The sequence below is a fragment of the Rousettus aegyptiacus genome, unplaced genomic scaffold (assembly GCF_014176215.1).
Source record: "Rousettus aegyptiacus isolate mRouAeg1 unplaced genomic scaffold, mRouAeg1.p scaffold_m13_p_14, whole genome shotgun sequence".
NCBI lineage: Eukaryota > Metazoa > Chordata > Mammalia > Chiroptera > Pteropodidae > Rousettus > Rousettus aegyptiacus.
Genome location: NW_023416289.1, coordinates 35,616,406 through 35,751,615, shown reverse-complemented (window position 1 = coordinate 35,751,615; position 135,210 = coordinate 35,616,406). Strand labels below are relative to the sequence as shown.

Below are 135,210 nucleotides of genomic sequence, written 5' to 3'. Positions count from 1 at the left end.
GCATGAGGCAGAGAGAACATTTTCCTTGTTGCCAGAAGTCTCCAAGTTAGATTGGTGCCTTGAATTTCTTCCCATGACTAAGGGTCTGTGATCCTGTGGCAAACACCTTCATTGAGTGTCATGTTACAGCCAACTCCTTAGGGACCTTTGTCAGTCAGGTTGCTATAACCAAACACCACAGGCCGGAGGCTTAACCACAGATGTTTCTTTCTCCCAGTTCTGGAAGCTGGAAGTCAGAAGTCACGTGCCAGTGTGGCAGGGTGAGGGCCCACTTCTGGGTGGCAGAATTCCCACTCTGTTCTCACTCAGCAGAAGAGGACAGAAAGCTCTTTGGGGTCTCTTCTATGAGGCCACTGATTTCATTCATGCCACCCCACCTTCCTGGTCTCCTTACCTCACACATCTATGAATCATAAGCTCTTTCCTGGAGCCCAGGTCATCACCCTGTTGTGATCCCCAAGGGACCATCCCAGGGGTTCTTGCTGAGAACAGACCCCTCATCATCATATTCACCAACAGTCCAAGCCTCTCCACTACCCCGAGACCCATTGACATCAGCGCCTGTTAGGTCCTAGGGCTGCTGCAACAAATCACCACGTACTGCATGGCTCATAACAACACAAATGTAGTAGCATGCCATTCTGTAGGTGAGAGAAACCCAACACTATGGGTCTCGCTGGCTGAAATCAAGGTGCGAGCAGGGTTGGTTCTTTCTGAAGACTCAGGGAGAATCTTCACCTTTTCCAGTCTCTAGAGGCACATGCAGCCCTTAGTTCATGGCATCTTCCTTCTCCTTTAAAACCAGCAGTAGATGGTGGAGTCTGACCTCCTCTTACTTTTCTCCTTACTACTTGTAGGACCCTTGCGATTACATTGGGACCAGCCAACTCTTTCAGGACCCTCTTTCTACTTTAAAGTCGACTGATCACCAACTTTATTTCTAGCCACAGGCTCCGGAAAACAGAGTTTGGACATCCTCAGAAAACCTACCATAGTCTTTCTACCATCTCTCACATTGTCCCATATTCCCATCCTAGGTTCTTCTCCTCTTGCAATGCCCCCAGGATCTTGGATGGCCCTGCCATTTTGTCCCAAACCTACCCATTTCTCCTCATTATCCATTTTATTCTTCTACCATATCCTAGATTTCATGATGGAGGAGCAGACGAGGGACACTAGACATGACTCCTGATGGTCTCTGTTACCCTAAGCATGTCACCCAGGTGTATCCTGAGTGTGTCAGCATTGTAGAGGGCGAAGGGCCCATCCCTTCCCTGGTGCCATGGCTTCTAGAGTGTGAGAGACATGAATGGGCCAAAAATGGATGTGGCCACAACAGAAAACTGTGTGGAGGGTCCTCGAAAAATTAAAAATAGAATGATATGACTCAGCAATTTCAGTTCTGGGTATGTATCTAAAGGATATGAAAACACCCTCTTGAACCCCCATGTTCACTGCAACAAAATTTACAATGTAGATGGACCTTGAGGGAATTATGTTGAGTGAAGTCAGTCAGGCAGGAAAAAACAAATACTGTATGTTCTCACTTATATGTGGAATCTAAAAACGTAGAACTCACAGAAACAGAGTGGAATGGTGATTGTAGGGCTGAGGGTACAGAAATGGGGAGATGCTGGTCAAAGGGCACAAACTTCCAGCCACAAGGTAGATAAGTTCTGAGATTCTAGAGTACAGAATGGTGATGGTACTTAACAATAAGGTATTATGTACTTGCAAGTTGCTAAACAAGAAGTCTGCAGATATTGCCTAATGTCCCCGGGGAGGAGGGTGAGCAAAGTTATTCCCAGTAGAGAGCCACTGTTAGAAGTTAATCAAACTAGATCAACTACATTGATATCTACGAAACACATTTTTCAGGGTAATTTTGATCTAGATCCATAAAGCTACCAGACAGGAAAAGTGGTGAACATGTAATTCACTCTTCTAAGACATATCAATTTTGAGATTTACTCCGGGGCACCAAGGTGGTTAGTCATGGCCAGTTGTAATATCAGAGATACATTTAGGGCATTCTATGAGAGCAGAAGGAAACATCTCAGGGCAATGCACAGCATAGGGAATATAGTCAATGATATTATAATAACGTATGGTGTCAGATGGCTTCTAGTGATCATGGTGATCACTTCTTTAGTAATAAAAATGTTGAATAACTATGGTGTACACCTGAAATTAAGATTATATTATATTAGTGATAGTTTAATCTATTTTTAAAAGAATCCCAGTCATTAAGAAATATGCACTGAATTATTTATAGATGAGTTATATAATTTGGAGTACTTGCTTCCAAATAATTCAAAGAGGTAAAAATGAAACCAGATGGCTGATTAATTAATTAACTGTCCAATCTATTTCTTGTTTTCATTCATATTTGTTAGAAACAAGACTGGAGAGGATGTGGCTCAGTGTCTATAGCAGGCAGCAGTAGCTATTAGAACTTAATTGTATTATTTCCCCCACTGCATGTACTGATGACTATCTTCTATTTTTGATGAGGAATACTGATTTTCTATTAATAGAAGTGTTTTAAAAATCTTTCAAAATAGACTTGAGTATAAAAATAATAATATAAAAACCTGAGGCTATTTGAAGAAGAATGTCGTATGAGGAAGAATACAGATGCCACATACATACGGCAAAATGTCGGGAAGTTCAGGAATGACTGAATTTGGAAAACAGAAGGAAACATCTATAAACACCCAACACATTCCTCATAGGTAACATGTATTCCAGGAATAGAAGTTTCTATTCTTTGCTTATCCATCTGACCCCATTACCTACCCCACAAGTCAAATCGACTTCAACTGCCTCCACAGCCCTACTCACCACCACCCTGATTGGTCCTCCCCACCCCTTCTCCAAGACTTACCCATGCAGAACAGGGCCAGGAATGGGGGGAGCATGGTGGCCCTCCTAAGCCTCTTTCAAGGGTCTTCTTTCAGTTTAGCTGTTCGCGATAAGTCAAAATGTTCTCTTGCCTCCTGGATATTCAATAACAACTCTGCTCTGTTTTTAATCCTCCCCTCTTATATACTACAGTTTCTATCTCCTGGTCACAATCAGGAAATGAAGATGTTTATTGCAACATGCTCTCAAGCCACTTCCCACAGGCTGAACTCACAGAATCCTGCCACAGCACGGAGTTGAGATCATATAATGCTAAGGTATATTCATAAATACGCAAAGTGTGTGAGAAATTGCACCTCGAATTTCACAACCATTGTCCCCTTCCACACAGGGACAGAATACAGCTGGGCCCATGGCAATCAGAATCACAACTACATGTCTCTCTCCTAGGTCAACAGCACATGAGCCGAAGTGACATCTACAACTTCTGGGTTATGCCCCCAGGAACATTGGAGCGCTGGGACTGAGCTGGTAGCAGATGAGAAGTTGTAGGGGTGTCATGGAGGGAGGGAGATTCTGGGAGAATGAGACAACAGGTCCTGTAAGGGAGAGGCAAGAAAAAAGGATCCTCATGGGTGGCATGACAGAATAGGACATTGGAGGAAGGCAAGTGTCTCTGATGGATTTGTCAGTTGTCTGCTGTGGGGAGCACAATGTAAACTGTTCCCTCAAGATCTTAAATAAAAGCTTTGGTAATATCAACCTCTGTATGAAGTCTTCGCTGGAATGGGTTCTTCAGGAGAACTTAGAGGAGCCGTGTTCCATGTCCAGTTGACATTCTATAGGTACATAGAGACAACCTAGATGGTGAGTCCAGACAATAGACGAGAACCAACATGCACCTGGAAAAATCTAGAAGGTTATAATCTTGTATTTTAAACTATTATTTCCTGAGTAGTGGACCTGTGGCCAATTTATTTTTTCTCCTTTTGCTTATGTGTGTTATGGAACTAGCTGAATTTGATATCAGTTAATTTTAGCACTTTAAATGTTTTTAACATTTAGCCTTCAAAAATTTTAAGTGAAGTGCCATGGGATGAAAAAACTAAGTTTAAAAAAAGAGTGAGCTCTTCTAAAGGTTAGAGTTTTGAACTGAAGGATTTAAGGACAAATATAAAGAGTGACATGGAAACATGCAGAGTGAATACATAGTTTCCTTCCCAAAACCTCATGAAAAGACAGTAAAGGGATTTATGATGAGGACATAGAAGAAATAAAGCTTGAGAGGAGCTAACATTGGAAAAGAAATGTCGACAAAATTATGGAAACTAGGAGACAAATAGATGTGTGCCTGCCGAGAGGTGGCTAAAAAGCTTGCTTTGTCCTGCTGTGGAGGTCCTGGGGCTTCATGACCTGGGAGTAGCCCTCCAGTAACATATGCCAGGAGGTGCTGTATAAATACCTCAGCCCCCTTGACTGTTATGAAGTCTATATTCCTCACTGGCTTCTAAAACTTAATCAGTGTTTGGCACCACAGTATTAAGCTCCAGCAGCACCAAGCTCCAGCAATATTAAGTGCTAGCAGTGTTAAGCTCCTACAATATTAAGCTCCAGTTGCCTACAGCAGAATCTGGCTTCACAACCTCTGTATTCCCAATGAAGGGTTTCCTTTATTTCCCAAATAAACAACTTGAACTTTAATCCTTGTCTTGGCATCTGCTTCTGAAGGAATCCAAACTAAGACCCCAAAAGTGCCTGAAAAACTGACCCCAGGTCCAGTTCTGCAGCATCAGGCTCACAAATGGACAGCCCAGGATTGCTGCAGGTGGGGGTAGGGGGATAAGGTGGGAGTGCATCAGGACTGCTTACACCTGACATGCTATAGTTATAATGGTAGTTATTAAAGTACTAGTTCAAGTGTATTGAGAGAGTCTTCTTGGGAACTCATATTTTTAATCCCAAAATATTTTAGCGTAAAGCTATCTTTATCAGCTAAGAATCTTTTAAAAAATATCTAACAGCAGTGCCACACCAGGAGAACTAACAGCACTTTCCTGATACCATCTAATATCCTGTTGTTATTCAAATTTTCCCCATGATCTCAGAAATGTCCTTTTTTTGTTTGTTAAAAATTGAACTCCAAATCCTCAAAATAGAGGTCTACAAACTGCAGTTGGTTGATATACTAATTTAAATAAGACAAAATTCTCAATCTCTTTGCTAAAATAAGAACCCAAGTGAGTCGTAAGTTTGTATTATTTTTCCATCATTTGTTTGGAAGAACCAGATGCCCTTAAAGCTCTGTTGTCTGGATGGGCCTTACCTGTCTTACTGTTTACAAATACAGGAAAATCAACAAGGCCACAGGAAAACCCATTATAATTACAGGTATTTCTTTAAAAGTTATTTTCAAAGGAGCTGGCAATGACTTTTCAAGTCGTGAGACTCTTATAAGACCCTTTTGTTCAAATGACACTCCTGTCTTAGATGTATTTCAACAGAAAGTTGTATAATTCGGTAAGAGTAATGAACGTTCATGTATTTCTTCATGTTGCACCAGGAAACAAGACTGATATTCTTGGAAACGCTTTCGACTCAACACCTTAACTAGATCCCTTAACTTAGTTTCCTGACTCGGAAAGACTTTTCTCTTTCCTGGAGGATTTTTTTTAAAATTAAGTTTATTGTAATAATATTGATTAATACAATTACATCATTTCAGGTGTACATTGTAACTTGACATCTGTATATTCTATTGTGTGTTTACCACCCAAAGTCCAATTTCCTTGAGCTACCATATATTTGACCCCCTTTACCCTGTCTCCTCCCCACTCCTCCCCCACCCTACTAGTAACTCTATAGTCCTCTAGTCTATAGTCCATGTCCATGAGTCTCTGATGGGGTGAAAGAAGCATCTTTTGCTCTAATGAGGCCACTCTTCGTGGGCTCCTAAGGAAGCTTTAGGATGGAGACTGGTCATTGAAAAAACCAAACCTTGATGAGAAGCTTGGAGCTTTCATACCTGCTGCCCAGACTCAGGGGAGAGGAGAGGGGAGATGCACCGGACACTGAGTCAATTGCCAAGGAGCGAAGCTTCCATTAAAAAACCCCTCCAGGAAAAAGGAACCCTCGTACACTGCTGGTGGGACTGCAAATAGGTACAGCCATTATGGAAAACAGTATAGAGTTTCCTCAAAAGAATTGACCTACCATATGATCCAGCAATCCCTCTACTGGGTATTTACCCCTAAAGACTTGAAAACTCATATCTGAAAAGATATTTGCACACCGATGTTCATAACAGCATTATTCATGGTGGCTAGGATATGGAAGTAACTGAAGTGTCCTATGATAGATGATTGGCTAAAGAAGCTGTGGTACATATATACAATGGAATATTACTTAGCTATAAGAAGAGATGAAATACTGCCATTTGTGACAACATGCCTGGACCTCAAGATAATCATGCTAAGCAAAATAAGCAAGACAGAAAAAGTCAAAAATTAAATGATATCACTTGTATGTGGGATATAAACTTAAAAGCAACATGTGAACAGGACAAACAGATACTCAGGGACATGGACTAGTGGTCACCAGAGAGTAGGGGGGTCGAGGAGGAGGGGAGAGGTAGACAGGTTAAAGGGGATCAAATATATGGTAGCTGAAGAAAACTGGACTTTGGGTGGTAATCACACAATAGAATATACAGATGTCAAATTACACTGTACACCTGAAAATTATATAATCGTATGAACCAATTTTACCCCAATAAACTTAATTAAAAAATAAAAATAAAATAACTGGTTACATAAGGATACATTTGAGTTTGGTGCCCGTTGGGCTTTTGGGCTAATCAGCCTGCAGTAAAGTACATGGGTAGAGCCAGTACGCAGAGGCCATTTGGCTCATTGATATAATAGTACCCCAAATGGGGACATGTGGAGACCCTTGGCAGAAGGTAGAGACAACACCCATGTCGTGTTTCTAAGAAACAGACACCTTGATTTTCACAGACTTACTTGAGAACAGTGTTCATGATGTTTTAGTGCTGTATTCTCCCACCCCCAGAGAAGAGAAAAATAAATATGTAATATATGTTAAAGCAGACATGGGTGTACACAGAGAATTTCATCTAAGATTATTCCAGAAAATGCCACCTGGATTTAATCTCCATGAAGGCTGGGACCATAACCGTCAGATTTCCCAGTGCAGGCGTTGCCATAAAGTACGAAGGCCCTATGACTAACACTCCAACACCACCTTCTTGCATTTTTCTTATTCTTCACACTGTTTCAGCCACATGACCAACTTTCAGGAGTGCAGACCTACAGCGAGCTCAGGATTTCACTGCCCAGCAAGGAAAAAGATGTGACCACCAGGTGGCTGTAGCACGTCACTTTTAGTCCCTCATCACAGTCACCCTGCGTCATCAGTCTCCACTGGCTCTTTGCACATGCTGTTGCCTCTGCCTAGAACACTCTTCCAGCCCGTCGTCACCTGGTTAACATGGGCTAAACTCTCTGATCTCACATCATTTCTTCAGCCAAGCCATTATTAAATCAAGTCCTCCTATCACAGGCTTTTAAAACCCCCTCTTCTTTTCCCAATAGTGCAGATGGTTAATGGCTTCCCAGTGTCCAGGTTTCTCATCTTCCTTCTGGTAACAGAAAACACCCTTCTCGTTTTTCAAAGGGCATACACCAGAGCCCACATCTCCCTCAGCTGCTTTTGCAGCTGGATGCGGCCACGAACTATGTTCTGGCCCGTGGTAGTGGAGAGAAGTGTTCAAATTCCAGGTCCTGCTCTTAAAAATGATTTGTGAGTACCTCTCTCCTCCTCCCTTCCTTCTTTCTTGCTGGCTCAGAACCAGATATCAAAGCTACAGTTTGATAAAAGTGAAGTTGTTGATAAACAGCCCTAGACTGTTCGACCACCTACTGTTAAGTGGGAGAGAAATACAATTAAATAGATTTTTTTTCTTGGTGATGAGCAGGAGGGGTGATCTCTCTGCTACAGCAGTTTAAAGTGCTGGCTGATCAGTACAGTGAGTAACAATTTTGTTAATGCTTTGGTTTCTCTGTGAACTTCATGAGAGTAGGGTGTATGTCTGTTATTACTTTCCACTGTGTCCCCAGCACCTGTCATAGTGCTTGGTACATGGGAGCCCTTAAGTTAATATGAGATAAGTGGATGAACGAGAACTTGTGGGAAGCAGGTACAGGGATAAAAGTGGAAGTCCTAAGGGTGAGGATGCCTGAGTTTGTGGGGTAAGAGGGATTTTCAGTTGAAGCTAATAGTATTCGTTTTTCTACAGCTGTTACAAGTTGTCACAAACTAAGTGGGCTGAAACTACAAAAAATTTTTAATCTTTGTCCTGCAGGTCAGAAGTCCAAAATGGGTTGGCAGACTGGCTCCTCTTTCAGGCCCAGAAGGAGAATTTAATTCCTTGTCTTTTGCAGCTTCTAGAGGTCACCTGCATTCTTTGGCTCATTAACCCTGCATTCTGCTGACCTCAGCAGCCATCTTCACTTGCCTTCTCTGACTGACCATCATGACATTGAACCCACCCAAATTATGCAGGCTGATGTCCCCACATAATGAGTCTTAATTGAATCACATCTGTGAAGTCCCTCTTATAATGTGTAACATATTCAAAGGTTCCAGAAATTGAGACATCACATGTTTCATCAAAACATTACCCTGCCCAGCATAGAAGGGCAAACGTACGGAGCCTGCTTCTGTAACCTTCAGCGTGTCAAGCTCATGCAGTGACAGTGGGCATATTTCTTAAGACCTAAGTGCCAGGCCCTGGGGATGTAGAAATAAAACAGCCTAGTCCCTTAGACAAGCTTGTAGTCAGGTCTGGGAGACAGAGGATCAGAATACAGGACAACAAGCACTCAATTAGGGTGCGATGAGGCACTAGGGAAGCACAGATGGGTCAGGCAAGAGTTTACAGAGGAAACAGCATCTAATCTGAGACCTAGAAGACAATTAGAGGTAACCTGGCAAGAGGGGACAGAAAGAGGAGACTGTACCAGATGTGTCACAGTTTCATTAGGGAACTCTGAGCCTTTATGGGTGACAAATAAAAGGAATCACTGCCTCAGAAACCATTAGTGGCTTTGCAATTGTTGAATGTTAAAAATTCTCCTTCGTCTTTCTCATTTAAAAGTGAGAGTGAGACAGGAGATGAAAACTGGTAAAATCCACAAGACTTGACTCAACAAGCTGGAAGACAATTTCATTGTTTTTCAGAGGCAGACTCAGGGGGATGAAGAAATCCAACAGTTTAAGCACACAGACTCTCTGTGTTCCCAGGGTGAATTGTACATGTCTCAGAGGGCTGTTGCTGATGACCTTGAATAACATGTGGATCACCTGGCAAAACTGTATGGAGACATGATAAATAGTAAAGAGCGAAATTCATATTATAGATACTATTCATTTAATATGCATTCATTGAACACTTGGTCTCTATCAAGCCTTGTACTAGTCATGGGGTAAACCGCTATTGTGGGATATATTGCATAGATAAATGCATGAGTTGACTAATGGATATTGACTAAGTAAATGAATAGGTGAGTGGATTAATAAATTGATTACTTGATCAATGAAGGGAAGAATGGATTAATGGATGTGAGAATGAACGAATGAATGAATAAGGGCAAATGAAAAGATAGGTAGATAGGCAAATGAGAGCAGTGGCAAGGGATGGATGCATAGAAAGAACTAAGGGTGAGAATCAATGAAGAGATAAATAGATGACAGACTAAATCAAAGAGTAAGTAGATGAGTAATTGAATGATTAAATGAATGAGTGAGTGAACAGATGGAGCCAAGTTGAAGTACAAACTCAGAGTCAGCCTCCCTGGTGTGGCACTGACTTCCCATATGACTTTGAAGGAACTTCTTGTCCCCTCTCTATTTCCCTTTTCCATCTGTAAAGTGAGCATATTGCATTTGATGACTTTGCAAGCCCATCCAGGTTGGGTTCCCTCTTCATTAACTGGGTCCCTTTTCCCTCGTAATCTCCCACACCCACATGTGCTCTGGGATGGGAATGGGGTTGCCCTGAATATGCTCCACCAGGATCCCACATTGGTACTAAGAACAATCCCAGAAACTTCCTCTCAGAGTCTCCCCACATCCACCATCTATTCATCAAGTCAGTGCACACAGTTGGCTAATTTGACTTCAGATTTCAGTTCTGCTTAATCCCACACTAGAATATCCTAATCTCACACACCAAGAGAACTGGGTGTTGAAAAAACATCATTTTATACTGTTTACCCATTTTATAAATTTCCCAATCTTTACACAAGTTCTGATTTAGGTCAGTTTCTGAAATAAACACACACACCAATAAATATTGCTTATCCTTCTGCAAATCAGGTGTGTGGTCCTGTGTGTGCACATGTTAGGCATGTTAGGTGTGAGGGTAACATCAGAGAAGGCAGCATTTTGAACAAAATAGAAAGTATCAGCATGCATCTGTATGGAGTAAATACTGCTTCTTGGAACTTGAATTTTGGTTTATAGTTGCAATTTAAACCTTGCTTCTTACTCTATGTCATCTTCCCAGGAAAAGGGGTAAAAAGTTAAAGGTACTGATTAAAGGTTTAATAATCTCTTTCCATTTGTTGGAGACAAGTTATTTTGCTTATTTCTCTCTAGAACTGACATGGTAGATGTGTTCAGCTTCCTGTTTCACATTGAAAACTGAGGAGGGTCCATAGATTGCTCTAGGCTGCCCAGCTACTGGGTGAGGGTGCTGGGGCTGTCCAAAAAATGGAAGCCACGTTCTCCTCCATAAAATGGTAAGAGGGGAGCTAGGAAGTTGGAAAATTTAATAGAAGAGAGGAGGATGTATGTGCCACCAAACTTAGTTATAAATCAAGAAAGGAACACATGAGAGTTAAGCAACAGGAAGTGCTTATAGACAGAATCCGCATATGTGGATGAGAAAGATATAGATTCACCGGTTAAAAACAGAACTTAATAATTAACTCAGAAGAAACTGTGCATGTAGCCAGGCCTTCAAGGAAGAGAGATAAGAAGAGCAAACAGGCTAGAAGGTGGAATGGTTCATGTTATTTTTAGCACAACTATGAGGGTAGCCAAGAGCACAGTGGGAAATAGACCAAGTGGAGTTTATGATGCCCAGGTCGCAGCTCTACTGCACACGCTCCACTCACTGTTGCCTTGGCAACAGATCCCAGCTTAATGATACTGGCAACTCAAGAAAAGACAGTGACACACAAACGAAGCTGTAATTAGGAAAGCATGTCTGGTCTATTTTGGTTTACCTTTGTGGAAGGTTTGAGGAGGCATTGAAGATAGTTGCTTGGTGACTGAGTGTGATGTCACGAAAGTAATAAGTTGCTTAAAAGGAGAGCTGAGCTGGAGCATGAACAATTGGAAAAAACGAACTTCATTTGAGTCCTGAGATTTTGGTAGAAATCGCTGTTATATAGTAGCTAACATTTAATGAGCATTCGCTATGGGTCAGTCACTGTTTTAAACGCTTCGTGTTTGTTGTCCACTTAATTATAAAACAATCTTATGAAGTGGGTATCTTCAGCGCTCCCATTTATAGCCAAGGCAAGGGAAGCTTGGGGAAAGTCATTTTCCTAATATTCCACCGTGGATGAGCAGCAGCACTGGGATTCGAACCCAGGTCTTCTGTCTAGGAAGCTTTGAGCACTGATACCACCTCCTACTGATCCAGGAGATCCTGGAGAAGTGGCCCAGAAGGAAGCTAGAGCTCAGGGTACGAAGGCTATCATTGCTTGGGAAGCTGGTCTTAGCAGGACGGGAGGGCTGTGGGGCCGCTGGAAGGGCCAGGCCAACCCACGCTCCCTGCTGCTTCTCTGCGCCTGAGAAGTCTTCTCACACAGCAAGTGTCTAGATCCAGTCTTCTGGGGCGGCTGCGCCAGTCCAGAACCAGCAGTGTGGTCAGGGAGACGAGGACCAGGCCCGCCAGCCCCAGGCGGATGAGGTTGCCCAGAGTGTAGTCCCAGGAGCCTGAGCCTGCGGGGTCAGCAGGGATAGAAGAGGTCTGTGACCCCACCGGAAGTCTTGGTGCCACCCTCCTGGTCTCTAACCTCAGGGCGAGTTGGGGACCCAATATCTTCAAAGTTGAGGTGGGTCGATGGGAGGGGGGAACCTTGACTCCCAGATCTGAGGGAGGAGGTGCTGGAGGGCGGGGGCCCCTCACCGTCCCAACTGATCACCAGCGGCTCGCTGCGCTGCGACAGCACGTAGGGCGCGTTGGGCGTGTGGTAATAGCAGCTGTAGGTACCAGGGGCGCTGGCGCGGGGCAGCGGGAAGTCCGCCCAGGGCCGCTCTGAGTTGTGGTACTGCAGCGGCACTGCCTCACCCACGCGGTACAACGCGAACCTCATGTCCCGCAGGCGGCCAGTGCAGCGCAGGCTCACGTTGTCGCCAGGTGCCACCACCGGCCCGGGCAGCGCCACAAGCGACGGGCGAGGCAGCTCATCTGCGGGGGAGGAGGATGAGCACGCGGCTGGGCTCAGGGGACCTCTCTCGCTCTCCTCCCTCTCTTTTTCTTCCCCACCCTTAACGTCCCTTTTCCCCTCAGTGCCTGCGCCTAAAATTCTCCATGTGTCTGTCTTCACCCCTCGCCGAGCATATTTTGGTCTCCCTAAATCTCAGAGGCAGTGTCTCCTGATGTTTTCTCCTTCTGTTTCTGTGTCTCTCCCAGGGTTTCCCAACTTCTGCATTAGTGACATTCTGGATAAATCTGGATAATTCTTTGTTGTGTGCGGTGGTGGTAGGGTCTGTCCTGGGCATGTCTGCTCTCTGTGCACTGAATGCCAATAGCATACCCTTCCCTAGTCATAACAATCAGTAATGTCTCCAGATCTTGCCAAAGGTCACCTGGGAGGGCACGATTGTCCCTGGTTAAGAACCATCCCCGTTGTGCCTCCTCACTCTCTTGCTCTTGCTCTCTCTTGCTCTCCCTCTCTCTCTTTTTTCTGTGTCATCTTAGAAGCCTGTGTGTCTCTGTCCCTCCGCTCCCTCATCCCACTCCTGTGTCCCTTCTCCCTCTCTCCCAAGACCTCACCTGTCACCAGCAGTTCCAGGGCATCACTGGGGTGGGACCAGACACCCAGCACCCAGCCTGGATTTTGGTAGCTGCATTGATAACTGCCTCCCTGGGCTGGGGTCACCTCCTCCAGGAAGACCTCTGCCAGATCCGTGGACACAACCCGAAACAGCATGGGGGTGATCTCTCCATACTTGAATAGTGCAAACTTCCAGGCAGGTTGGGGCGCCCTGCACCTCAAGGTCACGTTGACTCCAGGGGTCACAATTGCAGCTGGCTGAGCTCCCAGCCACGGCTTGGGGTATGAAGCTGTGGGTACTGAATAAATGGATGGCCTGGGTCCTCAGGCTTCCTGGGAGCCCGAGGAGGTGAAGGAGGAGTGGGGACAGGAGGAGAATCACCTGGAGACAATCACACCCCCCTTCTCAGTCTAGGTTCCCTCTTTTAGAAGACAGGAGGCACTGGACCCCTGTGGGCTTTGTCTAAACTAGTTGCAGAGCACAGGAGCAAGGTGTCGACTCCTGAGGAGGAGGAAGACGACTTCCTCTACGTTCTTTAAACATCATATCAAGGGGCAGGGTCCCAGAAACCTGAGATTTTAAACTGCTCTCCAGAATATTTGTAACATATCCAACATGTTTCAATAGTTGCCAAACTTGCTGTCTTTTTGGGAGGAAATATGTTGGATTTCAGCCTCACACTCTCCCACCAAACGAATTCCAGATTAATTACCTACCTGAGTTTGTTTGTTTGTTTGTTTGTTTGTTTTTACAATAAAAGTATTTGAAAAAAATATAGGAAAATGTATTTGTCTAGGGGGTAAGAAGGCTGTCTTAACATATAAAATGAAAAATCCAGAAGGAACAAGGTTAGTAAATTTGACCCTTTCAACATTTGCAAGTTGCATATGAGAAAAGACAAATGAAGCTAGAAGGGAAACGACAGCACTGGCAGAAATAAATCATGTCATTTAAGAGTGTAGAAAGAAATCCTAGGACCAAACCAATTGAAATCCAGTTGGGTAACACATGTGACTAGGCAATTCAAAGAACAGGAAGTCTCATTGACCAAAACACATTTGGAGATGGTGGGAAGGGTTGTTCAACCTTAGTAGTAGTAATCATTAAAAATATATATATATATTTAATTGAGAAATATTTTTTACTATTAGGCTGTCAAAAATTAAAACTGGTTAATATTCCTCTTGGTTGGAGATTTAGTTAAACAGGCACTTAGGTGCATTTAAATGCACTTTTTGAGAAGACTGTCAGTTTCTATCAAGACACACAAAGGCGTGACCAACGACCCCATAATCCCACAACTGCACCCTAGGCGAAGGCATATACAGGTGCCCAAAAAGCTCATACAGGACTCACTGCAGCACTGGTTGTGGGGGGGGGGAGGGGATTAGAAACGACCTAAAAATACATCAAGAGAAATGAATCAACTAGCATCTTGCCACACAAATGGCAAATGCTAGAAAGCATTTAAAAAGAGAAATGGTAAAGTGAAGAAAAGTAAGATGTAGAACGCTATGAATCATGAAATATCAATTTTGCCTTGGCCAGGAAACCAAGAAGTACATAAATACATAAATGAATGTTTGAGTGCTTGGAAATTTTTTGTAAGGATTCAGAGATTATTTAAAGAAGATGAGGAAGGGGAAGAAAGAGGCTGTATGGGTCCTTTGGTAATGACTGAATTTTTAAAACCATGAATCTATATTAGTTTTGTCATTTAAAAATAGTTTAAAATAGATTGATAGCTCAAGTATTAATGGTTCTCCAGGTGGTTCTTATTTGAAGTTGGAGTGTAGCAAGGAGTGTATGTGTGTGTGTGTGGGGAGGCGGTCTCACCCATCAGAAAGCCTGGAGAGACATGTATGGCTGTCTCGGGGTGGAGGATCCTACTTTCCAAGTGGGGGAATAATTAGCATTGCCAGAAACCCATTCCCTGAATCCTGTGCTATGCCAAGGTCTGAACCAAGGACTTTTCACAGGTGATTTCATTAAATCCTCACAACAGCTCATTTCACAGAGAAGGAAACTGAGTCTTAGCATGCAATACTTTGTTCAAGGTTATAAATGAATGGGATGGTAAAATTGGGGTTCCAGCTTAGGTCTCTAGCTCCATAAAGTTCATAGTCTTCACTGCTAACCTATACTGGTTACTAAAGGGAGTGAGGATGAAAGGAGAGAAATAAAGGAAGGGGAGGGAGGGAAATAAGGAAATCTGGGGTGAGGGCAGGCACCAAAATAAAATCTGAATAGGTGGAAATGAGATGTCAGCAACATACAAAAGAATGGATGGGGGGTGTTACTCACCAGTCGTGGTGATGTCTGTGTGACATAGTGGCCCTGCAGAAGGTTGAGGGGGCTTGGTTTTGTCAAAGCCCTCGGCTGCTACCAATCCCATGTCACTGGTAACCCAGGAATCTAAGTTTCTAGGCCCTTTCCTCTGGGATACAGGAATCTTGCCCACACTTTCTTCTTTCTCAGGATCCATAAATCCAAACATCCAATCCCCACCTACGTAAGAAGCCAGAAGTCTGAACTCAGACCCCTAGTGCCCCTGCTCCCAAAAGTTCAGGCTCCTGGACTCCACCTTTTCCAGAAAACAATAATCTGGGCTCACAGTTTCTCCTCCTTGGGTTTCAGGGGTCTGGGCCCCAGCTTCCTCCTTTCCCAGGACCCAGGTGTTCTGGCTTCCATCTCCCCTCCCACAGCAGAGTCCCCAGTTCAGGTCTCTGGCCCTCTCCCGCCTCAAAAGCCAGAGAATCCTGCCCCAACTTCCTTTTCTTCCAGGAAACCAGGAATTCAGGACCACTGTGTCCTCTTATTTTAGGGCTCAAGGGTCTGGGCCCCAGTCCTCTCCTGTTATTCTGGGTATAGTTCTTAACCCTTAGCTGCCTGATCACCCTGCACTTGCCCTCAGGCAGACCCAGTAATCTTATCCCTTGCTCCTCCCTCCTGTAAATATCTGAGTCCCAGAGCCTGCCTCTCTGTGTCTGAGGGAGCCAAACAGAAGGGGTTAAGGTGGCTCACAGAAGGTCAGCAGCTGGAGGATCAACACCAGGGCCATGGTGGGCTGATATGGCAGGAGCGGGAGCAGGAGCCAGGGCTCAAGCCTCTTCAATCACCTTCCAGGAAGTGAGGCAATATCAGAAAGTCAGAGGCAGAACCCTTTTTAAGGAAGTGGGGAGAGAAGTGGGAGCCCCTGGGTGACTGTCACAACCCCACAGCGCTGTGGAAAAAGTTGGAATTGGGGCAAACAACCGCAACCGGTTGTGTTCATTAATTAAACCTTTAAAATAAAAAATTAGCACCGCTTATATGCCAGACTCCGCTGCGCGATTCTGGGGCTACAGAGAGGAGTCAGACCCTGTTACTGCCCTCAAGCAGCTCCCGTCTGATGGAAGGGCAGATCTGGACCAGGTCCGTTAAAAAAAAAAAAAAAAAAAAAAAAAGTGATGTGCACTACAATGGAGGTCCCATAGAGCACTGCGACAGTTCACATAAGGTCCCTAACCCTTTCGCCGTGAGAGGGCTTCCAGGACGAGCTGATGTTGAGTTGCGACCTCAAATGATCAGTCATTCGTCCTCTCCCGGCCTCCGTTTCTCCATTTGTAAAATGGGCTCTCCTAAGTAAACTATGAAACGAGAACGATTGCATTCCACCTTAGGTGGGTTGCTGTAGGACTGGGAGTTACTCAGACTTCCAGGCTGAGAGACAGGAGAGCGGTAGCAGGCGTGCCCAAACAGGTTTGCACTTACACCTGAGATGCCTGCCACCTTCACTCCCGCACCCGTCAGGGACGCCTGCTCCGTGCCAGGGCGCACGCGCAGACTCAGCGGCGACTCACAAGCCGGGACCACAACTCCCAGAGTGCTGCGCGTCCTCGCCTCCGCCCCGGACAGCTGTTCGGAGCCAGTGCGCAGGCGCAAACTTAGCGGCGCCTCGGGCCAGGACCACAATACCCAGGGTGCTCCGCGTCCTTGCCACCGCCTCGACCAAGATGGCCGGGGGTAAGTGTCGGTGCTGTCGGCGCGCGAGGAGCGGGTGAATCCCGGGCGGGGCGGGGCTAGGGCGCTACAGAGTCCCCGTGGAAGCGGTAGGGTCCGGGCTCGAGGGGGACGCAGAGGTCACAAGAGGGTTCCTCCATGGCAGGGGTGGCGCGAGAAGGTTAGAGGTCACCGGGGGCATCCCCTGCAGGGGTGACCTTCTCGCCCACCCCTTCAGGACTCGCCGCCTTCTTCAGGAATGCCTGGGCCAAGGAGCCGGTGCTGGTCGCGTCGTTCACCATCGGGGGCCTCGGTGCGTGAGCGCGAACGTGCATCACTCCAACCGGCGTCCCATCTTTACCTCCCCTACCTGCCCCGAAGGTCCCATCGCTCCCCGCTAGTGTTCAACCCTGTACCCCAAGGTCCTCTCTTTGTCTTCACTGTTCTGTGACCTCACCAGTGTGTCAACACCCTCACGACGTCCCCTTGCCTACCCCCTCCGTAATATTATGACCCTTTCACCACCCCCACCCCATACACACCCACCGAAGAGGTCCATAATCCCCAAGAAAAGATTCTGAATCCTGGCTGTGCATTAAAAGCACCTAAGCCCTAAAGTAACAATAATAACAATAATGTCCGATTCCTACTCCCTTTCACCATCACCCTCCAACAGAGTTGAGCTGGGTGCGGTAGGCATGGGATTGAGGAATCAGTCAGTACCTTGTGAAAATGTCCCACTGATTCTAACTGTGCTACTCTCTTGAATCTTTGCTCTAGAACAGGGTTACTCATACTTGAATGTGCACTGGGGCCAGTTGGGGGGTGGGGATGGTGCTTGTTAAAATGCAGGCACTTATTCAGTAGGGGCCAAGTTCCCAGGTCTTGTCAGTGTCGCTGGTCTGCAGACCACACACAGGGCGAGGTTCTTAGAGCACAGTTGTTCCATACAGCAGCCATGGGCCACAGTAGGTACCGAGCACTTGGAAAGGTCCATAATGAATGTAGGTGGCACATGCAATGCTCTACATGCCGGATTGCAGAGACTTAATGTGACAATGTTTATAAAATATTTTTTTCATATTGCTATGTTGAAATGATGTTTGGGATGTACCAGATTAAATATACTTTTTAAATTAATTTGTATGCTTTAACTGTAAGGTGGCTATAAGAAAATGTAAAATTATATGTGTAGCTCATATTTCTATCAGTGCTAGCTTAGAACATTCCTTTATATGTCCTACCACAACCCCAGACTCCAGGCTCCCACCCTAAATGCACTGTGGTTGCTTGGAGACGGTTCCTTCTATAACTCTTCCCCCTCAGTTTGTAACATTTCATGAATCCTGGAACATTCCCAAGACTCCCCACCATCCAGTGTACTCCATGAGTACTTCTATCCTCAGATGTACTCATTCCATGATCACCCGTACTTCCCTCCTCTGTGCTCTCTGGATTTCACCTATTACAAAGTGCTTGGCTCCCAGCCCCACCTCCAAAAAGTGGTAAAACCTTCTGAGGAATGGGGATCCTAGTGCCAAGGCGCCTCCTGGAGGTGCTGTACTTCCTGCCCCCCATGCACTTGACTTCCCCCCCTTTGCTAAAGTCCAGCTTTTGCCCCTTCTCATCCTTCCCCTCCCACAGCCACCTTCCCTAGGCCTCACCCCTCTGTCTCTCCACAGCTATAATTCTGCCCTCTATAAGCCCGTACACCAAGTACGCCACCATGATCAACCAGGTCACACCCTACAACTACCCAGGTGAGTGGCCAAGGCAGGGGCTGCAGGGACCTTCCCATGTTGGGAAGGAGTAGAAGGCCGGTCTTTCCTCAGTAGGGAGCTGAAATTCTGCAGGCTGGCTGGACTTTGTCTTTTTTTGTGTCGTATAATTCCCATGCCATAAAATTTACTTCCTGTCCATTTTTGTACTTTTTGTCTTGTGGTTCCAGATTTCTCTCTTTCTCTGGATTCCCACCTCTGTTGCTTTCTGGATTTTTGTCTTTCTAGTTCTCGACCTCCAGGTTTCCAACCTCTGTCTCCTTTCTGTGTCACCCTCTCTCCCTCTGGTTTCCCAAGTCTCTGGGTCTCTGTATGTCCCTGGTTGTCTTTCTGATTCTCTGGCTCTCACTGTCCTGTCTTCTCTCTCCCCTGGGGTCCCACTTTCCTTTGAATGTAAACTGACAGACCAGCCGCTCTCTGCGGGCCGCTGGAGATCACTGGTCTCAGTGGCCCCCCTTCTGCCCCACAGTGCCCGTTCGAGATAATGGGAACATGCCTGACGTGCCCAGCCACCCCCAAGACCCCCAGGGCCCAAGCCTGGAGTGGCTGAAGAAACTGTGAGCTCCTCCACTGATGGAGGAGGCCCCAATAAAAATATGAACACATACCCTTGAGTTTGAGTGTGTGTGTGATGAAAGGTGGAAATAGCAGACAGTGGCCAGGGCGAGTATGGGGTCAGTTTATTGGAGGGGGTCAATCAAAGGGGGGACTAGCTAGAGTTGGGTAGGGCAGCAGTTTGTCTGGCCCCCGAGAAACCCAACTCGAGTCCAGGGCCTCATCTGTTTCGAAGCCAAAGTCTTCCTCGACCTTAATCTAGGAAGAGAAGAGCAAGCTGTGAGTGGCCCTGGGATCTAGATGAGGCCCTTGGATCCCACATTCTTGCTCTTCAGGCTAGACTGCCTCCTGGGTGTGCCTCGGAGGGTACCAGTGTTCCCAGAGCCATGTAGTCTCCAGTTTCCCCCAGCCTCACAAACCTCTCCCTTCCTTCCTCTTTCCCCATAGCCACCTCTCCACATCTTCCTTTCCACCCAAGCCTTCCTGGCTTTTTCCAACTCCTCCTTCCCTGCCCCACCCTGACCCCCTCCATCCCCTCCTGTGTCACCTCCTGTCTCCAGCTTTCCCAGCCTGGCCCCCTGCAAAGCCAGCTTCCCACCTGCACAGGGGCCAGTTCTGGAGTCAGTGAGACTCCTCTCCGTCCTTCTCGGGGTGCTCGCCGCCTCTTCCGCCCACTAGGCCCCTCGCCAGGGGCTGGGCTGCTGGGTTCTGGGGGTGCTGAAGTCCTTTTGGGTGGGGACAGCCCTTCTTTCTCTGGAGGCTCATTCTCGGTGTTGCCTGGGGTGGGGGCATCTGTGCCCTGGCTGCCCTCATCCTGGCAGGAAGACAGGATGCAGGTAAAGGCTGCATCCTGGACTCCCGGTTCCCTCAGCCCCCCAGAAGCCCACACTCACCTCCAGCACAATGGTGAACTGGCTGGTGCGGTAGTCATCGCCGTAGGAGTCCAGCACTCTCATGAGGAACCTAAGCCCAGAGAGAAGCTGCCAGGGGACACCTATATCCTCGGGGGCTGGGGAAAGGGTACTTGACAGTCCACTTCTGACTCCCTCTGAAGCCAAAGTGTCCTCAACCCAGAAGGCTGAGCTCTGGGGTCTAAAAGACCTGGTGCCAAGGACCTGAGCAGCCAGTAGGACTCTGGCCAAGACAAAGTCACCTCTGCACCTCAGTTTCATGTTCTGTCAACAGGAGATGACAACCCGACTGGGCAGGCTGCCTGAGAGTAACAATACAACCCAAGCTTTTTGGTTTCTTTTTTTTTTTTAAGTTCTAATCAATTGAATGCTACCTGGAGCCAGCAAATCACAACAGGTTGGAAAAAGCATGGATGGTACCTGATTGGAACTTAAAAAGGATGGTGGGGGCAGTGGAAGGAACAGCAAGTGCAAAGACTCTGAGGTGGCGTGTGAGTGGTGGTCTACAGGACAATGAGGCTGGCGTGATGGGCCATGTGATATGGGGCCTGGCTGGCTATTGTAAGATATTAACTGAGTCACATGGGACCCCAGTATGGTTTTGAGCAGAGGAGTGACTTGGCCAGTCTTACATTTCATTTTGTTCATTTTTTTGCTTTTGAAAAAAATCATTTTTTTAAATTGTGAGAAGGGATGCATAATATTTACTGACTTAACCATTTTTAAACATGCACTGCAGTGGAATTAAGTATGTTTCCGTCGTCATGCAACCATCACGACCATCTCTTGAACTTTCTTAATTTTTCCCAAGTGAACTTCTGTCCCCAGCAAACAGCTCCCCACTCCCTTCCCCCAGCATCCACCATCCTCCTTTCTGTCCCTACAGTTTGCCTCCCTGTCCAGCCCTTCAGCATAGGGCTGATTCTCTCCCTCTTGCTGATACGGGGACACAGCAACTGGCCCCAGAGCTCCCCACCCCTTTTTGTGTTACCAGAGGTGGGAGGCTCTGAGCTGAGCTCACCCCCTGTCCACTCCCTTTGCCCCTCTGCAACCTTGTGGCATTGGTGTGAATTTAGTGTTACCCTCAGTTGACAGGAAGCGGGGGCTCAGAGAAGTGGTTTTGCTTGCTCAGAGTCGCACAGTGAAACAGTGCTTGAAATTAAGCCTTGTCAAGGCTTGTGCTCTGTTTGCTGCACTCCACTCAAAGGGAGTGCACCTCCCTGCTGGCCTCAGGGCCCTCACCACCACACCACACCACACAACCCCTCCCCGCCCCCGCCCCAACCTCTCCAACCTTGTTTCCTTCTGGCCCCAGATGGGGAAGGTAGTGGAGAAATGGAGAGGCACGCAGGCATGCAAGGGGTTACCTCCGCTCCTGCTGGAGTCTCCGCGTTATCCTCTGTACCTGGTGCAGCCTGTTCAGGACTCGCTCGTTCACCTGCAGGGGGTGGGAGAGCACAGGCCAGCTGGACCCTGCTCGTCCCCCCCAGACCGCCCACTAAATTTGACACTCCCACTCCAGAATCCCGCCTGCCATCCACCTTCAGCTCCATTTTCCTCACGACCTTCACCATTGCCATACATCCCATCCTGGTACTGAGTGTGCTCACTCACCCACCAGAACACAAGTGCCAAAAGATGAGGATTTCTGCCAGAGCTTCTGGCAGAGGCTGATGGGGTGGATCCTCTGTAAATATTTGCAGAATAAATGACTTCACATAGTGTTAGTGTTGGAAGATACCAAGATAGCAGAGTAGTGTGCTGGAGACTAGGGAAGGAGGCGCTAGTGAGGGCGTCAGAAAAGAAGAGTGAGCCAAGACCTGAATGATGACAAGGAGACAAATAAGTGCTGGGCCAGAAGGAAAGGATTCCAGGCTCGGGGAACAGCCACTGCACAGTTTCCAAGGCCCCCGCCTGGACACGGAGGGAGAGGGATGTGACAAAACCAAATAGAATACAGTGGCGAGAGTGGGTGCTGCTCCTGGGTCAGGAAGGCCTGGGTTCAAATCTGGGCTCTGCTGCTGCTCAGCTATGTGAGCTTGGGCAAGTTACTTAATCTCTCTGACCCTTGGTGTCTACATGTGTAAGATTAGAACAGTTAACAGAAGCTCTTTCCTGGGGGAGGTGGGATAAGAGCACAGGCTCAGATGCCAGCTCCTTTCAGCAAATGATTGAGCCCCTTTGGGCCCCACATCTACCTGTTCAATAGGTGGAGAGGCAGGGCTGGAAGAGATGTCCTGTCTAGGCAGGGCAGCCCCTCAGCAGGCCTGGCATTCAGTGCCCATAGGTGAGTAGTCACCTAATGGCACCACCTTTGCATTAAAAACCCCATGAACACAGAATGCCAGGTATGAAATACTCTTAATGTGGGTAGAGGGAAGGATTCACATGAGAAGTCAAGACACAGGATGAGGAGGGGAGCAGAGAGGAGAAGGGTGAGGAGAGAAGAGAGGAGTGGTCAGGGGGATGGGGGAGCTGATGGAGGGCTGGAGGCAAGACCATCTGGTGAAAAGGAGCCAGTGTCTGGCTTAAATAGTATTAGTTCTGAATGACCGCCACGTCATCTATTTTACATCCATCCATACCGACACATATACATATGCATAAAACTAAGTTACAAGTAGCACTGCTGTGGACATCCTGGTAGCTGTCCCTATTCCTGCAGGGCACATCTGGAAGACGGGGGACTTGAATTGCTGACCACAGGGTGCGTGGAGGCTCAGGACTAGAATAACTGGAGCCAGCCCTGCTCCAAGCACCTCCATGGCCCCCACCTCCCACAGCCTAGCATCAAGGCCATTACCCCCAGGCCTCTCCAACATATACCATCCAATCATACTCCTCTTGTCCTGAGTAAAGCCCTGTGCTGCTGCGAGTCTGCATGCACTTTCCCTTCCGTCAGCCTGACCACGAAGACATCACTTCCTCAGTCTCTAACTCACCCTTCCTCTCCATCTCCTTGACTCCTGCCCCAGCTCAGGCTGCATTCTCTCCTACCTGGACCACTAGTATCCCCCTTCCAGAACCCCCAAGACCATTGTGATGCATTGATGCTGTCCCCCAAAAGAGGTGTGTTGGAGTCCTAACTCCCAGGACCTCAGAATGTGACCTTATTCAGACATAGGGTCTTCACAGAGGTGAACGAGTTAAATGAGGTCATTAGTGGACCCTAATCCAATGACAGGTGTCCTTATAAAAGGGGAAATGAGAGACACAGAACACCAAAGACCGCCAGAAAACTGCCAGAAACTAGGAGGCACACAGCAGATTCTTCCCCTTGCACCCTCAGAAAGCCCAACTCTGTGGTCACCGGACCTCTGTCCAGCCTCTGGTTGGCAGTACACATCTGTTACTTAGCCACTCAGTTTGTGGTGCTTGCTTACAGCAGCCCTACAAATGAATACAACCAAATTCAGAGTCTTCCAACCATACAGACCTGGCCTTGGTACCTTTTGTTTGAAACCTTTCATTAGTTCCCTCTCACTGCAAAAGAAATCCAAATTTCACGTGCTGGCGTTAGTGGCGTTTGACGATTTCAGCCCTACCTACTGCTCATCAAGGAAGCTAGTGCAGTGATTCAGCCAAGAGAACCTGAGTCTGGGGCAGAGGCTATGGGGATAGACAGGAGAAGGATCCAGGAAGATACAAGAGGCAAAATGGACAGGAGTGAGAAGTGACTGGTGTCAGGTACAAGAGACCTGAAGAACGTGAGCTCTGATTTGTGCTGGGTGAGGAGCAGGACAGGAGCCTGGGAGGCAACAGCGAGCTGATCTGGGCGGGCAGGGAAGTTCCTAGAGAACACAGCTCTGCCTCGCCTCATAACAAGTGCGAAATCAATGAAGAATGAATGAATGATGCATTCGGCGAGGCAAAAAACGCTGGGCATCTGGACAGGCAGAAACTGGGAGGGGGGAAGTAATTATGGCCAGAGGACCCCGAAACGGGAATCCGCACTCACCTACCTGCTCGATCTCCCGGCAGCGCCGACCTAGCGCCTGGTATTTCCTGCGATTTAGTTCGCGCTGGCGCCGCCGGCGGCCCCGAGCTGCCTCTTCCTCTTCATCTCGCTCTCGGAGCCCCGAGCCTCCCAGACCCCCAGACACGAACTCCACTTCTGTCTCAAGCTCGCTCTCCAGGATGTGACCACCGAACAGTGGAGGCAGCGCCAGCTCCGAGCCTGGCGGCGCTGAGAACTCTTCAAAGCCCACGGCTGCCATGGTCCTGTAGAGTCGGGGTGCTCAGGTACCTTGAACGCCCGGTCCCCAGGCCCTCCTCCCTCAGACCCAGGGGACCAGGTCCCCAGACTCTTCCTTCCCGAGTATCCAGGTAAGTTCAAGGCCCCAACTCTTCACTGAGACACCAGAGTCCAAGCCTCGAAACTCTAGATCCCCGCCTCTTCCTCCAGGATGCTCGAGTACAGACCCCAGTCCCTAAAACAGTTCTAAGTCAAAGCAGTTGCATGAACTACAATCCCCATCAGCCCTCAGGGTAAAGCGCGGACGGTTACACGTTATGCAACTGCAATGTCTTTTGGGATTGATAATCTTCCCCCAAACCTCTTACCCCTCTCTCTGCTCCAGCTCCATCTCTTTCCGACTCCCGACGCCCCGGCCTGGGAACTTCCAACTTCGCAAACCTCTAGGTTAAGTCGTGTGCGAAACTACCCGTCCCATCAGGCTTCACGACCAAGCATCCGGGACTCCGCTGCTACGACACCCTGTCGTTCGACTATGGCGAGTCGCCGTTTCGCAGGCTCAGCCGCCAAGGGCCAGAGGAGCCCCCTCTCCCCGAGGCTCACCCCTTCTCCTCCCACGGCGGGTGCTAATAAAGTTGTTGTTCTAAACACGGTCCGGAAGGACCTGGGGCGGGGACCATTCAGAGCGTAGCTTTGCCTCCGCAGCGGCTCAAAGGTGCGACGTCATCAGTGAGCGTCGCCTGCTGTTGGAAGTTGATTTCCTAGAAGTCTTTGTGCGAGAAGGGAAGCGGTGAGTGAGATGGAGACGAGAGGAGCGCGGCTGGTGGAGGTGGGGCGGCGGATTCCTGTGCCTAGGGGTGGACGTGTGTGATGCGACATTACTAGATTTATGACCCAAAGGTCACATATGTTCGTACAGTGTTAGCGCTCTGGGGATAGGCAAAAGCACAAATGTTTCCCGCCCTCTTAGAACGCTTTGCTTGGGCAGCCTCAACTAATTCCTTAAATAATAACAAGTGTGTGAAGCGCCGTAGGGTACCTACAGAGCGGGCAGGGTATGTCACCAAGAGTGGGGTGTGTGGGCCAGGGAACTTGAATATAAGATGAGAACTGAAGGCTGAAGAGGGGCTGGCCAGTAAGAAGTGAGGGGAAGAATTTGGTAAGCTCAGAAAATGTGAGGAGAACTCGTAGGCAAGAGGGATAGTGGCAGAAGTTGGCTGGAATGAAGCGAGGTCTTTGTACCTCCTCTGTACCAGGTGCTGCGTGGGACTATTGAGCAGTGAACAAAACAGGCACAGTCCCTCTTCTCACAGAAATTTTGGCTCAATGAAGAAGATGGGCATTCAACAATTTGTTAGAAATTTAGAGACTCTTAAGTGTTGAGGCCAACTAAGGGGCTCATAGATGTATAACAGCGGGATCGGGTCAGAAAAATAATGTTTATGCCCCTGCCAGAGGGATGAAGGGGGATGAGAAATGAATATATTCAGACCTGGAGAAAGGAGAGCATAATGCGGTGGATATAAAGATTAGATTAAATTGTTCAATCATTTACCACATATTTCTTGAATGCCTCCTGTATGCTGGACATTTGGCTTGACAGTGGGGATATAGCAGTGAACAGACAGATGTGGTCTTAGATATGCTTACAGTTTAGTGGGAGAAAAAAGAATATGAAGAAACACTTGAGTCATATATGGGGAGAGGGTTTTCTATAAAGAAAATTTTTCTGAGAGGAAGTGAGTGAGGGGAGTTTTGGAGAAAAGCTTATGTGAGGTTATACAAGGGCATTTACAAGGAAAAGCTATGTCTTTTTAGGAGAAGTGAGTATAAAGGGGACAGACATTCTGTCTTAGGAAGAGAAGAATATATGAGGGGAGACTGATCTCATAATAGAGACAGCTGGACATTCAGGGGTCTTAAACTGGCAACTCAAGGGCCAAACCCGTCTTGTAATTTGTTTGGTTTGGCCTGTGCCATGGTGGTTTGTTTTTGATTTAAATTATCCATTTAAGTAGTAAAAAGAAACTTCAAACTGAAAAGTTCCACAAAAATATTCTGAATTTCTTACTTCTTTTGAAAAAATTCTAGAAAACCTAGCAATATGGAGCCCCCCATTCCCACTGGCAAGGCGTGTCTGATGTCAAGCAGTTCGCCTGTAGATGGGACATGAGTTCTCTGATTCCCCAGGTTCCACTCTTTCCTATTGCCCAAGCCCCAGCCTGCTTCACTCAAGTCATCCACTCAGCCTTTGAAGTTTGCAGTCTTTGTTTTTATACTTTAGTTGGGCAGTGCAGAAAGGGAGGGACCGAGGAAAGGGGTTTGATTTATGGAGAGAAGAAAAGGACAGGGATAAGGAAAGGTTGTCTGTTTAAAAAAAAAAAAAAAAAAAAAAAAAAAGGCCATGGGGAGGACAGACTGGTGGGGATTGTACCATGTAAAGCAGGAGTTCTTAACCCCTGGGCCATAGACCAGTACTGGTCTGTGGCTTGCTAGGAACCAGGCTGCACAGCAGATGAGCAGTGGGCAAGCAAGCTCAGCTTCATCTGTATCTGCAGCCACTCCCCAGCACTAGCATCAGCACCTCACCTCCACCTGAGATCATCAGGCATTAGATTCTCAAAGGAGCATAGGTCCCTGGCCCCAAAAAGGTTGGGGACTGCTTATGTAGAGTAAGTAGCACTTCCCAATTTTTCTCTCTTCTTGGGAGTCTCAGAAAATACGTTGGTATAGCAGCTGGGATAGATTGGCCAGAGCAGGGAGAGAATATGAGGCCCTGGTGGTTGAGGAGACCAGTATATAGGAACTCTGTCACCCATTTGGGGCCAAGAATTGGAAGTGAGAGAGGCTCTTACAGGGGGAAAAAATGAGAGGTTGCATCTAATCAAGGAGAGTTGTGTATTTTAAGCCTTGATGAGGTGGTGGCATGTGGTGTGTGCTCTGTCTTGTCCAGGGAAATGAGTATGAGAGGATAGGTGGTGTGAGTTAACAGCTGGCAGTCATCTGGGTTCTCGGAGGTTTGTTCGTAGGTTAGTGCAGTAGGTATTGAGCACCTACTACATGCCCGGCACAGTTAGAAACTGGCGAACAATAGAAATGAAAACAGCTGTCCTTGTGGGGACTGCATGCTAGTGGAGTTGAGGAGGAAGGACCAGGGCTTTCTGGGGAGGAGGGGCCCTCTCGGTGATAAGGGGACCCTGCTCTCCCCATAGGCCTCGGGATGTCTCTGGCAGATGAGCTCCTGGCTGATCTCGAGGAGGCAGCAGAAGAGGAGGAGGGAGGAAGCTATGGGGAGGAAGAAGAGGAGCCGGCCATAGAGGATGTGCAGGAGGAAACACAGCTGGATCTTTCCGGGGACTCGGTCAAGAGCATTGCCAAGTTGTGGGACAGCAAGATGGTGAGTGGGCAGTGAATGAACGCTCCCAGGAGGGCAAGATAGTGGGTCTGCTCGCACAGTCCTGGATTGTGACTCTCATCTCCTGCCCAACAGTTCGCTGAAATCATGATGAAGATTGAGGAGTATATCAGCAAGCAAGCTAAAGCCTCAGAAGGTGCCTTTCCCCACTCACCCTCACCCACCCGACTGGGCTCCCTTTTGCTGCTTCTGGCTTTGAAAGTTGGGTCCACCTCTATCTCAGCCTTTTCCAGAGCTCTGTTCTCTTCCATCCCAACCTAGCCCCCTTCTTCCCTACAAAGATCCTGCATCATACAGCCGTCAGGCCTTTGTTCTCACTCTGTGTTGAGGATGTGCCTGGCCCTCCTCTCTAGGGTTCCCAAACTTAAGTGGGTCACATGACCAGTTACAGGGGCTTTGCCTCATCTATAAACCACTTGTCTTATTTATCTCATGTTTTCTTTAAGTTAATGTACTATTCCCTTAAGTTTATCTTAGAAGGAGAGTTGCTGCTCCTGTGACTAGAAGATGGTGCCATTAGGTAAATGGGGAGTTACCATAAACATACATGGCCATTAAAGCATCATTACCAACTTTGGGGAGTATGGAGTATCTCTCAACTCTCAGACCTGCTTGCAGAGGCTGACCTGTATACCCCCATCTTCTTGTTGGAGGCCTTCATGGAATTTGGTGGCAGCGGGAAGCCGCAGGAGGTTGTCGGGCACTGGGGAGGTATAGTTCGAGCAGAGTCTAAGGGAGACTCACTCTTCCCTTCCTTTCTGTGAGGTTTTTCTGAGGTCCTTGGGGTGAGCAGACAAGCCGGTGCCTGACAGCTATTGGCAGGTTGTGCCTGCTGGGAGGGACTGCGATGGGAATACTCTGGAGCTGCAAGAGGGGCAGGTGGCCTTGTCCCAGGGATCAGAGAACTAATACCTGGATTGGACCTTGAAGCATGAATGTGCATGCCAGGCCAATAGTGGGGGCCGTGTGCAGAGCCTTGGGCATGGCAGAGGGACAGGGGAGGCTGAAGAAGCTGCCAGATCCCTGTGGGGTTTCAAATGCCAGACTGGGAGCTTCTTGATCCAGAGAGCTATGGGGAGCCATGAAAATGTTGTTCCTGATGTCGGGCCAAGCTCAGGGATAAAGTCAGCCCCCATCACACTGGTGTCTGGTGGGAGGCAGACAAAACGTCTCAAAGGCAGGCAGCGATCATGTCTAACAGATGTGGCAGAAGTGCCGAAGGGCGAGGGGAGGCTCCTTGGGCGCTTCCTGAGTCTTAAAGACAAAAAGGTGTTTGAGCGTCAGGTTTGAGGGCACCAGCTCTGGGGTCAGATGTCAGGCCTGTCATCTGCTGGCTATGTGACATCAGACCGTGTCTCTCCATCTCTTAATTTAACATCTACCTTCCTGGGTGGTGTGGATCAATTAAGTTAGAACGGTGTCAGCTGCTGTGATTGCTGTTCTCGACACTATTGTCATCATTAACGTTATTACTGCTATTAGAGCCTGGTGAGAGTTCTCCAGAAACAGGTGTGGAGCAGGGACGTACCAGGAGAAGGAACAGCATGTACGCTAGCACAGAGAAGTGAAGCAGCCCAAGAGTCAGTGCCCTGTAATCAATCCCTGTGGCTAGAGTCTGATGAGATGGTCTGGGAGGAGAGAGGCCAGACCTCGGAATCAGTGATGGCGAGTTGGCAGGTGTTGCAGATGTCTATTGAGTGCTGCTCTGTGCACTGGGGATGCAGCCACAGGAAACAGACATGGTCCTTGTCCTTGCAGGGCCTCAGATATCAGCCTGGGGAGTTTAGCTTTCAGCCCCAGGGGCATGGGGATCCCCAGGAGGGTTTAGTTCTAGGGTGAGATGGGGTTGAGTCTAGACTTGTCTGGGGGAGAGACAGGAGGTGTACAGAGACACACATTCTCCCCTGGTTGACTTTTGAACCCTTCCTGCTCCCCTCCAGCCACATCTGTGGTTTCCCCAACTGAGGGGCCGGGAGGTGTGGCTGCTGGGACACACACCCACCAGGCTGTTTCCAACCTTCACAGTGATGGGACCGGTGGAAGCAGCCCCCGAGTACCGGGTCATCGTGGATGCCAACAACCTGACTGTGGAGATCGAGAACGAGCTGAGTGAGTATGGAAGAGCAGGCAGAGGTGACCCTACCTGGTGTCCCTGGGTAAGGGACAGGCAGCATCCCCAGCCACCCTCCCTGCTGGCCTTTCCCAGAGTCCTGCCCCCAATTCCCTTCTGTTAGCCTGATTCCAGATTCAGCTGCTGTGACAGTGGCTTAAATAACAAGGACCTGTATTTCACTCTTCCACACGAACAGTTCAGGCTGGTCTCCTGGAGTAGCAGCCTCTGGTGGCCAGACTTTCTATCTTGTTGATCTGCCACCAGGTGACTGCCTACCTCTAGCCATCATTCCCACCAGCAAAACAGGAGAGAAGAGGGCACAGTTCTTTAAGGGGGTGACCTGGAAGTCGCACATGTCACTTGTAGACCAGAACTAACTTGTGAGGGAGCCAGGAAAGGAGCCTTTGTGCTGGATGTCTGCGTGGCCAGCTAAATCTCGGGTTTGCCTAGAAGAAGGGGAACTGGAGGTGGGGGACAGCCAGCAGAGTCTGCCTGTCCCCTCATCAGACACCTCCCATCCCTGTCTACCTCAGACATCATCCATAAGTTTATCCGAGATAAATACTCAAAGCGGTTTCCTGAACTGGAGTCACTGGTCCCCAATGCTCTGGATTACATCCGCACGGTCAAAGTGAGTGGGGGAGTGGGGCTCGGGGGATTGAGGCTCTTCGACCCCACGTGAGAAGGGGAGGCAGGGCCGGCTCTTGGACCCCATCTAATGGAAAGGCTCCCCGAACTCAACCTGTGGCCTGAGATGGGAGGGAACAGGAAGCGGATAAGCAAACTGGGGGGAGTGACCTTAGAGGCCCCAATTGCCTCCCTGTCCCTTGGTCCGGAGATGCTGAGAGGGGTCACCAGTGTCCCAGCTGCCTAGTGTGGGAGAGATAGAGCTTGGAAAGGACATCCTCCCTCTCCTTCCCTGGAGTGGGGAGCTTAGGGGTGCCTCACTGCCCCCACCCCAGCCAGCACTTTCCCAGCTGTGGTCAGAGCAGGTGCAGTTTGATTCAAGACCTGACAACTGGCAGAGGGGTGGCTGGGCAGAGGTTTGGGGAAGAAGCAATAAGTGCCAAGACTCCAAGTGGGGAGGTGAAGTTGAAGGATCAGGTCACATCTGACCTCTGACCCAGGGGAGGGTCAGATACAAGTGAGGGACACCAGCGAGGAGGCTCCCACTTGTCCGGGAGAAGGTGAGGACAGCGGCAGGACATCCACATGGGGAGCTGTGGGGCCAGATGTGCTCCACATTGACGAGGCATTGGGTCCTCCCGGTGGCCAGTCGCTCTGGTCTTTCTGGGTCAGGCAGCGCAGGGCGGCAGTGCTGACACTTGGGCAGTGTTGTTCTCGGAGCTGGTAGGGCAGGAGCATCCTGCATATAGACTCCAACTTTCCCAGCATCCCCAGAAGGGACCTGAGTCAGCGCAGGAGCAGAGAGGTCTAGAACCTTCTTGAGGCTCCATGCCTCCCCATCACTGCCTTGTCACCCCCAGGAGCTGGGTAACAGCCTGGACAAGTGCAAGAACAATGAGAATCTGCAGCAGATCCTGACTAATGCCACCATCATGGTTGTCAGCGTCACCGCCTCCACCACCCAGGGGTACGTACCCAGTGAGGAGAAGGCCCTCTGGCCAGCCTCAGCCCTAGCTAACAGCAGATGATGATCTTGGGGTCCCAGTGGCACAGGTGTCAGTCTCCAGAGAACAGTTCATTTCAGTTCTTCATGTGTCAACTGGTGGCTCCTGCAAGCCAGGCACTGAGCTGAGCTGTGGGGTCCCCTATCAGTGAAGAGCCAGCCTCCCCCTGAGGGAGCTTATAGTCTTGGGGGGTGAGGCAGAGGTGAGCCCATCATCATGAGTGAAGGCAGGGACTTTGTCTTGGCTCCCTCATTTTATGTGCTGTGCCTGAGGGAAGGAACCATCTTTAAAACCCCAGTAGAGTTCTGTGGGATGGAGACCTCCCATGGATTGTCATCCTGTTCGTTGAACAATTGTGACAGAGGACTGGGCACTGCCCTGAGGATATGTTACAGAACTAGCAAAGACGAGTGCCCTCTCAGCAATCTTGTCTGGGTGGACCAAGGTGCTCCCACACGTCAAAGGCCAAAGAGCTAGTATTGGGGTCACACAGGAGGGGTGCCTACCCAGAAGGGGTCTGGTGGCTTCCTGGAGTGGGTGGCTACTCAGCCTCAGGCAGTGACTGAGCTCTTTAGCCAGACAAATGGGCCCCCACCTTGTCACTGCCGAGGGGTAATTGTCCTCAAGCTGCACACATGTACGTGCGTGTGTGTGCACACAGCTGGGAGGACAGGGGTCCCACACCAGGCAGTTGGGAAACCAGTGTGGGGCTAGGGTCCATCCTAGCCACTTTGCCCCTTCCCTTGCAGGCAGCAGCTGTCAGAGGAAGAGCTGGAGCGGCTGGAGGAGGCCTGCGACATGGCGCTGGAGCTGAATGCCTCTAAGCACCGTATCTATGAGTATGTGGAGTCTCGCATGTCCTTCATTGCGCCCAACCTTTCCATCATCATCGGGGCGTCCACAGCTGCCAAGATCATGGGTGAGCCCTGGGGCCAGGCAGGAGGGCCTCAGTGTTCTCCATAAAATGGGGATGCTGGTCTTGGCAGTGTGTCAAGACTGAAGGGTGGGTCCCTTCCCTGGAGCTCTCTGCTGACTCAGAGTGCCCACCCTCTCGGGTTCCTGGCACCTTCCCCTGAGAAGCACTTGGAGGGGAATTTGGTAGGCAGCTGTGTGAGTCCGCTCAGGCTACTGACACAGTGCCACAGATGTGGTGGCCTCAACAACTAAGATTTATTATCTCCCCAACCTGAAGGCATCACCAGGGCTGGTTTGTCCTGGGGCCTCTATCCTTGTGTTGTAGATGGCCATCCCTGCCCTGCGTCTTCATGCAGTCATCCTTTTGCGTGTTTCTGTCCTAATCTCATACAAGGACACCAGTCATATTGGACCAGGACTCATCTTATGATTACCTTAATCACCCATTTAAAGGCCCCATCTCCAGATACAGTCCCACTCTGAAGTCCTGGGGGATGAGGATGCCAACATACGATGTTTGGGGGCCACAGTTGAGGCCTTAGGAGCCACCTTAGGGGCATGTATGTGCAGAGTTGTGAGTAGAAGGAAGCAGTGGTTGCAGGCAGGATATACTCAATGTGGATCCTGCTTTCCTTTCACTGACCTCACAGTTAGGAGACTTTAGGAGACTTTACCTGCCCCAGTTGTTTCCTATGGCAGCAGCAATAAATGACAACAAACCAAGTGGCTTAAACAACACGATTTGTCACTTCAAGGTTCTGGAGATTGGGGCTCCCGTGGGCCTCGCTGGGCTGACCAGGTGTGGGCAGGACTGTGCTCCTCTGGGGGCCCGGGGAGGGTCCATGTCCCTGCCTTTCCAGCTTCCAGAGGCACCTGCGTCCCCTGGCTCATGCTCCTCCCCCCCCACCCCACACACACCCACAGTCCATCTTTGAGGTCTCCACTCTGACCCTGGCTCCACCTTTCTCTTCCACTTCTAAGGATCCTGTGGTTACGTGGAGCCCACACGCCCCAGGGAATCTTTCCATCTCCAGGGCCTTCACTCTGTCTGCCCAGTCCCTTTAGCCATTCAGAGCACCAAAGCTACAGGTTCTGGGCATTGTGATGAATGTCTTTGAGGTGGTTCTGCTTCTGCACAGGTCACCACACCTGCTGGGGTCTTGTTTCGAGGATGTATTTGTTTGATGAGACACTTTTCCAAGTCCTTGGAAACACGTCTAGGTGGAAGTATTTCCTCAGTGTCCTCTCCCCTCCCCATGCCTGCAGATGAGCTCGTGGAAACCCCTAGAGCTGGACACCTGGGCCCTGGGATTGGTATGCTCCCCAGGACAGGGCTATGTGGCTTCACAGACTCATGAAACCACAGGTTCCTATTGGGCTGCTTACTTGCTGTGCACACTCAGGCCAATTGCTTGACCTCTCTGAGCCTCTTCAGAATTCCCCTCTAAAATGAGACAGGTCCTCTTTGACTAGGCCAACCTCTCCAACCAGCAACTCATGAAAGACACAGCACACAGTAAACCCCGCGCCCCCCCCCCCCCAACTGCCCCTGCTTCTTCTAACATCACCCACTCCTTCCCTTCCACCACAGGGGTCGCCGGTGGCCTAACCAACCTCTCCAAGATGCCTGCCTGCAACATCATGCTGCTGGGGGCCCAACGCAAGACACTGTCTGGTTTCTCGTCCACCTCCGTGCTGCCCCACACCGGCTACATCTACCACAGTGACATCGTGCAGTCCCTGCCCCCAGTGAGTGAATTAGCCCACTGCCTGCAAAGCCTGAGCAAGCCCCCTGCATTTCCTATGAATGACAGCTGACGACTGGTCAGGAGCCTGGAGGACAGGGTTGCAGGGGGTGTGAATACAGGGACACTGGAGCCAATGCACTGTGGTTAGGATTCCTGCTATGCAACTTGCCAATAGGATGACCTTGGGTGGGAGGCTTGAGCTCTGTGTCTCCACCTCTCCATCCATAACAAGGGGAGAATAGACTCCACCTCCAGCTGTGATGAAAGACTCACCTAGGTTAGGCCTCGCGTCTGATAAGCGACAGAAGCTTTAGCTTGTGGGTCCAAGGGTCCCCAAAACTACCCTCCAGTTCAGCTACTCACTAGAAGGACTCACAGAACTTACTAGAGCTGATCCACTTGGGGTCACATTTATCACAGCAAGAGGACAGGAGATTGGCAGCCAGTGCAAGAAAAGTGAGGGGCCAGACCCGTGAATGCCGACCTCATTGTGCAGCAGTGCATGCAAAATCACCAGCCAGGAGCCCAGCGGGCCTTGGTGTTCATAGTGGTGATTGAGGCTCAGTGACATAGGGTAGCTGTGCTCCGTCTCTAGGTTGACTGACACCCCATAACCCAGAGACCCGCCCCCCGCACTCCCCGCCTCCCAGTCACAAGATTCCTTTCCTGCCAAGGCCAAACCCCTCAGGGCCAGGCTACCCCTTCACTACACATAGCTTCTGATAATTTTAGTATTTTTATGATTATTAATTGACACTCTTGGCTATGGGTTTTACACATACTGCCTTGATGTTTCCCAGAACACAGGCTACCTTCCTTTCATGACACCTAACATGATTTTTAGTGATACAATGCAGGTTTTCTATTTTAATCATAATCTTTTTTTTTTTTTTTTGGTATTTGATTACTTTTCATTTGTACATTTGTCTATGCAAATAGGAGTAAGTTCTTTAAAAACAGGTTAAAAGGAAACGTGGAGGATGACAGTTTGTTACTACCCTACATTTTTTATTTGTTACCACCCTACGTTGTTGCAGCAACATGTGGCAAAGGGTGAAATGCTGCCAGGCCAAAACTGAGCTGGAGGTAGCTGGAGCTTTGGAAACAGCAATCTCATTGACTTGTCACCTTGACTCGGCCTCTGCTTTCCATTCTTTCCAGGATCTCCGGCGGAAAGCAGCTCGTCTGGTGGCTGCCAAGTGCACGCTGGCAGCCCGCGTGGACAGTTTCCATGAGAGCACGGAGGGGAAGGTGAGGGACGGGCAGGCATCTGTCTGTGTGGGTCAGTGGTCCCTCACGTGAAAGCCAGTGTCGGGACCTAACACACATGAGCTCTGTCCTAACAGGGCAGAGGTGGGCATGTCTGTCTGTGGTCCCCACCAAAATCAGCTTACCCTCTGCTGGTGGATCCATTTCCCATTGGTGCTGCTCTAACAAATGACTGCAAATTTAGTAGCTTAAATTTATAGTAGCAGGTAAACCTGGTGCATCCAGTGGTGCTGAGTAAACGCTAGGAAGGAAAGTAAAGGGCACTGGACAATGAGAGTGGTTGGCCTTGGAGGGCTCTTCTGAGGAGATGAGGGGCTCACAGACACCTGAATGAAGTGAGCTGGCGAGTGGGCACTGAGGGGGAGAGGCGGGCAGCATGCAGGCCCTGGTGCTCAGGCAGACCTGGGTCTGTGCACCTGGGGGGCTCAGCAGTTAGTGGACATGCTGAGAGGGGGCCAAAGGGGTCTTTCCTGAAGAAGGGCCCCAGGGGATTTGTGCCGTGAGGAACAGCAGAGTAGAGGTGACCAACTCTTGGTACCCCCACTTGCTGACCTGGGAGACCGCAGGTGGGAGGTGGGGTGGTCAGGCGTCTGCATTAGAGAAGCTGTTGTGACTCAAGTGTTTGAGAGACAGTTTTCCACCAGCACTCAGAACAGAGCCTGGGAGTCAGGGGTCATGGGGAAGCCTAACCTCCAGAGCCAGCAGTGGTGAGGTTCTCAGGGCTGCTAGTACAGGGCAGGCCCCGGGGTGGGCTCCGGTTGGTCAGAAGGACTGGGAAGCCGGAGCAGCTGCAGCCCCTCCTGTACCCCTTTCAGGTGGGTTATGAACTCAAGGACGAGATTGAACGCAAGTTTGACAAGTGGCAAGAGCCGCCACCCGTGAAGCAGGTGAAGCCATTGCCTGCGCCCCTTGATGGGCAACGCAAGAAGCGAGGTGGCCGCAGGTGAGGCCCTGGGAGACTGGTTGGGCAGGAGGGGTGGGTCAGAGGGAGAAGGCTCTGCCATCCAGGCTAACTCCCGCGTGTCCCCATCCCCAGGTACCGCAAGATGAAGGAGCGGCTGGGGCTGACAGAGATACGGAAGCAGGCCAACCGCATGAGCTTTGGAGAGGTTGGGCCCCGAACGACTGTCACCATGGGACCCTGGGGTTCCCGCCCCTCTGACCTGCCTCCTTCTATATTCCTCCTTCTCTATCCTATGGCCCCAGTCCCCCCACCCCAAGATCTGGGCACCACCCCCCAGCCTCCTCCCTGGTCCCCCAGCTCCAGTCTCCCCTCCTTGTCCACCCAGCCCCAAAGAGACCTACATAACCCTCAGCGCTGGCCCACTCGCTCTGCGGCTCCCCATCAACCCAAGCCCTTGTCCAGGTACCGCAGGCCTAGCGAACTCACCCCTCCAGCTCCCTCCCCATACCCTGCCTGACAGACTGTGTACCTCGCCCCTGCCAGTTTCATTATCCCAACGTCTTCCTCCTGGTCCCACATGTACCAGCTCAAGTGCCATTTCATTGGTGAAACCTGTTCTGGTTCTTGACACCACACACACATACAGAGACACAGAGACCTACATACACACCACACATACACAGCCTCTCTCACCTGTCAACTTGGGGAGCAGTAACAGGATCCAACTCCTCACAGGCCCCCAGTGTCACCTGGGGCCTCAGCAAGGCTCATTGCACTTGGGGCCCAGTAGGTGCCTGAACAGGTACCCGTGGGACTGGCTGAGTGGGTGGACAGCTGGACTTATAGCTGATTGAGGAGGGTGACTAACTCCAGGATATCTTCCCCTCCCCAGATTGAGGAAGATGCCTACCAGGAGGATCTGGGCTTCAGCCTGGGTCACCTGGGCAAGTCGGGCAGTGGGCGTGTGCGGCAGACACAAGTGAATGAGGCCACCAAAGCCAGGATCTCCAAGACGCTGCAGGTATGGCCAGGCCCGGGTGGGTGGAGTGAGGCGGACTAGAGTAGAACAGCCCAGTCTCAGCGGGATCTCCCCTCCCCCCGACAGCGGACCCTGCAGAAGCAGAGTGTGGTGTATGGCGGGAAGTCCACCATCCGAGACCGCTCCTCAGGGACTGCCTCCAGTGTGGCCTTCACCCCGCTCCAGGTACACATTGGCCCACCTACTGGAGTCGGGAGAGCCCCTTCCCCTCCCCAGGCCTCTGTTGCTGTACCCGCTCACACGGGTGGGGGCATTGTCAAGAGCCAGGTTGTCTTCCCTCCTACCCAGGGCCTGGAGATTGTGAACCCACAAGCAGCCGAGAAGAAGGTGGCTGAGGCCAACCAGAAGTATTTCTCCAGCATGGCTGAGTTCCTCAAAGTCAAGAGTGAGAAGAGCGGCATTATGTCTACTTGAAGGGCTGCACCCTGGGCAGCTGCCCACTGAAGGAACACAGAGGCCCCGTGAATCCAAAGGGATCAGGGCTGGGAAAGTCCTGCAGAGAGAGCCACCCCACCATCAGCTGTGACTGCCCGGGGAAGTACAGGGAGGCCCGGATCCCAGCACCGAGCTCGCCACCCCATTCAGCAAGTAGAGCCAGTCTTCATGCCTCATCCTTTTTATTTCAATTGGGAAAGGAGATACTTTTAGAAAAACTGCAATTAAAGGCACATTGTCAGATCTGTCCCTGAGGAGTGATTGTTAAACCTCTGGACAACTGGAGGAGTCAGCTACCAGATTTGGGAGGCAGAACTTGGGCGACCAGTCTGGGTGGACTTGGGCCCCGTCAATTCCTGTTGGGATCCCAGAAAGAGGAGCACCCTCTCTGTCCCCAGATCCCTAGGAAAACCTCAGTCATTTTGACACCCAAGTGATGTTTCTGCAGAAAGTCCCAGCTTTCAAGGCAGGCCCACCTGGGTAGTCATGGGCAGGTGACCTCCATTTTCCAAGGCTTCACACCACGAGATGCCCAGAGGCACTGAGCACTGAGGTCACTGTGTGGCAGATGACTGCGCCTGTTACTTCCATCCAGTGTTGGCTGGGTGCTTCCCCTGCTGTGCCAAGCTTGACTAGGGAAGAGTGGACTCACTGCTGTAAAAGACCCTGCCAGGTTCATGAGAGGAGTCCACAGTCTGTCTGGGGATGTGAGCCCAGCCAAAGCCTCTACTTGGGCTGAAAGGTGCAGGCTGAGGGGACATGTGGAGTGCAGACAGGTGGGAGAGAGGCTGTCCAGCTGGCAGTCTGGGTGCATGGCCTGAGACCTCGGGTACCCTGCACAGCTAATTCAGAGACAGCTCCTCCTGCAGCCCCACCTGTCCTGTGACCCAAGCTGGTTTCACAGTGACACTTGGGAGGAAGCCTGGGTCCTTCACCTGTGAGGTCAGTGCCCTTCCTAGTTACCATGAGGAAGAAACTTCCCTCTACTCTTGAGGTTCTTTCGGCTGGTCTAATAATCACATAGACATGAGACAGATTAACAAAGAAATTAACCTGTTAAAGTATACAGCTGAAATTTATTGGATTTCATTAACCAATATCACCATTAAAAAAAAAATTAAAAAAAGGAAATTAACCAAACTTAATACATTATCTCTAATAGTCTCTTATCATAGGCACAGCTGCTAATTCAAATTCCTCTAGATCAGGGGTTCACAGCCCCTGAGCTATGAACCAATACTGGTCTGTGGCCTCTTAGAAACTGGGACACACAGTGGCGGGCAAGCCAGAGAAGCTTCTGTATTTGCAGCCACTTCCCAGCACTATCATCACCACCTCGGTTCCACCTCAGATCATCAGGCATTAGATTCTCACAGGAGCAACTGTCCCTGGCGCCAAAAATGTTGGGGACCGTTGCCAGTGCTGAAGATAAGGGGTGGGACAGAAGTTTCTCTTGAGCCTGTGGGAACTCAGTTGATACCACTGAAGTGCCACCTATTGGGGTGGCTCGTTCCGAACCCCCACATTACTCAGGATGTGGGTGCATAGGCAGGAACCAGCTCAGCAAGAAGGTGACACCTGTCTGCCCGGCCCTTATTCTGTCCAGCATAGCCTCCCTGGGTCTTGGGTTTGCTGCATCAGGTCTGCGATTGCCCTTTTTACGTTCCTCTCTGGGCTTCCCCTTTTCCCATTCAGGGTTCCATGTGTTTCCCTGGACCCCAATCCCTTCCTTAGGCTAAGGTTCTATCTCTGGATCTCAGGGGTTCTGTGACTCTGCTCCAGTCTACACACCTGGTAGCTTTCATCTAATGGCCAAGTTACCCCAGGTCACATGACTCTGTTTTCCCAACTTTGTCTCTGAGCCTTTAGATAGCACTGTGTAAAAGTACAGCCTTTGCTGATCTCTGCTTAGAGGTCTACGGGGAAAGGCCATCTGTGCACAGCTCCTCAGAACCCCCATCTCTTCTGGCCAGAGTGGATCTAATGGGGCCAGAGGGACTCAGGAAAGACTGAGTCACCTGGCCCTGCCATCCTGTGTATATTTACAACAAAGATCCTGGAAGTTTAATATCCTTCAGAATTACCTGGAAGGTTCGTCAGAATGGGTTGTAGGCACCAGAGTTTGTGATTCTGTCTGGGGAGGGGGGCTCAAAGATATGCAATTCTAACAAGTTCACAGGCAATCTTTATACTCCTGATCAGGGATGACATTCGGAACAACCACTCTAGAAAATCCTGTGTCAGATTAGCCGCATGTTGGAATCATCTCAGGAGTTTTTGAAATTATTGCTATCTGGTTCCTATCCCCAGAAATTTTGATTTCACTAGTCTAAGGATCTGGATTTTTTTTTTTTTTTTAACTCACCCAGTAATTCTAATGCGCAGCCTAGTCTGAGGACCAGTGCTCTGGATCCCTGCTACTTGAGCTGTGCGGAAACCCCGCCCCCCCCCCCCCCCCCCCCCCCGTCCCCGTCCCCCATCACCTAGGAACTCATTAGAAAAGTAGAATGAGGTACCTTCTGGACCAAAATCTGCATTTCAAACGACCCCCTGGAAAGTAAGAGGCACTGCCCCCTTTACTTTGAAAAGTAAAGCTCTGGACCAATAACTGGCAGGTTCTAATGGGATCATCTGGGAAATTTGTAAAGCTACAGCTCTCTGGGCTTCACTTCCCAGGTCTGCGTGGACCCAAGAACATTGGCCTTTTACAAGCATACGTCCGTCCCTTGCCACAGGTGATTCCAATCAGTTCTCATTAGCATCTCCCTAGGATTTATCTGACTTTCTTCTACAGAGGAAATGGGCAGATGTAGCTTCCTAGATTGACGGGTGTGACCCTGGGTGAATGCCTTCAGGTTCATGAAAGCACCAGTGCCTAGCAAGTCTTAACCACAAGTCATTGTTCCTTCGTTCATTTGTTCGTCCATTCGTCTGTCTGTTCGTTCGTTAGTTCATTCATTCAGCAAAGGGTTACTCAGGGCTTCCTGGGGATGCAAAATAATGTAGGGGGATACTCGAATAATCATGAAAATGATGGCAGACAAGCAAAAGTCAGTCCAAATGAACAGGGCTCTCGTGAGCACTCGGCATAGGATGTGACGGAAGTAGCCCCCTCAAAAGAAGGCCCTGGAGGTGACCGTGGGCGGATGAGTTTCTGCAGTGTTCTCAGGACACCGAAGAAACGGAGGTGCAGAGGCGTTACCGTCCCACAGCTACAGTAACCATGCGAGGCAGAACACAAACTCCGTGCGCTTCCAAATTCAGCTAATGCGTGCTGCCAGTGACTTGGGGCACCGTCTCCCGCTTCATTCCCACCTTCCTTCAGCAAGACTGAGTCTCAGGCGCTTGAAGAAAGGCAATTCAGCTAAGCGACAAGGACCAGCTTGCCTGACTGAGACGCTAAGGATGCAGAAGGAAGCCGCCAGTGAAGCCTGGCTTGCTGCGCCGTTTCACACGCTCTAAGAGCGGGTACTGCCCACTCGCAATGCTACAGGACAAAGTGAGATGAATGATGACAGGCACGACCAATGAGGGGGAAAAAAGTGGACCCTCTCGCCCAGCTCCTCCCCCTTGGCCCAGGGGCTGTTCTGATTGGCAGATGACTTCAGCCCGACCCCACCCGCCACACACTTTGAAGGCACCTGTCTGTCCTCCTTTAAGTACGCGGCCTTTAACGCCCACTCCCCATGCCTTCCTCTGCTTTCTCTACCCACTTCTAGGACCAACCAATGGTTTCAGGGCAGAGTGTTCCACCATAACCAATTAAAAACGGCTTTAAAGTTGAAGGACGACAGATCAGCCTAGCCCCTCCCCCCGGCCAATTGATTTCGGAAAGATGGGCGGGAGGACCCAATCATCAAGGAAACAGGCCCCTTGATTGACGCACGGGCCCTCGCGCTGGCATGTTGTGCCTTGAGGCGGGAGGTGGAGGAGGAGCCGAGAAAACCTGAGCCAATCCTAGCAGCCTGTCCGGGAGGCCAATCAAACGCCGCGCCTTGGAAGGATTGCCCAATCGGCGAGAGGGGGCTGGCCGCGTCCCCGCCAACGGCCAATAGAGCGCGCCCGAAGGGCAAGAACGACGTGCAGCAGGAGCAATGATAGGCCTATATTTGGGGCTTCGGGGCGGGTCGGCGCCAGAGTCGAGACGAGAGGAGGGGAGGCCGCCTCCGCCGCCGCCATCTTGGACCGGGCCCGTCAGCTTCCGCGGAGCCATCGGCCGACGCCGCGGCCTCCCTTGAGCCCCGACCCTGTCGTCAGAACAACCCCGGGTCCACTTCCCCCTAGCGTACTTCCGCTTCGTGCCGCTATCGCGATAGCGCCCGGGCCCGGGGCGCGAGAAAAAGGTGGTGGGCGCTCGCCTCCCCTGCCTATCGCGATACGCTCCTCAGCGGCGGCGCCAGCTCCTGTGGTGAGAGCGTCAGGCTCGACTGGGCCAGACCCCTTCCCCTCCTCCCCCGGCGCCGTTGGCCGCCGTCCCCGCGACGCCGCCTCTTGTCGCGACATGGCTGCCCCCGGTCCCCAGCGCGACGCGGGCTCCCAGCAGATCGGCCCCGGCATCCGCCGTCCTGGCCCTGCGCGGCCCCCTCCTCCTGTTGCTCCAGCTCCTTCCTCCGCGCCCTTAGGTGTCGCCCGGGGTCCTCCCGCGACCCTGGCCCCGCGTGGCGTCCGCGTCCGACCCCGCAGGCTGCGAGGTGCCGCCCCCTCCGCGTCGGCGTCGGCTCCTCGTCGTGTGAATGCGGGCTCCCAGGGGCTCAGGCGCCCGCCCTCCCGCAGCCGTCCCTTCTGCGGGAGGTGGCTTCTGGGCGGGCCTGCGAGCTCCTCAGGACTGGCACCTTTGTGCGAGGTGGGGTCACCTCTCCCGGGGCCTCTTCTCCCCAGCGCGGGTGCCACATCTCCTCTTCGGGGATGCGGTGGGGATGACTCCCTGGATTGAGGATCCCGTTTCTTCAGTTGGAGCTTCAGTCAGAGTTTGCACTGCATCGTACGCAGCTCTTCCTCATAGTAAAACGCCCCGGTGGTCTGAGGTTGCCGCAGCCCCAGCCTCCCCTTTCCAGAGGAGTCGGACTGGCCCCAGTGTCACCCTTCTTGGGATTGTCAGGACTGGCCCCAGCGTTATCTGCTCTAGGCCCCAGCTCTTACTCTGGGTGTCAGCCTCTGGCTTTGTGTGTGGGAGTGCCTGTGGATCCAGACCATCTGCCTCTGGTGGCACTCTCCCCATGGGTCAGTGAGGGGGTGCTTTTTACCTCCCCTGGGTCTCAGGTGGTCCTGTCTCAGTGACACCTCCGAAGCTCCCACTTTCTCTGTGTTAAGGATCTCCTGTTGTGGGCAGTGCAAACACTCCTAAGTAGTACCTGTCTTTCAGTTCAGGGGCTGTTACCTCCCCCAAGGTTAGTAATGCTCCTTTCCTTTTAGTACTGTTTTTTTGACACCATTTTTCATTACCCTCACCGTAGAGGTGGTCACTTCCCTGGGTCTGAGGCTTCTATCCCCATTCACATCAGTTCTTTTATCGGGATGCACTCTTCCCAGGAGGCAGGGGCCCCCTTTGGTATCTGTGTCAAGGTCTCTTGCTATGTCAGGTTCCTCGCTGTGGCCACATAACTTCCAGCACTAAAGAGCCCTCATGGGGTCCACAGTAGTGAGTCAGGGCTCACACCCACCCTATAGGAACCCCCAGGAGGCTGAGCCTCCCAGGGCCAAGGTTCCTGTGCTCTGAGACAAGAGCTGTGGGGCCGTGCTGCACTCTCTCCTGAGTAAGGAACCTTCTTTGGAGTTTAGTACCGGCCCCTGTATGTGTGTCCTTCTTGTAAGGCTGAGACCCGCCCCCCCTCAGGTGTGGGTGCCTGGGGCTAGTGCTTCTGCCTCCTGGTGATGTCTTAGTCCAGGAATGAGGCCTCTACCCAGCCATTGAGGCACAGGCTCCTTGCTTTTGGGTGGGAGGCACCTGAGACTTGAAGGAGAGACCCCACTATTGTCCCCTTCCCTAAGGCTGAAGGCTCCTGTATTGTGCCTTTTCTGAGGTGGGGTTCTCAGTCCCCCACTCCTGGTGTGGGCCTCCCACTGGAGAGAGGGCCACCTCTGCCCCAGGACCTACCACAGCTACCTTCCAGAGGCCTAGCTCCTGTGTGATAGTGGCAGCGGCCTCCCAGGCTAGTGTTGTCTTCCACTTCTCACCAGTGGTGCATGGTCTCTCCGTGTGGGCATGTGACAGCCCCAGATTAGGGGCTGCTTGGCCTACATTGCCCGGGACTTGGCCTCCTGCCCTTCTCACCAGGTCTCACCGATTTGGACCCTCATTTCATGGCTATGGGCTCTTGTGGGTCAGGCGCACTGCTCACCTCCCTCCCCCACCCCCTTTCCCTCAGCCTAGTGTGGGTTCCTTCCTTGTGGGGTGTGCCTTCTTTCCGGACAGGGGACTTCTTGCAGTTTAGTCTCCTGGACCAAAGCTCCCAGACAGTGAGACCCCTCACGGTGAGATACAGGCTCTATTGTGCCTTAGCTGCCCGCCTGTCTGGGCGTGGGCCCGTGGCCATGGTCCCCTACTTCCCCCTGCTCCCCCCCCCCCCCAGGGTCTCAGCAGAGTTCTTCTGTTGTGGTATCTCCACTTCAAGACTCAAACTCCAGCTCCCTTTTCAAACCTCTGGTCCTTTGCTGGGGGATCTGAGGTGCAGCCCTCTCTCCCTCTCAATGGGGCTTTTCTGTGGAGGGCGTTGCTGCCTCTGCAGCCAAGGCTTCTACCTACCACAGTGCCCAGCTTCTCAAGTGCAAGTACCCTGGGCCATCCACCCTTCTCTGGAGGAGCTGCCTCCCAGGTCAGGTGCACCCTCCCCAGGCTAGGGCTCTTGTTCCCTTGGTGCCTCGCTTCCAACTCCTTCAGGACTGCCAGGTTGTCTCCCTCTCTGGGGGTGTCAACTGCTCCCCTGGGCCAGGCTTCTTGACCTCACAGTATAGGGACTTGGAGAGGGCATCCCCTCCTTAAGGAGTGAAGTGCCTTGTTTAGATGTGTAAGCTGGGCATCTTCTCCCTCTTGGCTGGAGCCCCTACCCCTGCTTTGGGCTCCTGGGGTGGAGGCAGGGAGCACACACTGTTGTGTAGCGTCCCTTTTCTGCCACCCCACCCCAGGCAGTAAGGGACCTTCTCTGGATCAGGGTTTTGGAGCTAAGACTTATCCCTGCAACCTCAGTATTGGGGGCCGGACCCTGGTGTGCACACTTAGTGGTGTGAGTCCCTTCTGTGCAGCCATCTCCTGGGGCTCTTTCTGCCCACTCCGTCTTGCTAGACCTGGGATATCTCTTAGGTTAGCCTTGGGCCCCACTGGTGTGTCAGCTGCCCCTGGGCCGAGGGTGCTGCCAGTTCTCCTGCTTGGCCCTTGCAGAGGTTTATGCTCCCTCAAACCTAATCTAGGGTGTCATACCCTTTGCCACTGTGTGGAATCCTTCCCTGTGGAGGGGTTAGCACAGCTTCCCTGAGATTGGGGAACCTACCCCATCTCTATGGGCTTCCGGTTCAGTGTGTTCTCTGGTATACTGTCCCACCCATAGCTGCTGGCCATGTGTGATTTAAATTTCAACTAGTGAAAATACAAAGGAAAAATTCCATTCTTCCATTGCCCTAACCACATCTCAAGTGTTCAGTGTCACAGATAGCCCAGAAACAACATTTCTGTCATTGCAGACAGTTCTGTGGGATAGGACTGTTCCTGAGACGTGCCTTCCACATGGGTGGGAACCCTGTCCGCACGACTCCTCTCAGGTTGAGGCTCAGTCCCCAATGTATGGCTCCTACTGATTGGCTTGTGCAGTGGGAGCCCCAATCAGGGCCATGCCCTCCAGCAGCCATCCTGACCCTGGCAGTGCAGCAGTCTCTTGGTGTCACCCTCCCTTCCAGAGCTCTGCCACCTCTGGTCTCAGTGTTGGGCCCTAAGGTTCAGCCTTTCCTGGACAAAACTCCTGGTGACTCAGTCACCTCTAAGTTGCATATAACCTCCCTCAGGGTGAAGAGGCCCCTCTCTCAGTGTTTTGGGCACTTGCCCTGCCAGTCTATTTCCCTGAGTCTATGTTACTGGCACTTTGTCACATAATTTCTTTGTGTGTGCAGATAGCTCCCTCACAGCAAAGGTCCCCTTCCGCCCTGTCACCCTCCTTAGTCTTCCCCCCCACCCCTCTCTGCTCCCAAGCCTCCACTCTCTCAGGCTTAAAAGTTACCTCCTTTGAGTATATGTTTCTGATCTGGGATAAACATTTCCTTGCCCTAAGGGTCTTTTCTACTTGGGACCCAGCCCTGTTGGTGTGGGTAGTTTTGGCTCTTTGTGGTTCCAGGCATCCTTGTCCCCGACCTCCCCCCATCCCTTATAGTTCATACACGTACAATATCAGGCCCTTGTCTGTGAGGTGCATCTGCTCTGTCTCCTGACTCAACTCGGGGGTAACCCCTCCTGGTATTCAGATATAGTCACCTGTATCCCTGACCCCTCAATGGGAAGGGAGGTCTCCAGGTTTCATACCTTCATCCCTGGCAGTCAGCTGTGTGCTCCGTGACTTCTTTCTGTTCTGGAAAATCCTTTTTTGAATGTCATCTGGGGAGAAGGTGCTCCATGCTCTAGGAATTGTCCATTTCCTGGGTCAAAGGTATATGAGTATATGTTTCTCGGTTCAGCAATCTTCCAGAGTGTTCTTGTGCCAAGGTCAGGTCCTTGTCTTCAGTTAGTAAATGGGTGTTCCCTTTATCGTCCTGTGCACTCCACTGTTCCAGCCTCATCCATGTCTCTGGGTTGGGCAGCCACAGAATAAACGTGCATTCCTTCCCGCTCCCCCAGCAGCCTCTGTCTCCAGGAGAGTATGAAGAGAGCGCATCTGTAGGGCAGGGAAGATGGCGGACAAGCGCAAACTCCAAGGTACTCAGTGACTACCCACTGCCCATGAGGCCATATGCTCGCTCACCTCAGAACACTTTGGGTGCCTGCTGCCTCAGCAGAGCACTAACTGCCTCCCTTTCTGATCAGGTGAGATTGATCGCTGCCTCAAGAAGGTGTCCGAGGGCGTCGAGCAGTTCGAAGATATTTGGCAGAAGGTACAGGGGTTGGGCCCTAAAAATCTGGGTTTCTGGTGGGGGGAGCACAGGCAGAGGTTTAGGGTCTCTGGTGCTGTCGACCAGGGAGAGGGGATGCTGAAGACCTTGGAGAAGCAGCTCTGAGATAGATTGGGGAGTGGTATCCCCAGCACACAGAGAAAAATGAAGGGGCACTGGGGCAGCCAGTCCCACTGATGCCTGGATTCCCCATCCCTCAGCTCCACAATGCCGCCAATGCGAACCAGAAGGAAAAGTATGAGGCTGACCTGAAGAAGGAGATTAAGAAGCTTCAAGTGAGGGGGCTGGGGGCCTGGACACCTATGTCCTGAGGGCAGGAACGGGGAGAGTGGACATTTGGGTTCCAGGGAAAGGACGGGCTGGGTCCTCGGCGTGGGTCCTCATGCAGTCTCATGGGCTGGCTTCTCCCACCTGCAGCGGCTGAGGGACCAGATCAAGACATGGGTGGCTTCCAACGAGATCAAAGATAAGAGGCAGCTCATAGATAACCGCAAGCTCATTGAGACGGTAGGAATCCAGAGCCTGAGCTGGGTGGATGGCTAGTCCTGGGAGCCGCACACTTGGGGAAGGGAGGGATGGTGGGCTGGGCCCCTGGCAACTGTTCTCTCTACAGCAAATGGAGCGGTTTAAAGTTGTGGAGCGAGAGACCAAAACCAAAGCCTACAGCAAGGAGGGCCTGGGCCTGGCACAGAAGGTGGACCCTGCCCAGAAGGAGAAGGAGGAGGTTGGCCAGTGGCTCACGGTGAGTTGGGCAGAGGAGAGGAGGTGACCCCAGGCATCCAGGAAGCTCTGGTGACCACCCGCTCCCTGTCTTCTTGCCCAGACCACCATCGACACCCTGAACATGCAGGTGGACCAGTTTGAGAGCGAAGTGGAATCTCTGTCGGTGCAGACACGCAAGAAGAAGGGTGACAAGGATGTGAGTTGGGCGGCACCCATGACATAGGAGTGGCTGGCTTGAGGGTAGGAAAGGTCGGCTTTCAGCCTGTAGGAGTTGGGGTCTGGCCTCCTAGGGCAGATGGGGCTAGCTGGGGTTAGGAATCAAGAGGTGGGGTTGGGAGGCTGAGATGCTGGCTGGGGCACAGGGAAGAGGTGAGCGGCCTGTACATTAGTGTGAACAGTGGGGCTGTTGGGAAGAGGGGCAGTTTGGGGGAAGGGTGCCATGTGTGGCCTGGGTTGCAGGGCGTGTGTTAGAGCTGACACTTGGGTAGGGAGGTCCAGAAGCTGAAGTTGTGGCCTTGTAGCACTTGCAGGGCCCAGGTACTAAGGAGAGGACAGTAGGTGTGAACAAGGTGGGACACAAAGAAATGGTTCATTTGGCTTCTAAGGGACCAAGGCAGATGCTACAGGCCCGGATTCCAGAAACCTGGGATTGTAGGGTATGAGCTCACAAGGATGCAGACTGTTTCTTCTTGTTGGTACAGGAAATACAGGGAATGGGACCAGTTTGCAAAGCTGATGGGTGGGGCATAGCCTGGGTAGTGGGAGGTGTGCCAGAGATGAGTGTCTGAGACCCAGGTCTGGGGACCAGGGGCTCAGAGGGGAAATTCAGTCTGCTGAATAATATTTTGGTCAATGAGAGACCAAAGTATATGATAGCGGTCACGTGAGACTGTAATAGGTTATAAACAAAAAGTGTGTTTGTGATGTTGAAAGCCTGGCACTGGCATTGACGATGGTGCTGACTTCCCTGCTGGCTCCAGGTGGTTTAAGTATAGGGAGCTAGTTAAGTAGAAGGAGCAGTGGCTCAGCCTGCTGTCCACCTGCCCTGAGCCCCTGGGGCTAGGGCACTGGACGTGAGGGAGGAGGGGGACCAGGAACCTGTCCCTGCACACAGGCACACCCATTAGAATGCACTCACTTCTCACTTTTCCCCCCCTTTTCTCTCTCTCTCTCTCCTGTCCCCTCCCCCTCGCTTTATCCTTTGTTCCCTCTCAATCTTTGCTCTCTTGTTCTCTCTCCTTTCTTTTCCTTTCCTCCTAATGTCTACTAATCTGTCCACAGCCCTATTCCTTCAACACATGCAAGTGCGCACATACACATTTTTTTGCACCATATTTTTACTGTGCATTTTATGTTTAGATACATTTAGATACACGAGTGTTTCCCACTGTGTTACAGTTGCCCATGGTACTGAGTACAGTACTTGTCTTACAACCTGACAGCCCAGGAGATGGGCTGTATCGTAGAGCCTAGGTGTGTAGTGGGCTGTGTTATCTGGGTTTGTGTACATGCACCTGTGGTGTTCACCCACACCAAACAGCGCACCTCTCAGGACATCTCCCTGTTATGTGACACATGACAATGTAATAGGTCCTTGAAGAGAGGATCTTTGGAACTGGGATTAGGAGGAGGGAATTGGAGCCTTGGGGAGGAGCAGGCACCCAGAGAGCTTAGGAGCCAGGCTTCAGAATCTGGGCTCCCTAGGGGGACATGGTTTTGCCAGGGGGTGATGGCAAGGATGGTCATGATTATAAACCACAAGCTCCCTTGAGTAGGGATTACCAATATTATGTCAGAACCAGATGGGGGTTGGTGCTTCTGTACCCCTGAAGGTGGTCAGAGCTGGTAAGGGTCTTTGCAGAGGTATAAGGTAGGCTGCACATATGGGTTGAGTTGGGAGGCACAGGGATCCCCGAGTCCTCTCAAGGTTTGCAGGGATGTCTGGGGGAAGCTGCGGGATCTTTGAGGGGTCAGAGGGTAGACAGACTCCATAGGGTCCCATGCTGATCAGGGACTGGGGACTGGTTCTGTGGTGGGCTGGAGGGGCTGGGGCAGCGCCTGGCAGCCCCTCAGCCTGGCCCTGGGCTCCCCAGCAGAAGCAGGACCGGATCGAGGGCCTGAAGCGGCACATTGAGAAGCATCGCTACCATGTGCGCATGCTAGAGACCATTCTGCGCATGCTGGACAATGACTCCATCTTGGTGGATGCCATCCGCAAGATCAAGGACGATGTTGAGTACTACGTTGACTCCTCCCAGGACCCTGATTTTGAGGAGAACGAGTTTCTCTACGACGACCTGGACCTCGAGGACATTCGTGAGGCCCAGGGGTGACCTGCTAGTGCAGGGCGGTGGGGGTCGGGCAGGAGTGCCCCAGCCAGCTCAGCGCCCCTCCCCCCCACAGCACAGGCGCTGGCCGCCACCTCCCCTCCCAGCCACAGTCACATGGAGGACGAGGTCTTCAACCAGTCAAGCAGCACGCCCACCTCCACCACCTCCAGCTCACCCATCCCGCCCAGCCCGGCCAACTGCACCACGGTGAGGCCAGGGGGCCCCATGAGGGTCTCAGGTGTGCAGGTGGGGGGCAATGAGAGAGCTGGCGGGCGGTGCTGGCTTCCTGAAGACGAGGACCTGGGTGGGTTCCAGTAGGTTCCCAGCAAAATTAAGGTCACGGGTACTGGGGTGCTCCGGGGCTGGATGGTCAGTTGGGTCCAGACCCCTGGGATGTTCAGAGACTAGCGTCTTTTGGGGCCCGAGGAGGTCACACAGGTTTCCGATTGTGCTTTTTCTACCTCAGGAAAATTCTGAAGATGACAAGAAGAGAGGACGCTCAACAGATAGTGAAGTCAGCCAGGTGCGTCCAGTGGACATGACACTGATGGGCGTGTCACTCGTTCTCTGGTTCCCAAGGGCTTGCTGAGGCCTGAGTATGGCCAGCAGGTCGGAAGGTACTGCTGCCTTGAGGGAGACCTGAGGGGCAGGCAGAAAGGTGACTCACTGGTGCTGTGGCCACAGGCACCTGCCTGGCTGAGGCAATTGGAGAAGGCAGCTCCTCTGGGAGGGGGGCATGTCTGCCCTCTGCTCAGAGGGAGACTTGAGCTCACCCATTAGGGAAGGGAGGGCATTTCTGAGCAAGGCAGTAGCAGGTAAAAGGTAAGTCCTGCCTGAATGCCTGGAGGTGCCACAAGGTGAGCCTGGCCAGGTATGCAGCACTGGCTGTGAACACAGAACCTTGGGTTGTTGGGCTGAGGGCCCAGACCCCTGCACTCACTCTGAAAGGCTCCAGCAGGCTTGGGACCTGAGATATCAAAGGTCAGACTGGTGTCTTCTGTGGAATGAGGTCTCTGGGCCTTGGCTGTGCCATGACGTGCATGTGAATGTCTGAGAGGAAGCACTTGTGAGACTGGCTTGGCCGCTAGTGAGCCTTTGAGTGGTCAGCACCTCCCAGGATGGGATGCCCTGTGGGGACACCACTCCAGACAGGGTCCTTAGGCAGCAGCAGGACAGACCCAAAGTTCCTCCATGGGCTGACAGGAGGGCCAGCAGGGCCCCTGAGGCAAGTGTGGGACCCGGGTGAGCAGGCGAGGCACCAAGAGGAGTCAGCCGTGAGTCCCACTGGGTGCGTAGTGAGCGCGAGGTACTGTGGGGCATGTACATGGCAGACTGAAGAGGCCAAGAATGATTGCCAGCAGCCCAGCTGTGGAGGGTTGCCACAGGCACATCACTGACCTCTGCTTTCTGAGATATTAATTGTTAACATCCCATGAGTTGTTTTGGTGACCCAGAAATATTGTGCGGTTTCCATCTTTTTTATCCTTCTCTTGGACTCAGCTGGTTCCAGCTGATCTGGTCCTGAGGACAGTCAGTGTTTCCCATTGCTCCCCTGTCATCAGACATAGTGTTGCTCTCACTGACATCCAGGCTCTGTCAGAGTCCTGTGTCTGGGGGCCATCATGGGCAGATGTGCAGGCAGGATGTGGGACGCGAGGTGTGAGCCAGGAATGCATATGTGTTTTAAGCATGAAGGTGGCAGTTTAAGCCATAAGAATGCCTAGGAGGGATGGGCGGGAGGCTTGGCAGACCTGCTGGCCCGCCCACTGGATCCTGACTCTTCTCTCTCCCACCTGCAGTCTCCCGCCAAAAACGGCTCCAAGCCCGTCCACAGCAGCCAGCACCCTCAGTCCCCAGCTGTGCCGCCCAGCTACCCACCTGGCCCCCCGCCTGCTGCCTCTGCCCTGAGTACCACCTCTGGAAATAATGGGGCCCCTGCCCCGGCAGCACCCCCAAGTGCCCTGGGCCCCAAGGCCAGCCCAGCTCCCAGCCACAACTCGGGCACCCCTGCCCCCTACGCCCAGGCTGTGGCCCCACCAGCCCCCAGTGGGCCCAATGCTGTCCAGCCTCGGCCTCCCAGCGTCCAGCCCGGCGGGGGAGGTGGTGCAGGCAGCAGCAGCAGTAACAACAGTGGAGGTGGAGGTGCCAGCAAGCAGAACGGTGCCACCAGTAAGCAGGGTGCTAAGAGTTGGGAGGATGCCTCAGGTAGCTGCTGGTGGCCCCTTTTCATCCCTTCCTCCTCCCCTCAGGTTACAGCTCAGTCGTGGCAGACAGCCCGGCAGAGGTGGCTCTCAGCAGCAGTGGGGGCAACAACGCTAGCAGCCAGGCTCTGGGACCCCCATCTGGCCCCCACAACCCACCCCCCAGCACCTCGTGAGTGTCCGGCCTCCGGCAGGGTTGGGGACAGACAGCCGCCTGGCACAAACAGGCACGGGGCCACCCCCGCTGTCACTACATTTTGCGGACACAGGCCCTGCCCTTGCCCTTTGGGACATCCCCACGAGCTGTTTCTCTCTTCTTTCCCTCTGGGACACTACATGCCCCCCAACTTTGCCCTTTGGAATGTTCTGAAGCATTCCTCATCTAGTGGGGTAGTGCTCAGAGCCCCATACACCATCAGGCACTGACCTCCCCTTTCCTGGGGAGCTCTCGTTTGGCCCCCATTCCCCATTTTCTGTTCCTGCCTCAGGGCCACCTGACTCCATCGGGGGGGCTCCTTGTCTCCTTTTCAAAGTGAAAGACCCCAAAATCCTCCTTCCTTTCCCCCTCACCCTCCAGCTCTCAGATTGGACCCTCCCACTGGGTCCCCATTGTGCCCGGATCAATGCCCCACAAGAGTCCTCAACCCCCCTAGGTGGGAAACCTGTTCCCAATCATCTCAGTCCTGGGCTCTGGGTGGGCTCCCCAGGGGGCATCTGCCCAAGGCATCCTGCATGTGGTTGGAATGTCAGCTCCCACATTATCCTCATGGGCTATTCTAGAAGGTTCACCTGTTGCTCAGTGGGTTTTGGCCACACAGCATCCTGAGAGCCTTCATCCTGCCTTTTAGTCCTTCCCTTCTGCCCAGAGGGGCTTTCCCTCTCATCCACACCCCTCTGCCTCCCCATCTTGGGTCCCAACTGCTGGGTCTTCTCCCTGTTTTGATTCCTGCCCTTGATCACCCAGGCCTTCCTGCCCATCTCATCCTTGGGGACCCTCCTCTGAGTTCCCTCCTCTTGTCCACTTTTCAGGAAGGAACCCAGTGCAGCTGCCCCAGCAAGTTCTGGGGGTGTGACCCCAGGCTCAGGGAACAACGCTGGGGGACCCAGCCTCTTAGTGCCACTTCCTGTGAACCCTCCCAGCTCCCCGACGCCAAGCTTCAGTGAAGCCAAGGCAGGTGGTGCCCTGCTCAACGGACCCCCGCAGTTCAGCACTGCTCCGGAAATCAAGGTGGGTGCAGAGCCTGTGTCCTACCCCTGCCGCCTTTGCCCTAGCTCTCCACCATCCCCTCCTTCATGCCTGTTACCTCCCCCATCTCTGCCTCTCACACTCCATCACTGGCTCTCTCTCCCTTCAGCACATTCTCTCTGGGTGTTTTCTTACTGCCCACACCCTCACCTTGTCTCCATGTCCTCCCTGCACCCCCCACCCGCCTCCCATCTGTTTCTGGTCTCCACTGGCTCCTGCTGGTCCTGGCTTACCTACTTTCTGCTCTCCAGGCGCCCTCTACCATCTTCCTCCAGCCCTCTGTCTTGTCTCCATTTCTCCTCTTAAGACATATTGTACTTGATTCACACAAACCACTATCTGGCTTACTGTCCTTCTGTCTCCTCGAGAAACTGAGTTGATGGAACACTTCCTCTGGGCCACACTCTGCCAAGTGAAAGCACCTAGTTCCTGCCTCCTGTGCAAGGGGGCAGAGTACACTGGCTGGGTGTGTCTAGGCAGGGCTGGGCAGAGGCATCATGACCCCACTTGGTGCATCTGACTTAACATGTGGAGACTCCCTGCGAGGCCTCCTGGGGGTGGTTTCTTAGCTGGGACCTGGATGGGACAGAAATGGCTGATGGGGAAGGAAGGGGTCTCTTTGTTGGAGTTCTAGGAGGGGCTGATGTCGTGTGGTAGAAGACTGAGAGGGGTTCACCAAAGATGGAAGTGGTATACACTATAGGAGAGGGTATAGTCTGGCTGCTTGGCCAGATGGTGCGGTGTCACTGGAGAGGGCAGGGGCTTCTGCTTGCCACGGTCTGAAATGGCATTAGCAGGATGTGGGGCTGACTTCCTGGGCCAGTGCATATTGACCTTGGCTCCACTAGGGGCAGCAGGCATGCCCGACTGTCCGGGTCCAGCCCTCTGAGTTGCCTTCTGTGAGCACAGAAGTCACCACATGTGACAGACTGCTTGGAAAGTGGAATAGTCCACACAGAGCACCCAGCCCAGAGAACACTGGGGCGGAGAGGTGTGGGGACAGGAGGCGCACGGTGTGTGCACGCTTCTGCAGGAAGGGGCAGAAGATGTGGGTGGACAGGTGAACATAGGTCCTAGGGAGAGAGATCCAGATGCAGTCTGTCACTTTATGTAGTGTGTCTGCAGTACCCATGCACAGCATTGCACAGCCAGGCCCATGTCATTTTCCCTGGTTAGGGTGCCAGGAACACTGTCTTAAACTAACAGCCAGCCGAGGCTTAGGTGCCCTCCGGCCAAAGCAGGCCAGTGCCTGGACCTTGGAGAACCCCTCCCCAGCCCTCTGCCCAGAGCCTGAGGCCAAGCACCTCTTCCCGCCCCAGGCCCCCGAGCCTCTGAGCTCTCTGAAGTCCATGGCAGAGCGGGCAGCCATCAGCTCCGGCATCGAGGATCCGGTGCCAACGCTGCACCTGACTGAGAGAGGTGAGGGTCCGGCGTGGTGGGGGCAGCCCAGCGAGGAAGGCCCTGCTCCGCCCAAGCCTCACCCAGGGGCTCGGCCCTGCCATCCTCACAGACATCATCATCAGCAACACATCAGCCCCTCCAGCCTCGGCCCAGCCACCCCTGCAGCTATCGGAGGTGAACATACCATTGTCACTGGGGGTGTGTCCACTGGGGCCGGTGCCTCTCACCAAGGAGCAGCTCTACCAGCAGGCCATGGAAGAGGCCGCCTGGCACCACATGCCTCACCCCTCAGACTCTGAGCGCATCAGGTGAGGGGCCCCAGGAATGGTGGGACCTGAATCTGCGGCCAGGAATCTGGTGTCCGGTCCTGAGACTACATGGACCTTGCTGGGAACCCAATTTGGGCCTCCACAGTAGGTGGGGACCTAGGAGTCCACTGTTGGGCTAATTGATCAGGTGACTGCAAAGCTCCCACAGACCCAGTGGTGACAGGGAGAGGAAGGTCAAACCCACCCTTGGGACGTCGTGAGTGGTACTAACACTGCACTCCCTACAGGCAGTACCTGCCCCGGAACCCCTGCCCAACGCCCCCCTACCACCACCAGATGCCTCCCCCGCACTCTGACACTGTGGAGTTCTACCAGCGCCTGTCTACCGAGACCCTCTTCTTCATCTTCTACTATCTGGAGGTACAGCAGGGCCCCAGGGCAGCTTGGGGCCCCCAGCGTCGCCACCACTGCCGCCATCTCCCTCGGGCTGCAGGGGTGAGGTGGGTGCCCCGCTGCAGCCGCCAGGACTATACCCATCCCTATCCCCAAGTCCCGGGTCTCCCAGACCAAACCTGTCCCCGTCCCCACTGAGGGCAGAAGTGTCGAGACAACTGAGGCTGAGGGTTAGGTTACCCATTTCTGGTGCCCATCCCCAGTTGAGTCTCAGGCCTCCTGGAGACCACTAGGGGACCCATGCAGCCTCATTGTGACCCCAGGGTGCCACAGATGACTTCCCCCCATCGTCCCACCTTGGGGACCTTCCTAAGTATCCTCAGCTCTCCTGCCCATTAGTTTCTCTTCTCAAAGCTTCTCTGGAAGCATTTTCCACCTCCTGTTTCATTTTCCTTCTGACCAGCACTGGTATGTCTCATGTCCCCACCCATCTCCAGTGGAGTGTCCAGCCCCACCTTGGTCTGTGGCAGAGCCTGGGGTCAGCCCTAATGCCCTGCCCTATCCCCATCACCCCTCCCAATTTGGGTACCCCTTGATCCCTGCTCCACCCCCCACCCCAGGGCACTAAGGCACAGTACCTTGCGGCCAAGGCCCTGAAGAAGCAGTCGTGGCGGTTCCACACCAAGTATATGATGTGGTTCCAGAGGCACGAGGAGCCCAAGACCATCACTGACGAGTTCGAGCAGGTGAGACCCTGCCCTGCGCTCTGTGGGCCCACACCCTTGCTGGTCCATTTTCCTTTCAGCACTGCTTTTGGCCAGCTCTGTTTGGGACACTGCCTGTCCTTCATTCAACCAGCTCCTAGTCATCCTGTAGGTACCAGCCTGCACGTCCCTTTTTCAGAGGGGTCTCTTGGTCAGGGTAGGGTGTGTGGATATGTGGGGTTAACCAACCGAGACCACACGGAACAGGGACCTTGACAGTCTCCTTCCCCCATGTCCCCAGTACTCAGCAAATACAAACAGGGAAACCATTGTTTAAACAACCTTTTCCAGTTCCAATTGATTGGAACCTCCCACTTCTCAAAACCACTCCGGAGACTACCTGGGTTTGGGCCCAGATCTAGCTGGGCGGCCATGGGCAAATTACTTGAACCTCTGTCTCCACTTTCTTTGTCTGTAAAAACTGGGTAACAGGACCCACCTTAAGCAGTTGTGACCATTAAATGAGTTAACATGTAAGTACTTCATGATGCCTGCTACATATGTCACGGGCACATTGTATTTTGTTTCAAATAACTTTAATTGGTTCCATAGTACTTCTTGCACCAAATATTTGCCTAATTCCAAGTACTGAACAAAGTTCTTGTCCTCAGAGAATTCAGTCTCCTCCCCTTGATTCTTCCAGGTTCTTTGAACCCAGCCCCAACCCCACTGTGCCTTGTCTGACACTACAGACTTCCTGTCCTCTCCTGGTTTGGTCCAAAGTAATCAGTCAAGTTAGTGTATTTCCAGAAATCACTTCTTCCGAAATTCCCACACCCCTACTGCTGTCACCTGGAAAACATCTATCCCATAGACTCGGCCTGTTCCATCTCTAGGACAGAGTAGTGGCCTCCAGGGCTTTGTAGAGGCTACATGCTGGGACATATACCACTGCTCTGAGCCCAAGCGTGCCCTAAAGCCACGCCATCCTGTGCAGTAGTAAGACTTGGCAAACATGCCCACCACCACTGCTGAGGCCAGGCTCTGGTGTGAGGCTGCCCTGCAGCCCGTTTCCTCTGAAGCAGATGTGATGGCTGCCCCTTCCTGAGAAAGCCACTGCCCAGGGCTGAGGGGGCTGGTTGCACAAGCCTGGTGTCTGGTGTGTCTGTGGCCCTAAGAACAGTTCCCTTGGTCCGTTCTGGCCCAGCTCCCCATCCACTCACTGACCACCTTTTCCCCTGGCCAGGGCACCTACATCTACTTTGACTACGAGAAGTGGGGCCAGCGGAAGAAGGAAGGCTTCACCTTTGAGTACCGCTACCTGGAGGACCGGGACCTCCAGTGACACTAGCCCCTCCCTCCCCTGCCCCTCCCCCCCGCATGCTGATCCCCTGCCCAGGTGGGAGCCCTGCCCTGGAAGATGGGGAAGCCCCAGGCCACAGGGCAGCCCCACATCCCAGGAAGCAGGGAGGGGGCTGGGAGGTTTTCCGCTTCCTCTCAGCCCCACCCTAGGGCCCCGGGGGCTAGGGCTGCCTCCTCCTCCCCTCCCCAGTGAGGGACATTTTTTGGTAAACCTATTTTCATTTTGGAAAATATTTATGAATAAATAGTTTTATATGACGGCTGGTGGTAGCAGCCTCTACTGTACCCTCAGGAGTCAGTGAGCAAGAGGGGGATCCTGCCAGTGGGAGCGCCGGGCCAGCTGGGGGTTGAACTGGGAGTTGTACCGCCTTCGCCGGTCGTCAGCCTCCTCCTCTGGCTGCTGCTCCTTGGGCACCCCTGCCCCACCTCGGACACGGGCCAGCAGGGCCTCCGCCCGTGCCCTCTCAGCCGCTTCCCGCTGGAGACGGTCAGCCCGGAGCTGATCCAGGGATGGGGGTCTGGGAGAGAAGAGGCAGGTTAGAAAGCTGGCAGCCCCAGGAGGCACAAGCATCCTCCTACAGGGAGTTACCACCTGGCTCCCACCCCTTCCTGCGACAAGTTCCTGGCCTTGCACATGAAGCCATGAGACCTGGAAGCAATAGGCAAAAATCAGGGCCTCCCCAGCCTTTCCAGTCAGGTGCCCCTTCATGTCAAGAAATCGGCTTTGTGCCACTGAGCACACACTGGGCACCTCAGTTTCCCTTTCTGTAGGAGGCTGGCCAGTACTCCCACTGTATACTTGGGTTGGGCATCCTAGGGACACTGACCTGCTTTTACTCTAACCCCACTGTTCTCAAACTCTGGTCTCAAAGCTCCAGGACCACAGAAAGCTATAGTGTTGGGGGCTTTATCTACAAACATTCAGCATGGTAAAAATGAAAACAATTCTTGAGAACAGGTTTATGTCCTACTAACCATGAGAGCAGAGGCACCTTCTCCGAAACCATACTGGAGCGCCTGAGAGCTAAGTAGTGTTAGGAAAACAGCCTTAACCTTACAGACCTCCTGAAGGGCCCAGGCTCTCTAAGAACCATGTCTGCCAGCTAGCCCCTGACCCAGTGCCTACACCACCCCTTCCTCACTCTTTAGGCTGGTTTTCAGATCCCTTCTTTTCCTTTCTACTATGACCGCCATCATCGCCACTGTGCCTTCTCTTCCCCAAATGCTTCTGCATCTCCCGCAGAGGGTCCAGGTGGTTCTTGATCTTCACATCTGGACCTGGGCCCGGTGAGGGGGGCCCTCGCCCCGGAGGGAGCTGGTACCAGGGGGGCCGAGTCTGGGCTTCTGCCGCAGTCTGGCCCAGGTATGTCAGGATGCCCAGAGCCTTCTCCTGCCTCTCCTGAGGGGACAGGAAATATGAGAGAGAATGTCATGTGTCTCCCTTAGTGGGCCTTGGATGTGACAATAGGGGGAGGCAGAACCAGTCATTCAGCCAACTCTGCCAGGTGCTGGGAATGTGAGACCACAAGTGGGTCTCCTGCACTGGGAGTACAATGGCAGGTTCAGAAATGGCACAAGAAGATGAGGATGGGGTGGGGCTGCTTCAGAGTTCACAGGCAGGCTTGTTAGGGGAGATAATCTTAAAGCAAGCCAGGCAGGGGGAAGGCAAGCACAGAGTCTGTTGGGAAATCCCTGAGTGCAGGTGACAGGACCCCGAACTGCATTTTACAAAGTGCCTTCAGCTTCCTGAATCCCTTCCCTACGGGGTCCTGACATCAGGCTGAAGACCTGAGGGGTCTGTACCTGCAGCCTCAGAACTGCTCCAGTGTCTACTTCAAGCCCCCACAGGCTGGATGGCAATGGCCAGCACTACTTGAGTGCTACGTTGTAGTTCCTTTGAGTCTATATTAGCTCATTCAATCCCCACCTGTTCTCCATGCTCTTGTTAGTCCTAGCTCTATCCGTGGACAACTGATGAAGTAGGCAAGTCCAGCTTACTTTCTCTTGGCGCTTTTCTTCCTCATACTCTTTGTTGCCTCTGGTCACCCCTTTCCCTTCCTCCAGCAGCTCCCGAAAAAGGTCCACAGGGCGAGAACTCAGCGTTCCTGCCTCTGCTGCTTCGAGCTCAGGTAGGGAGTCCTGATGCCTGGCTTTCTTCCTTAGGAATTCTGTGCGGGCCTGGGGGAAAAGGAAGTTATAGGCAGAACATTCAGAACCTAAATGTGACCCAAAGAACAGTGAATCTGGTGCTGGCCACAGAGAATCATAGTCTACGGTGCTGGGAGCTATGGGGCGGGAAGGGGAGAGCAGGGCACTGCCCAGAAGAGGCACCAGTCCCAGCCTGGGGAGAGGGTGAAGGAGTGAGGCCACACCTGAATTTGTAAGCTGCCTTTCGAATGGCAAACCAGAACGGTAACACAATAAAGACAACTATGAAGGCAGCCAAAACATGTATTAGAACAGGTGATCTGTGTTCCAGGCAGGGCTCCAAGTCACTAACCCCAGTCGATTTGCAATCTCTACCGAAAAACATGACTTCAAAAAGCACAGATTACCTCCCAGCCAGTGCTGAGGTTAAGATCAGCTGAAGGACTGACGGCCAGGTGTAAGTAAACCCAGCAAGTGAAGGAGCTTTACAGAGCTCCTCGTGTTTTGTTTTTTTTTTTTTTCTGGGGGTTGGGAGGAGTGTTAGAAAAAGGACTTGCCCCACGGAGCGGCGCTGTCTTGTCTTCCTGTCATTTCGCCGTGGCTTCCTCCCTGAAGCCATCTCACTCCTCTGCACTATGGGGTTGGCAGCAACCCTCTAAGAACTAATAGTGTTGCAGGGATTTCGCCAGTCAAGCGTCCTGCGCGGGGCAAGCACCCAATAGGTGCACGACAGACTGGGCAAACTAAAAAGTGGGAGGTCCCCTGAAATACCCAGGGGTCCCTTTATTCGTAAGCGCCTACTCTGTGCCAAGCACCGCTCTGGCCAAGCAAAGAACACGAGTAGGGGAAACGAGGGAGAGAGGTGTCACCCTGTGACTGTCACTTGGTTGCAAGCGTGCTCGGCACCTAATTTCGCGTGGGACGCAGTGCGCCTGCGCATCGACCTCACATCCGGCCCTTCTGGAGCGCCTGCGCGCTTGGCCTGGGCATTCTGCCCGGCCGCTCTCGGAGTTTACCTCTTGCTGAGCGAGCAGTACCCTCCGCTCACGCTCTTTCTCCTCCTCTCGGGCCTGGGCCTCGTCCCGCCGCACGCGGGCGACATTATCCTTGTTCCGGACGTGCCAGCTCTTCTTCGGCAAGATGTTCATGGCGCCGTAGCCGTCCTACGATAGGCGTGAGGATGCCCCGCCCTTTTGTTCCTTCCTCGCCATGGATTGGTCTTGGGCTAACTGACACGCCCCCCAGTGTCTGTGGCGACAGCTAATTGGCTGAAGTGTTCATTTCCCTCTGAATCACGCTCGGTGTCGCCTAGCGACCGCCTTGCATCAACGGTTTGAGCCAATCACAAGTGTACCTGCCCCCCCTCGCCCGACATGATCTCTGATTGGCTAGAATCCCCGTCAGGCCCTCACAAAGGCAATTCGTTTCATTGACCTGTGTCCCGCAGAAGCCTTGCCTCTGACATCCGGTCGCAAATTTCAAAGAGCGCACAGTAGTCTCTGCTGTGTTTATTGATACAAGAATAAGGTTCATCACAGTCAGGATGTTCAGAGCCCTGGAAATCTCAGAAACCCAAGGCTGGAAGGAAGTGCATTCTTCTCCAGTTCTCTCATTTCACAGATGACATGGTCTAGGCAGGTCTGGGTCTGAAAGTGAGAGTCTGAGCCAGACTAGGGAGGTCAAAGAGCCCTGTTGGAGCTTAGCGCCACAGCGCGCTGTGCTAGGAAGACTTTATTCTGCGCCTCCTGTGGTAAAGGGTAAAGAGAGGCGGTGAGACAGACATGTCCCTTTCCATATCCCCCAAGACCCCTTCCCAGGGATCCGGCCTGGCTCACCGTCTCTATCTGCCGTTTGAGCTCAGAAATGAGGCGTCCATATGAGTTAGCCAGTGTCAGTGTATACACCATCAGAATGCTAGAGGAGACAGGAATAAAAGCCACTCTCCAAACGCTCTTAGGATATTTTCATATGGCTCCCTAGAAACCCAGGATCTGGACACTGTCCCCGCTTCTTCAGACCCAGGAGTCCACGTCCCCAGCCCCCTCCTTTCTTCCAACCCCGGAGTTTAGGTCCCCAGTCTCCTCCTCTCGGACGCAGGCAGCAGGGCCTCCTCACCTAGAGATCAGCAGAAGGGGCACAGCAAATGCCTGGGTTCCCAGGAAAAAGATAAAGTTCTGGATGGTCTGAGGGAGGCTGGAAATAGACTCAGGGATCTGGGCCCAGATGGACGACTGTCCCCGGAATGGACCACACAGCTTAGAAGGTGGGATCCTGAAGTCAGAGGCAGGAGGAGCTCAACGATGGCCAAGAGTCATAATGCTGGATGAGGGTGGAGGGAGGGACAGAGAGGTAGGCGCCTCTCACACTTACAGGAAGATGCTATAAAGCACAGGAACCGCGGAGATGGCCAGACCGAGGAGAAGGACCAGAGGGAAAAAGAAATTTGCCATGGAGGCCCGAAAGGTGCGGGAGGCCGGAGAGCAGACAGAGAAGAGGGCAAACTGGAGGGGGAAGGAGGAAATCTGAGACACAAGAGTGGCACCCAGATTCTTTTCTTCATCCATGAGTCCTGGCCCCCTTCTTAGGATCCAGGAGTCCCAGTCCTTTCCCACCATCAGACCCAAGAGTCCCGTCCCCTCTTCCCTCAGACCTAAAAGTGGGATACCCTAGGCTTCTCCTAATATATCCAGGAGTCTGTCCTCCAAACCCCTCCTCTTTCAGAATCCAGTAATCCGAGACTTTTAATATCCTCCTCCCCAAGGGCCCACGAGTTACACCCCTCAGTCTCCTCATCCCCCAACGCCCAGAAGCCCAGGCCCCAATACCTCCAGCTCCAGACCGATGCTCCCCACCCCTCACCTTCTTCAAATAGAAGAGCAGTAGGAACTTGGCTGTGTTGAGTAAGGGCAGCAGAGGGCAGAAAAAGCTCCCCACCCAGACCACCGTCTGCGCGTAGATGAGCCCTAGCACCTCAAAGGGCACTTGGAATTCTTGGGTTCCCACCACGCGACGCAGTGTCCCGGGACAGAAACCGCAGAACAGTCTGAGGAGCGGAGGGGCGGGGGTGGGGGGAGGGAGGGGGAGGGGGTGGGGGAAGGGAGGCGGGGCGGTTCGGGAGTGAGCGTGGGGCGGGGGAAAGCCGAGTCAGAGGGGGTTTCCCCGCCTCTACCATCCCACCTACCAATCAGGAGTGAGCATATCCGAGGGAGGGCAGAGTTGTCAAGGTTCTGGAGGGGGTGTGTCAAGAGGGTGGGGCCAACGGGAAGTAACTACCTAACAGGTGAAAGGGCGGGGTCTGCAGACTTCGGGCAATGAAAGAGAGACAGGGCTAGAAAGGGGGCGGGGTGAAGGGAAAGAAACAGGATGATGGGTGGGGCCCTCTCTGAAAGGGGCGGGGCCGCAGCGGGGTCTGGGCTCTCACTTCAGAGGGAACTGGATGAGCAGCATGACAGCCACACCAGTCAACAGATCAAAAAGCAAGAGTCTGTACATCTCCTGTCCCAGCCGAGTCTCCCAGCACTAAGGAAGGAAAACAGGAGTCAGAAAGACCTCAGGACGCAGGCACCCGAAGCCCAAGCATCCGAGTCTCGAAATCACAAGTAGATGAGATTCAATCAATACTTCCTCTGCGGGTCTTCGGTTTTTCAAACATCCATACCTCTGTCCTCAAGGGGAGGGTGTTTTAGCACCCCATACTCTTCTTTCCTCCCAGATCAGGAGTCTGGACCCACCAGGCTCCTTTCCTTCAAGGACCTGGGAATCCTGGCCTGTTGTCCTCCTCACCGGAAGTTCTTTGTAGTTGTAGCCACAGGTTTTGCACTCTCCAGCCTCCGCATTGCCCCCGCAGGTGATTTGATTCCAGAGGGAGAGAAGCAGGACCAGCAGGGAGGCCAGGCGGAGAAACATGGTCCTGGAAAGGGAGAGAAAGGGAATCAGCCCTCACCAGGTGTGTGGCGTGTGCCAGGCCGCTCTGTGCAGAACGTGCTCACGAATCTCCCCATCTTACAAATGAAAGAACTGAGGCTCCGTGGGAGAGAGGGTTTGAATTTGAATCCGGATCTAATTGGATCCCATATTTCGGGATTTCCGTGTTTTATCTGCCAGAACCAACGACCCTCGACCAACCCGCCCCGCCATCGTCTCCAGCCCACCCCAAAAGGCTGGAACCTGAGCAGGATTAATATGATCTGGCGGCTCCTGGTGTAGCCCTCCAGTGGGGCAATGAGCTTGAACATGGGTGGCAGCACGAAGTTGACCACTGAGATGAATATGGACGGAAGGTAATCCACCCCAAGCTTTAACAGTGGCATCTGCAGGACAGGGGGCCACTCCTAGGAGGGAGTGGGACCAAGAGAATAGGCTCTGGGGTCCTGGAGAAGGCAAGCTTGATGTCCTCCCCCAGCCTCTTCTTCCCTCAGCATCCTGAAGTCTGATGGCCAAACATAACCACCCATCCCTCCTAAGATCCCAGGAATCTTAGACCTCAGACCCCTCCACACCTGTAGCTCCACAGTGAACTCTGTAGCCCAGTAAACACCGTAGAAGGCTGCCCCCAGGAGCGTGACCACCAGCAGGTTGAGCAGTACCCGCACTGACCACATCCTGGCTTGCTGGCCTAGGGTCCGCACCGCAGCTCGGCGCCGCACCACTGCTTCCTCTAGCTCCACCTGAGGCCAACAGAGAAGTCCATTTGGGTGCCGTTCCCTCAGGCCCAGCCGGGGGCCCAGAACCCTGGCTCAACTAGAACTGATATAGCAAAACTCCTCTGAGGACTTCTGTAATCCTCCTCTCAGTCCCTCCAAGGCCCTCCAGGTGACAATTTAGGTCTCCTGGCCCTGCCCTTACAGGCCCCGCTCAGCATCGGAAGCCACACCAAGGCCCCGCCCATCGCTCATGCCTGGTGCAGGAGTTGCAGTTCTACTTTATCAAGCCCTTTCTGGCCACGCCCTTCTCAACTTCGAACCAAGGCGCTTTAGATCCCACCCCTTTCCTGCTGCAAGCCTTTTCCTGTACCCTTTGACCTCAGGCATCCCCGCAGCCTCCTCCCAACCCTCTCATTCCCCAAGGACCACCTCCTTAGAAGATAGCTTTACCTAGCATCCCCTCTGAAGCCCCATCCCTCTTCTAGGCCCCGCCCACTATCTCAGCCCCTCCCCTCCAGCCCCTATCTGGTTGTAGGTCTCGCTTCCTAAGCACACCTGCAACTCGTAGAGGATAATGCGTTGGCGTAGCCGCACGTGGACATCCCCGCTGAGGCCAAAGTCCCAGGCAGAGAACACCCAGTGGCTGTAGCTGGTCAGGACGCCGGATTCAGCCAGCAATGTCTGCTTCAGTCCGGACACCGAGCTAAGAGAGGCGAGATGCGGGAGGCGGGATGTGTGGCAGAGCAGCCATGTGCGGGTGGGGGCTGGGAGGCAAACAGGAAAAATACACCCCAAGACCTTGGGCATTTGGCGAACTGCTACCTGGTAGAGAAAGTCAGAAGCAGAAACACGATACAATCCTTGGAGCCGAAGACCAAGAGAGAGATTCCGAGATAAACCCTGATATCAGACACCTGACAGATACCTAGGAAACAGCGACCCAGATCCAGGACAAAGACCCTGGGGAGAGACAAGTGTAGAGAGCCCCAAATGGGACAGAGTCAGAGAAAGGGAGAAAAAGACTCATTGAGGAGGAAAAGACCTAGAAAGAGGGGTCAAGGATTCAGGGAAAGGGAGGGACAGATACCCTCCCTTTCTGGTAGGGGAGAAAGACAGACTCAGAGAAGAGGAGGGGAGGCAAAGAAGAGAGAGGGGCAAAGACCTGGGGCAGGGAACAGAGCCAGCAAAAGGGAAAGAAACAGCAAACTGGGCAGAGGGAGCCCATTCCACCTTTCTTGCTCTGGTGCAAGCCTCCACCACTTCTCCAGTGGATGGCCACAGACGTCTCTCAGATCTCCGTGCTTCCACCTGTCCCCTTGGAATCCTTTCTGTTTTTGAGCCAGTGCAGATCAGATGGGATTTCCTATTCAAACCTTCTCCACAGCTGCTCTCTGCTCCTGACATGGAGGCTCCATCACACAGCCAGGGCCCACCCAATCCGGCCCTACCTACTTCTCAAAGCTCAGATTCTGTCCCTCCTCCCCATCCTCCTGGCCTTTCATTACTCAGATTACCCCAAAGCTTTTTCCACCACAGGACCTTTGCACTAACAGTTACTTCTGCCTGGAATACCCCTGTCTCAACTATCCACCTGGCTGGCTCCTTTTCGTCCTGGTCTCCATCTGCAGGTCACCTCCTCAGAGAATCCTTTACTGACCCCTCCACCTCATGAGGGTCCCCAGTCCTCTATTTTCTATTTTATATTATTCTCTATTTTACGGGGTGGCAAACTACAGCCTGAGGACAAAGTCCTGTTTTTTGTAAATAAAGTTTTATTGGAATAGCCATCCCCAATTATATACATACTGTTTATAGATGTTTTTGTCCTGCCACTGTGGAGTGTAGAAACTGAGACCCTATGGCCCACAAAGATGCAAATATTTTCTGCCTGCCCTTTACTTTTTTATCAGAAAAAAATATGCTGATCTCTGCTGTATCATATCATGAAGGCCTGGTATGTGAGTGTATCAACTCACCTGTAAGGTAATCAATCATATGGAATATGCAAGTGTAGCAAATGAACATTGTGCACCTTAAAATTATACAATGTTATATATCGATTATATCAGAAAAAGCTGGACATATCATTCCATTTGTTTTCTACATAGCTTTGCTCCCAAACTGAAATGGTTGATTTGCTTGTTTAGTTATTTAACAGTCTATCTCACAGTTTATCTTCCCTACTAGACTGTGTGGGCAGTGTGATAGCTGAAAGGGTCTTGAAGAAGCTTCTGGAGGCTGGTCATGTTCAATTTCTTGTTAGGAGTGGTTTGTGCATTTTTCTGGATGTGTGTGATATTTTTAAAAATAAAAATATATACAGTTAACTAATATTTGACAAGGGAGCCCACATACTCAATGGGGAAGCACAGTCTCTTCAACAGAGTTGGGAAAACTGGATGACAACATGCAGAAAAATGAAATTGGATTCCTATCTTGTGCCACTCACAAATATCAACTCAAAATGGATTAAAGACTTAATCATAAAACCCCAAACTATGAAACTCCTAGAAAAAAACATAGAGGAACGTCTCCTTGACATTAGTCTTAGCAACAGTTTTTGGGGATGTGACACCAAGAGCACAAGCAACAAAAACAAAAATTAATAAGTGGGACTACATCGAACTAAAAAGCTTCTGACAGCAAAAGAAACCATCAACAAAATGAAAAAGCAGTCTACCAAATGGGAGAAAATATTTGTAAATCATATACCTGATAAGAAGTTAATATCCAAAATATATACAACTCAATAGCAAAAAAATAAAACATAAAAATCCTGATTTTAAAATGGTTAGAGGAATTGAAAAGATATTTTTCTAAAGATGTGCAACTGGCCGACAGGTACATGAAAAGATGCTCAACATCACTCACCAGTGGAAAAATACAAATGAAAACCACAATGAAACACCATCTCACACTTGTCAGAATGGCCATGATCAATAAATCAACAAACAACACATGCTGGTGATGATGTGGAGAAAAGGGAACCCTCATGCACTGTTGGAATGTAAGTTGGTGCAGCCATCATGGAAAACACTATGGAAGTGCCTCAAAAAAATTAAAACTAGAACTACCGTATGACCCAGTAATTCCTCTTTTGGGTATCTATTGAAAGGGACTGAAATCATTATCTGCAAGAGGTATCTGCACTCTCAAGTTCATTGCCACATTATTCAAAATAGCCAAGACATGGAAACAAACTCACCAGGAGCTGTGGGGACATTTGGGAGAAATGGGGAGATGTGGGTCAAAGAAACAGACTTCCAGTTGTGAGCTGAATAATATCCAGTGTGATGACTGTAGTTAATGACACCATACTACATACTTGCAACTTGCTAAAAGAGTAGATCTTAAAAGTTCTCACCATAAAAAATAGGGAGTAATTATGTGATATGATGAAGGAATCATATGTAAGTATGTCAAATCAACTGTAAGGTAATCATATTACATATATCAAATCAACAGACTATATGTTAAATGTATACAATGTTACATATCAATTATCTCAAAAAGCTGAGAAAGTTCGATGTAAAAAGAAATCCAAAATTGATTACTTGTCACCACCCTGGTCCAAGTAAGCCACCATGAATTCCCACCTGAATTGCTGCAACAACCTTGCCCTGTAATGTGACACATAATTGACTCATTTATGGCTTACTGCTTATCTCTTGTCTCCCTGCTAAAATGTCAGCTCTGCCAGGACATAATCTGCTGGCTTTTTGTTTGTTTGTTCTACTGTGTATTTTGCAAACTGCCTAGAACAATGGCTGGCACATAGTAGCTGCTCCATAAATATTTGTTGTATAAATGAATGACCAACTGCTATTTGTTTTCGGTATCTTGCATCTCCCTTCCAGAAAAGATGTGATTAATTTGCTTGCTTGTTGAATAACACACCTTCCCCAATAGACTCTAAGCCACAAGAGGGTAAAAGTTCCCATCTTTATCCTTGGCCCTGAGCCCTTAAGCATTTAAAAAATTGACTTTAACTCAGAGAAAAAGGGATCACAGAGACTCAGGGCTCCTGGGGAGGGACTTTTACCAGCACTGCTCTCCCCCACCCCAGTGGTCCAGAGTCTAGGTGTGCAGGGGTGTCACTGACCGATGCAGGATGAGCACCAGGGACAGGAGGCCGATGGCAAAGGTAGAGCACAGGTAGGAGACTGCCAGGCGCGGGCGTGGAGGGTAGAACCCGTAGAAGAGAGGGGACCATTCTAGAAAACCCTGGGGATAAAAGGGAAGAGCAGGGGTCACCGTGGGACTGGCAGGGGCGGGGTTCACGGAGCTGTGTGATCACTGCAGCTCTGAGGAGGTCTCCCAGAGGAGGTCCAGGCACTCACCTCCCCCGAGAGCAGGTTGAAGACCTGGGAGGGGAAGGTGATCAGGCCCTGGGGGTGGGGGTTGTAGGAGCCACAGGGTGAGGAGGGGTCAGGGCCAGGGGGACCCGGGGGAGCTCCGTCCAGCCAGGCGGGCAGCAGTGTCATGGAGGCCTTCAACACGGAGGCCAGCACGTTGAGAAGCAGCAGGAAGCGCAGCAGCAAGAAGTAGGATTCAGTGCCGGCTCCAAACTGGCCTGCGAGGGGTGGCAGAGAGGACTCGGGCTCCTTTCTGAGGTGGGACCGACCCCTCCACCCCACCTCCCTGAGACCCAGGAGTCCGGCCGCCCCCCAAACCCCATCGCACCCCCAATTCTCTTCAGCGTCCATGCCCAGGGCTCAAAGCTGCGCAAGCCTTCCCACATCTTCTCCTTGGACCTCCGGAACATCAGGGCCCGGTGTGCCGCTCTGGACCCTGAGCCCTGGGCCACTTGGTCCCTGGTGTAGCTCTGCCTGGAAAGAAACAGAGGCAGAAAATGAAGGCCCTAGCAGCCCCAGATGGAAACCACCCAGATGCAGAAGTAACCCGACAGCACATTGCTGTGAGTTCTTGACACGGATACTCTAGAGCGATGAAAAGAAACACATGATACTAAGCAGGCAGCCAGGAGGAACGGCAGGACTGCGGGGTCTACTGACTGGGGTCCCAGAGCCAGGGCAGAGGTGAGCGCTGGTTTGAGGAGTGCAGACCCAGAGGGCCCAGCTCTGAAGAGCAAGAAAGTGATAGTGTACAATCTTGCGAGGGGGGCATGTGGGGTGCTTTTGGACACTGTGGTGTCTTTCATTCTACATGAGGTTCACCTGTGCCTGCACTATTAGGAATACTCTTTGCATCTGGACATCATTTTCCCTGCGCTTACCTGTAGGCAAATATCAGAGTGAACATTAAAAAAACAAAAACAAAAAAGAAAGATGTGATATCCTGACTGCTAATGAGAAAGATATATTTGGTCTCCAACCCGTTTTTTTGGCACACAGCTCCTAAAACCCAAGGGATTTCCTAAGTGCTGAGAACAATTAAGCTGTCTTGTTATGTTAATGAGTGACAGCTGGAAAGCACTCAAGGGTAGGGCCTGGCTGTCAGTGGAACCGACCAGGTGACTAGGAGTTTGGACTGCTCATCCCCACACGCCCATCCTAGGAGGGGAGTGGGGCTGGAAGGTTGAATCAGTCAGCAATGCCAATGACTTACTTGATCACGTCTATGTAGGAAGTTTCCATAAAAACTCAAAGGATGGGTTCAGAGAGCTTCTGGGTTGGTGAACACGTGAAGATTTGGGGTGAGTGGTGACCTCTGAGAGGGCATGGAAGCTTTTTCGTTTCCTTCCTCATACCTGGTCCTATGAAGCTCTTCCATTTTGCTGTTCGAGTTATATTCAATAACCAATGATCTAGTAAATAAACTTTCTCTGTGATTTGTGACCTGTTCTGGCAATTTAATTGAACCTGAGGAGGGGGTTGTGGGAACCTCCAATCTATAGCCAGTGGATCAGAAGCTCAGGTGACAACCTGGACTTGTGACTGGGGGCAGTTTTGTAGGACTAAGCCTTTCACCTATGGGGTCTGATGCTGTCTCCAGGTAGATAATGCCAGAACTGTGTTAGATTGTAGGACACCAGGAGAATTGCCTAATGGCATTGAGGGGACCCCTCCCACACCCATGGGAATTGTGTCAGAATGACAAAGAAACAAGAGTCAGTTTCAAGAGCCGCCTGAGCAGCCACACGGACCCCATTTTTGGAAGGGCCTTGCCCTGGCTTCTAGTGTCCTGCTGTTGTGGTCTTGAAATGTGTAATAATGATTTAAACAAGAGACCCAGTGTTTCCATTTTTCAGTGGGCCCTGCAACGTATGTTGAGGGAGAGAGGAGAGGAGTGAGGAGTGTCAGGTTCAGAAGTGGAGGAGGCAAAGATAGGGAAGGATACAAAACAGAGAGGGAAAAACGAATGACAGATTTCAGACCCATAGAGAGAGTGAGAAGCTTGGAGGGAGAGAATGCAAACCTGGGAGGGAGAAGTGAGTCCAGAACCATGGAAGACTCCTTGGAATCAGAGAGGCAGAGACACTGACAGGGAAGAGGAGACCCAGACGGGCAGGAAGGATAGGAAGGGGCGCAGATAGACCCCAGCAGGTGGGAGGGAGGTGGACCTCACCTGTGTGTCCGTCTGGCCTGCATGGGCCAGGGCAGTTCCCGGGAAGTAGGGGGGTCCCGCAGCTCTTTTGGGGAGCCTTCTGCGAAGGCCTGGATACTCCTTTCTCCATCCTCCTCCTCCTTTTCCAGTGCCCCCCAAAGCGGCACCCCAGGACCTCGGTACCGAAGGGTGGCTGCACTGGGGAGCTCACTGAGCACTGAGGACAGTGACGGACCTGGGAAGGACAGGGACTGGGAGGACCCAGGAGTCCGGGCCCCAAGCCTCCTCCCTCAGACCTGGGGGTTCCAGGTTCCCTGCTTCCCAGCCCCAACTCCCTCAGACCCAGGGGTCCAGGCTCCCAAGTCCCTCCCTAAGCACTAAGGTGAACCCTCCAGGCCCCTCCTACCCCAGGGCTGAGGAGTCCTTTACTCAATTTCCTGTTCCCTCTTAGGTAGACTTTTGCTACCACGGCCCCTCCCATTCCTCAGATTTCCCATTTCCACCTACCCTTTCTCCCCTTGGACTCCAGTCGAGGTCTCAGACCCCTCTCCATGACCCAGGAATCCCAGCCTCTGGTTCCCTTCTCTCCAAGAAACCTAATCATCGAAACCCCTCCCCCTTTTGCCCTCTGGACCCCGGCGTCCAGCCTTTCATTCTCCACCTCCCTGGGAACTTCCACTAGCCCCAAGGGTTTCGACTCGAACTTCCCAGCTCCCCCACCTGCCCTGGGCTCCCGGGGTGCTGGCCACTCCATGGTAGAGCCCCGGGCCTCAGGCTCCCACGCAGGAATCTCTTCCATGGCCCAGGTGCAGTTGTTCTGGTCTCTAGGGTGCAGCTGGGCAGGGCCTGCCTGAGGGAAGGGTGGGGCCTGGGACAGGTTGTACCTGGGCACCAGGTGGCCGGGGCGGGAATACGTGTACTTCCTATAACCTGTCAGGGCCACTGCTCCGAAAGGTCCCCTGGGAACTGAAGTCCACAGGTATCATTGTGGCTCCTGGGGGCTGAGGCACCATAGCACACAGGAGTCAGTGGCACAAGTCCCCACATTGGTTGGTCACCCAGATACCCTACATTCCACAGGGTCTGTGTGCAACACTTTATTGGGTGAGAGTCACACATTCTGATGCTGTTAGGCCACAGGATGACAAGAGAGTGACAGGAGTGCTGGGGCCCTGAGGTGGCTCAGATGAAAGCTGCAAGAACGGTGGTCCCCAGGCTTGCTCTTCTGAGCCTGATTCCCCTTTGTGGAGCGGGAAGGTTGTGTTTACTTCCAGGCCTGAAACACTGGTGTAGCAGAAGTGGGGCAAAGCCACCAGAGGTGCCCCACACCCAGAAGCTCCCCTGGGCTCCTCCCCGGCGGAAAGCAGAAGGAAACTTGCTCTTGGGCCCTGCTGTTGCAGCGGAGGGTGGTCTGGCTCCCTGAACATCCACAAGCTGTGGCAGGGATAAAGGAAAAGTCTTGTATGGACAGCATCTGGGTTTTACAGGAGGGACATGGCCTTTTGGAACTCTCAGGGTAGCAGGCAGGAAAACAGGGGACCCCTCAGCGGTGCTTCATGAAAAGCAGAGCACTGGGCAGGGACAGGGAATCCTCTCCAGGCCCCAAGCACATCAAGGACTCTCTGGGAAAGGAGCCAGCAGCCAGAGTTCCTGGGCAAAAGCCTTCGATCGCTTTACTCCTCCCGGAGATTTTCCGGGGCAAGGCTGGTGGCCTGGGACCCCGTCTTCCGCCGGCTGGGGCTGTGCCCACCCAAAGCCAGCCCCAGGCCCAGGGCCACCAGCGCAAGGACATGAATGCAGAAGTAGATGGAGGCCCAGTAACGGAGGGTCTGGCCCAGTGAGAGCAGCACAAAGCCCATGCTCATGTAGTCATAGGCACGCATTTTTAGGAACCAGTGCACCCAGTCCCAGGCCCGCTGCCCACCAGGTCCAAGCCGCCCCCGCAGTGCCGACTCCAGCCGCCCCTCTGCTGCCAGGCACAGTGGGATGGTCAGGAAGCTCAGGTAGTAGCCAGGGTGGAGGCCATGCCAGTAGGCGCTCAGCAGCATGGTCCAGGCACTCCTGCAGGAGGAAAGGGAGTGAGACCCTGGGGTCTAAGCCCTCAACCCCTCCTTCCTCAGATCTAGGAGTCTTTACTCTCTTTTCACCCACAGACTCAGACTCCGGTTGCAGCTTCCACAGAGGACTGAGCCTGTGGCCTTCTGGGGGGTTGGGAGCTGGGGTGAAGGTTGTTCTTGCCCATGGCATCCACTTTTCCCTCTGGCACATCAGGGGGCTTGAAGTACAAAAATCACCTAAGACAATAGTGCCAAACACCACGTTCTTCAAAGTGTAAGTGTCCATAAGAAGGTTGCATTTTCCTTGGCCATCTCTTCAAAAAACCTAATGTTTGAGAATCTTTCCTCGGTCTTTTGGATACAGATGTAAATCTTTGAAAAGGCAAAATAAGCCTGCAGAAAGCCTTCAGCCCAGGGATGTTTTTCTCGAGGCCTGAGAGCCATCTCTTTGAAACCTAATCATCATAGAAGACAGAGAGCTGTCTTCTGGCCACTCTGGGGGTGCATCCTAGGCCTGGCCCACTGTAGCCACTTGTTTGTCAGAGATAGCTTATTCTTCAGGTCGAGACCACTGTTTAACACAGGGGTACCCCAATTACCAGGTGAATTAGGGATGGATGTGAAAGGAGGCATGGCAAACAGCACCGCTGAGCCCTCTTCTGTGCAGACAAGTTATGGTTTCTCTTGAGAACATGCTGCGTAAAGGCCAGTAAAGGACAGGGTGTAAAAAGGTGAAATTTATTTCTGTCTTGGTAACACCATTAGTGGTGACTTGTGATGCACAACACCATCTGGTTTAATGCATATCCAATAACAAAACTGTGATCTTTGTTTCCTACTTACGGTAGAGAATTCTCTGGGGCAGGATGCTATCTCCAATAGGGGACAGGACAGGAGGATACACACCCAGGGATTTCAAACCTGTCCTCTACCCAATTTGCATCCATCCCCATGTTTCCTTCTCCATTTTGCTGCCTTTCCATGCAGCAAACATTCTCCCAAGACTCATCTGTGCTCCTCCTTGGCATGTTCCCTTCTGTTCCTTCATGAACCTGCTCCAATCTGCCTTTCACATCTGCCCTCTAAACTGCCCCATCAAGGGTACCTCCTTCCATCGCACCCAACCCAGTGATCCCCGCTTCCTTCATTGTACTGATCACTCCTTCCTCTTTGAAATATTGGTGCTCTCGGCTGCCTTCCAGGAGTGCTTTGCTGACGGTCCTTCCATCTCATGGCTGTGTCTTGGTTGCCCTTCCCCTGGTCCGCTTTCTTACCTTTGGCACTACTGACATTTAGGGCTGGGTGGTTCTTTGGTGTGAGGGGCTGTCCTGTGTTGAGCTGCATCCCTGCCTTCTACCTACAAGATGCCAGGAGCCATAACCTCCTGGTTATGACAAAAACATCCCCAAGGTAGATGGGGTAAAGGGAGTCAAATATAAGGGGGTAGGGGGGTGGTGAAGTGGGTAAAGGGGATCAAATACATGGTAGCTGAGGGAAACTGGACTTTTGGTGGTAAACATGCAATAGAATGTACAGATGTGAAATTATTACGTACACCTGAAAATTATATAATTGTATTAACCAATGTTATCCTAATAGTTTGTGAAAAAAAATATATACACGTGTGTATATATACATACACACACACACACACACACACACGTGTATGTGTGTGTGTGTGTATATGAAGTCCCCAGACATTGCCAAATGCCCCCGGGGGTGTGACTCAATTGCCCCAGTTGAGAACCCCTGGTTTGAATACTGTGTGCTTTGGGACATGCCTCTCAGCCCCCAAGCTTTAAGTATCATTTGTCTATACCTGATGACACTCAAGGGTCCAGTTCTTATCAGCCTTTCTCTTAAGCATCAGAATCACATAACTAACAGTCTATCCGATAACCCCAGCTAGAAATCTAACAGTCACTCCAAAGTCACTTCGGTTTAGCAAGACTAAACCAAAGGCTCGCTTCCTTATACCACCCACTTCCGAAACTTCCTCGTGCCTGGGCCTCCCCTTCTTGGGAATTGGCTCTTGTATGCTCTCAGTCACTCACACTCAGCACTTGGGCATCGTGTTTCATTTCCTGTCTTTCTCATGTCCCACATCCAGTCCATATCAAGCCCCAAGTCCACCTCTCAAATCCATCCACTTCCAGCCACTGTTCTCCACTCCAGGCCACCATCACCTCCTGCCTGGCCAGCCCCGGTGGGTTACCTAACCTGTCTGAGCTTTGATCTCCTTATCTTTAAAAGGGGGACAAGAGTTCCTACTTCCTAAAGTTGGAAAGGTAAGGTCTGGTACGAAGTCTCCACTCAAGAAATATCAGATGAGTAAAGAATAACAGAGCTAATATATTGTGAGCACTCAGCTGGCAGGCCTCACACATGCTTTATCTTGCTTAATCCTTATGCGAAACTAGCAAGCAGGTAACAGCAGTACCCCATTTAACAGAGGATGCAGAACATACTCAAGGTTCCTTAGTAATTGGTGGCTGATATTCTGTAAAGCCTGGCTACCGAGCCAAGGGGGCTCTGTACACTGCTTCTTTTTTTCTTTTTCTTTTTTAGGTGAGGCAACCCTTGGTTGACCTCACAGATTGTAAGGACCTTGTCAGCTTACAATCCCTTATTTTTTATTTTTTATGCCTACAGCACCTGCTCTTCCTAGGTGGTCTCCTATCCAAGTACTAACCAGGCCCGACCCTGCTTAGCTTCCGAGATCAGATGGGATGGGGCTCGTTCAGGGTAGCAAAGCGGTAGACTACAGTACACTGCTTCTGTCTGACCAGGCTGACTTTACAGAAGTAGACACTGAGGCCCAGAGTAACACATATCAGCAGCTGAACAGGCTCAAAAAACTATAACTCTCATGGTCCTCCAGGTCCAAGGCTCGGCCAGTGAAGGGGTAGGTAGCTCCAGGCGCTGCTGGGAGATGTAGATCTGGGCAGTCCCAGGGGGGCAGGCTCACCTGAGGACGTAGGAGCGGGCAGGCGCGCTCTTGTAGATGTACTGTGCCAGCCACCACTGCACCGTCATGTTCCAGTAGCGCATGCCATCCCGCACCCGCACGCAGAAGTCGGTGCCGTAGCAGTCAATGTTGCGGATGGTCTCATAGTCGTACTCCAGGGCAGCCGCCTTCTCCGGACTGGGGGGTGGAGGGTGAAGGTGGGGGACAGACATGCAGCTCAGCCAGGTCCCTTTCCAACACTGGCTACTGTCCCAGCCCCGATGCTAAGGAAAGGGTTTGCGTGCAGCCAACAGCCCTCTGGCTGTCATGTTGGCTAGGGCATCAGGGGAGGGTAGCCCAGAGGGAGCCTTTCTGAGGGAGGAGGTAGAGTTGGGGGCGCAGAGTTCACCAGCGAGGGGGTTCTCTTGGCAATGGGGCCTGCAACAGCTTCAAAAAGCCTTTGAAGGGTTACAGTTGCTAGGCTACGAGTCCCTAGCAACCTGAACCTTCAGTCTTTCATGCTAGGGAAAGGCTTTCCTTAGCAACTGAGCTCAGTGTATTCAGAGAAGCCTCCGAAAGTGGTCCTTTCTCAGTTGCAGGACACTGCAGTTGCTAGGGAAGTAGCATCCCCAGCAATGAGGTGGGCCATGGCTTTTCTTGGCCCACTTGGGTGATATCTGGGTGGTCTCTGTTGCTAGGGAAAGGGCATTCCTTAGCAATAAGGCCGGGATGTTGAGAAAAGCTTCTGGAAAAGGCCTTATGATTGTTCAAGAAGTGTCATCCCCAGTAATGTGGTGGTTCCTGGGACACTGCTGCCAACAGCTCCAGTGGTGGTGGTGTGGGAACATCCTTGGCCCACTGAAACCTCTGATGGCTTCTAATAATGGAGGCGGAGGCATCACCTAAGAGTGGGTGAGCAGGTTTAAAAAAGCTTTCAGTCCCCACCTGACATTTTCTGGAGATGCCCTCCTCAGGAACTGGAGGTCCACCCATGGTTACTAAGGCAGTGAAAATAAATTCACATGGGGGTGCCACCTCCCCCACAATGGAATGGCAGCTCCTGTCTACTAGGGAATGGCCCACCCTGTCTAGGAGGAGTAACTTATAATTGACATTGATGAGGGGGTTGCTCCCCCAACCCCGGCTGTGGCAGAATATCATGGGTGATAGGAACAGAAGGGCAACCCATTTCCCATTGCTAAGGGCACCATTTCCCTAGCAACACAAGAGGAACCTTCCTTAGCAACAAGACAGCTCAGTGTTATCAGCAATGTGACTTACCTAGCAGTGAAGAAGTTAGGTGGGTAGCATTACCAGCAACAAAGTCAACTCATCATTACCAGGGGCACAAACTTCCTCAGCAATAGTAGGAGGGTGATCTAGGGTTGCTAGGAATGGTGCCCACCACTCTGCTGAAGGCCAGTAGTCAGGGATGCCATTTTCTTAGAAACTGAGAGCAACTGCAGGCTATGTGATGACAGTACATAGAGGGGATGGCAGGTAGGGAGATTCTGGCTCCTAGCAAAGGAGCAGTTTAGGGCGTAACATTTCCATACCAAAAAAGAGCCACTGGTCTGGCAGGAAGGGGCAAACCATAGCTGCTAGAGAACCTGGTTCCCAAGCAAATAAGGGTGGTCCAGTTGCCAGGGAACTGTTTTCCTAGCAACAAAGGGGAACCCAATACTGCCCAACGATGGCATCCTGAGGAACCAGAAACAATTGGGTTATTGGGGTGACGTTTCTATGGTAACAAAGGTGCGGCACATGGTTGCTAAGATACCATTTTCCTTTTCCTAGCAACAGAGAGCAATTTGCCATACCAAGGAGTGACAAGCACTAGCAGCAAGGGGCAATCTGTAGGTATCAGGAGTGCTGCTCTCTAGGAGAGGGGAAGGCGGGCTGTGGTGGCTCAGGGGCGACACTAACAACAGGTGGTGAACCTGCCCCGTGCTCTCCTCCCTATTAGGGGCAGGGCCAGGCTGTGGTGGTGATAGGGCCTGCTGGGTCTTGGGCCACCTCCCTCCCGCCACCTGACCTGCTGGGGGGTGGGCAATGGAGGGTGGGGCCGCCCCCGGCCCGGGCTTTGGCTGCCACGGGGTAGGCCCCGAAACCCGCGGCAATGCAGCCACATTCGGCCACAATCCAGGCCACGTAGAAGCGCATGCGGAAGGCGAAGAAGACTGGGATCATGTAGAAGAGGCGGGCAGGCAGCGGGCGGGCGTAGAAGGCATCTTCGCGCACAGCCTCCAGTGGGAAGAGGTGCGAGGACAGCAGGAACAGCAGCCCAAAGAGTGGCGCCGGCCAGGCCCGGCGTAGCAGGGGCCGCAGGCTGGGTACAGCGCCTGGGAAGGGCTGCTCCAGCCAGTCCAGGTATGTGCGGTAGCGGAAGAACGGGCCTGTGGCGGGGGAAGGGCAGCTGGTCAGAAATGGGACGGCGGGAGGGATGCAGGGCTCAAGTCTGGGGTGGGGCAAGTAAAGGCGGACAGAAGGAAGCAGGTACAGGGGTGGGATGTGACATCCAGAGGGAGAGGACAAACACCCAGACAGAGACGTAGAAGCAGAGGGGAGGACAAAGGACGCAGTAGGAAAGCAGGCCAGACATTTAGAGAGAGGGACAAAGACCCATAGAGGGAGGGGAACTAAGGCTCTGAGATGGAGAGTCAGACCCTGAGAAAGGGGGTGAGCCCGATGTGACTGAAAGAAAGCACAGCAGTGTGGCCGGGGCTGGACCCGGAACCAGGAGGGCTTGGGGTTTTGTTCTCAGTGCTAGGAAACCATGTGGCCCATTCACCTTTCACAAGAGCTGAGCTGCCTGGGGCAGCAGAGGGGCAATGATGGAAAACAGAAGGCTGTTGCAGTATTTTAGATAAAATGATGGCCTGGCCTAGAGAGGGAACAGTGAGGATTAATAGAAGGACAACTATTATAAGTCTTACATGTTACAGAAGGCCTCATAGTGTTTGATTTCATTCTAAAATGTGCATGACAAGCAAATCTACAGATAGAAAGTCATCCAGTGGTTTCCAGTGACTGAGGGAGGACAGAGGTTTGAGGGATGATGGCCAAAGGGTGTTGGGTTTCTTTCTGGGATGATGAAACTGTTCTAGAAGTAGGTAGTGAAGACCTTACACAACTCCATGAACATAATACAAAGTAGCCAACTGGACATAGTTATAAGTGGGAGGCAATGTCAGTTACGTTCAACAAAATTACCATCAAAAAGAAAACCTTCTATGAGGTCAACAATAATGACACATATTTTATGAAACTAAAACAGAATCACAAGCCATGAATGTTTGTTCCCTGGGCAGCAGGAACACCATGTGAACAGATTTTTCTCTTTATCTGTTTACTCCCAAAAAGCTACAAGGAATCGCTTAGGCTGAAAGCAGTCTATCCTCCTCTGGGGGAGCCCAGGGTCCAGTGCAAGAGTCAGACATAGAAGCTCACCTTCAGAGCAGCAGATGCTGGGATGAAGACAGAGGGGAGGCAGGCCTGGAGGCAGGCACACTCACCTGTCATGATTCCCACGTAGCAGTAGCTGTAGCTGAGTGTCTCCATTAGAGAGGGCACATCGGGCAGCAGCCCCAGGCTGGGCCCCTTGCTGAAGCCTGAGGCCATTTCCTTCCTCTGGGCCAGGTGCAGGTCCTGTACCTCACTGGCCAGACTCACCAGCTGAGAGGAAGGGGCGGGGGACAGGTCAGACCTGGGACTCCTCACACTATCTCCTTTAAGCTAGGCCTCTCAGCACCAATTGATGCTGGCCGTGCAGCTGGGAGCCTAGTTCTACCCCTGGGGAACACTGGAGTCGGAAGTAAGGGCATCTTAGTGCCTCTCTGATGAAAGGCGTGGCCTGGAACTCACCCCTGGGCCCACCTGTGTTCCTTCTGTGCTCTATCCTTCTGTGTTCTGCAGTTTAGGGGTTTAGATATCTCCCACTCTCATGACTCAAACTTGACCCCTGGCCAGGACTTCTCCTCCAGCCCCTAACCTATTTATCAACTTGCCTCTTATCAATTAATACTCAGGTGTCCACTGGGCACCTCAAATTTCACACATGCAAAGTAGAACCTGGTGTTACCCCAGAGCGGATTGTTTCCAGGCTCTCCCTGCAGGCAATGGCACCACCATCCAATTACTCACTCAGGCCAGAAACTTTCCTAACTCCCCTTATCCCCTTAAGTTGCTCTAGCTTGTTGCTTTTGTTCTGCTTCCATCACTGGGCTGAATATGCTCAGCCTGCCCCTCCAGGTCTGCTCTGTACCCTTCTCCACACAGAGGCAAGACTGGCCCTAAGTCAACAAGCCTCTGCGTCTTCCAGTTTCTCTTGATTGAGTCGACAGAGAGCCCCAGGCAGGAATGGAGGAAGGCAAGACAAACAGCTGGGGTTTTGTAGGTCACACTGGGCTAGCATGACCCTGAATAGATTGTCTCTAAGTAGGTGCCTGTACACAAACCTTGTCCTCCCAGACTCCCCGACCTGACCCTCCTCCTTGGGCCCAGGGCTAGTACAGGCTCTGACTACTAGTCCAGGCCTCCTGCACTGTTCCTGTGGCTCCTCCATGTCCTGCCCACCCCATTGTAAGTAACTTCTCAAGTTATCCTGGATGTGGTATTTCCTGTTGGGACTCTGACTGACTTACTAAGGTCCAGGTCAAGTTGACATCATGTCTACCAGCTAAATTTTGACTAAGGAGCCCGACTGCAATCCACCTTCCCTCCCTATTGCAATCTCCTCAAAGCACTCCAAGTCTTTATTTAAACATGTAAATCTGGTCACATCACCTCTTCTGGCAACAAACCCAAAAACCTTTTCCAGGGCACCTTGGGCCCCTACAGGTAGAAGCCCAAGCTCTCTACACTAGCCAACAAGGCCCTTTGTGGTTCAGCGCCTGGTGTCCCTTCTATTTCCCTCTCTTGAACATTCCACGTAGCTGAAAAACCAGCCATGTTGGAAGTCAGCCTGCTGTTCCTGCATCCTGAAAGGCCCATCTCTTCCCCCAGCCAAGCAATGTTTGCCTGTCCTGAGCCCCCATCCTGAAGAGACGTGGTTTGCTCCTCGCATGACTGTTCTGTTCACCAATATGTTGCTGGAGTCCAGCGCACAGTGGGAACTCACGGCTTTTCAGTTTGTGATGGGGCCTGGGTATCTGTTGTCACCCATCTTCCCAGGTGATTTAGAGCCAGACCTGGGTGTCCTGGTTTTGTGCCCTTAAGATAACTGCCTTCTCCCCAGAGAGGTTTTCCTCCTTTGCAAAATGGCTTGCTCCAAAATGCAAGGAGTGCAAGTTGGTGAGCACTCAGCTTGGCCTTTGGCACCCATGTGGACATTACTTGGGATAACTCTTTGCCCTGGGGAAGAGCTGAGATGTCAAGTCCAGCCCCTGTGGAGTGTGGCCACCCCTCCCCTGACCCCCATGGAAATGGCAGGGCAGAGGAGGTGAAGTTGAGGGGTTAATTGGCACAAAGGCGGGGGGGAGGAGGGGGAGTCTGACCTTCAGTGTCAGCAGCAGCTGGACAGCATTGGTGAAGGGTGTGGGAGTGGGCAGGCCCAGCAGGCTGAGTGCTCGGAAGAACAGGAGGTAGGAGAAGGTCCAGGCTAGGGCCAGGGCGTGGCAGGAGCTGGGGCAGAGGCAGGAGGCGGTAGTGCTGAGCAGTGCTGAGTGCGGGGACCTTGCCTCTGCCTCCCCCAAATTCTAGCTACAAATACTCCCCAACCTCTCACCTTCAGAGATAGAAAATGGGGGCAAAGGGATGGGGACAGAATGAACATAATTTTGAATGAACAAGATTGAAACAGTGGGAGAAGAGGCATAGCCATATAAAAATGCATAGCAACAGAGAAAAGAGAATGAGAAGAAGTTAAGAGAAACTTCAGGGTGAAGACCCTTTAATCCATTTTGTACTGTGAGGAGGGGAAGAGAGAGAGAATTCGGATATGAATGGTGGCAGGACCAGCAGACAAGTAATATCCTCCTCTCTCCCAAATGAATCCATAACATGGATGTAGAAGACAAGGATAGACAGGGACAAGACTCAGAAAAAAGCAGAAGAGGAAAAAAACAAAACAAAACAGACGAATGATAGAGAAACAAGGGGTAAACAAGAGATTGAGGCAGAAACAGAGAAAGACCCAAAGAGGAAACAGGTTGCTTTTTCACCTCCACCATTCTCTCCCACCCCTATCCTCACCAGGGTTGGGCCTGAATGAGGGCCCAGGTCCCAAGGATGGTGACCAGAGAATGTAAAGTGTGGGGGCCACAGGTGAACAAGGTGAGCCCCAGGCCCACAGCTGCTGCTCCCCATCTCTTCAGCCCAGGTCCTGCAGGGAGAAGAGACAGCATAAGCCTGAGACCTTCCAGTCGTCCCCCCCCCCCCCCGCCGGGGCCCACCCCCCTACCTCGCCAGCTCCCCTCATCTTATTTTCCTCTGGGGAGGGAACCTGACTCACCAGCTTTCTTAAAGAGGAAGCCGATGGGGATGGAGATAAGAAGAACCACTAGATATGTCCATTCTTCCGGCGACATGGTCTGGGGGAGGGACAGAGGTTCGTAGTGAGAACCCAGAAGTCCAAGTCCGCAGCCCCTCCCCCTTTGAGGATTCAGGAATCTGCTCCCTGGTTCCCAGTCGTCCAGGACGGAGAAGTCCCGCCCTTGGCTCCTCTCTTCTGAGAGAACATGAGTCCAGACCTCCAGGCTTTTCTTCCTTTGACGACAGAGGATTCCAGCCCCAGGTCCGTCTTTTGAGAACCCAGGCCTCCAGCCCCCTCCTCCTTCGAGGATCCGGCGACCCTGCCTCTCTCTTCTGGTCCCCCAGCCCTTTCCTCTTCGACACGCAGGTCTCCAGACACCCCCAGCCAGTCTTCGAGAGGATTCAGAGGAGCCCAAGCCTCCAGCCTCCACTTCTTTCGGAGCTCGGTACCCCTCCTACTTGAAACCTGAGAACGGACCCCACCTGGGTCTTAGGCACCCTCTCTAGCCCCACTTTGGTTGCGCGCACCCAGTGCTGACGGGTCCGCCCCGGCAAAGCCACAGGCGGTTACTCCAGCTGAAGCTCGGCCGCGCTCCAGCGCCGCCCCCGCACCCGGTCAGGCAGCCGATGCGCAGAGACCCCACCGCGTCTCTGGGAGCCCCCATCCAAGCCCACCTGGGCCCGGCTCCACGCCTCCAGCCGGGCAGGAAGCGGCCGAGCGGTCCCCGCCCGCAGTCCACCCGGGTCTGGCCACTCCTCCCCGCCTCGCACGTCCCCGCCTCTCTTGCTGACCCGCCGGGCTGCGCGATCCGGGGCCACGTGGGTGCCCTAGTCAGGCTCTGGAAGGGGTAGGGAAGGAGCTAGCACGCGGCACCAGGAGCACAAGTTCACAGCTGAACCAGGACCCGGGATATACCCAGCAGCAGTACACAAGGGGCGGGGCTTCGGGTTCCGGAAGAGGAGGGGCCAGAGTTTCGGGCTCGGAGCGAAGTGGAGCGACCAGGGAAAGAGGCGAGGCCAGGCAGCGTTTGGCATGAGACCCGGACTCCGCTTCGGGTTCCTTCGGGCTGAGTCTGGAGGCGGAACCACGAGATTCGGTTTCCTTCGGAGACAGTCAGGTATGAGTGACCCGGGTTTGCTGATAGGCGGAGTCTCAGGCTTAGGCAACAGGAAAGAGGCGGTGATCGGGCCCTTTCCCCAGCGGGCAAGGCCAACAGCCCCCAGCTCTGAAGGGGCGGGGCCCCGGGCCTAGTCGGCCTAGGAGGGCAGGGTCTGGGCAACGCGCCTCGTGTTTCAAAGTCGAGGAACCGATCGGCGTAGGGAAGCGCGCTTCGGGAGGCGGGGTTAAGGTGCTACTCTTCAAGGGAAAGGCGGGGCTATGGCCCTGAGGGCGGGTTCCAGTTTTCCCACTCCGCGAAGGTGGTATCATGGCGAAATTGACTCAGTGGTCCACATGGGCTCTGGTGGAGAAAGCCGCGCGTGGCGCGCTACGTAAGAGGTGGCTCCGCTGGGTCTGCGAGTCGGTGTTTAGGAGGTGACTAGCTGGTTCTGTCACTTGACTTGCAGCCTGAAGAGAGGCGAGGAGGGGGAATGAGCGCCCACGAGTGGGGTGAGCCCGCGGGAGAGGAGAACCAACAGCTGGTGCTCAGGGGGCGGGGCCTCGGCTGCGGGGTTCGGCCGTGGGGCGGGGACTCCCTAACTGGGCAGTGTTAGCGGCTGGAGGGGTGGGGCCTCTGGCTACGCGTTGACGGGAGACCGTGACGCCCGAAAGCCGACCCGCTGGCCGCCGGAGGGGGCGCGGTTGTGCACTGCGGAGCAGAGAACTCCCGAACGCCGAACCGCTGATGTTCAGAAATGGGGGCGGCTTCGTGCAGTGGAATCCGGCTGCACAGAGGCCCTGAGGCCGAACCTCTTTGGTGCCCAGGAAGGGGAGGAGCCAAGTCCAGTGCCAGCTGAGGCGGGCGTGGCCTCGGCCTCGGGGGGGTCCCGGTTCATGACGCGAAGGGAGACGCCCGCTTTGCGAAAGGAGCGGTGCAAACGGGCTTCAGAAGGGGCGTGGGACCGGCGGGAGCGTTTTCTCGGCAGCACGGAGGCGCGATGGATGGCTCGGCAGTGTGAGCCCAGAACGGAATGCGGATCGCCAGGCTCCGGCAGTCCGCCTGGGGGCGGGACCTTGTCTCGGGCGTCCCCGGGGCCTGGCAGGATATCCGGGTACGGAGCCCGGCGCCAGGGGGCGGGGCCCGGGGCCGGGCTCGGCAGGTAGCACCGTGGCGTTAGTGGGGCCCAGTCCCGAGGGCGAAAGGCGGAGCTTTGCCTGACCCCCAAGACGGTGGGTGGGCTCCGGGAGGCGGGCAGCTCTCCATGCTACGGTTGTGATCTCTACTCCCGTAGGAGGATGCTGGTGGTGGAGGTGGCAAACGGCTGCTCCCTGGTTTGGGGGGCCGAGGCGGTGCAGGCGCTCCGGGAGCGCCTGGGAGTCGGGGGCCGCACGGTGGGCTCCCTGCCCCGCGGACCTCGCCAGAACTCACGTCTCGGCCTTCCGCTTCTGTTGATGCCCGAAGAGGCGCGGCTTCTGGCCGAGATTGGCGCAGTTACCCTGGTCAGCGCCCCGCGTACGGATTCCTGCCTGGTAAGGGGGTGGCGTGGGAGTGCGAACTCCCTGGACCTGCGGGAGCAGAGGCTGAAGACTCGAGTGGAGAGAGTCTGGGAGTCCTGGATTCTGGAATAATGTGGGAGTAGCTGACTGGGATTCCCGAGTGCTGGGCTGAAGTTGGGAGGGGCAAGGGAGTCAGGTTTTCTGGCTTCTCCATGGAGTGCTGACCTGGATCCCGAGGTTCCAGCTGAGTTTATTTCTCAGGCTCTGGCATCCTTCAAGCTCCAACAAGAGCAGGGCTTCCAGGAGCAAAGCGCCCTAGCAGCTGAGGCCCGTGAGACCCGTCGCCAGGAGATCTTAGAGAAGATTGCAGAGGGCCAAGCTGCCAAGAAGCAGAAGCTGGAACCGGATTCGGGGGTCAGCGAGAGCCAGGAGGCCAGGGCTGGAGAGAATGAAGCCAGTGTTAGCCAGGTTTCTAGGGAGTACGACGAAGCAGGTGAGGATGGGAAGTGGAGTCCAGGGACCACGTTAAGGAGGGGAGAGATCTTTTAACTTTGGCCATAACTGTAGGGCCTGGATCTTCCTGGGGGATGGGAAGACCTTGCCTCTTGGATTCACCAAACTCTTGGATTCCCCTCCCCCAGGCTCTTCCTCTCCCCAGCCAGGGCCTTCAGATGGGGTGGCTCCCTTGCCCAGGTCTGCTCTGCTTGTTCAGCTGGCCACTGCTAGGCCTCGACCCATCAAGGCGCGGCCCCTGGACTGGCGTGTCCAGTCCAAAGACTGGCCGCATGCTGGCCGTCCCGCCCATGAGCTGCGCTACAGCATCTACAGAGACCTATGGGAGCGAGGCTTCTTCCTTAGTGCCGCTGGCAAGTTTGGGGGCGACTTCTTGGTCTATCCTGGTGAGTTTGGCTCCTGACCTCTGGTTGCTGTCCTTTCTTTACAGTCTCACCACATTCTGTGTTCTTCCTGTTTGTCTCACTTTCTAAGCCTTTGAAACACATGGAAGGACAGGAAACACTTGGGAACCCAAACTCATTTGGAGGGCAGTTTAGTAAATCTTATTAGCACTTCATTACATCCAAGTTTCACTTAGAAATACTTAGATAATGTGCACCAAATAGTCATTACAGGATTCTTACAGTATTGAAAAGTTTGATAACATCCAGAATGGTGATTAATAGATTAGTGGTTAAACATCACTGTTTGTTGTTAAAGAAACAATGTTAATTGTCAGATTGATATAGGTCCATGTATTTATTTAAAAAATGACCAATGGGAGAAAAAAAGAACAGCTTGCAGAAAATGTATGGTAAAAAGTAAATCATTTTGTATTGTTATGCAGTTATTTGTTCATTCTTTAAGTAGCCTTAAAAATTGTGGGTCTAATAGAAGAATATGAAAAGAACTTAAAATGTAGTACTAAGTAGGCTAAGAGAATCCTATCAGCAAGTAGAAAAAGGGATGAAAGGATATACTCCAGCCCAACTACAAGGGTTTACCTCTGGGAGGTAATTTGCATCAGCTATAGTAAAGGGGACTTTTGATGAATCAATTCATTTTTGAATTTGTAGTAAGGGTGCCTTTATTATGTAACTAAAAGGTTAAATAAATCTGCAGAAAATACCATTTTTGTTCCTCTTAAGAACATGGAAAGATAAAACTACTTAATGAGTAGTCAGATCTTAGCTCTTGGTTGGAGACTGTCCACTAAGTCTTCTGCTGATCTGAGAGCCTTCATTTTTCCTTACACTAAAAGCATAATTTAAGTGACTTATTTAGGAGCTGAGAACAGTTTACCTGCCCCATTCTCCAAAGATGACCATGGTTTCATTACTTTGCTACTGTTTTTTGGTGACTTCTATGTAAAAAAAGATTATTTTTGTTTCGAAAATGAATTTTCAATTTATTAAACATATGAATGCTGATATGTAGTTCTTTTCTTAGTTTTCAGTTTAATTTTCAGATTTTAAGGGGGTCATCAGTTCATGTTTGGTCCCATAAGGAAAAGGAATTAGTTTTAAATATTGTAAGTTGCATTTAAATTTTTAATGTATTTTCCTCTTTAAGTTCTATATTTTTCTGATAATGGAACTTGCTGTAATTTAAATCTAATTATGAATGGGGTGAGTTTTAAGTTTAACACTGTTAATAGACTTATTAATATTTCAGGTTAAAGTAAGTTTAAATCCAGCAATTACTCAGTCACACATTTGAAACAACCACAGGGCTGACCTGTTAGTTTAATAGATTAATATTTTTAAAATAGCAAATACTCAATATACCAGATATGCATTGAATCCTTGTCCCCTAAAGATTCATATCCCAGGTCTGAATCTCTTAAATATTTCTAATAAGTCTAATATCAAATTTTCCTTATGTCAAGAAATGCTAAGCCTCTGAGTTCTGAGTTTTGGAGGAACTTCTCAAGCATTTTGTTGCTTCCTTCTCAGCTGGTAGAGGTATCATAACAACCAGAGAAGTACCTGGAACCTGCAAGCTTCTTGCTGGAAGCCCATCTGCCAGCTGGGCCTTGTTTTGTAGTTGCTGTGACAGTTCTCTTAGATGGCATGTCTTAGAGCCTTGTCCTTTTCAATTTACATTATCTGTTACTTAATATTCTGTGTAGTGTCCCCCTTACGATCCTACTCTAATTAATTAGTCATCTAATGGGGGGGGCAAACCACAGCCCCAGGTCAAATCTGGACTGATTTTTTGAATAAAGCTTTATCGAAATGGTCCTATTTGTTTCCATATGGTCTCTGGCTTCTAGTGTGCTACAGTGGCAGTTGAATATTTGCAACATGACCCATAAAACAAAATATTTACTGTCTAGGCCTTTTCATAAAAATTTGTTGACTCTCATGCCATCTGTTTATTATGCCATCTTATTATAAATTCTTGTCTTATTTGTTTCAGTCCGTTAGAGTCATTTCTCATTGGGTATGTACATGATGTCCTTTAGCTTCAACTGACTTTGTAGTCCTGGTTCTTAGGTCATGATAATAATATATTCGGTTATTTGTTTCTGCTTTAAATAAGATTATGCTTTACATGTGTGACAGCCTCCTTCCCCTTTCTTCCCTCACTCAATGTATCCTTGATCACCGTCCAAGTTGGTACTAAGATTCTAAAAAGATTCTTCTAATCTTTTTTTTAATTATATTGACATTCCTTTTCTACTCCACCATCTCCTCTCTCCCTATTGGGATATTTTGTGGATTTGAAGTAAAGTTGTACATATAAGTTGTTTTTATTTTCTTTGGTCTTTATAGTGGTTGAATAAATTTACAGAAATGGAGAGGGGGCTTAATAGACAAAGCACAGCATGCACTTAATATCTTAGAATTCACACATAAATTTAACCAGATTCTTGGTTGACAGAATTAAGTCACTAGTATACCTACTTTTGGAATTCTTGGATCCACCATCTTGACCAGAACCTATATAACCTTAACAGTTGTATAATATTTGATCTTATAGATATACTATGAATTTAACCAGTCCCATGTTTCTACTTCTTAGCTATAGTAAATGACAACAAAACGAACATCTTTATAGGTAGATTTTATTGCCGCTATACTTCTAAGAGAAAAATTTCGAGAAAACTTTCTGGGTTCAAGGGTATCTTTTAAAATACTCATACTGATGGCTAAATGGTCCTGTCTCCTACCTGTGTGCAGTATGATGTCTAACAGCCCTGTGTCACTGGAAACTGCTGCATGCCTCTCTTCCTCACCCAGGTGACCCGCTCCGTTTCCATGCCCACTACATCGCCCAGTGCTGGGCTCCTGGGGACTCCATCCCACTGCAGGATCTGGTTTCTGCTGGCCGCCTTGGAACCAGCGTCAAAAAGACGCTGCTTCTGTGCTCTCCACAGCCTGATGGTAAGGTGGTCTATACCTCCTTGCAGTGGGCCAGCCTGCAGTGAACTCCAGAGACCTATGGGTGTGGCTATGTCTGTGACAAGAGCCTTTCCAGATGGGCCCAATTTCACCTCTGCATGAGAGACTAACTCTCTCCTACCTCTTCCTGCAGTTCATTTTTGATTCTAGATTTATAAACACTGCATCTTTCTTATGTCCCTCCCTGTTTCAAAACACTTATTGGCTGTGTTGTTTTTGTAGTTACTTATTTTCAAACTTTGAGCTTCTCGAGAATGAAGACTGGGTTTGATTCATTTCTGTTTTCTACAGGGCTTAGGTCTCAAGAGGTCTCAATAAACTTGTTGAATAAATGTGGAGTTTGTGGTTTGCTTCCTTAGGGCAGTCCTGGGAATTACGGCTATTTGCATCTACCTACTGAGATGAGGAAGAGTTTGGAGGAGATAAAAGGACTTGCCCAAGGTCTCATAGCTATTAAGTAGCAGGGCTGGGATTGAAAACCTGGTTTTTGTGACTTCCAATGAAGTCTGAGCTCTTCTCACTGCCCTAAACTTCCTTTTGAAAAAGTTTTTACAAACCATTTCAAATGCATACAAAGAGGTAAATAAAAATAACACATGAAGAGAAGGAGGTGAGTGTTGCCATTTTAGGACAGGAGTTTGGAGTGAGGAAGGGAATGTCAGGAAGGGCTCTTGAATATTCCCCTTCTGGAATACTGGCAATGTTCTTTTTCTTAGGCTGACAGGTGTTTATTCAGGGTTTGAGAATTATTTTTTTATACTGTACATATTTTTCTAGATTCTTTATATATGTTATTTTTATAAAAGCTAAAATGTATAAAATGATTCCTATATCGCCATTTCTGCTTAGGAAATTACTAGAGTATTATCAGTACCCACATTGAATAGTTATACATACACTGAAACAATGTATAGTCTTGTCACATAGATTTTATGACTGTGATACAGTCCTGTGGTAAAAATCCTGGGGCTGAAAGTCTCTCTTTAGTTCCTTAATTTCTAACCTCCCCCCCAATTCCTTTTGTTCTTGCCCTTCTTGGTAAACAAACTTGATAGAATCTTAATTTCCTGTATGTTTGGATTAATTTAACTCAAAGTGCATCATAGACCTGAATGTAAAATGTAAAACTAGAAAACTCCTAGAAGAAAATCTAGATGACCTAGGATTTGGCATGACATTTTAGATATAACACCAAAGGCATGATCCATGAAAGAAAGCATTGATAAGCTGCACTTCATTAAAATTAAAAACTTTGAAAAAATACTGTACAAGACATATCTGATAAAGGACTGTTGTCCAAAATATACAAAGGACTCCTGAAACACAACAATAGAAAATAATGTGATTAAAAAATGCGCCAAAGACCTTAACGGACACCTCACGAAAGGAGATAAAAGATGGTAAATAAGCATATAAAAAATGCCATCATGGGAATACAAATCAAATGTGTAGATACCACTACACACTTATTAGAAAGGCCAGAGCCCAGAGCACTGACACCAAGTGCTGGTGAGGATATGGAGCAACAGGAACTCTTGTTCATGGTTGGTGGGAATGCAGAATGCCACAGCCACCTGGGAGGACAGTTGGATGGTTCTGACTAAAGTAAACATACTCTCACCATATGATCCAGCAATTCTGCTCATGTTTACCCAAAGGAGTTGAAAACAACCCCACTAAAACTTGCAACTTTTATAGCAGCATTATTCACAACTGCCAGAACTTAGAAGCAACCAAGATATCTTTCAGGAGGTGAATGGATAAATAAAGTATGGTATATCCAGACAATGAATGTTATTCAGTGCTAAAAAGAAATGTACTTTCAAGACCTGAAAAACATAAAAGGAACCATAAATGCATACTACTAAGTGAAAGAAACCATTTGAAAAGGCTATATACTGTATGATTCCAACTATATGACATTCTGGAAAAGGCAAAACAATGGAGAATGAAAAGATGAGGGGTTGGAGTGGGGAGGGAAGGATGAATAGTTGGAGCACAGGATTTTTAGAGCAGGGAAACGACTATGATACTATAATAACACATGTCCTTATACATCTGTCCAAACCCATAGAATGTACCACACGGTGAACTCTGAACTATGAACTTTAGGTGTTATGTGTCAATGTAGGTTCATCAGTGCACTGGTGAGGGAATGTGGATAACGGGGGAGGTTATGCATGTGGATCATGGGTAGGGGTGGATTGGAAATTTTGACCTCAATGTTATTGTAAACCTAAAACTGCTCTAAAAAGAAGCCTTAAAAAATATATTATGACTGGTGCCCTCACATCCAGTCACTCACTAAATCCTATAGGTGCTACCTTCCAAACACTGCAGACCCAGAATTTGACCACTTTGCTCCACCTTCACTGCCAACATGTTGCCAAAAGCCAGAACATTGCTCACTTGGATGGTTGCTAGCTCCCTCACTTATCCCCTTGGTTTTCACCCTTGCCCCTCTATTGTCTGTTTTCAACCGTTGGGTTAAAGGTAGGTCAGACCATGTCACTCCTCTGTTTAAAACTCTCCAGCCATTTCCCATCTCAGGGTCAAAACAAAGGCCCTACATTGTAGGGTCCTCTTTAACTCTGACCCAATGCATCCATCCCTCTCTCTGTGCATCAGCCTCTTCCACAAACTCCTGTTTCATTGTCTTTGCACCTGCTACCCAACCTGAAACGTGCTTTCCCTAGATAGCCATATGGTCTTACCCCTCACTGCCAGCTGGTCTTTCCTTCTTAGGCCATCCACAATGACCTTTCCTTCAAATTTAACACTCCCACATGCACCTCTCTTCTTGATTTACTTGCCTTACCAGTTAGCACTAATGTGATATTGTAACTTATAATGAGAAATATATATTTAGTCTTTGTCCTTGTTCCTGGCACAAAGCTAAAACCCTTGTAATTTCCTAAAGTAATAAGAGCAATAAAGGTGTTTTGATATTTACAACAAAAACCCCTTCAACCATATCCGAGTTTATGTAAATGAAGCAACTTTTGGAATACACCTAAGATTGGGGTTTGGTTGCCAGGAAAACCAACCATGTGATTAGAGGGATGGAACTTTCTTTGTTTCTTTTTCTTTTTTTAATTTTCAATATCTCCATATTTCCCCTCCACCCAGTGAAGAGGGGCTGAAGATTGAGTTCAGTCACTCATGGCCAATGATTTTAATTAATCATGCCAATGTCATGAAACTGAAGGTACACCACTCTGTCCAAATCTTGTGTTCACTAACCTGGAAGCTTACCGAACCCTCTCCTTTGGTGTTTTTATGGAGGTTTTGTTACACCTTGGAGTCCCTCTCTGCCAAAATACAAGTGAAGGTGACTGACGTGCTTACTCTGAATAAATGGCCTTTGCTTGTTCTCATTTGGTTGGCCTTAATTTATTCCACATTGTGAAATCTTGGACGTTCTGTAACCACCTTGTGGTGCCTCAGTGCCCTCTCTGTAAAATAGGATTGATAACAGTATTAGCACTCCTTAGGGGGAATTGCTAATAGTACCATGATGAAAGAAGGCAACTTCTCTGAGACTACTCAAGATGTACGTATTGAGAATTAAGTAAGTAATACATGTAAAGTTCTTAGAACAGTGCCTTGTACATAGTAAATATTTCTGAATGCCATCCATTACTTTTAGTGATAGAAATTATGGATCATAAGAATTTTTAAAAACCCAGATAAAGTGTTTAGCTCAAAGCCTGGTATACTTAAAGTGCTCATTAAACATTATCTAACAATAAGTAAAGCCCTTGGTGTGACTGGGATTACTCCAGAAAGGAAAGGACTAGAGGAAATAATCCTAGGTGAGATGTTGGCAAAGGAGATCAAAAACAAGGCAACAAGTGGCACCAAAGTGGAGCAGAACATATAGCGAGAGGTTTCAGAACATTTTCCCTGTTCTGGGAGCCTCAGGATATAAATTGCTTTTTGATAAAGGGGCACAAAGCCTTTATATACTTGGGTCTCAAATTACAAAAAAAGTCACCTCCGTACAGGGTCTACCCCTGAGCATCCTATCCAAAGTATAGGATGGTCAGGGGTAGACCCTGTACGGAGGTGACTTCCCTCTTCATTATCAGTAAATCTATTTTCCGCATGGCACCCACTCGGAAGCGATTTACTTTGTTCAACTTATTATTTTTTCTATTATTTTTTTCTGTTTCCCTAAGGCTCTCAACTCACGAGTTGAGGAGCTGTTTCACTTACGGATATGGGCCATTGAGTAGAAGAACAATTCTTCGTGCGGCTCGATAAACTGCTGCATAAATCAACGAGGCTCACACCGAGGGAGGATGACTGTCCCTGGAGGTAGCTAGAACCACTAAATGATAAACATTCCAGGAATGGCGGAATTTCCACCAAGACCTTTTTCACTCTTGTCTACAAAAAGCGAGGAAGGTAAAACTGGAATCCTGTCAGGATGGAAAGCTGAGTTGTGTCTCCTTAGGCAAGTCACAGAGCTGTGACTCGATGGAACCTCACTTTTTGCTTTCACCCCGCAGATGTGTAGCCAGGGTTCAAAAGGGCAGGCTGGCTTCTGTTATACTTCGGGGTGACATTATCCTGACGGGAAATACGACTTCATTATTCACGGAATTCACCTCACCGAGCGTCTTCTGGAAGAAGCTGTGAGTTCGCGGAGCCTCAGCCCTCTAGGGGTCTTTTCACAGAGGGGTAAGCCCGCTGAGGTCTGGAGAGAGTGGAAGCAACCACCCCAACTTTGTACCCAACTCAGAGGCTGGACTTACGTCACCCACCACCCAGGGGTGGAGGCGACTTTCTACTTCTCAGGTCTCCGACCCCCTGTCTGGCGGGGACCGGAACCTCCCAGTTCAGCAAACGCCGCTCTAGCCCAACCTCTAGTCTCTACAGCTTTTCCGCCCGCCAACGCCTTTTCTGATTGGTGCAGGCGTGCGCCTGCGTGCTGACGTCACTGGATGGCGGCGGTGCTATAAGTGCGCGGCCCAACCTCGCGGTCTCCTCTTTCTCAGTTACTGGAGGCTGTGCGTAAGGTTTGTTCCCGTGCTTTCTAGTCCGACTGTGGGTTGTAAAGTCGTGCGGGCCTTCTGAGCTTTAATGATAACGGTAAAGAGGTTGAGGGTAAGATGAGGACAAGGCGGCCACTCGTTTGCGGGGTGATGCCAGTTGTAGAAGCTTTAGGGACAGACGATTCTCGCAAGATTTGAATGCCATGGGGTTCTAGCGTAGTTGTGGGACTGCGCAGGCGCTGCTCGAAGTCTTCACGGTCAGCATTTCTTCCCGCGCAGGTGCAGACGGACAAGCGGAGCCAACATGCCGGTGGCCCGGAGCTGGGTTTGTCGTAAGACCTACGTGACCCCGCGGCGACCCTTCGAGAAATCCCGCCTCGATCAAGAGCTGAAGCTGATCGGTGAGTGGCCAGGGCAAGGTTTCGGGGTCGGGAGAAGGTTAGCACGGGAGGCCGCCCATGTGCTGTGCTGTCAGTTCGAGTCCTGCGGTGTGTCCTTTAGGACTGCACGGTTTTGATTTTCCTTTTTCCCAAAGCCAGCAGTCCAGCTTTTGCACTAGTCCGTGGGACTGTGCCTGTTTGCACGTCAGCCACTTCCTTAATTTGCAGGTGAGTATGGGCTCCGGAACAAACGTGAGGTCTGGAGGGTCAAATTTACCCTGGCCAAGATCCGCAAGGCTGCCCGAGAGCTGCTGACGTTGGACGAAAAAGACCCACGACGTCTGTTTGAAGGTATGTACAGGAGCCCTCAGGGAAGGGATTAGGTGCAGAGTCGCTTCCGTTCTCTAGGCCTTCTAGTCCAGTGATCAGAGGGCATTAAACGAGTTGAACCAGTCTTGTAACTCGGCATATGAAAATTGTGGACTAGGAGAAGTGGATCTAGAGCCAAACCTCCACCCTATTCCTTATGCGTGTGATTCTGTTTTGCTCAAATATTGGAGTTTCAGTATACTCTTGACTAGACCTAGGGGTGCCAAGCAAGCTTGGGCACCTTGCTGTCACTATGTAATGTAACAAAAGAGTTCTGCAGCTTATTGGTGTATGCTGGTGCTGAGAATAGATGGTGAAGTTTCTGAAATATCTCCTGGTGATGTGGGGAGGGGCATGGCTGTGTGTACATTTGCCTGCTTCAATAAGGTGGTCAAGGACATTTAGGTGACATTTAGCAAAGGCCTGAATAGGGAAGGACCAATGGATGTCACAGGAAAGAACATTTACACTAACTTAAGGTCTTAAATTTCTACTTTGAGATTAGAAGTTAAAAGTTAATGGAGGACTTTCCAGAGCAAAGATTGACATCACATTCAAATTTTAAGTTATCTCAACTTTATAAGATAGAAATAATATTAAAATACCTGATATTTCATAAGGATTTGACTAAGTATCTTTCTGAGCTCTTCATATCTTATTTAACCTGCACAGCAGCCTGTAGGAGTGGCAACTGATATTACTCTTTCAGATGTTTCCTAACTTGGCAGGTATATCCTACATTGTATCCTGGGTGTAGATCTGATTTTAACAGAAGTAGAGTCTGGCTTTAAGTGGTTCTGTAACTTGTTTGTAATGACATTAGGATAAAATTTACGTATCATACAATTTACCCAAAATTCTGTCTGACAGCTGTCATTCTGATACTGCTATTAGCCTGATGTATAGAAAGCAGGAGGGGCTGGGAATTGGGCCTGGCTTCCTTGGGTACCTGGCATTTCTCTTAAATTCAGTTAGGGTTACTAGTATGGTTTTTTTTCCCAACCTGTGACTAAGAGGGTGCTCTTAGAGCTGCGCTCTCACTGTAAGCAGAAGAGTGGCCATCCACATCAGGTTGAGAAAGGCTGGAGCTTGTGTAATCATCACAGATTTATCGCACTTAAATCTGTTTCAGTCTCATAGATGTTAGAGGTTCATTATCCTTTTCTTAGTTTGTAAACCCCTTTGACAATCTCATGAAAGTTCCTGGGTAGGACTATCCCAGAGGCTTTAGGGAGCAGGCCCCAGGTGGTCCTGGCCTTGGGGAGGACTCCGAATACAGGGCTAATTGAAATTTACTCAAGTCTGGGTTAAATGACAGTCCTATGGCAGAATGATGGTGTAGGGCTGGGTTGAGAGGCAGGTGGTTTCCCAGGGCAGAAATAGACATTGCAAAGGGAAGGCAGCGCCTTACTTTCTAGTAAATGAAGCCATTTAACCACAGGACAGGAGGGAGGAGAAGCCTGATAACTCTACCACTACACAGATCCTCACTGGTGCAGCACCTCCTTGTTTCTGATCCAGTCACCTGTGTGACTTGGCATCCCTAAGTCTCATCTGTTAAAGACTAACCTTTAAACCAGCAGCCAGCATTTGGCTGGTGGTTCAGTCAGGCACTGACCAGTTCAAACTCTCCTCACAACAGCTTAGGGATAGGTTTATCTGTTTTTCGTATCAGGAACTAAGGCGCCTCATGCCATGACAAGGGCCCCTTTGCCCCTGGAGTGCCCACGAAATCATCCAGCTTTCCTTCAAGTTTTCCATGGGGAGTAAGGAAGTATCCAGTAAGTGTGTACACTGTTTATGGAACTTGCTTGAATTTTATTTTGCTGAAATGGAAGATAACAGCTATTTCATAAAAGGGGAAACTAATCCCTTCCTTTGAACTTTATTTTTTTTTAATTAAATTTATTGAGGCGATATTGGTTAATAAAATTATAGGTTTCAAGTATACAATTCTATGATAACATTTGTATGTTGCATTGTGTGCTTACCACCCAAAGTCAAATCTTAGGTCACCATATATTTGACCTCATTTACACTGTTTTACCTGCTCCTGAAACTAATCCTTTAAGAACAACAGTTGAGGTTTTTTTACCCCAGTATCAGGTGCTGATGAGCTAGAAGCCTGTGTGGTGATACCAGTAGGGCTCTTTTGACTCCGGAGTGTTAGCTGTCACCCACTGTGCTTTGTTAATGGGATGTAGTTTCATGACAGCCGTAAGTGAATATTATAATGAACGCCAAGCTCTTACAGGGATTGTTTCATTTTCTCTTGCTGTCAACTCTGAGGACGGTTCTCCTTTTCCAAATGAGAACACAGATCACCTGCCCTCCCTGGTCAGGTGGATATAGCCATAGGAACCTGCTTTAGGGTTGTGTTAGGGGTAATGTGAGTCACATAGTGGCTGGTGCATTGAGTCCTATGTCAGAATTAGCTCCTCCTTCCCACCGATGTTCCACTAGCATGTGTGGAGCTGCTGGAGGATTTGAACCTGTCAGGTACCAGTTCAGCCAGAACCCTGATTCATGCCATCTCTGCTTTGCCAGGCAATGCCCTGCTGCGGCGCCTTGTTCGCATCGGGGTGCTTGATGAGGGCAAGATGAAGCTGGATTACATCCTGGGCCTAAAGATCGAAGATTTCTTGGAGAGGCGCCTGCAGACCCAGGTCTTCAAGCTGGGCTTGGCCAAGTCCATCCATCACGCCCGCGTGCTGATCCGCCAGCGCCACATCAGGTACTACTTGGCGGGCTCTCCGAGGCCTCCTCCATCTCCTCTGAACGTTGCCCTTACTAAGCTTGCTGTCCCTGTCCTGTCTCCTGTGCAGCCCTTGGAGGTGACAAAGATCTGAGCTCACCTTGAGGGTACAGATTGACCCCTACAAACAGCTCATGGGGGGCTGGGGCCACCTCATCCCCCCATAGTCTAGTGCAAGGGTCACTGCGGCCTGAGCCGTACACCTTGCGAAGACCTCTGCTGGGTATGCGGGCAGCTGGACAGGTAATGGCTCTAGTGTCCTCCAGTCGAGAGGTATCACTGGGCCTTAACTGGCATGGGTGGGGTCAGCCATCTCCTGAGTGCTCTTGTGAGGTCATTGTAGACCCTGAGGATTGTTGCATTCTTGTGCAGTGGCCATTAGCGTTATGGGGAATGCACTACAGTCCAGGGTCTGACGGGGCACAGATGCTGTGCAGTAAGACCGGCCAGGGCCAGTGGGTCCTTCTGTGGTACTGCTATCCCTCAATACGCTGGGGCCCCCTAAGGGGATTCTGTGCAGTAGTGGGCAGGGTGTCTGCATGCTGACTTGCTGCCTTGACCCTTCTCCAGCCCTTTTTTTCATGGGCAAGAGCCTCACTCCCATTTCAAGTTGGACATAATTTCGTAGAGTCTGGACTTGGGCTGCTGCTGCCAACATGAAGCTGGGTGATAATGGCGTTCAGTGCCCAGCACAGATCTTGGGTTTGTACACTGCTACCCTGCCTTGTTGGCTGTGTGTGGTTACTCCTGAGTCTCCCTCCGAAATGGGAGATACTTGTCACAGTGCCCACAGGTCAGGTGAACACAGTCTGTGGGGTCAGGATGCCCTGTGGCATTGCTTGTGTCAGTGCCACTGTCACCAACTCCCTTCACCCCACCGTGGAGCCCCAGCTGGAGGGGAGTGGCATCTACACCTCTCACCTACCTGCTCCCCCTTCCAGGGTTCGCAAGCAGGTGGTGAACATCCCGTCTTTTATTGTCCGCCTGGACTCCCAGAAGCACATCGACTTCTCCCTCCGTTCCCCATATGGGGGTGGCCGCCCAGGCCGTGTGAAGAGGAAGAATGCCAAGAAGGGCCAGGGCGGGGCCGGAGCCGGCGACGACGAGGAGGAGGATTAAGGTCATGATCCCCCGTCTGGTCTGGCGGAGAGTCTAGTTTTCTAGTCAACTAATAAAACAGATCACCATTGTGGAACTGGTCTTTATTGGTGCGTCTCCCCCTCCCTGCTGTGAACATGCAGCTGGTGTAGCGGGAAGGGGTGCAGGTGGCCCTTCCCAGGCTGCCTTAGCCAGCTCGAATTTTGATGGTGCCCCCTGTGGAGGAGGGGCCTGGCTGGCCCAGTCAGGTCAGGTCCTAGTGGGCTTTTTTTAAATTACATTTCCGGTATACAGCGTAATATGGCATTTGTGTATAGTACAGTGATCACCCCTGAAAAGTCTAGTTACTATTCATCAAAAACGGGGACCACTTCACGAATTTGCATGTCACCATTGCTTGGGCCTTTCTAACCCATACCTGTTTTGGTTTCTGTGTGTGCTAACCCATGATCTCCTGCCAGGTTGGTCTTTATCCTAGGGCAGGGGTATAGTAGTGAACAAAACATCGGTCAATACTGACATCACAGTGGGAGACCAAGATGTTATGGGGAAGAGTCAAAAATGAGAAGGAAGTTCTGAAAGCCAGCAGTTTGTGGTGGGGATGGGGAAGTCATTTCCAGGCTGAAGAGCTGCAAGTGGAGGGAGGTGTCAGCCGGCAGCCCCATCTCTGTAACTCTGACCCCTGGCAGGAGAAGTCAGGGTAAGAGGACTTTGCTGAGAGCTGATCCTGTCTACCTCCATTGCTTGTGAAGCTGGAACTATTTTGGTTTTCTGTGGGGAAGATTTAATAACATCTAAAGGCTGATTTTAATAGCTTGTTAGGGATGTGGTTGATGGGCAGATTCCCAGTTCTGTGTCTTAATGCAAATTGCGAAGTGGGGAATGGGTTAGGCTATGGGAGGTGCCCCTACCCCTTTGTTTGGAGTTTGAAGACTCATGGTCAGGAGGGAGCAGGCTTCCCTTTTATCTGACTTGCTAAGAAGCCACATCAGGCTGGGGAGACAGGAACTTAGTCTCAGGAAGTAAGAAACATGGAGTTAAGCAACCCCTCTGCGGCCACAGCCACCCTGCACCCTGTAGTGGGTCATTGTTGATGGGGCTTTCAGGTTCTGATGTTGGTTGAGTGCCCAACTTCACAGAGATGGCTATGGCGTACTGGGCTGATATTAGACTTGCCTCCCTCGGCCTGAGGTTGCCACTTGAATGGCCTCAGCAGTTCCACAGGGTCCTTGAAGTCATTGGGGTCTCCTTGGTAGGGACTGTAAGACGAGCTGTGCAACGAAGGAGTCTCTGGAAGTAGTTAACTTCTGCAAGGTCCCAGGAGGGCTTCAGTCTGGCCTGGGCCACTGACTGAGTATCTATGGGGGTGGCTCCTTTGCTGTCTCTGCAGGGCCGCTCAGGAGTGTGTGATCTGTGTCCTTCCTGAGCTAGTGGACGGCCAGAGCAGCATACACACTGGGCTCATCTGGGGGCTCTGGGGAGGAAGGGAGTACACTTGTCTCCCTTCTGAGGGTCCTGTGGTTGAGCTGGGCGTAGGTCACACCCTGGGGGTCTTCAGATGCTTCAGCCTGCAGTGGGGGGAGAATGAAGATGCATAGTTGGGGTGAGGCAGTCTGAGGCCAGGGAGGAAAGGACCGTCCTGAGGACCTTTGTCAGGGCTCTGCTGGATTTGGGGGTGGTCTTGGCCCTAGTCCATTAGCATATCGGGGGTTCTGGTGGAGGATGGATGTGAGGTTGGAGGTGGTCTGGAACTGGGGAGAGGTCGAGACTGGAGATGGGGTTTGGGTGTGGAGCCATCAGCATGGAGGGACAGTCAAACCGGGGTTTGGGTGTGGAGCCATCAGCATGGAGGGACAGTCAAACCCTACTACACTCCTTAGGAGTGTCATCCATTTGCTAGGGTGAGCTGAGTGAGCCTGCCATGGTGTCCAGAGCCAATCATCACCCATGTTGGGTTCATGGGACATACTGCAGGAGTGAGCAAGCAAGGCTACAGGGCCCTTTGTACAGGTTTAGAAGGTACCTTCTGGCCTCTGTAGGCCCAAGGTGTGGATATCAGCCCTCCGCTCAGTCCTGACCTTTGGCCTTGCCACCTCCACCTGAGCCTACGACCCCTAGAAGGGCAGAGGGGCCAGTGGAGGAGACCAGGGAGGCTGCAGGATTGCAACGACTCAGAGCCATGTGTTTCTGGAAGGGAGCGGCTGCCCAGAGTTGAGCGGTTTGAGGGTGGATTTAGGGGGCCCCAGTCAAGACCAGACGGAGCTCACCTGACTGTCCAGCTGTCTGTCGTCAGGTGTGTCTTTCACAGCAGCATCTGGTGGGGACAGAAGAAGGTTTTTGTCTCTTGCTAAGATTCCCTGAGATCTCACCAACAGAGGCCCAGAGAGGGTCAGTGGTGTGGCCAGGGTCACACAGTATCAGATCCCTGCTGTCACCCCGAACCCCAGAATCATGTTGAACTACTCTCGGCTTCTGTGGCCCACCCACGTTCTCTGGGCCCATGTCCTCCCCCCCAGGACAGCCTCCCCTGGCCCCCTTACACAAGTTTTCTTGGTCGTCAGCAGCTGGGCCAGAGCTGGGGGAAGAAATGGAGTATTAGGGGACAATGAGGTGCTTTGGGGGAGTGGGAATTGGAGTCTTCAGGAGTGCTCACCTTTTCTGCAGGCCTCTGTCCTCAGGCTCTGATGCAGCCACTGTGAGAAGGTGGCAGTCAGCCTTCAGCCCACCCAGAGCCCTCCCTTGGCGCTACACTAAGACCTGCAGAGGATCTAATAGCTACAATTGTAGTCCCTTCCCACCTCCACACAATGCTAAAGAAAGTTCTGGATGATGCAAAACAAAGCCCGCACGCTTTCAAAGTTCTGTAAGTTTAGGAAAGCCAAGAGAATACTAGAAAGTACACGTACATTCACGTGTAATATCTGATTTTTCTTGTTGGGAAATGCTAGAGGTTTTCTCAGCTGACCTTCCCCATCTATCTGGTTTCACTGGCTGGTGTCCTGAGCCCACCCCATCCTCTGAACCGGGCCACCTCTTCCCTACTCACTTGACATCCTGCATTTACGCTGACGCCAGTGTCGGAGGAGCAGGAAGAGGAGAAGGGAGAACAGCAGGACAAGGGCCACCAAGACCCCGATCAGGATGTTCAGGTACCTTTTGAGACCTTGGGCACGAGTGATGTTATGGATGAGCCAATGGCGCCATTTAATTGACTGCCTTTCTTGTGCCAGACATGCACTGGGTCTGTCACTATGTCCTTGAACCTTCATGACAGTCATGCCCCAGGGGAGCACCAACCTCACCCACCCACTCACAGATGGGGAAGCTGAGGCTCGGGGAGGTTAGGCACGTACTGCAGGTCATCTAGCCTGGCTGAGGCAGCTCTGGGACTGGAACCTGGACCTGCAGGTTCCCTTGCATGCGTGTTTAATTATTATGCTGCCCCCTTACCCTCCGGGCCGAACACCAGTGCAGAGACCTGTCATCAATCCCGAGCCCCTGCCCCATCTCCCATTACGCAGAGGCCTGAGGTCCCTACCAGGGGCCTGTGTGCACAGGGAGTGTGTGTGTCTGGGAAGGGCACGAGGGAGGACCCTGCCCTTGAGAGCTAAACAGGGCCAGGCGCTGAGGAGTTTTACTTTGAGGGAGGGAGTGGGGCCTGTCCACAGCCATAAATCCAGGACTTGGGAGGAACACGCTGTCTGAGGCCAGGCTGGGGAGGAGCAGAGTCGGGAGTTGAACCATGGTGTGGCTTCTTTCCCTGACTCTTCTGAGCTTATGGAGGAGAGCTTGGACACTACCTGTATCTCCAACACAATGCGGTGTCCAGGTAGCTTTCTTGGCAGCCTCAGAAACCACCCAGTGAGAAGCCAAGACCAGGACTGAGTTTCTCCTACCTGCTACTTCCCAGACTCTTACCTCACCCTCTGTGGGCTGGCTCCGTGAGGTTGAAGGCCCTGCTCAGAGCCTCCTTGGGGTCAGGATGGTATGAGAGGTGGGGCTTGTTCCCCAACTTCTGCCCAGTTGCTTATCCCCCGGCTAGGCCGCCACAACTGTCATGATTACCCACCCGTCATCCCCCAGCTTCAGAGTCCCAGGTAATCTGTGGTTCCCCTGGCAGCATTCCCAGACTCCCAGGCTTCCTGGGAGAGACCCATGCCACAGTGGGTGGTCCTGGTTCCCTGGGGATCGAGACCACAGCTAGTCACTGCTCTTGTGCTGGTGTCTGTGGGTGAGGCCACCAGGCCTGGAGACTGGAAGAAGACTGGGATAGGCTGCCTCAGGCCTTTCTTCTTTGGTCAGCCTGAAACCCCTGCCCACTGAAACGTGTCAGCCTCAGGAACAAGAATGAAAAGGCAGGGATGCGGGTAGCCCTGGCTTTGCTCAACCCTCGGGAGGCCAGAGTCCCCTCTAGCTGACCCTCCTGTGACCCTCTCACTTCCATACCAGCCCAGAGTTTCCTTGGGGACAGGGTCCTGAAGAGACCATGAGATACAATGGGTGGGGCTGGGGCCACTCACCTGAGACCACGAACTCAACAGGGTCACTGGGATGTGACAACAGGTAGGGGGAGGTGCTCCATGAGCTGTAGCACCTGTAGGTGCCCCCGTGGGCTGAGGTCACAGGATTCATGGTGAAGTTGGCCTGAAAGGATGCGGCTGTATCTGGTGGACGGAAGTGCTGAGGAGGAGCAGGGGAACCCTCCTTGTGCAGGTAGAAGGTGTCTGATAAGGTCTGTGAGTGACACTGCAGGGTCACCTTCCCTCCCCAGGGCACTGAGGGTCCAGGCTGAGCAGAGAGGGAGGGTTTCTTGTACATTCCTGGGGGAGAGGAAGGTCGTGGTGTGTTAGAGAGTCACCCTGTCCACATGTCCTTAACCTTGAGCTGAGGAGCCCTGTCCCTCTCCAGGGACTCTAGCTATAATACCCTCTCAGTCCCTTGGATGGGTGTCTTTTATCTCCAGGCCCCTGCCCTTTTCTCACTCTCTCTCCGGAGACCATGTCCCCTCTCAGCCTCTGCTTCAGGACCCTCCCTGTCACTACCAGGGTGACCGTGGGCATAGTGTCCTGAGGCGACAGTCAGGACATGGGGCAAGGTGTGGCACCTGACCTGTGACCAGGATGTCCAGGGGTGCACTGGGGGCTGACCATGCATAGGAGAGGTTGTGTCCACTGTAGCATCTGTACTGGCCCGCGAGGCTGCGGGTCACAGGACCCAGGGGGAAGTTAGGGCTGTGCTGACCATCTAGACACTGTGGAGGTGTGAGGCCCTCATCCTTGGTCAGAGCAAATCTGTCAAAGCCGGCCTCCGAGTGACACTGGAGGCTCAGGAGTTCTCCAGACAGCACCAGCATGCCCGGCTGGGCTGAGAGGGAGGGTTCCTTGTACACACCTGGGGAAGAGAGAACAGTGGCACCGAGGGAACACACCCACATTGCTTACTGGGACTGCAGAGTTCTCACATGTCCCACCCCCCTCCCCAGCCTCCCGCCTGTGGTCTGTCCTCAGGAGGTCAGTGTCACCGACCCCCATGACTCCTGAGGATCCACTGGACACAAGGATTAGGTCAGTCATTTTGGGCCTAGTAAAGAGACGGGACTGGGCAGTGGTGGTCCCCTCACCTGTGACCTCAAGACGCAGAGGGTCACTGGGCCATGACCACTGATAGACATAGGAGCTTTGAGAACCATAGCATCTGTAGGTCCCCCCATGGGAGGTGTTTGTGGGGCCCATGGGGAACAGGGCCTGCCACCTCCGAGTGTCAGGCCACCATTTAGATTCCATGTGTTGGGGCGGGTCAGCCCCTCTCTCCTTCAGCAGATGGAAAGTGCCGGATGTGGACTCTGAGCTACACAGGAGGAACACGTTCCTTCCTGAGGCCACCACAGGGCTTGGGTGGGCTGAGAGGGAGGGTGCTCTGAAAAAGCCTGAGGGAGAGAGGGAGCCATGTTCAAGGAGGACTGTCATCCCCAACCCAGGTGTGGGCTGTGAGGGCTGAGGTCCCCTTGAGGCCACACTCTGTTCCCTTCTGCTCACAAGGAGGAGCCCAGAGTGGGAGGGGATGTGGCCCCAGCCCCTTACCTGTTACCACCAGGGGCAGCAGGTCACTCTGCTCTGACCAGCCATTTCTTTTGGTGTAATATGCACACTGGTACCGTCCAGCAGTGACGGAACTCGCGGATTCAGTGCGGAAACCCGTCCTGTTGCTGGAGTCCTCTAGGGTCCTTATAGCCAAGGGTTCAGAGATACCCTCTTTATAGAGATAGTAGGCATCAGCCTGCAGAGACCCCTGACACCAGATGGTCACGAGGCTCCCTGAGGTGACCACGGGGCTTGGGTCAGCCCAGATGGTGGGTTTGGGGAGGACCCCTGGAAAGGAATCAGACCTGAAGTGTCAGGGGCACCCTTCTCCCCACAGTTTCCCCAGCTGTCACTCCAGGTCCCTCCTCCACTGGTCACCATCAGCCCAGACCCACCATGCTCCCCCAGCTGCTGTTTTGGGGCTGAAGCAGGAGGTCTGGGGGAGGACTCACCTGCTTGTACCAGGTCCCATGAGCCCCGACACAGACCTAGAAAAGAGTCCCATGAGAACAGTCCCCACCCCCACACAGACACTCCAGGCCTGTTCTGGGGCCCTGGGTACTGGGGCCAGACCTGGGGCTGAGAGTGTGTCTCCTCCTCTGGAAGTTCTGTCCCCACAGAGCCTCTCTGAGTCCTGGGGTCTCTCAGGGACGAGAATCTGGGAGGAGAAGGGACCTCATCCCACCTCTTTCCCCAGAGCTCACCGAGGTAGAGAAGGGTGGTGAGTGTCAGAGTCGCGGAGCTGCCTCCCATGGTTCCTGGTCGTGTAGGTGACATATAAAGCCCACAGATCCCAGCACGATTGATAGATGCGCAGGGTGTAGTAAGGCCCAGGCTCCCTGTGACAAGGCCCAGGCTTCTTGTGACACGTCACGGCTTCCTCTTCAGTGGCCTTAAAGGAAAGGGAACAGCCCCTTCCAGAGCCCCGTTCTGTTCTCCCTAAAGGGTGGCCTGAGGAGACTCCAGCCTCTGGGACTGTTGAGACCAGTTCTGAGTCTCAGCAGACCCCACACGCTCTGCCTCCACCTCATGTCAAACCCAGTTCTGGAGGGCTGGTGCCAGAACATGAGGGTAGAGGATGCAGGGCAGGACGTAGGAGCAGTCCAATTTCTGTTCCGACTCTGCCTCTGCCTTTTCTAGAATCTGTATGACCTTGAGCAAGTCACTTCCCTTTTCTGAGCTTCTCTAATTGCAAAGCTTCTTCCTTCCTTCCACCATCCTGTCAACCAACTGTTGTTTGCTGAGCAGTCACCCTGTCCGGGTGTGAGATTCATTGCTGAAGGTGACCAAGTTCTTCCCTGAACACATGGAGCTCTGATTAGTGAAAAGACAATGCTAACATTTAGACAATGGATAATTTGGCCATAGGTTAGGTGTGTTCTTGAGTATGAGCGAAACAGAGGACAGAGATTCAATGACAGGTGGACGTCTAGCAACCTTAGTCCCAGAGTGCGAGGACCTTCTGGAGAAGGAGAGAGCAGGCCACGACAGGGGGCAGCATATGTGCGGTGAGGGGATGACACCCTCGGCCTGGAGGAGGGTGACCGCTGTAAGAGCTGAGTCATCAGAAGTGCCGTGCCCTGTCACTCAGGCTCTTGTGCGCCCTGCAGAGTCTCCTGGGTTTTCCCTTAAGGTAATGGAAAATGTCAGTCACAGAAAGTATGAACAGATTGCTGTTTTGAGAAGCTGCCCCTGTGTAGAAAAGCTGTATTGATCATGGTGATAAAACTTCAATACCAACACAACCCCTGGGTGATCAGAGGTCCACATAACACTCAAAGTGAATACCCTACTAAATCTAGTACACCTCTTTTGCCTTAAATATTGATTACAACACTATTAACCATCTTCCCCATGCTACATTGTACACCTCCAAATTAGTCTGTAATTATCCATTTGTACCTCCTAATCCCTTTGCCTCTTTTTTCCCCCCAACCCTCCCTCCCATCTAATATCCCTCTAAATATTCTCTGTATCTATGAGTTTGTTTCCACATTTGTTGTTGTTGCTGATTTCATTCTTTAGATTCTACATATACATGAAACCATGTGATATTTGTCTTTCTCTAGCTCACTTATTTTATTGAGCGGAATACCCTCTAGGTTAATTAAGGCCATATCTTATTCCATCCCCTTCCTTTTAGTCTGTGTGTATCTTTTAATCTGAAGTAAGCCTCTTGTAGACAGCATATGTAGGGGTCTTATTTTCTTATTCATTCAGCCACTCCATCTTTTTGTTAGAGCACTTAATTCTTTTTCACTTAAGGTACTTGTTGATAGAAATGTAGTTTTTCTCATTCTTTATTTCTGTTTTTGATACATATCTTTTCTTCTTAAAGAAGTCCCTCCAACATTTCCTGTAATACTGGCTTAGTATTGATAAATTCCTTTAGCTTATTTTTGTCTGGGATGCTCTTTATCCATCCTTAGACTCCAAATGATAGCTTTGCTAGATAAAGTGTTATTGGTTTTAGATCCTGGATTTTAATCACATTCAATATTTTGCGCCAAGGTCTTCTGTCCTACATGATTTCTTTTGAGAAATCAGCTGCCAATCTTATGGGTGGGCCCTGTGGGTAACAAACTGTTTTCTCTTGCTGCTTTTAAGATTCCGTCTTTGTATTTAGCCTTTGGCATTTTAATTATGCTGTGTCTTGCTGTGAGCCTCTTTGGGTTCCTCTTTCTTGAGACTCTGAACTTCTTGGAGTTGTATGTTTATTCCCTTCACTAGGTTAGGAAAGTTTAACATCATTATTTTTTCAAATAGCTTTTCAACTTCTTGTTTTTCTTCAGTTACCCCCATGACATGGATATTTTTACATCTAATTGTGTACCGTAGGCTCCTTAAATTATTGTTATAGTCTTGGTTTTTTTCTTCCCTTGCCGTTCTGATTGAGAGTCCTTGGCTACCCCATCCTCTATATCATTGGTCTGATCCTCTTCTTTATCCACTCTGTTGATTCCCTCTAATATACTCTTCATCTCAGATAATGTGTTCATCATTTCCGACTGGTTCCCATTTATAATTTCAATTTCCATTTTTATGTTTTTTATCTCTCTGTTAGAGTTCTCACTGAATTCATTTGCACTGCCCATAAGTTCATTGAGCCTCTTTACACCAGTGTTTTGAACTCTGTATCTGTTAGATTGCTTGCCTCCATTATTTCTAGATCTCTGTTCTGTTCTATCATATAGTTTCTGCTTTTTTGTCTTCCCATTTTGGCTGCTTTTCTGTATGTTTCTGTGTAATAAGCAAAGCTCTTAAGTCTCCCAGTCTTATTTGTGTGGCTTTGAGAGTGGTAGGTGTCCAGTGGTACAGTCCTGAGAGAGATTTAGCTGCAGGCCAAATTTAGCCCCAGCTCGTGGCCCTCCAGGGCCTCCTATTAAAATTCAGCAAGCAATCCACAGATGCTGAGCTTGTAGTTGCCTCAAAATACCACACCAGAAACTGAGGTCATCTCCTACCACTATGAGTCTAGGCTCTGCTCAGCAAAGAGCACCTGACTCACTATGGATATATCTGGATGTGGCATGGGTGGGGCCACGAGTTGGGGGAGATGGAGTTTCTGGGAATCCTCTGGGTGGAGCAAGCTCTGTTACCTAGTTTGATGATGTCTCCACTATGGCAGTGCTGAGAGCATGCACTGGGATGGGGCAGGGCTAATGGATACTGCCCTCACTTCTGTACAGAGCAAGTCTCGCCTTGGCCCTCACTCTGACAATTCAGTGTCCCCTTGTAAGTTCCTGGTGCCCCCTGCGCAGCCCAAATGGCACTGTTGCTCAGAGAGAGCAGGTCTGTCGCTCGTGAAACGCGGCCCCTTTAATAGGTGTCTGCAGCTGCTGCCACCTCTGCTGCAGCTTCCGTCTTACCTGCTCAAGACTGGGCAGCCTCATGCCCTTGCCCTGTACTACCTTCTGCCATTGCAGTGTAATTTCTTAGATTTTTTTAGATTTCTCTCCGGTTGTATGGCTTGCTCGTCTAGATCTCAAGTGATTTTCCTTGCTATTTGCTCCTTGCTTCTGTCACAACTTCAATCTGGTTGCCAGAGGGATGAACAGAGCCTGTATCACCTGTGGCATATTTTCCTCCCAAAGTTTAATTTTTGATAAAGTTCATCTACTTTTTGTTTTTGTTGCTTGTTCTTTTGCTGTAATAGCTAGGAAATCGCTGTCAAGTTTAAGGCTGTAAAGGTTTATCTTATATTTTCCTCTAACAGTTTTATAATTTTATCTCCTTCTTATGCTTTATTTTACTTGTAACTTTTCTGTTATTTCAATTTTTAACTCTGGCATTGATGCATTTTGAGATGATTTTTGTATGTGGCATGTGTAACGGTACAAATTCTTTCTTCTGCATATGGATATCTGAAGAGACTGTTCTTTCCCCCATTGAATAGTCTTGGCAGCCTTGTCAAAAATCAGCAAAACTTATGAATAGGCTTATTTCTTGTCTTCCATTCTACCCATGCATCAATAGGTCTGTCCTCATGCCAATACCACACCATTTTGATAACTGAGGCTTCGTGTTGAATATTGCAATCAGGAAGTGTGAGGTCTCCAACTTTTCTTTTTCAAGGTTATTTAATCATTCAAGGTCTTTTGCAATTCCACTTGAGTAGGAGGGTTGGATTTTTCATTTCTGCAGAAAAGCCCACTGGCACTTTGTTAGGCATTGCATCAAATTTGTAGCTCACCATGAAGAGTCTTGCATCTCACAATGTTGATCCTTCCGAGCCATGATCTTGTGATGTCTATCCATTGGTTTAGGTCATCCAAAATTTGCTTCAAATAGGACCTCCACCTGTTTTTTGTTTTTTTTTGTTTTTTCGTTTTTTACAATATATGAGTATCGCGCCTTCTTTCAAAAATTCATTTCTATGTATATTTTTCTTTCAGATGCTGCTATGAGTTGAATTTGGGTCTCTAAAAGGATACATTGAAGACCTTGGTCACAGCACCGGTACATGGGACCTTATCTGGAAACAGGGTCTTTGCAGGCAGATGTAATTAAGTTACGTTAAGGTCCTACTATTTGAGGGTCCACAGTAATTCAGTATTTCTGCTGTTCCCATCAGATGAAGAGAAAAGACACAGGAAGAGGATTCCGTATGTAGACAGAGATATATAAGATGATGCCAGCCATGTGAAGACGAAGGCAGAGATGGAGTGATGCTGCCACCAACCAAGACGTGCCTGGGGCCAACAGAGGCTTGGAAGGATCAGGAGGGATTTTTCCCTGGAACCTATGAAATGAGTGTGGGTTTCCAGATTCCTCGACTGTGGACTTCTCGTCTCTGGACTTGTAAGAGAATAAATTTCTGTTGCTTAATCCACCTGGTGTGTGGTGATGTTAGGACAGCCCCAGTAATCCAATTCAGGGTGGAAATGCATGGTTTGCAAGACCTGGGCTCTGGGATCTGGCAGCCCAAGCTTATTCCTAGGTCTTCCACCCTTAGGCTCAGTGCCTCTGAGCCTGCTACGCAATCTCCAAACCTCAAGTTCCTCAGTTTGAAACTGCGGATAATATTGCTAACATTCTCATGTGACTTATACAAGAACCAATTCATTACAATTGAAACTTCACAAAATTGCATGTAGCCTTGTTATGTGAAAGACACTGACCATTATTATGGTGGTATATCTGTGGAGATACCATTAGATTCAGCACCCCCGTGACTCGGGGCTTGTCCCCAGATACTGTAAGGAGGGCTGTTTATGCGCATGGGCTCTATGAGGGCGCAGAAAGAGAAAGTAGGGGTGGGTAGGTGGGCTATCCAGGTACCTGCCCCATCATCACCACCTCCAATGCTCTTACAATGCTCACAGTCATTGTGCAGATGCAATCATTGTTCCGGTCTTAGTCTCAACATGCACGGCTATCCTGAGCTCAGAGCATCCTTCCTTCTCCAGCACGGCTGGTAACCTTCACAGTGCTTAGAGACAAGGCTGGCTGACTTAGAATCTTGGTGCAGAAACAGCCTTGAGGAAATGGAGCTTCTCTTAAGGGTCTGTACTTTTTATACCTGATCCAGGTATACTTGTGGGTATCAAGTATTTCAGGGCCTGCCATTGGAGCTTTGCTTCTGTTGGAAACTCTCCACAGCCCAAATATCATCTCTGCTTTTGATGATGACATCAAGACTGAAGGATTCTGTGTCTATTCTTCAAAGTACAATCTCCAGTAAGTTTCCGCCTGGGAATGCAATCAAGAGAACCCTAACCCCAGCGTCTGGCATCCCCTGCATACAGCTGCTGGCCTTGACATTACAGAGATGCAGGTAGAACACTGACCAGGACCATGAAGGCAGGAGCGAGAGTCCTGCTCACCACTCACTACTCGCTACCTGGGATAATACTTTGAGGGTTGAGTCAAGAGGGAGTGAGGTGGGCCAGCAGGAGCTTGGAGAGAGGCTTGTGTGTAATATTGACGGTTGTCCTAATCCAGTGTGTTTCAGGCAAATTCCTTCATGAGTCTGAGGCCATCTTTACAAATAAGAAGATGACCTCCATCTAACAGTTTTGTGAAGACTCAACAGTGAGGGTATCTGCAGCACACAGCCCAGGGCCTGGCACTCAGGAAGCACTCAGAAAATGCTGGTCTGTATCACATGTGCTTTACGCAGCTTCACGGGTGGTGAGCTGTGCAACCAGACAATGTTCTAAAATGGATTAATGCTCTTCTGTCCCCAGCTTGAAATTTGCTCATGGGGACCTGCACCTTCATTTACACTGGGCAGCAAATTATATATCTGATCCACTACAGGTTTGTTTACTTTTAACTTATTTGTCTCATTTTAGTTTGTAACCTCTTTGTTATGTCCCACCTTCCTGGAGTTCAAAAAAAAAAAAAAAAAACAATCTTTGGGCCAGCGGGCTGATAAAAGAACCAAATTTACAGAAATAAAAGAGGAAGTCAGCAGGGAAAGATGTTGGATTGGTTTAGTGCCCATTGCAGTGTATGTGAGAGAGAGAGAGAGTGTGCGCTAAATAAATATTCTTTTCTTTACTTTTACCCATTCACAATAAATCCATTCACCAATCCATTTTGTCAAAAGTTATACACAAATATCAACTATATTTCACACAATGTACCAAGCCTGAAAACTGAAATATGTGCTGAACTTCCACGGGTCCTGTTCTCTGATCCTAGTTTTGGGAATGTGATGGACGTCAAATTAAAATATATGATTATACACGATGATATATCTTAGGTAGAATAAATCCTTGGAGACTGGTGCTTAGATAATAAAAGATATAACTAGTCTGGGCTTCGTGGAAGGTCAGCTGTGAGGAGGTGATGTTTGATTCATGGATCATAAGAGTTAGGGAGCTCGCAGAATCCGTTTTAAATTATCATTTGCACATCTTGTGATATTGGGCAAAGCATTTGCTTGGTGACCCAGTTTCTTACTAAGAAACGGGGAGAGAGGCTCATTGTCTGATAAGATTCAGGAGATGCTGTCGGGCAGGTGGCAATCATTTTTTTTTTTTAAGTTAAATTCACTGCGGTGGCCCTGGTAAATAAAATTATAGAGTTTTCAAGTGCCAGATATATGGTGACAAAAGGTGATCACGTTTTGAGGGAACCATAATGTCAACACATGACAAATTTGATATAACAGATCGGGGCAATGTTGTTTATCTGGATAAAATATCACATTATTCAGTGTCATGCGAAGGGTATGGTTTTCTCCATCCTCCTTTAATCCCACCTCACTAAGTTGTATGGAGAATAAACACAAGTTATAAATAGAAATGTGTTATTGACCCGTAACAACAAGTGGGCTTATGACTCAAAAGATGACAGTCAAAGAGCACATAGATTCTGTCCTACAAGATTTTGTGGTTTTGTCTTGCACAAGACCTTCCAATGTCTCCTCATAGTTTCCAAACATAATGGATTGCATGGGAAACTTTCCTTCTTTATAGGGTTAAAATTTTTCATCCCTCTCTAAACAACAAGTGTTGTCTCCTCTTGGACATTACATACATGCATACTTCTTAAAATTTCCCTTCATTTATTCACTATCATGTTTCAAAATTTATCTGTATTCAGTTCGTGCCTTTCTACTGCCATATTACAACATTCCATTGAATGTATGTAAACCACAGATATGCATTCACTGTGAGATTTATTTCTAGTTTTTGTCTAAAATGGATGACACCACTACAAATGTTCTCGTAGGAATCTCTCATCTACACACACACACGTTTTCCTCTAGGGTCTAAGTTATGGGTCAGAGCTGTGTGGCTCCTCCTTATAACTGGTAAGTTGTTTATTTGCCAAACTGAAGGAGCCAGTTTGTACTCTTACCAGTAACATACTGGGATTCCAGGCACTCGACATTTTCTCTCACTATTGATTTGGCTGTTGTTTTTTCCTTTGCCTTTCATGTGGATGTGCTAGGATTTTGGAATCATAGTTTCACTGAAACTGTGACATAACATTGAGATGGAAATGACCATGACCTTCTGGGTAGAAGAAAACATAGTTGCACAGTGAGATCATCTGTGAGATGTGTTGAGGTTGGATCGTACTCACTTACAAAGATATTTTATCCATTCTATCCCAAATGTGCATTTAATGTGTTCGCACTAGCACCTTGAGGATGGCCATTTTTTTCACCAAAAAAATAGGCACATGTGACAAATAGTTTTTTTTCTTAATGATATTTGCTTAGAGCTGGTTTATCTACACACTACCTGGCTGTCTGTTTAAACACCAGTGTGTTCATTCAAACTGATAATAGATCTGGAAATCTGTACCAGGTATCATCTAATGAAGACAGCCATGCTTGGTGGGTCCAGGACGGGTTTTAGAGAATGATTTTGGATGTATCTGTTCCAAACTGGACTTGATTTTCACCCATTTATTCAACTATTTAAAACACATTCTGTTTCTCTCCTGAAGAGATGGAGGTAAACAGAACACATCAGTGAATGTGGAAAAGAAAAACAAAGCAAAATGTGTTACAGAACAGTAGACCAGACATGAAAGTATAACAAGGCGAGGACCCAAATTTGCAAAGTGAGATACGCATACGCCCTCTATCACAGGAATGAGAAAAACAAGACAGGGGATGCAGTCAAGAGGAGTCAACTATGGCAGAGGAAATGCATCACAATTTAATAGAGGAAGAGCCTTCTACAGACACCCCAGATGATTTTTTTGCACCCAGATCACATTTACCCCTGACAGTTTCAACAGACAGCTCCCCTAATTTATATTCCAGATTTTCACTCAGAACCTCTCAGATCATCAGGTCAGGTGAAGTCCATGGCCTCACCACTCTGAATGGCAAAATTATCTCCTCCTGCGTTGACCTACTGCTGCCCACTGGGTCCCCTTGGGCTGGGTCGAGCCTGCAACAGCAGCACCCTGAAGCCAGGAGGATCAGGGAAATCACATGTATCTGGACGAGATTCCCCAGTGTGTAGTTTGAGGGTGGGAGGCTGAGAAATGTGGACAAAGGGGTCACAGAGGTCGTATAGACCACAGTCCTCCTGGATCCTGAATGTGCACAAGGGCACCCGCCCCCTGACAGGACGAGACCCCCTGCACCACCCCATACTGAGGGTTTCTCACCAGTCTCGGGGTCTATAGGTGCTGTGATGGGGTGATGGTGTCAGCTGCTCCTGGGGGTCATGAAGTGGGGGTGTGAGTGAGGACTTGGGAAGACATGACCTCCCTCCTGCATTCTGTGTGCTCAGTGCCCCCACTTCTGTCATGGCTGTCACACCACCCCTTAAAGAGCCCTGTCTCTGCCCTGCCAGGTCCCCTGTGTCTCCTCGCTGGATTCTCTCACCTCCCTGTCATCTGAATTCAAAACCTATGCAGAATTTCTGATGAGAGTTCGCTGTCCCAGAGCTCAGGACTGGAGAGAAAAATGGTCTCAGTACAGAAATTATCGAGTGCGGTACATTCTGTGTTCGGTCTGAGGCACAAAGCCCATAAGCTTAATCCCATCCAGCTGAGGGCCCCCACTTTCTCCACAGCTGGGACCCAGGGCCCATGGAGGAGGGAAGGGCTTCGGCCCTTCCCGAACGTCAGGAGCACAAAGGGATGAACATCAGGAGCAGATCTGTTTCACCCCACCCAGGACCCTCCTCTCAGGATCTTAAATTTTAACACTCACCTGGAGCTTTTCATTCATTTATTGATTCATGAATTCACTTTTTATATAATTAAGAATAACAGCAATGGTAGATTTACCAGATGAATATCATGGGTGTAAGGATGAGTTTTTGTAGATATACTTGTAGATATGTAAATTTTATATTTATAAAACAATAGATATATGTATAACTACATACACAGGTATATACTGCAAATGCATTGTGTCTGTAACATATCATGTATATATTTTATCATATAAAATTATATATCTGTATACACAATTACACATTTGTCTACTATTAACATAAATACTGACATTATATGTCCACATGCATATCTATATATACTGGTGCTACACCCGTATGTATGATATGTGTGTATATATATTATATATGTGAATTAGTCCATACAGTACAAGACAGGTCAAGTACTTGAAAAAAACAGGTTACAAGAAGGCAGGTCCCCAGAAAGGTCAGAGTCTGTTCATCGACAAGGAATACAGTCGTGCCCGTGAGTGTCGGAGGAGCGACCAAAAAAGGCCTGGCACACAGGGTGATGATAAACTGGTGACAGGTTGGGGACAAGTGTTCAGAGGGGAGGTGCCATCATCTCTCTTGTTGGACAAACTCTAGAGAGTCAGGTAAGGTTTCATGGGTGGATGACTCATCATTTGAAATTTATCCCCAAAGACAACCTCTAACCCCTCTTTATTTAACAAGGTCCAGACCTGAGCCAGTCCACAGCTTTTGTTTTCAAACTTTAAGAGAGAAAATCAGCATAATCAGAAAATACGAACGAATGATTATTTTTCAGTAAGGTTAATATCCAAATGGTTGAAATTAAGAAGATTTGTAATACGTTTCCTGTGGTTGTAATTCAAAGAGAAGAGATAATTTTCAGGAGATGTTTAACTCTCGGGAAAAGAAAGCAATCAAAATAAAATGTTAATAAAACAGGAAATGGATCAACATGGCCAGGTCAACAGTGCTTTGATTTCTTAATAATTTTGCTCTGGAATAATTTTGGGTGAGAATTAAGTTGTTTTTCTGAGGTAAAGCTCTAGACTATTTTACTCTGTCATCATCTCATATGGAGTTTGGAGCTAGAAAAATGGTACACAACTGAGAATAAAGAAGTGACATTTCCTTTGACCCATGGCTTTTATAATTGTATCGAAAAACAGTGAAAAGGTAGAGGATCTATAGAAAGTTAACAGATCGTGCACTAACTATGCTCAAACCAATAGCTTCCTCATGTGTACTTACTGTGTTCTAGAAAGTATAAAAAATTCAAACATCTTACTTAGAAATTATAATGTTGAGCAATTCTTAAGATAGGCCATGAATTTACTCAGTTTCATAAAAAAGTTTCAAAGTAATTCTGAAGTTCATTAATAAGCGTCATTTGAGAATGCGTGCGATCGGGAGACCTGATAGTAACAAGAAATTATTCTCCATGATGATTGTATAATTTAATCTAATCCCAGTGAAAATGGCAGTACAATGATTTGTTTTTGAATCCTGAATCCATATACAATAAATTAAATTCGTAAGTTCATCTATTGAAATACTGCATAAAAGTCTGCAGAAAAAGAGCGATACTGGACACGTGTGCACAGGCTCATAGAGCAGAAATGGGCTGGACATGTCCAGCAGGACCCCAGTGACTCAGGGAGCCTGGCGCTCTGAGTCTCAGGTAGCAAAGTGTACACGAAGGCCTCAGCGGAGCACAGGGGGCCGTGCAGAGTGGTGCCCACGGGGGACATAATTCTCTATAGGAGAGTATCCAGTGGGACTGGGACCTCAGGGCTCAGGCTCTAAGATGGGGACACCAAGAAAGTAAAGGAGAAAATTCAATCATTGGAACAACAGGGTTTATATTATAGAAGAATATGGAATTTTAGAAACGAATTAGGGCAATAGCTAGAGTGAATAAATAAAAATTTGACTTTTCACACTCAAGGTATTTTTCCACCAAGTAGAAGATACATTAAGAAACTGGAAGACAATTTTGAGGAAATGTCATAGGATGCAATACACAAAGACTGGAATTTTGAAATTAAGGTACGTGGAGAATAGAAAGAGAAAGGCCAATGGCTGTTGTTAGTTTTGCTGGAAAAGCAGTGAGGATGATTTTGCTACAGTCCAAGAGGCCAATGGTGAAATTCACTTCAAATATAACGATGTAAATGGATGAAAAGTAGAAGAATGAACAATGCGGGCGAACCTCGAAAACACCGTGCTAAGGGAAATAAACCAGATGCAAAAGGTCACTTGTTGCAAGACTGACTCCACTGTATATTCTTTACAAACTGCAAAGAATATGCAAATATAGAGGCAGGAAGTAGAATAGAGGTTGTGAGGGGCGGAGCTGGCATTAAAGAGCACTGGGGAGATAGTGTTTAATGGGTATGCAGTTTCTGTTTGAGATGAAGACAATATTCTGGAAACAGAAAGCGATCATCATTGCCCAACATGGTACATGTACTTAATGCCACTGAATTACATCTTTGAATAATAGTTAAAGGGTAAATTCTATATTATGTATAGTCGACCACAGGTACTATACAAACACCAATCAAAAGGAAATGGAAGTGGCTGTATTTGTTTCCAATTTCTGCTGTCGCAACTCACCACAAACTTAGTGGCTTAGAATAATATAAATTTATTGTCTTACAATTCTGGGGTGAGGATTCAAAATCAGGCTCATTGGCACAAATTCAAGAGATAAAGAGATATCCGGTTCCTTCATCTCAGTGCAGAATGGGAAGTTGGAAATGCAATTAATTTCTATATAGCAACCATGTATCCAGTGATACTGGGAAACGTCTTTCTAATTTTAGTAATACATCTTCTTATTTTAGATTTCCTATGCACATCACTGAGCAATCTCTGAGAAATACAATATTGTTCTTGCCCACTCAGTGCTCATAGCTTTGTTTTGTTTAGTTGGTAATAAGTTGATACTTCCAGCGGTTGAGCTGGCCGTAGGTCGCCTCCTGGGGGCGGGAGGCGATGTGGTCACATGCCACATCCTGGAGCAAGGAGAGAGTGATAGAAACGGTATGTGGTCAGAGTTGAGGGGAAGCCTGGGGCCCGGAGGGAATGGGACCCACCAGACTGTCCGGCTGCCTGTCCTCCTCTGGTTGTCTGTGCTTCATTTACAGTAACCTCTCCAATGGGCGGAGGGGGGCGGGCGGACGAGTAGGAAAGGTGACCCCTTGCCTCCTAGATTTTGGTCTTGAGAGGGTCACCTGGGAGCACGTCACTCCCTAGAAGTCCTCACTGGAGATAGTGAGACAGAAACAGTGTGTCCTCGATTCCACTTGTGAAACCCTCTGGGGTTCATGCTGCTGCCAGTGCGATGCTTTAACACTATAAGTCAGATGAGGTCCCTCTCTTGACGAAATATTGGAGATATGCTAAGCCTTGGGCACCTGGGCGTGTCCACACGTCCGTTATCCTGACACACTATCTCTTGCTCATTTGGCTCCAGCCACTCGACCATCTTCCCCAAAAGCATGTGCTGCCTCAGGACCCTTGCACCTCTTGTCTCTTCTGTCCCCCGACCCACACACACTCACTCCCCTTCTTGCTTTACTCTCCTTAATAACACTCTGAATCCTGGGATGCTATCTGCTTGTTTGTTGCGGCGTCCCTACCCATCAGGTGAGCCTCAGGAGTGTGGGGACAGTGCTGCTCACTGCTGACCCGTGGCACCTGCATGGAGTGGAAACAGTGTCACATCTGCTGGGTGAATGAGTGATGGGGAGCCGAGGGGACTGCAGGTGGTTCACTCACTCATGCATCCTCATGGGACCTGGGGCTGCCCTCCAATAACCACGGAGTCAGGCAGAGGATGAGGAACCAGGGTAGGGCACCGCAAGAGGGGCCATCACAGGGAAACTGGGAGGGGCAAAGTCACAGCAGGACAACCCCAGTGCCCAGAAGAGGTCAGTGTGGGTATTGCTGAGGACTGGACGAGGGAGGACAGGGCAATGTCCATTGGATTAAATTGGGCAACGAGGTCCTTGGTGGCCTGGACAGGAGCAGCGGTCTTACCCGAGGGTCCGGCTACACACCCTCCTCAGCCTGTGTGTCCTTCATGGCAGCATCTGCAGGGACAGAATGGAGGTGACTCCTGGCAGAGTTCCCCGATATCTCAAGGTTGCAGGCCCAGCCTGCTCCCAGATGGGCCACTAACTCAGGTTTGAGGAAGAGGCCAGGTCCCACGGTGTGGATTTTAGTCCCTCTCTCCTCTGACCCCTCACCCTCCCTGACTTTCCCCTTCCCCATCACCTCCTGAAATCCCTTTGCCCCCCGAAGCACCAACCTCTTTCTCTCACAGAAGGTCTATTTTTAGGCTTCAGCTGCAGGGCTAGAGCTGGGGGAGGAGAAAGGAGTCAGGTAAGGAGGGCCGGACAGTGGATCTGGGGTCTTTGGGGGAAGAATTACGGGATCTGCAGACCTCTGCCCTTGTGCTCTGGGTTGGCAGCCCCCGCGAGAGGGTGGAAACGAGCTTCTCGCTGAGCCGGTCCAGAGGGATGTCCCTGCCCTGGGAGGTGAGGGCACCTGCCCTCCCTGTGGTTGGAGGTGACATGCCCAAGGAGGTGTATGTTGTCTCCAAATTCCAAAGAAGTTCCACTGGAATTATTTTTTATTTTTATTTTTCCCACTAAAGAGGAAACAAGTCTTCACCATGGATGGGATATCTCAACATGCTTCAAGCAACTGGACTCCTGGGAATTCAACCAAGGCAGCAAGACCCCAAAGTTTGGGCAGCTTCCTTGCCCACACATCAGTCTCACAGAGAGCCTAGAAGACCTGCTGCTTCCTGTTGCACATCAACGGACCTCTGCAATGTCCTGCCCAATGGAGTGGTGATCATGCTCCCTGCAGCTTGGATAACAGAGGTCCGGACGGTGTGTGTGTTTGGCCCTGATGACCAAAAGCGGACTGACATTACAGCCTTTAGAGACAACCCCAGAGAAAGCAAATTTTCACCAAATCAATAGCTGCACACCAGGTGCCGGGAGATGTATGGGTTTTCCCTAGTAATGAAGCCTTGCTGGAGCAGAAGCAGGAACTTGAATCACAGTTGACATCTGAGAGCCCACCGCCATTCCCCAAGGTCCATCCGTCATCTGTGCAAGCCAAACAGGCGAGTCGCATGAGGACGCGAAAGGAATCACGGCCCTGTGTCTTCCATGTTCTTGGTGTCGGCAAGCAACTGCACGATCCTTCCAGAAGGGCACGATCGCTTTTTTGTTGAGCCATTTTGGTGGCAAGGGGCATTCCCAGCACCTTCCACCCGGCCTCCCCTTCATTGTAGCTCTTACTCCACAAGTCAGAAAACCAGCACCGGTTGTGGAGGGTGTCTCTACCGTTTGAGAATTAAGAACTAAGGGAATTAAGATCTGAGGAAATAACAAAAAAGAATAGCGTGGGTTCAGGGACCCAAGCCGGATATTCATTAATCGACCACCCTCTCCAAGCCTCCACTATGACTAGCTGGCATCTGTGGTTGGGGCATCTCCAGAAGTGACTGAATATTTAACAAAATGGCAAGGTCAATAATGAATGCTTTAGCAGAAAAAATCACAGGAGACAGCGGGTTACAATTTTGCCAGTAAAGAAGGGGATGGCATTATAGTGGACCTGTCTCCTCTCTGGCTCTTGAAAAGAACTTATCCCCAATTCTTCTACTAAGAAGTCACACTCTGTGCCCTCCCATTTTAGAGCAGATATCGGATTTGAATCTGCCTCTCTTGGTGAATCTCCACTCCCATCTCATCTTGAGCTTCTCCCCACCCCCACCCCACCAGAACTTCCCTTCACCTGCAGAGCCCACCATAATGTCACTGGGTGCTGAGGACCTTCATGGAAGTGACTAATTTTTGCATTTCGAACCAATTTTATGTTATCTTCACATTGCATTTCTCCTTCTGCCTAAATAAAAAGTCCCAGCAAGGTAAGGAGTACATTTCAGAATTTAGTATAATGATTTCAGAATTTAGTATAATTTAGTATAATGAAGTTAAGCAAATAGGATGTCCTGTGGAATCATAAGTCACGTCTTCTCCTCATTGGCATGTCTCACACTGTGCTGCGGCTCATAAAAGGCAATAAATGATCGTTTATATAACAGATCAATGCACTATTAAGTTTTTAATAATTGCTTAATTGATCATCGATGCTTATTTTTTCGATGAAGAGTTATTCATGAATAAGAAATTAACAACACATCAATGAGAAGTTTCGTGGGGGGATCTATTAGTCAATCATTCGTTACTGATTTGTTCATCATCAAGGCTTAATTTTAAAATACTTAGAAATGAATAACAGATTAATAACACACCACCGAGAAGACCAACTAGGGAGAATTTGAAAGTGCAATCGAAGGTTCATTCTAAAAGAACAAAATGATAATAATAACAATGTGATTCACGTTCCTTCCCCACAGAGCAGGGCAGGGAGTTTCAGAGTCGCGGTGATTTTCCTGCCCGCCTGAGCTGCGCAGAGGGAGGAGGGGGCGGAGCCCGGAAGGCCACCGCAGACTCAGAGGATGCCCTGCGTACGCTGCATCACCCACAGTCCGTTTCCAACGCTGAAAGGAAGTGGAACAGCTATTGCCCCACACATTCGTTAGTCTCTGTCGTGGTCCCAAACAAGATGCATGACGTCTCCTTTTTCGGAATATAATTTCTGTCTGTGGTAACCCCCCGCCAATTCTCTATTCTAGGCGTTGTCCTCTAGACCATTGAGTGAGTGCTGGGTTTAGAGCTGCACAGTGGGAAGATGAATGGTTTCTGCTCGGGTTACTACTTCACCCCACACTCCAATGGTTTGTGTTCACCTCTGAATCTTCCTTGATTGTGGAATCCTGTATGTCTCGACGAAGTTTAAAGCAAGTGCATGAGTGGGGACCCGGGGTACCTCTTCTTATAGCCGTTGCCCTACCTGGGGTTGGTGGACGCGACCAATGGCTGAAGGGGGAGGTCCTAGTGAGAAAGAAACCATGATGGACACGAGGGGAGAGGTTTGTCTAGTAGCACCTCTTGCTTATGTTTGGGTTGTGCATTCTGGGGTGGAAAACCACTCAAATGACAGTTTCCTTCGTTTTCCTTACTGGTGATTTTGGCTTTCATAACTTGGTGTATCGGCACCTGCCCGTTTTCTTGTCAAAGTTACTTGCCGTTTTTTGCAGAGAGATGCCTTGAGGCTACGTACGTATCGTGTTCCTCATTAAACTTCCACTTTTTAACCTCGGCAGCCACTGACTATTAACGCTGAAGCAAACGCCTCCTCTTCTCCCCTATGTATTTGTGTGTATATAAATAACCTTGTTTGTCGTACACTCTGCTTTCGATGCCTGTGAGATATGGCCGATCCTTCTTCTGTTCCTTTCTGCCGTGATGAGCAGGCACGTCTAGGCTTCCTAATTTCCCCACGACCCTCATATCGCTGCCCAGTTTTTGCCAGCACTATTTTGTATTCCCTTCACTAGTTTGCTCTTTTTCACTTAACAGTACATCCTAAAATTCATTCCATTCAAAGATAAGTTCTCATTGTCTTTTACCACTGAAAATTCTCCCATTTTGAGTATGAACTTGAGTTTGTTGGGCACTGAGGGCTTCGTTCCCAATATTTCACAAGTACAAATAATGCTCCACTTAGTAACCTTGGGATATATCATTTCATATTTTTGGAAGCATTTTCTGGGACAACGGCATATCTGTTTTTGTAGTTTCGGTAGATAATGACAATTTTCTCTTGATATGAGCACTTCTGTTTATTCACAGATTTGTAAAAGGGTGATTTCATAAGCTTCTGGTTTCTGTCAAATAGGTAAAATTGCATTTCACTTTCGTTTAAACTTGCATTTCTTTTTATATAAATAAATCTAAAAGCTTTTGATTTGTCAAAGTGTGGTTTTTATTTATTTTATTACTTTCCTATTCAAATAATGTTCCATTTGTCTATCTTACTTTGTCTTCAATAATTGACGTCCGTATATATGTATATGTATATATAATCCATGTAAGTGCAGGTACACAATGTTTGATATGTTACAAATATCTACTAGATTTTTATTTGTGTTTTGATCTTTCTAATCTTTCGTGCCATGCAAAGATATATTTATTTTTATGTAGCCTAGTTTCTAATATTTTCTTGCTACTGCATCTGGATTTTGAATTACATATTATTTTTTAAATGAAAACATTTATTTTATTTTTTTCCATTTTTATTAAAGTATAATGGACATACACTTGAATTATATTTTAACAGTCATGTTCATTTCACATGTTTCTGTGGGTCATTGATTTACCTATTTTATACTTAGAGGTATAGTTCTAATTTCATCCCTTTTCCCCAAAAATGCATCTTGGCCCAGTGATTTAATATACCTTCTTTGTAACACATTACATTTCTGCACTTGAACCTATGCCCGAACTTTATATTACACTGCTGTTTTGCATCATTATGTCCACATCGAATTGTTTTAATTACAGAGCTTTATAGTATATCTTAATTTTTGGTTGCCCTAATCTCCCACCCCCATAGCCATACTCTTTTGGTGTTTTCCTAACTATTCTTAGATTTTTATTTTTCAATATAGACTTTAGTTCCGACTTGTTTAGTTCAAGAAAAAGTTTCTTGGTTTATTTTGGAGATCGAAGTATATTTATAAATTAACATGTGGAGAACTGACATCTTTATGATGCTGAGTCATTCTGACCAAACACTGCTCTCCAACTGTACAAGTCTATTTTCTCGTGTGTGCCATTTAGAAACGTTTAAATGGTGTCTATTCGTGTGTATAAGTTTTGCACATTTCTTATTACATTTATTCTTTAGAACTTTTCTTTTTTGTTGTGCTGGACATTCAAGGTGAGATTGGAATTTATTTGTGTACATGAAGCTGTTGGTTCACATAGATTAATTGTATAACAATTACTTATTTGATTTCATTTTTACTATTGAGTGACTGTTATCACTGAATCTTTAGGCTTCTCAGTCTACTTCTCTTCTTGCCTCTCCATTCTCATTGCATGACACACCTGTCCTTACCCACAGCCCCTGTTTGCTCAACACCCTAAGATCTACACACTCAAATTCTCCCTGGGATTCAGGTCTTCAAAGAACTGGCTCGTGCTGCCTTTCCAGCCCTGTTTTCCACTCAATACCTCTGCCAGAGCAGAACAACTACAATCCTTACACTGTCAAGAACTGGCTATAGTCCTTTCTAAGTCTTATAACATCACCCCCTCCCCACCGTTTTTTTTCCCCTGGCAACTGGCCTGGTGTCCCAAATCACAGAGAACAATGAAAACTTTGTGAAAATGCAAGAATTGTAATGATGTGCTCTAATTTGGAGAGCCTGCAATACTACGAAATAAGAATCCAAGAGTCCAAGACAATAAGAATAAACAAAAGCTTCCTTCAGGCCAAGTTTCTATAAGAGTTGATGAAATCTGATAACACATTTGGGCAAGTGGCCCTTTGTTTATGACCCTTGGCCTTCCAGAAAAGTTTCACCTGCTTCTTTTTATATCACAGAGGACCATTTCTACCTCAGGCTACCTTTGGATGGGCCAGATGTGGCTACTGTGTTAAGCACCACGATTGTTCAACTCTAGATGCACACTAGTTCTGATGGGTGTGGCCTAGAATGATCAGGAACTGTGTCTGTTCTAGGTGGTGACTAATCATGGCTCAGCTCTGTCCTCCTTAAAAGGATGAGAGGACATTCTAATTTCAGGCTGAAACAAAAGGTGGGAGGGGAAAGAGGAAGCAGGGATTGAACTGAATGCAGAAACAATTTGTCTTATGGTCCAGAAGGCAAAGAAGCGGAGATGTGCAGAAGGGCTGAGAGTTAAGTTAGCCGATAAGCACATACTTTAAGTACGCCATTTTGTATCTCTCCTGTGACCTGATAATTTCCTACTAAATCTGGTTGACAATCTGTAGGTCTCGGAATTGTGTGGACTATATCCCACTTCAGGGATGTCTATGTATCTCCACACACTGAAGGGCAAGGTCCTTATCTGAAGCCATGTCACCCCAAAACGGTGAGGAATCTAACAATCCCTGGGGAAAACTCCCAGCAATGGCGGACGGGAGCCCATGAGTTGATTCCCAAGCTCCTCATCCATTAATCTAAATTGTCAGGAGGCAAAAATTGAACAACAACAACAACAACAACAACAACAAAGAATGAAAAGCTTTTATTTGGGATTGAAAGGAATTGAAGATCCGGGCACACCAATTCAGATAGCTGTCCAAACCGTGTCCTAAACAGGAAGCAAGCAGAGTTAAGCAGCTGAGAGAGATCGTAAGGCCCATGAAGCCTGGCCCTTTACAGAAAAAATGTTGCTGATTCCTGTTCAGTTCAAGGATCTTTCACAGAACTCCACAGAGAGTAAGCAGTGGATCCTGGTTTTAATACACAGCATCAGACTGCAGAGGCTGAGTGCCCAGTCACTGTGTGGTACTGACCTCTCTTATGAGAGTTGAAAGGTCAGAACCCCAGCATACGCAAGCCCACCCCGTCTGATCTTAAGGGTCCTGGAATCCTCTCTAGGCATGAGCCTGGGCAATTGGATATTTCCCTTGTGGTTTCCAGTACAATGTCATTGTGCCCATTTTGCTGTGACTGCTATGTGAATATTTTTCATTTTGTCTGTGCTTCCCAACCCCTCATTTCCCCCAAAAAACCCCAAGACGCTAATCTGAGACCCAGGGAAAACAATAGTGTGGGTGTTGTGGTTCGTTTAAATCTGAGACCAAGAGCCAATTGAGATTAATCATGAGCCTTCATTAGCCAGTCGGCAACTGATTCTCCCCACTAGAGAATTAGCCCCGAGCCTCCAGAGGGGAGAGCTTAAAAAGCCCCAAAACCCCCTCCACCAAGCAAGCAGGTGTACAGAAGCAGATGTTGGTGGTTAGTTTTGTTATCTATACTCTGGTGGCAATATTGTTTTATTGTTCTTCTTGGGAGCCTTGGGAGCTATTTTCTCCTAGGAGGCTCTGGTGCCTGGAGATACCACTCTCTGCCCTGTCCTTGGGGCTGACTTACTGAGGAGTTGATACCAATAACCATTAACAACATATTTTCCAAAGCGGTCATGGCCGGAATAGAGAGGGGAGATGTGAACAAGGAAGATGTTATTGAAATGCACTTTTACACTGTTGCATGGGTTGGGGTGGGGCTTTTTTCTTACCACCAGGATGTCATGGGGTCACTGGGGGCTGGCCCCTCGCATGAGAGGAATGTCCACTGTGGCTTCTGTACCTGCCCCCATGGGAGCCCATCGCAGGGCCCAGAGGGAAGTCAGCCTGAGAGAGCCCAACCTGGAGCTGTCAGCCAGGGCACTGGGTGAGGTCACATGCCCCATCTTTGGACAGAGCAAATCTGTCATAGCTGACATCAGGGCGACACTGGAGGGTCAGTGTATCTCCAGGGGCCACCACAGGACCTAGTAGGACTGATAGGGTCGGTTTCCTAGACACACATGGAAGCGAAACGAGGTCATATTTTCAAGAGGATCAGGCTCCCCACACACCCCTCTCCCCGGATCTCTCCACTGCAGATTCTTCTGTGTCACTGGCTTCTGGAGCCCTAAGCTCTCTCGCCTCACCCACTCCCACATCCTACCTGGTGCTACATCTGAGATGAGGGTCCTCCCCATCTGTCTATTGATCCAGGGAGTTCTGGGGTAATGCTGTGAATTTCTCGCTTGAGATCAGGATCTCCAGGATCTGACTAGAGGAAGACCACACAAAGGGAAAGCTTGAGGAATAGCCGTAGCACCTGAATGTCTACCTGTGACCTAGGCTTACGGGGCTCACGGTGAAGAGGGCTCAGGACCACTCATTGGTTCGGTGCTGTGTGTCCAGGTGTTTGTAGCAGCCATCCCATCACACAGAACAAACCGGTCAAATTCCTGCCACCAGCCACACTAGAGGTCACGACGGGGCCTGGAAAGCTGAGAACATGGGTGGGTCAAACATTCCTGAAAGAGAACAGGCCGATGTGCTAAGGGGAGGGTGTGCTTGAGGACATCATATTCAGTGAAATAAATGGGCCAGTCACAGGAGGACAAATACTGCGTGATATCACTAACTGATAAATCTAAAAGAGTCAAGTCAACATTATGGAAGCAGAGAGTGGGGTCGTGTTGCCAGGGGCTTGGAGATGGGGCAAGTGGGGAGGCTTAATGGGCATAGAGTTTCAGTTTGGCAAGATGGTTAGGTTCTAGATTTCACTGCCTGCTGGACAACATCGTGTCTGTAGCTAACGACACCACATTGTGCACCTAAAAATTTGATAAGAGGGTAGATCTCATGTTCAACGTTCTCATGGTACTATAAATATAAAGAGGGAGCAGAGGGCGACACCCTCTCACTTTGTGGTGAGGACTCGGCTGTGGAAAGAGAAGAGATCCCTCCAGATCCCAGGACACAGCCTCCTCACCTGTGCCACAGGAAGTGTCTGCTCACCTATGACCATCCAGTTGAGAAGCTCGCTGGAAACTGACCAGCTTGTTTGGCTGTGATACTTGCAGTGGTATCTCCCATCAAGGTCATAGGTCAAGTATAGTATGATGAACTTGGACTTGTCTCTGTGCCTCAGTTTCTCCAGCTCTAAGTCTCAGGGCTTCTCACATGTGTTTTTCATTAATCAGTTTTGAATTCCTTTTCTCCATCCTCCAGATGCTTGGGGCAGGGGGGGTGGGGTTTACATTGTCCCCAAGGAAGAAATAGGACCTGGGACGCCTGGGGTAGGTCTTCTGCCTGCAATTAGGTCTTCTGGCCTAGACACAGCCCTGAAAGAGAGACCCCGGTGAGCGGCCACTGACTCCTGAGCAGATGCCCACCTTCCCCGAAACTTTCAGTTCATCGATCTCAAGAGAGATCTCTTCCCACACGGGCGTTTGTCCCCATCCACCCCAAAACTCACTGAGGTAGAGGAGGACAGTAAAGGTGATGGCCATGGTGTTGCCTCTCACTGGATATGGCTGCACAGATGGACAAAAGCACAGAAAGCGGCAGAGCAGACCGAGCCGCGGGATGGATGGCTAGAGGTTTTCCCATCGGTGGGTTTAAAGGAATGTGGACAGGTCTTTTCCAGGGCTCCTGTTTTACTGTAGACCGCTGAGATCAGATCTGGGGTGCCACCTGGCCCCGAGCTTGTGGTTACCAGGCGTGGCCTCCTTCCTGGAGAGAGAGAAAGTGGGCACCAGGTTCCAACCCTGAGTCTGCCTCCTTGGCCACATACAAGCTGGGAATGACAGAAGTGTCACACTTCCATTCTCAGGACCTCCATATATGAGAATTACTTTTTCCTTCATCCTTCAGCCAGGCATCCAGCCGATGTTTACGTGAACCCCGAGATTATTCTAGGCCTTGGACATTCATCTGTGATCCATACAGATGAGCTCGCAGTGCTGGCCGAGGACAGATTATCTGTAACTAATTTTACAATCAATCACCAGTTCAAAAAAGAGAGAGGCACAGAAATATGAGAACATGTGATGGGAGGGCAGTGTGAGCTGTACGTTACAGAAGAGGAAAACCTAGTGCCTGCCCTTACAGCGCTGCCATTAACGGTTGATCGTGTATGCTCACGGTCATGAGTCCTCAGGGAAATGCAGCCGTTAAGAGGCATGAGTGCATGAAATGAAACCATGTAAGTAGTAAAACAAAATGCTGGAGAAGTTGCTTATAACTTGAGAATGAAGGAAGACTTTCTAAAGCATGATATACAAGTCCGAATAAATTTGAGGTTTTTTTTTTTTAGATCGAAAAACCTTTCTGCTGAGAAATAAGCCAATTGGGAAACAATGACAGAAAGACTATCTCTATACATATATAGTATTATATAAATAATAAAAGTTAATATATATACATTTATGCGTCTGCATACACATATATTACATAAAAGGGTTAAATTCCCAAATATAGTTAGAAAAGTAACAGGCAAAACCTACCACTTCTTAAAATTATGGCCAAAAGTCATGAATGGGTAAATAAAAATATATCCATACCGTGGAATATAATTCGGCAATGGAAAGGAACAAAGTACGAACACACGTGGGAAGAATTTGAAAACATTATTCTGAGTGACAGAAGCCAGTAATAAAAGACCATGTATTGCATGATTCCACTTATATGAAACGTCAAGAGGAGGTAGTCGATCGAGACAAGATTAGTGGGTGGCTAGGGATGAGGGAAGGGGGAGACAGGATTGATTGCTAATGGATATAGCGTTTTCTTTGGGGGTAATGAAAATATTATAAAATTAATAGTGTACAACTCTGTGAATAGACCTTTAAAAATACCACTGAATTGTACATCTTAAAATAGGTCAATTGAATGGTGTGTGTCACCAGGAGCTGTCACCAGGAGCAAAATCTAAAGCAAATTATAACACATTAACTATGTATTCAGAGCAAGGATATGTGGAGGATGTTTAATCATGTAAACGGGGCACAATTCATTCAAATAAGAGGAATGCGAGTGAATGCTGCACTACGAAGCTGTTTACCTAGCACAACAGCATTTCCAAAACGTGACTACAGATATTGCTGGGGAGGATGTGGGAAACAGTCATTCGTCTCACATGTGGCTGGCGGGGCTGAAAAATGGAAGGACACCTATTTCTTCAAATCCACTGAATTACATAATCAGTACACACACATTCTCTCTCTCTAGGAATCTATCTTGAAGACACGTGCTAACAAAGTTGGAGTGACATCTGTGTAATGTTTGTGACCAAATCTCTATGTTTTTTTTCTTTTTTTAGACTTCTATGTCATGAAACTTGAATATGCCATGGTGTACAGGACTCCTACTTTCAAAAAAGTTTTTCCAGCTTTATTGAAATATAATAGATGGTTAGTTGCTAGTATTTGCATTGTACAGTTCAATGAATATTTTTTCAAATATAGTTGGCATACAGTAATACATTAGCTTCATTTGTACACCATAGTGATTAGAGATCTATATAACTCACAAAGTGATCGCCCCACTAAATCTGGTACCCCTCTTCCCCTTTGCATGTCTATTACAACATTTGTATCTATTTTCTTATGCCACACCTTACATCTCCATGTCAATTTGTAGCTACCTACCCATGTGTACTTCTTAATTCCTTTGCCTTTTTCACTGTCCCCCGAACCCTCTCCCATTTAGTAGCCCTCAAAATAGTCTCTGTATCTATGAGTTTATTTCCATATTTGTTGTTCTCGTTTATTTTGTTCTTTACATTCCACATGTGCCTGAAATCATGCAATATTTGTCTATCTGACCCATTTCACTCAGCGCAGTAGCCTCTAGGTCCATCAAGACAATGGCTTATTCCATCTCCTTCCGTTTAGTCCGTGTGTGTCTTCCAATCTGAAGCGAATCTCTTATAGGCAGCGCATGTAGGGGTTTCGTTTCCCTATCTGTTCAGCCACTCTATCTTTTTGTTGGCACACTTAATTCTTTTCCATTTAAGGTACTTGTTGATAGCAATGTAGTTATTACCGTTCTTTATTTCTGTTTTTGATACACTTTTTTCCTTCTTAAAGAAGTCCCTCCAACATTTCCTGTAATACTAACTTGGCGTCGATAAATTCCTTTAGCTTATTTTTGTCTGGGAAGCTTTTTTATCTGTCCTTAGACTCTAAATGATAGCTTGCTGGATAAAGTATTCTTGGTTGTAGATTCTGGGTTGTAGATCACATGGACTATTTTGTGCCAAGCCCTTCTGTCCTGCATGGTTTCTTTTGAGAAATCAACTGCCACTCTTATGGGTGCTCCCTTGTAGGTAACTAACTGCTTTCTCGTACTGCTTTTAAGATCCCGTCTTTGTTTTTACTCTTTGGCATTTTAATTATGCTGTGTCTTGCTGTGGGCATCTTTGGGTTCCTCTTTGGGACTCTCTGAGCTTCCTGGGGTTGTATGTTTATTTTCTTCACCAGGTTAGGCAAGTTTAACATCATTATTTCTTCAAGTAGCTTTTGAACTTCTTGTTGTTCTTCAGGTACCCCTACGACATGGATATTTTTACAATTAATGGTGTCCAATGGGCTCCTTAAATTATTCTTATAATTTTGGTTTCTTTTTGTTTTCTGTTCAGATTGAGACTCCTTGGCTTCCCCATCCTCTATATCGGTGGTTTGATCCTCTTCTTTATCCACTCTGTTGATTTCAATATCTCAGATAGTGTGTTCTTCATTTCAGACCGGTTCTCTTTTACAATTTCCATTTCTACTTTTATAATTTTTATCTCTTTGTTAAAGTTCTCACTGAGTTCATCTACACTTCCCACAAGTTCAGTGAGCACGTTTATAACCAGTGTTTGGAACTCTCCGTCTGTCAGATTGATTGACTCCATTATTTCTTGATCTGTGTTCTGTTCTCTCGTATGGTTTCTGCTTCTTTGTCTTCCCATTTTGGCAGGTTCTATGTACTGAGAAAAGCTCCTAGATCTCTTGTTCTTATTAGCATCGGTGTGTGTAGTAAGTGTTCAGTGACACAATCCTGAGAGGGCTTCAGCCAAGGTCAAGTTTAGCCTCAGCTTACGCCCCTCCAGGGCCACCTGTTAAGATTCAGATGCTGTGCTTATGTTGCCTCAAGGAGCCACAGTAAAAGCTGAGACCAGCTGTCATCAGTTTGAGTCTTGGCTCTGCTCAGCAAGGAGCACCGAAGTTGCCAAGGACACAACTAAATGTGGCTTGGGTGGGGCCGCGAGTTGGAGGAGGCAGAGTTTCAGGGCATCCTCTGGGCAGAGAGACCTCTGTTATCCAGTCTGATGACTTCTTAGCTGTGGCAGCGCTGTGTTTTCATGCTGGGAGCGGGGGAAGGTGCAACAGAAGAGCAACGGCTACTGCCGTCACTTCTGCCTAGGAGAGAGCCTCGCCTGTGGCCCTCGCTCCAACAACTCACTGTTCTCTTTAAGTCCCTGGTGCCCCCCCCCCCGTGGAGCCCACAGGGCACTGGTGCTCCAAGGGAGCAAGTCTGTCCCCGCGGAAGTCTGCTGGTGAACATGGCCCCTTTAAGAGGTGTCTGCAGCTGTCAGCTACCTCTGCAGTAGCCTCTGTCCCACTCGTTCACTGGGAATTGGGCAGCCTCGTGTCTTCGCCCCTTCCTACTTTCTACCTTCTACCATTGCAGGTTGATTACTTCTCTCCCTAGTTGTAGTGCTTCTGTTGTCTAGATCCCAGGCGATTTTGCTTGTTGTTTGCTCTGCGCTTTTCTCACAACTTTGATTTGGTCGCAAGAAGGATGATCGAAGCCTCGGTCATCTATGCTGTTTTCTCCCAGAAGTCCCAAAGCTCTACTTTTAAAATCTAAGAAAGGAAACTATTTGGGGCATTTGGGGGACAAAGCAGATATGAACATAGTAAAGAGGTTTTACGCGAACCGTGTGCTGTGACTTCCAGAACACAGGGTGTGGAGGGCTGGATGACAGCCCCACAGACACCCCACGCCCTAATCTCCGGAGCCCATGAGTAAGTCACTATCCTGGGAAAAGAGATTCGGCAGCTGTGCTGAAACAAGGACCTCGGGTGGAAAGATGACCTTGGATTCTCTGGGAAGCCGTCCTATAATTTCAGGGTCCTTACATGTGGACAGGGGAGGCAGAGGGAGAGGGTCAGAGAGAGATGCGATGGCCGGAATGGGGTCGGTGTCAGGTGACATGAGAAGGACTAGACCCACCATTGCTGGCTCTGAAGACAGCGAAAGGGCCCTAAGCTGAGGAGTGTGGTTGACCTGTAGGTGCTGGGAAAGGCCAGGAAATGGATTCATCCAGTGAGTCTCAGAAAATGCAGCCCTGCAGGCGCTGTCACTTTAGCCCTGTGGGCCCATGTCAGACTTCCGAGTTATGACCTGTGGGATCATAAGTATGTGATGTTTTGAGCACAAGGTTTGCGAGAACTTGTTACAGGAGTGATGGGAAACTAGACGAATGGCAAGATGCAGGACAACATATGATGTCCTAACCTTTTCCGAGAAAGCATGTAAAATAAGATTATGTGTATGTTTCCTTATTTTTCACATACCATTTTATTCTGAAAGCCAGAAACCAACAAACGTAGTTACCGCCAATATCCGGGATGGAAGCTGAAGCGGATAGGATGAAGGGGTCATCTCCGAATGCACCATTTTATGTTGTTTTAACTTTTGAAAACTATTAATATCGGATGTATCCCAAAACCCACAATTAAATCATGGAAGATGGGAAGTGCGCACTGATGTGAATATAAACAAAGAAAAATGAAGATAAGCTTATATTCAATTAACAACACACCCACAAGGTAAAGAAAGAAAAGGACTTATAAGAATTTATTAGGAATTGGGGTTCTCGAGTGCACGTGACCCCAGGTCAAGTTTTCTGGGTTCCGTCTCCACTGACAGGGACCAAAGCCTTAGAGGAAGGCGTCCTCCTGGTTCTGGGAGGAGGGACACAGGCAGGCCTGGCCTCCTTAATCTGGCAAGCGGTGGGAGCACTAAGGACCTGAGTGCTCTCAGAAGCCCAGCAGGAAGTTGAGAGGGCCTTCCTTGGCCAAGTTTGAGGAGCTGAGCCCCAAAACTTACAGAGAGGACCCTCTCTGCTTCGAGCATAATGCAGGGGTCTCCCAGGTACTGACTCAGTGCCAGAGCAGGGGGGGACGGGCACAGCTCTAGAAAGGGGGAGCCCCCCCTGAGGGCAAAGCCAGCCTCCCCTCACGTCTCCCTGTCTGTGCTGGGAACAGGCAGTGGCCGGGGCATGATCTTGCTCAGCCCTCCCCTGCAGGAGATGCCGGTGAGTGGAGACTTGCCCTTGGTCCTGCATCCTAGCCACGCGAGGACCCAGCACTGGCACAGACCCCCTTCACACTCCCCATCGCAGGACCTCAGTGAAGCCGCAGCCTCCGGACCCTGGAGCCCACCGTGTGCCCTGCTGGCTTCGGACTCGGGTGCTTAGAGGTTTGGATGAGATGTGTGGTGAGGTGGTAGGGCTCACTAGGAAGCTCTGCCCCGCCCCGCACCCCTCCCCCCCCCCCGCCCCGGCCAGCTCCCAGAAGCTCGATGGCTCCTGAGACCTCAGAGTGCCCTACGAGGCGAGCGGGGGTGCCCATGCTGCTGTGACGCGTCAGCGCGCACGGGGTGGCTCGCAAGCACGCGGACTTATCAGCTCACGGGGCTGACAGCGAGGCGTCTGCAGAGCTGCCTCCCTCCGGAGGGCTCGGAGGGCTCGCCGGAGAGTGCGTTCGAGCCCTCGCACCCCATGACCTGTGGACTGTTCCTCTGTCTTCAAAACCAGCCCCGGGCGAGTCCTTGTCGCACGGAGTCACTGACACTGCCATCGCCTTTCCTGCTCCACCTTTGAGGGGCCTTGTGACCACACCGCCTCTGTGAACAATGCCGCAGAGGACACGCGGGCGCACACGCGAAGTCCCTGCTGCGGTGTCTGTGCTGTGCGCGGCCGAGGTGCGATTGCGGCGCTTGGAGACCCCGGGCTCAGGTGGGCAGAGCTGCGCCCCGTCCAGTCCCATCTGCGGTCCGGGTCTGATTCCCAGCAGCAGCGCCCCAGGGTTCCAGCACCTCCGCTTCTTTGCCGCCTCTGTTACTTTCCTTGCTCTTAGGTTATTATTTTGAAGTTTATTTTCCAGTTACAATGCACATTACAATACATTACAATAGTATATTGGTTTCAGGTGCAGGGCATAGGGATTAGACATTTATATACCTTCCACATGATCACCCGATAAGTTTACTACCAATCTTTAAAAAAAAAAAAAGTTTTTTTTTAACGATGCAGTTTTGATCTGCGTTTTCTTCCCTGGACTTTTGATCCAAGACAGCGGGGACCCGAAGGACTGATGGAGGAGGGCAGTGACCACTCCCGGATGAGAGGTGGGATGCGTGGAGACCCCAGGCAGGTGCAATTCGCGCCCCTGGGTGAGGCAGGTGACAGGTGACTGGTACAGCATGGGCCTCGAGCGGGGTTTTGGGCTCCAGAGAGCGGCTGGGAGCGGGGCTCTAGGGGTTGAGGCAGGAGGCGGGGAACACACGGGGGCGTCGTGATCTCAGACCTGGGGGAGACACCAGAGCGAGAAGCAGAGAGCAGAGTAAAGGGGCGGAGCTGAGCCCCGGGGGCCCCTGAGACAGCAGGGGGAGGGGAGGGGCGAGGCGCGGCGGAGGGGTCTGTCAGAACCCAGAGAGAAGGGACACCCAGGAAGGGGTGGGGCGGGCCACGGTCGTGTCAGATCAGACCTGGAGTCAGACCCTGGCGAGGGGAGACTGAGCACCCAGGAAAGGCGCGCACGTCACTGCTGCTCCCTCTGCGCTTCCGAGGACGCAACCGGTCCGCAGAGCATCCGCTCCCGCCGGCAGGCGCACAACGGGCAGGCAGCTCCGTGTCCCCTCAGGCTCCAGCGTCAGTCCCAAGACTGGAGGAGGTCCCTTCCGACGGCCTGGGGTCTAATCTCTCTGTTGGGCGCCCTCTATCCTCCATCCCTGCTGTGCGTGCGGGGACCTGCGCTGGCTGTGCCCAGCTTCTGCCAGGATCCCCACCAAGATCAGCAAGACCGTGCAGGCCAG

At 50.1% G+C, this 135,210-nt stretch overlaps 11 protein-coding genes, 1 long non-coding RNA gene and 1 pseudogene across 50 annotated transcripts; 6 read left to right on the top strand and 7 right to left on the bottom strand.

Annotated features, from left to right (window-relative positions):
• Positions 1-6,712: 6,712 nt before the first annotated feature.
• Positions 6,713-16,738, bottom strand: OSCAR (osteoclast associated Ig-like receptor). 3 transcript variants are annotated; one of them, XM_016130889.2, is made up of 6 exons: positions 16,711-16,738; positions 15,982-16,076; positions 15,262-15,465; positions 12,956-13,255; positions 12,086-12,367; positions 6,713-11,898 (listed from the first exon to the last, which is right to left on the bottom strand). In XM_016130889.2, the coding sequence occupies exons 2-6, from the start codon at positions 16,016-16,018 to the stop codon at positions 11,672-11,674; spliced, it is 1,050 nt and encodes a 349-aa protein (XP_015986375.1). In that variant the 5' UTR covers positions 16,019-16,076; positions 16,711-16,738; the 3' UTR covers positions 6,713-11,671. The 3 variants fall into 3 exon arrangements, with proteins under 3 accessions (XP_015986375.1, XP_015986374.1, XP_015986376.1); XM_016130888.2 differs by lacking the exon at positions 16,711-16,738 and having other exon boundaries at positions 15,982-16,380; XM_016130890.2 differs by lacking the exon at positions 16,711-16,738 and having other exon boundaries at positions 15,262-15,294; positions 15,982-16,380.
• Positions 16,739-16,890: 152 nt separating this feature from the next.
• Positions 16,891-19,323, top strand: NDUFA3 (NADH:ubiquinone oxidoreductase subunit A3). Its single transcript, XM_016130903.2, has 4 exons — positions 16,891-16,962; positions 17,177-17,251; positions 18,621-18,698; positions 19,186-19,323. The coding sequence occupies exons 1-4, from the start codon at positions 16,953-16,955 to the stop codon at positions 19,275-19,277; spliced, it is 255 nt and encodes an 84-aa protein (XP_015986389.1). The 5' UTR covers positions 16,891-16,952; the 3' UTR covers positions 19,278-19,323.
• A 52-nt stretch (positions 19,324-19,375) lies between these two features.
• On the bottom strand, positions 19,376-24,991 carry TFPT (TCF3 fusion partner). Its single transcript, XM_016130893.2, has 6 exons — positions 24,746-24,991; positions 24,145-24,403; positions 21,550-21,620; positions 20,165-20,234; positions 19,870-20,085; positions 19,376-19,529 (listed from the first exon to the last, which is right to left on the bottom strand). The coding sequence occupies exons 1-6, from the start codon at positions 24,766-24,768 to the stop codon at positions 19,410-19,412; spliced, it is 759 nt and encodes a 252-aa protein (XP_015986379.1). The 5' UTR covers positions 24,769-24,991; the 3' UTR covers positions 19,376-19,409.
• A 71-nt stretch (positions 24,992-25,062) lies between these two features.
• PRPF31 (pre-mRNA processing factor 31) lies at positions 25,063-38,095 on the top strand. The gene is made up of 14 exons (XM_016130876.2): positions 25,063-25,167; positions 27,590-27,774; positions 27,868-27,928; positions 29,818-29,901; positions 30,439-30,536; positions 31,393-31,499; positions 32,286-32,455; positions 34,043-34,200; positions 35,361-35,450; positions 36,284-36,411; positions 36,505-36,577; positions 37,265-37,393; positions 37,478-37,576; positions 37,700-38,095. Exons 2-14 carry the CDS (start codon positions 27,598-27,600, stop codon positions 37,823-37,825), a joined length of 1,500 nt encoding a protein of 499 aa, XP_015986362.2. The 5' UTR covers positions 25,063-25,167; positions 27,590-27,597; the 3' UTR covers positions 37,826-38,095.
• A 3,890-nt stretch (positions 38,096-41,985) lies between these two features.
• On the top strand, positions 41,986-57,822 carry CNOT3 (CCR4-NOT transcription complex subunit 3). 6 transcript variants are annotated; one of them, XM_016130866.2, is made up of 18 exons: positions 41,986-42,254; positions 46,665-46,739; positions 46,848-46,915; positions 47,134-47,208; positions 47,351-47,440; positions 47,547-47,675; positions 47,757-47,852; positions 49,753-49,972; positions 50,060-50,193; positions 50,453-50,509; positions 51,786-52,155; positions 52,236-52,359; positions 53,217-53,415; positions 54,753-54,852; positions 54,944-55,142; positions 55,391-55,523; positions 56,117-56,242; positions 57,447-57,822. In XM_016130866.2, the coding sequence occupies exons 2-18, from the start codon at positions 46,715-46,717 to the stop codon at positions 57,543-57,545; spliced, it is 2,244 nt and encodes a 747-aa protein (XP_015986352.2). In that variant the 5' UTR covers positions 41,986-42,254; positions 46,665-46,714; the 3' UTR covers positions 57,546-57,822. The 6 variants fall into 6 exon arrangements, with proteins under 6 accessions (XP_015986352.2, XP_015986351.2, XP_015986350.2 ...); XM_016130865.2 differs by having other exon boundaries at positions 49,750-49,972; XM_016130864.2 differs by having other exon boundaries at positions 46,662-46,739; positions 49,750-49,972.
• On the bottom strand, positions 56,780-61,066 carry LENG1 (leukocyte receptor cluster member 1). The gene is made up of 4 exons (XM_016130891.2): positions 60,727-61,066; positions 59,561-59,740; positions 58,705-58,961; positions 56,780-58,080 (listed from the first exon to the last, which is right to left on the bottom strand). Exons 1-4 carry the CDS (start codon positions 60,856-60,858, stop codon positions 57,858-57,860), a joined length of 792 nt encoding a protein of 263 aa, XP_015986377.2. The 5' UTR covers positions 60,859-61,066; the 3' UTR covers positions 56,780-57,857.
• A 137-nt stretch (positions 61,067-61,203) lies between these two features.
• On the bottom strand, positions 61,204-71,774 carry TMC4 (transmembrane channel like 4). 7 transcript variants are annotated; one of them, XM_016130867.2, is made up of 15 exons: positions 71,368-71,774; positions 70,882-71,095; positions 69,037-69,182; positions 68,694-68,926; positions 68,456-68,577; positions 64,909-65,056; positions 64,210-64,377; positions 63,878-64,041; positions 63,494-63,620; positions 63,132-63,229; positions 62,570-62,753; positions 62,081-62,211; positions 61,826-61,981; positions 61,546-61,624; positions 61,204-61,455 (listed from the first exon to the last, which is right to left on the bottom strand). In XM_016130867.2, the coding sequence occupies exons 1-15, from the start codon at positions 71,657-71,659 to the stop codon at positions 61,390-61,392; spliced, it is 2,328 nt and encodes a 775-aa protein (XP_015986353.2). In that variant the 5' UTR covers positions 71,660-71,774; the 3' UTR covers positions 61,204-61,389. The 7 variants fall into 7 exon arrangements, with proteins under 7 accessions (XP_015986353.2, XP_036088188.1, XP_036088187.1 ...); XM_036232295.1 differs by having other exon boundaries at positions 71,581-71,774; XM_036232294.1 differs by lacking the exon at positions 61,826-61,981.
• A 168-nt stretch (positions 71,775-71,942) lies between these two features.
• On the bottom strand, positions 71,943-83,278 carry MBOAT7 (membrane bound O-acyltransferase domain containing 7). Of its 7 annotated transcripts, none has more exons than XM_016130878.2 (8): positions 83,128-83,278; positions 82,316-82,394; positions 82,057-82,186; positions 81,360-81,486; positions 79,380-79,539; positions 77,900-78,260; positions 75,886-76,062; positions 71,943-72,921 (listed from the first exon to the last, which is right to left on the bottom strand). In XM_016130878.2, exons 2-8 carry the CDS (start codon positions 82,389-82,391, stop codon positions 72,534-72,536), a joined length of 1,419 nt encoding a protein of 472 aa, XP_015986364.1. In that variant the 5' UTR covers positions 82,392-82,394; positions 83,128-83,278; the 3' UTR covers positions 71,943-72,533. The 7 variants fall into 7 exon arrangements, with proteins under 7 accessions (XP_015986364.1, XP_015986365.1, XP_015986366.1 ...); XM_016130879.2 differs by having other exon boundaries at positions 83,011-83,143; XM_016130880.2 differs by lacking the exon at positions 83,128-83,278 and adding an exon at positions 82,864-83,004.
• LOC118611744 lies at positions 75,561-75,679 on the bottom strand (annotated as a pseudogene).
• A 23-nt stretch (positions 83,279-83,301) lies between the features above and the next one.
• On the top strand, positions 83,302-89,077 carry TSEN34 (tRNA splicing endonuclease subunit 34). Of its 5 annotated transcripts, XM_016130887.2 has the most exons (6): positions 83,334-83,453; positions 83,902-83,944; positions 84,727-84,964; positions 85,193-85,424; positions 85,573-85,830; positions 88,672-89,077. In XM_016130887.2, the coding sequence occupies exons 3-6, from the start codon at positions 84,731-84,733 to the stop codon at positions 88,857-88,859; spliced, it is 912 nt and encodes a 303-aa protein (XP_015986373.1). In that variant the 5' UTR covers positions 83,334-83,453; positions 83,902-83,944; positions 84,727-84,730; the 3' UTR covers positions 88,860-89,077. The 5 variants fall into 5 exon arrangements, with proteins under 5 accessions (XP_015986372.1, XP_015986373.1, XP_036088223.1 ...); XM_016130886.2 differs by lacking the exon at positions 83,902-83,944 and having other exon boundaries at positions 83,302-83,453; XM_036232330.1 differs by lacking the exons at positions 83,334-83,453; positions 83,902-83,944 and adding an exon at positions 83,640-83,869.
• A 4,670-nt stretch (positions 89,078-93,747) lies between these two features.
• On the top strand, positions 93,748-98,529 carry RPS9 (ribosomal protein S9). Its single transcript, XM_016130902.2, has 5 exons — positions 93,748-93,857; positions 94,113-94,234; positions 94,442-94,564; positions 97,130-97,316; positions 98,279-98,529. The coding sequence occupies exons 2-5, from the start codon at positions 94,138-94,140 to the stop codon at positions 98,454-98,456; spliced, it is 585 nt and encodes a 194-aa protein (XP_015986388.1). The 5' UTR covers positions 93,748-93,857; positions 94,113-94,137; the 3' UTR covers positions 98,457-98,529.
• Positions 98,530-98,645: 116 nt separating this feature from the next.
• On the bottom strand, positions 98,646-105,647 carry LOC107503041 (leukocyte immunoglobulin-like receptor subfamily B member 3). 16 transcript variants are annotated; one of them, XM_016130868.2, is made up of 11 exons: positions 105,220-105,647; positions 104,968-105,003; positions 104,516-104,803; positions 104,056-104,361; positions 103,545-103,826; positions 102,956-103,255; positions 101,482-101,598; positions 101,089-101,128; positions 100,976-101,010; positions 100,703-100,749; positions 98,646-100,003 (listed from the first exon to the last, which is right to left on the bottom strand). In XM_016130868.2, exons 1-11 carry the CDS (start codon positions 105,290-105,292, stop codon positions 99,863-99,865), a joined length of 1,665 nt encoding a protein of 554 aa, XP_015986354.2. In that variant the 5' UTR covers positions 105,293-105,647; the 3' UTR covers positions 98,646-99,862. The 16 variants fall into 16 exon arrangements, 14 of the variants coding, with proteins under 14 accessions (XP_015986354.2, XP_036088199.1, XP_036088201.1 ...); XM_036232306.1 differs by having other exon boundaries at positions 104,968-105,647; XM_036232310.1 differs by having other exon boundaries at positions 99,893-100,003; positions 100,703-101,010.
• Positions 105,648-107,814: 2,167 nt separating this feature from the next.
• Positions 107,815-114,739, top strand: LOC118611440. Its single transcript, XR_004954421.1, has 3 exons — positions 107,815-111,111; positions 111,205-111,277; positions 113,426-114,739. It is a non-coding gene; the product is annotated as an uncharacterized LOC118611440 (long non-coding RNA).
• Positions 114,740-135,210: the final 20,471 nt, after the last annotated feature.

Excerpts from the sequence above, each read along its gene's own strand:
- OSCAR (XM_016130889.2), bottom strand. The coding sequence starts at position 16,018 with ATGGCCCTGGTGTTGATCCTCCAGCTGCTGACCTTCT. Across the intron at positions 15,466-15,981 it reads CCTCCAGCTGCTGACCTTCT|GTGGGGATTGGATGTTTGGA; the intron begins GTGAGCCACCTT and ends CTTCTTACGTAG. Across the intron at positions 11,899-12,085 it reads GCTGGTGATCAGTTGGGACG|GCTCAGGCTCCTGGGACTAC; the intron begins GTGAGGGGCCCC and ends CTGACCCCGCAG.
- NDUFA3 (XM_016130903.2), top strand. Across the intron at positions 17,252-18,620 it reads GTTCACCATCGGGGGCCTCG|CTATAATTCTGCCCTCTATA; the intron begins GTGCGTGAGCGC and ends GTCTCTCCACAG. Across the intron at positions 18,699-19,185 it reads CACACCCTACAACTACCCAG|TGCCCGTTCGAGATAATGGG; the intron begins GTGAGTGGCCAA and ends TCTGCCCCACAG.
- TFPT (XM_016130893.2), bottom strand. The coding sequence starts at position 24,768 with ATGGAGCTGGAGCAGAGAGAGGG. Across the intron at positions 20,086-20,164 it reads AGTTCACCATTGTGCTGGAG|GATGAGGGCAGCCAGGGCAC; the intron begins GTGAGTGTGGGC and ends TCTTCCTGCCAG. Across the intron at positions 19,530-19,869 it reads CAGAACTGGCCCCTGTGCAG|ATTAAGGTCGAGGAAGACTT; the intron begins GTGGGAAGCTGG and ends TTCTCTTCCTAG.
- PRPF31 (XM_016130876.2), top strand. The coding sequence starts at position 27,598 with ATGTCTCTGGCAGATGAGCTCCTGGCTGATCTCGAGGAGGCAGCAGAA. Across the intron at positions 27,929-29,817 it reads GCAAGCTAAAGCCTCAGAAG|TGATGGGACCGGTGGAAGCA; the intron begins GTGCCTTTCCCC and ends CAACCTTCACAG. Across the intron at positions 31,500-32,285 it reads ACCGCCTCCACCACCCAGGG|GCAGCAGCTGTCAGAGGAAG; the intron begins GTACGTACCCAG and ends CTTCCCTTGCAG.
- CNOT3 (XM_016130865.2), top strand. The coding sequence starts at position 46,715 with ATGGCGGACAAGCGCAAACTCCAAG. Across the intron at positions 46,916-47,133 it reads TCGAAGATATTTGGCAGAAG|CTCCACAATGCCGCCAATGC; the intron begins GTACAGGGGTTG and ends CCCATCCCTCAG. Across the intron at positions 50,194-50,452 it reads GCCCGGCCAACTGCACCACG|GAAAATTCTGAAGATGACAA; the intron begins GTGAGGCCAGGG and ends TTTCTACCTCAG.
- LENG1 (XM_016130891.2), bottom strand. The coding sequence starts at position 60,858 with ATGAACATCTTGCCGAAGAAGAGCTGGCACGTCCGGAACAAGGATAAT. Across the intron at positions 58,962-59,560 it reads AAGAAAAGCGCCAAGAGAAA|GAGAGGCAGGAGAAGGCTCT; the intron begins GTAAGCTGGACT and ends CTGTCCCCTCAG. Across the intron at positions 58,081-58,704 it reads TCTGAAAACCAGCCTAAAGA|ACCCCCATCCCTGGATCAGC; the intron begins GTGAGGAAGGGG and ends CTTCTCTCCCAG.
- TMC4 (XM_016130867.2), bottom strand. The coding sequence starts at position 71,659 with ATGGAAGAGATTCCTGCGTGGGAGCCTGAGGCCCGGGGCTCTACCATG. Across the intron at positions 68,927-69,036 it reads GACGCTGAAGAGAATTGGGG|GCCAGTTTGGAGCCGGCACT; the intron begins GTGCGATGGGGT and ends CACCCCTCGCAG. Across the intron at positions 62,754-63,131 it reads CTCATCCAGTTCCCTCTGAA|ACTGTTCTGCGGTTTCTGTC; the intron begins GTGAGAGCCCAG and ends TCCGCTCCTCAG.
- MBOAT7 (XM_016130878.2), bottom strand. The coding sequence starts at position 82,391 with ATGTCGCCGGAAGAATGGACATATCTAGTGGTTCTTCTTATCTCCATC. Across the intron at positions 79,540-81,359 it reads AGCTGCTGCTGACACTGAAG|CTGGTGAGTCTGGCCAGTGA; the intron begins GTCAGACTCCCC and ends CCTTCCTCTCAG. Across the intron at positions 78,261-79,379 it reads CTACGTGGGAATCATGACAG|GCCCGTTCTTCCGCTACCGC; the intron begins GTGAGTGTGCCT and ends CCCCCGCCACAG.
- TSEN34 (XM_016130884.2), top strand. The coding sequence starts at position 84,329 with ATGACGCGAAGGGAGACGCCCGCTTTGCGAAAGGAGCGGTGCAAACGG. Across the intron at positions 84,965-85,192 it reads CGCGTACGGATTCCTGCCTG|GCTCTGGCATCCTTCAAGCT; the intron begins GTAAGGGGGTGG and ends TTTATTTCTCAG. Across the intron at positions 85,831-88,671 it reads CGACTTCTTGGTCTATCCTG|GTGACCCGCTCCGTTTCCAT; the intron begins GTGAGTTTGGCT and ends TTCCTCACCCAG.
- RPS9 (XM_016130902.2), top strand. The coding sequence starts at position 94,138 with ATGCCGGTGGCCCGGAGCTGGGTTTGTCGTAAGACCTACGTGACCCCG. Across the intron at positions 94,235-94,441 it reads TCAAGAGCTGAAGCTGATCG|GTGAGTATGGGCTCCGGAAC; the intron begins GTGAGTGGCCAG and ends CTTAATTTGCAG. Across the intron at positions 97,317-98,278 it reads ATCCGCCAGCGCCACATCAG|GGTTCGCAAGCAGGTGGTGA; the intron begins GTACTACTTGGC and ends TCCCCCTTCCAG.
- LOC107503041 (XM_036232305.1), bottom strand. The coding sequence starts at position 105,292 with ATGTCACCTACACGACCAGGAACCATGGGAGGCAGCTCCGCGACTCTG. Across the intron at positions 104,804-104,967 it reads ATGGGACCTGGTACAAGCAG|GGGTCCTCCCCAAACCCACC; the intron begins GTGAGTCCTCCC and ends ATTCCTTTCCAG. Across the intron at positions 101,011-101,088 it reads GACAGAGGCCTGCAGAAAAG|CTCTGGCCCAGCTGCTGACG; the intron begins GTGAGCACTCCT and ends TTCTTCCCCCAG.